General features: G+C 36.4%; 4 protein-coding genes, 1 long non-coding RNA gene and 1 pseudogene across 6 annotated transcripts; 2 read left to right on the top strand and 4 right to left on the bottom strand.

The window, feature by feature from the left end:
- LOC127834619 (uncharacterized) overlaps window positions 1-7925 on the bottom strand; it is a 9660-nt pseudogene extending 1735 nt beyond the window's left edge.
- Window positions 7926-10938: 3013 nt separating this feature from the next.
- On the bottom strand, window positions 10939-46635 carry LOC127834532 (remodeling and spacing factor 1-like). Its single transcript, XM_052360431.1, has 18 exons — window positions 46491-46635; window positions 39505-39605; window positions 39105-39197; window positions 37368-37496; window positions 35932-36088; window positions 33016-35126; window positions 31833-32057; window positions 30970-31183; window positions 27210-27266; window positions 25033-25118; window positions 23067-23171; window positions 22120-22199; window positions 21352-21560; window positions 19992-20180; window positions 17515-17665; window positions 16268-16431; window positions 15075-15429; window positions 10939-14639 (listed from the first exon to the last, which is right to left on the bottom strand). Exons 1-18 carry the CDS (start codon window positions 46633-46635, stop codon window positions 12422-12424), a joined length of 6789 nt encoding a protein of 2262 aa, XP_052216391.1. The 3' UTR covers window positions 10939-12421.
- Window positions 43978-44577, bottom strand: LOC127834533 (uncharacterized). Its single transcript, XR_008027984.1, has 2 exons — window positions 44201-44577; window positions 43978-44055 (listed from the first exon to the last, which is right to left on the bottom strand). It is a non-coding gene; the product is annotated as an uncharacterized LOC127834533 (long non-coding RNA).
- A 992-nt stretch (window positions 46636-47627) lies between the features above and the next one.
- LOC127835414 (uncharacterized) lies at window positions 47628-57934 on the top strand. 2 transcript variants are annotated; one of them, XM_052361840.1, is made up of 8 exons: window positions 47628-47687; window positions 48992-49049; window positions 50457-50597; window positions 51670-51873; window positions 53727-53819; window positions 55008-55175; window positions 55447-55560; window positions 57624-57934. In XM_052361840.1, exons 2-8 carry the CDS (start codon window positions 49034-49036, stop codon window positions 57701-57703), a joined length of 816 nt encoding a protein of 271 aa, XP_052217800.1. In that variant the 5' UTR covers window positions 47628-47687; window positions 48992-49033; the 3' UTR covers window positions 57704-57934. The 2 variants fall into 2 exon arrangements, with proteins under 2 accessions (XP_052217800.1, XP_052217801.1); XM_052361841.1 differs by lacking the exons at window positions 47628-47687; window positions 48992-49049 and adding an exon at window positions 50089-50220.
- Window positions 57935-61893: 3959 nt separating this feature from the next.
- Window positions 61894-122958, bottom strand: LOC127834771 (serine-rich adhesin for platelets-like). The gene is made up of 20 exons (XM_052360800.1): window positions 122768-122958; window positions 119638-119782; window positions 117872-117971; window positions 115641-115776; window positions 111513-111649; window positions 108556-108692; window positions 107092-107218; window positions 97411-98106; window positions 95807-95962; window positions 93363-93517; window positions 90602-91483; window positions 89326-89463; window positions 88130-88320; window positions 86996-87120; window positions 84790-84906; window positions 83156-83585; window positions 77967-78082; window positions 75915-76052; window positions 73252-73329; window positions 61894-63870 (listed from the first exon to the last, which is right to left on the bottom strand). Exons 1-20 carry the CDS (start codon window positions 122952-122954, stop codon window positions 63754-63756), a joined length of 4308 nt encoding a protein of 1435 aa, XP_052216760.1. The 5' UTR covers window positions 122955-122958; the 3' UTR covers window positions 61894-63753.
- A 1748-nt stretch (window positions 122959-124706) lies between these two features.
- Window positions 124707-128106, top strand: LOC127835829 (migration and invasion enhancer 1-like). Its single transcript, XM_052362260.1, has 4 exons — window positions 124707-124948; window positions 126117-126214; window positions 126506-126582; window positions 127998-128106. Exons 1-4 carry the CDS (start codon window positions 124707-124709, stop codon window positions 128085-128087), a joined length of 507 nt encoding a protein of 168 aa, XP_052218220.1. The 3' UTR covers window positions 128088-128106.
- Window positions 128107-144179: the final 16073 nt, after the last annotated feature.

Below are 144179 nucleotides of genomic sequence, written 5' to 3'. Positions count from 1 at the left end.
AAATCAATAGGGGTCATCTGCCAGTCATGATCAATCTATCTATCAAGTTTCATGATCCTAGGCCTAAGCGTTCTTGAGTTATCATCTGGAAACCCTTTTACTATTTCGGGTCATCGTGACCTTGACCTTTGACCTAGTTACCTCCAAATCAATCGGGGTCATCTGCCATTCATGATCAATGTACCTATGAAGTTTCATGATCCTAGGCCCAAGCGTTCTTGAGTTATCATATGGAAACCACCTGGTGGACGGACCGACCGACAGAACCGACCGACCGACAGACCAACTGACATGTGCAAAGCAATATACCCCCTCTTCTTCGAAGGGGGGCCTAATAATTGGGGTAGTACGAAAACTTTAACATTTGCACGCTAACGCTAACGCAGACGATAACGCCGACACCAGGGTGAGTAGGATAGCTCCACTATATATTTTTCATATATAATAGTCGAGCTAACAAAATTGCTGCACCATCCCTTTATTATTGTCTATTGACAAATAAATTGCTTAATAGAAAATTATGTTTTCAGTACAATCTAACAGGGGTCTGACCAGACTCGTCTGACTACATAAACCCACTTCAATACTTAACTACCTCCACAGTTGGCGTTCATCAGAGACAAAATATATTCTGACTAGATAAAACCACTTCAATTATGTTATAGTACAATTCTAATGTGGGTAAGATCACGCATATTCTGACTACATAAACCCACTTCAGTACTTACCTCCACAGTTGGCGTTCATCAGGATGCCCCCTTCAAAATCGTCGGCGAAGGCATACGCCAGCATCAGCATGGAGCTGAGGGCCCCCTCGATGTAGCAGGCCATACCCAGGTCAGACACCGCTGATTGGTACACCTCCAGTTGACCCGTAGAGCCTGCAGGGTGCCTAGAAAACGACAGGAGCAAATGGGCTGCATTCTGTGAAATCTGGGCTTAATACAGGTGCCTAATGTGTTGTCCCAGATTAGCATGTGCTGACAAGAAGCACCAATGAGTAATTTTCTGTGAAAACTAGGCTTAATGCAGGTGCGTACTGTGTTGTTTCAGGTTAGCCTTTGCAGACAAGAAGCACAAACGAGCAATGTTCTTGGAAAACGTGGCTTACAGCATGAGCATAAAGTGTTGTCTCAGATTAGCCTTTGCAGCCTACATAGGCTGATAAAGGACGACACTTTTTGCCTTTTAAGTATTTTTTGTCCCTGGTTAGCATGTGAAAACTACACAGGCTCATCTGAAACAACACTTATGCATATGAGTTAAGCTTTGTTTTCTTGGAAAGCGACTCAAATAATAAATGGACAATATTTCCATTAGCCTTACAGGTCAGAAGTTATTTTTCATTTCCTATGTTATTTTTTCTTTCCAATCAATCAGCAAACTAAAATCGTGTAAAATTATATGGATTTGCAATTTATTGATCAAAATGCATATTTCACAAGATAGTTTTGACGATCCTGAAGCAAATGAAAGTATAAAGTACACAAAGTATGTAGCTTAGCGTACAGTATAGATTACATTTGTTCTGTATGTGTCTCTGAACATGAACCTCCTCCCTGCCCTTCGTAGGGCCCCCCCTGCCCTTAAAAAAATAAATATTTATTTATTTTTTTACATATGATAATTAAAACATCTCTTACAAGTAATTAATTTATTTCTCATTGTAGACATTATATTTAAATGGTTTAATATTAACGGGAATAATATATTCTAACAATTATTAATAACATATAAATTAACATGCAACAGGAAGCATTCCAGAAAAGCCACAACAAAATAATACCATTTTTGTCATCTTTGCTCATTTGCCATACATTGTACATTAAAATCGTAAAAGAAAACAAGATGTGTTTGTGAAACACAATGTCCCCCTATATGATGTTTGACATTGTAGGATGACCTTGACCTTGTGAAGGATGACCTTGACCTTGACCTTTCACCACTCAAAATGTGCAGCTCCATGAGATACACATGCATGCCAAATATCAAGCTGCTATCTTCAATATTGCAAAAGTATTAATAAAATAAGCGATTTGGGCCACATATATTTGACCTCTGACCTTGAAAGATGACCTTGACCTTGACCTTTCACCACTCAAAATGAGCAGCTCCATGAGATGCACATGCATGCCAAATATCAAGTTGCTATCTTCAATATTGCAAAAGTATTCATAAAATGAGCGATTTTGGCCACATATAATTGACCTCTGACCTTGAAGGATGACCTTGACCTTGACCTTTCACCACTCAAAATGTGCAGCTCCATGAGATACACATGCATGCCAAATATCAAGTTGCTATCTTCAATATTGCAAAAGAATTCATAAAATGAGCGATTTTGGCCACATATATTTGACCTCTGACCTTGAAGGATGAGCTTGACCTTGACCTTTCACCACTCAAAATGTGCAGCTTCATGAGATACACATGCATGCCAAATATGAAGTTGCTATCTTCAATATAGCAAAAGTTATTGCAAAATGTTAAAGTTGGCGCAAACAGACAGACCAACAGACAGACCAACAGACCAACAGACAGACCAACAGACAGGGCAAAAACAATATGTCCCCCACTACTATAGTGGGGGACATAAAAAGGAAAAGAAAAGTATACAGCTCTTACAAGGTTTAATTTGTCCCTCATCCCAGTTTCCCCTTTCATGATATTTAAGGAACACATTAAACTAACAAACGCTAATGTCCAGTGTATTTTGCAAAAATCACAAATATAGGGCAATGGCTAAAATGGACCAGATTGAACAAAGAGGTTGTTTTCTTTTTGAATAAATAAAGCTTATATTAAGGTCAGCAGAAATGTTCAACTACTGTGGACAATTTTTTAATTCTTCCCTTTATGCTTAAATCTTATATTGAGAATTGTCATTGCTCTTAACTAATCCTGATTCATTTGTTTTTGCCTTACAGAAAAAATGATTTTCAAATAAAATAAGCAACATTTTTTTTGGTCATTGTTACATATGCCATTTAAGCATAAATTGACATGTTGTTGGGTAGATATAAAAACAAGACATTGAAGTGTATTTAATAACATCATATTTCATACAGCCTTGCATTTTATCTACCAGTGAGCCAGTGAATAATTTCTCATGTGCTAGAACATTGAACAAATTTATTGCGTTAGTAAGGCCACCTTCTTTGAAAGGGGGCATACAAAACAAATTACTCACGCTGCAGCATTCTCTGCGTATCTTAGAACTATTTCCCGTTTCCGTGGACCACCAAGCTCCGAGTGACTGAGCGCTTGCAATACCTCCTGCTTGAGGTCTCGTCCGTTAATCACAGCGTGTAAGAGACGCGCATAGATGTCAATGAACGGCGTGAGTGCCCGCTCCGGGTGGGTACACTTTATAAAGTCAATGGTCGACCTTGCGCAGTCGTTTTCTGATTTGTGCGAGTTTCTGAGTATCCAAGGTAACGCTGGGACGAGTGCACCAATCACCACAAGCTGTGAGTCAGACTTCCCTTTCGTTTTCTCTTTATATCTACAACATGAAAAGAAGGCCAAGATGGAATGATTGCTGGTTCAAAGCTGAAATAGTGACAAAATGTAACGTCTGCTGCACCAACAAGACAAATTTCGAAATCACAAACTCACAGAAATTTATTCATGGACAGTGACTAGTTTTGAAGTGGGTCAAAGAACAAACGCATATTACAAACAAACAATTGAGAAAATAAGAAAATAAAATAGGGGCACAACAAGGTCTTGTAGGGATCACATGGGTATGCCATTCCAGGCCTAGATTGCTCAACTGTCTAATGAGGAATGGTCAGCTTTGTTCACATGATTTAACCACAAAACCAGGCCCCGTGTTCACAAAACGATTGTGCAATCGAAAATCGATTTTAACTGACATCGATTTTCATTTTTGCCTATCAACTACAATGGAAATCCATTTTTAATGACAAGCAAAATCGATTTTCGATTGCAAAAAATGTTTTGTGAACACGGGACCAGGTTATAGGCGGACACCAAATCCCCTCTGCCACAGCAACAAGGAGGTAACAGGTTTGATCCCTATGGTGGAAGCATTCTTTAGATCCCCAAATAGACACCCAGTACTGGTTCTAGTCCCAGGAAACGACTTTAGAGTGTTTCATATAAACCTTAGGCCTTCGATGCAATCAAGCCAAAATAAGTAGGTTTAAACTAACCACAGAACCACTATATGTTACACATCAAATATTTATCCCTTGACCCTAGCGATTCCAGGGCTTATTGTATTAGTTTTTACTTTTTATATGTCTGTATCAATCATGTCATCCCTGGAGCGTGTCCAGTTTTGAGTTTTTTATATAGCGTCCTGCTATAAAAGAGTCCTGCGTTTTAAGCAGTTATTTTTTTTGTAATTTATCTTGTAAGTCATTATTTATCATGAAATACCTGTGGCATGGTGTGGCCAGTTTTGACCCCCAAACCCCCCCCCCCCCCCCTAAAAAAAAATTAATAGCCAAAAGTTGTACATCAAAAAGTACAGATTTCTTGTATAACAAATTTGAGTCAACAAACAGACAGATGGTGTATCCTTTAAAAGTACATTATTCTGGGGATGGTGGGGACGAATATTATCCTTATTCTGGAAAAACTGAGCTCAAAGAATGTACGTTAAGTGTCGTCCCTAATTAGCCTGACCAGACAGCACAGGCTAATCAAAGACAACACGTTCCCCTTTACAGGATTTTCATTTCAAAAACACCCCCATCAAAGAATAATGTCATTAAAGTGGAAAGTTTTGTCCCTGATCAGCCAGTGTGGACTATACTTTAGACATATGCATTAAGATAAGTTTTTCCTAGAACGAGTTCATGTAACAATAAAAAAACTAAATAAACTAAGACCCAAAGTAAACATCTACCTGTTTTCTGTAAACTTTAGCAGATCCTTTGCAGTTGTGTACTTCTCGTCAGCAGATGCCCAGTCCTTGAAGAAGGAGCGATGAAACGACTCTGCGTATGTGTCATTATGGGAACCGGGGGTGGTCATAAACTTCACATATCCCTCCAGTACGGCCCCTCTGACCTCTTCCTCAGATTTTGTGGCTTCTGGGTCGACCCTCTGCATGGTTTTAAGGAATTCCATGGCTGTTACCGCATTCAATGTGTTCTCGCCTGCTTTCATACCTTGAAAACATAATGATTAATTTTTATATTATTTTGTCTGATAAATTATAAACCTCATTTGCTATAGACACTCATGCTCTTAAATAATAACAACAAAGATTTTAATCATTTTATTTTAATCATCAGTTTGTTTGTGTGTTGAGATCTTAAGTGTCTATAACAAATGACGCTTCAATACAACCCAAAAAAAGATCACCAATATCCTTATCACCACAACTTTTGACTAATTCTAATCTGTACATACGAACAACTGTGACATCATGTCATACAGCAATTGCAATTTCATTCACATAATTGTGACTGGTTTCACTTTGAATGGATTTGAAATTAGTTCACTTGTTTGTTTACCCAGATAAAAAGTAGTTTTAGCAAAAAGTTTCAAGTTTTTGAGAAATAATATCCAGCTAAGTGCTGGTTGCCATAGTAATTAAGCTTGATGTTCAGGAATTAAACCACAAGGGCAATAGTCAGAGGTATCTGAACAAAACATAGCTTTATTCCACCACAAATTGTATAATTGGTCTGTATAATTGGAACTATTTCAATCTATACTCTGCACTAAAATGCCAAAAACGTACACATTTGTTTCTGTTACATATATATCATTGCAATTGATTTGGAATTCATTCATCCACATCCAGAAACTAATTCAAGTGTTGTCTTATGTGTTGTTTTTCACAGAGAAGCTATATTTATAATTTGTAGACTTTATAAAGCATTATTTGGAACAATATATTGGAATTACCTGAGCTTCGATCAAAACATTAGGCTCCACCATAGATTTGTTTCAAAATAATCCTCTGTCAAAAGAAAACAAGTTGCCAGTTGTGTTAGAATCACAACAAATTGCTATACTTAAGGTTCAACGTTGTCAACAGAAAGAAACTTCAGGTACCACTATGCAACAATCTTTGCTTTAAATAAGGTCAATCAATATCTTTTCAGAAATTTGTTGATATTTCTAATTCCAAAAAGTTAATTTAGCAATGTTATACATTTCATAAAAAATAAATAAAATTCAGGAAAATTGACATGTTTTTTTAAAGCCAAAAAAAAATCCCTTTGAAAGGAAAAGCTGAGCAATTTTTTTACATCTTGAACTGCACGATTCAACCATAATTTACATGCAGACATGCAGAGCTCCAAAGACTCCTGCGTTCCTTGACAACAATATGATAACCAGAAAAAAACAAGTTTATTTTTTTACTGATTAAACAACTAGCGCATCTGGTATACATAGATCAAGACAACTGTTATGCTAACTTCTTGTTTATAATTTCGACTAAGACACTCATGTGTGTTCAGACAATCTGTCTCTGATTTGAAAGTGGAATCCATATCAAACATCTAAACACCAAATATTTATATTCTATATTCATACCTTGATGATAGTGGATACTTCTGTCATTGGATTGCCAGAACTTCAGTTTGTCATGTAAAATCACATTTCCAACAACAGCCTGGGATTTCGGATTCCAGCCGGTGCGACCAGACCCATCTATAAAAAGATAAGATTAATTTAATTATGGTTAACGGTAGTAAAGATGAAAACACTATCACATTATATTACAAAAGCTTTGAAAATTCATTATAACTACAAATTTCAAGATTTATTAGTACACAGCGTCACACATAGTTTTATTGTTAAATCTAATATAAACTAAAGACGAAGTTTATGTGTTAAGTTTGCAGCTGAAAATAAATTATTTATTTAAGACAATCATACTCCATGTTGTTTGAGTAATAATTGTTCATCTAAATGTAAAAACTAGTGAAACTTTGATTTTTGATCTGACAAGTACAGGAAAAATGCACCAATTTCAATCAAATTAACTTTTTTCCAAATTTGAACGACACAAAGTACAAAGTTTGATTTTACGAAGCAGCCTTATTATCAAAGCATACCTACCAACAGCAGACAAAGTCAAAATACTGGAAGGATGTTTCTTATTTGGTGCAACGAAGCCTGTCAGCCAGCCGCCATATCCAGCGTAGATATCTCGAGGATTATAGTACCAGTGTACGGGCATGGCTACAGCGTCAGCTGCCAGCATACCCCATATTGCTGCCTCTCTTGCTTTTATGACTTTCTCTGTCATTTTTATCATGGCACTGAAACAACAAAAAACTGAGCAAGTCAGTTTTGATTTTGTTTTAACAAATGTATTGACTACCAAAAAAAAACCTTTTAAATTAAATTTAATCCTTCATTATGTTTAAATATCCACAATAAAATGTATGCTATTTTGAGAAAAGGTAGTCTTGTGTTTTTCTTTCAATACTTTGCGCCTTTATGAGTATCGATACCTACGTGTGGTGACCCGGAGTATCAGTAGCTGGGAGTTGGATTATTGCAACTAGTGCAGTCTTCAACAGTAATTTATTGCCAAATAAAGTCATCACAGTTTACACAATAAATTTTCGATTTATATAATAACTTGCCGCCAAATTTATTAGATTAACTTATTTCTGGCAAAATTTTGCAATTATGTGCAGCTGTTCAACTGTTGTAACTCCTAAACATTGTGAATGTCACTTAGCCACTGCTCATACATTTGTATAAATTTCCCCTATATTCTATGAAACATTTAACAAATTGAACGTATTTTAACTCAAACATACCTGCAGAGGTTCCGGGTTGAGATCTCACTTGCGATCATAGTTATATAAACTCCCGTGCAACCTTGACAGTGGGAATCGGCTTATATAAAAAACAATTCGGACAAAATTTCGGACACCCATGGGTATAACCAATCACCGTTAAAAATCGCCTTAATATCCAATACCGCTTTTTGGGTGACACATCACACTAATTTTGTATATGTCCCCGTGGTACCCAATCTTACTTTATGTATTAATAATGTGGCGTACCCTAAATCTAAGAAGTAACACTGGCTTATTTGAGATAAGAAAGTAAGTTATATTTTATAATTTAAGTCAACATTCAGGCATTGTCCATGAAATTATTTGTTTGCGTTTTTATTTACGACTTGTCTTAGCATTACTGCAGACTGCAGTATAGCGTTAAGTTTTGTTGATAAGCTCAAAAGCACACTCAAACTAACTGAGGTGTTTTACTAACTAACTACTAAGTAGGTAATTAATTTTGTAGATTATACTTTATTAAGTGACAAACCGCACATCATCTATTATTGTAAACTGTCCATAAGTATTTAGCTACAGATCAGTTTACCTTAGACTATCACATGCTACTCTGTCAAAGCAATCAATATCACAGTTCAAGTTCAAAGGTGAAATGTTTCACTCAAACAAGATTTTCTGAAGTATGAAGCATTAAAATAGACTGAAAATTATTGTCATAAGACTGAATGACACACACAAAATACCAGGTGAAGGTCCTTTAAGAGGTAAAAGGAACGATTGTAAAATAACTTGGCTAACATACTAATAACCAGTCAGTGTCACACATAGCAAGGGACACTGCAACGCCACTAAACCAAGTTTTGGAACATTTGGTAATTTATTTAATTATGATTATTGTGCAATTCATAGCATCGTCTGCATTAATACCTGCATACAAACTTTCAGAGTAATACCTCCATCCAATCCGAAGTAATTATTCCCAAGCTCTAAATTGCAGCAGGGGGGATTATGTGGTTATCTCCGCCGTCTGTCTGTCCGTCCGTCCTGGCCACTATCTCCTCCTATACTATTAGCACTAGAATATTGAAACTTTAACACATGGTAGCTATGAGCATATGTGCGACAGTGTACTATTTGGAATTTTGATCTGACCCCTGGGCCAAAAGCTGCGGCGTGGAGAAACGCGTCGGCTGCGTAGTTGACATTTCTAGTTAACTATGCACATTATTTTATTGTATGTAACAGTAACATTGACCTTGACCCAACTTGACCCAAATGTAATTCCAAACTAAGTATTCATGTAAGATACCTACTTACACAATTTCAGCAAAACATTTCCATCAAAATTTACTATCAGCTTGACCTTGCCCTTACATAGAATAACCCGAAACGGACTTCCAAAGTAGGTGTAGTCTACCTGGGCAAACTGTCAGTGCAAATACCTCCATCCAAACTTAAAAAAGAGTTGAGGAAAAACAATTTTTCAATGTAGAAAAAAACAAGTGATGTGTTTGTCAGAAGCTCAATGCCTCCTATTGCGCCACTTTGAAAAAAAAATGAAGCCCTTTTAAAGCTTATTACTTCCCTTGGATTGTATTTTCTACTTTTGACCTTGAAGGATGACCTTGACCTTTCACCACTCAAAATGTGCAGCTCCATGAGATACACATGCATGCCAAATATCAAGTTGCTATGTTCAAAAAAGCAAAAGTTATGGCCAATGTTAAAGTTTTCGGACGGACGGACAGACTCACTGACAGACGGACAGTTCAACTGCTATATGCCACCCTGCCGGGAGCATAAAAACAGACAGCTACCTACACACATTATTTCAGTGCCTCTATCAACAGGTATTAAGCCGATCTTTATTTCTATGTTTAGTAAATGTGACTTTGACCCAAATAGCACCAAATAAAATCCCATGCTAGGTCCATCACTTGCTTGCTACATTAAAAGTTCCACCAAGATTGGTAATTGCAAACTTAAGCTATTGACCTGAAACTGCTTGTTTGATGCCGCCTTCCATATCCCAATGTATTTACATGTACCAGGATTTTCTACATCAGTGAAATATCTGGTAAAAAGGAATAATGTTGTTCAAGTTTCAATTTTTTATTTTAGCTGAATTCTACTTTTGTTTTATGGAGACACCCAAGTCTGTGCGTGAAGGAAAGAACCACCAATATGTTGGCAATGTTGTCATTTTGAAATTCTAATCCACCAAAACGAGGATTTAATCTGAGACCTCCAGGTTGCAAGTTGGACACTATTGCCATTACTGTTGTTATCCACAACTTGTCCTATTAGCTTATCAAGTTTCAATTACAATATTGCAAGTACGTCTTAAGCGAACCGTTTAAAACAAGTCTTGAAACAAGGCATGATCAAATCATTAATAAGTGATTAAAGAAGCACCTCAGAAATACCCTGTTACCGTGTTCAATTAAACTCTTCGTTTGTATATGAATCAAGAAAAGTAAATAACTATTCGTAAAATAAGTTTGACATAGAAAGGGAGGAAATCAGCTGAAAAGAGGGAAAATCACACCCCTGAATATGACTTGATTTTCTAAACAAAAGAAATGTAGGTGAAAATGTTAGATTAATATGCAATGCAATGGAATATCTTGAAATTAACAATACACCTAAAATATTATTCTTTGCAGACTTCAAAAAGCTTAAATCACTCTTTGATGGTAAATTGTCTTAAAAACCTCATTTTGGACCACTGCTATTTCATTGGATAAAGGTATTTTACAAGTATATAAACAATAAATAATCGCAACCTTTCTAAGTTTAACAAGAGATTGCCAAGCAATATTGACCCCTACCGGTGAAACTCCACCATTGTCAGTATTTTTTAAATATATATTTGTTGCCATAGCAACCAGAATTCTTGGCGTAGGAACAAAATGAAATGATGTGCATAATCTCCATATTGCCATCTATCCATGTTTCAAGTTTCATGAAAAAATATGAAGAACTTTTAAAGTTATTGCAGGAAAAGTGTGACAGACAGACTGACAGAGCGCAAACCATAAGTCCCCTCCGGTTTCACTGGTAGGGGACAAAAACAGAAAAGGTGGCAAGTGTGTCGTCTTTTGTCATCATTATTAAGTTTATGTGTCTAAAAAATTTCAAGAATAAAAACAACTTGACATTCATACCTGAACAAAAAACAAACAATAGATTTCATTTTTAAACACAATACTCATATTTATTGAAGAAAGGAATGAATATGGTATACAACTACTCATACAATAACTATGTAAACAAAATATATGTGAAGAAATGTAACTTCTAATAAAAATATGTAAATAACTAAAAATGTGTGTATAATCATTGCTAGGTTTTTTAATAATGTAAACTGGCATCAGCATATTACAAAAATACAAAGAACAGAAATTATGGGGAAAAAACTTGTGGTTTAAGAAATGAATAGTTCAAGATAATGCCTTAACATTATAATTCATGTCAATCTTATAATATTAAGATACACATTTGTACAGAGCAAAATTAAAATTCTTCACTTAGTAAAGACAAGCTCCTTATACCAAAGTATCATTCATAAATATGGGTATTGACAACATTGAACAATAATTCAAATATAACTATGCCCAGCATAAATGTGTAATGCACAATTCTTATTATATTTCTCATTTTCTAAGTAAAGCCAATGAAAAAATACTTGACATCATAAAACATGAAAGTTACTTGACAAAAAAGGTGAAGCTAAACTACGAAATGCAACAATTTGAACTAACCACATTTCTTTAGTAAAGCTGAACAATCATTCCATTTCTATAATGTTTGTAATGTAACTCATTTGATCATGCTATAATCTTCCCTTGTAACACAAAATAACGGGCTGGTTGATCACTAATTTTCATGTTTTATTAAACACGTCATTAAATGGATCTTTATAGAAAATTGTCATAATTATTTGGAATAGTGTACCATAATTAAATTCCCAAGACAATACATAAAATAAATGCTCCGTGGTTCAAATCTAAAAACAAAAGAATGTTCACAACGACTACACCACACTGGCTTCTGAATGTGGATGGTACCATAGACTATACCCTATGTGGGTAATACCAGTCTTTTTATAAATAATCCATAAGTAGCGAAACAAATGCTTTATTATTGTCCCTATTTTGATTATCATCAAGAAAGGTACAAATGTACATACATTTTTCATTGTTTTCTTTGTATTTTCTGATATTATGCATAATATAATACATATATTTGTCTTTGAATATATAACATTTTTTTTTAACTGTCATTTTGCAAAAATTAAGAATAAGTCCCTTTAAAAAGTTAAATAAATAGTGTGAGCTTTTCTTAAAACTGTTGCTGTTTCATGTACATGTATACTTATTTTAACACTATTTGTTAACAAAAACAGCAAAATTGCTGATCCAAATGGCACTTAAAAAAAATTGTAAGCATACATTATTATGTATAGATGGAACATTGGATCTACAAGTCATAATGTTCAACTTTTTTAAACTTGGATTGGTCTTAGGACTAACAATCTGTTAACGAGCCCAGTAGCTTAGCAACAATCTGACCCAGACGAGATTTCAGAGTATGAAGTTTATCAAGTAATGTACACATCTTTGACCAAAGCCAGAAATGCAATATTTTAAATTGTCTCCATTTACACAGCCTCACTTGTCTTTGCACAGGAATGAAGTGTACCTGTCAATATCCGAAACCTCTGCACTATCTTCCACTTCATTGGAATCCTGGCTGGACTTGAGAATATTGTCCATCATGAAACCCCTATTAGGGGTTTCCATTGGCCCTTCTGGCCTGGGACTTGTGCCCGAGCCATGCAGTAGAGCTGGGGTCGCAAGACGAGTTGTTGGCCGGAGGGGTTGAGTGGGGCTAGACATTCCCTGGGGCGAAAAGGGCTGAGAATTGGGTGCCCCTGAGTAGGGTGGCTGGGAAGAGTGGTAAGGACCGCCATGTGGGTGCATGTGTGGGGGATAATTGTATCCTTGCATACCTTGATGGTGGAACTGTTGGCCCATGCTGCCTGGATGTGGATGGGATGGGTGGGGCTGGTGATTCATAGCACCACCAGAGCCGGGATGGGTTAGATACTGATTGGGCCCAGGCCCTGACCCCGGGCCAAACATTGGGCCCCTCTGGCTGTGATGGTAGGGTCCTTGGTTTCCATGGTAGCCATGGGGATACGGACCATGTTGGTATGGCAACTGAGTACCCTGGGGCCCACTGAAGCCATCCCCTGATGCCATGTCAGACCTATAGCCAGGAGGGTAGTAGCCAGAGGAAGGTCCGTGCTGTGAGTGAGGTACGTGTCCCATGTACTGGCCGGAGTGCTGGTAGCTGTTTGGGGACATGGGACCATGGTTGGGTGGGTAACCAGCTTGTGGGCTGCAAGTGGGCATGCCAGGTTGACCCTGGTAAGGCCCTGCATGCATGGCACTGTACTGACCTGGTGGTGGTGCACCTTGGTTACTGTAAGGCTGAAATCCTTGTGGCTGGGAATTCATGCTGCTGGGAACGTTGCTTCCGTAATTAGCATGAGAATACGGCTGGAAGCCACTTGGCTGTGGACCAGAAATGACTTGGTTTCCCATTGCCATTTCTCGCAATCCTTGTAATGGGTTCATTTGATCATGAGGTCTTTGCTCACTGCTGGTGCCATCAGACAGATGCTTGTTTTCCACTATTACTCCTTGGCGAATTTCGGGTTTCACCACACCAACTGGAGCATTTTGTTTATTCCTCACAGATAAAGGGCTGTCATCTTTGACCTTGTCAACACTTTGATTTGATTCACTTCCATCTTTTCCCATATTTTCCGCTGTTCCGCTTTCCTCAGTATTACCCTTTTCATCCACATTATTGCCTTTTGCTACCTTCTTACTCTTAACACCAACATCTGCTTTCCCTTCTTCACCTCTCTTCTTTTTTGTAGGTTCTTCACCTAGTGTTTCTTGGCCCGTTTCTCCCAGGTCAGCTTTCCCTTTCACTTTTCGACCTCTCTTTTTTGGTGTCACCTCTGGAGTTGTAGTTTCAGACTCTGTTTTTTGTTTCTCTGCCTTCGTTTTCCTGCCACGTTTTTTCTTTGGAGTGGTCTCTTCTTCCGATTTCATATTTTCATGTGTTGTGACAGTTGGAGAAACAATTGAGTTTTCAGGAATTTTTTCAAGAACAACCACTAATTGAGCATGTTCAATAACTTTATTTTGTTGGATCTTTTCAACAATTTCTTCTTCATCTTTACTTTCAGTAAATGATTTTCTTGGTGACTTCCCACGTTTCAATGGTTTTGCTTTCTTTGGTTGGGCCTGTTCAATAACTTCTTCTTCTACATCTTTACTTTCAGTACTTGATTTTTTTGGTGCCTTTCCACGCTTCAATGGTTTTGCTTTTGTACCCTTTTGTTCCTTAACTTTTTCATCTCCTACCTCAGCAATTGTCTCCTCAGGTTTCACACCTTCCTTAACAACTTCCTTCAGACTTTCCTCTACCACCTCCACTACTTTCTTCACATCATCATCATGGACTTCTATCTCTTCCCAGGCCCCGGACTCATCATGTTCACTTTCTTCAGTATGCGATTCATTTACATTTGGTTTGGCATCATCTTTTCCAGCAGTTTCTGCCGCTTCAACCTTAGGTTCTTTAACAGTATCCTCCTCGATTTCTGTATTCTCACCCGAATCGGATTCAATTACCTTTTTCTTTGGTTTCCCTGCATTTTTCTTGGGTTTTGCTTTTGATACTTCATCCTCACTAACCTCTGTAGCAGAAGATTCTGTAGTTTCTTTGTCACTCATAGAATCTTCTCCGCTATCTATTACATTTTTCTTCTTAGTTTTCACTGGCTCAGAATCACTGGATTCAGCATACCTACAATGTACAAGTATATGAAATAAAATCACACGCAATAAAAGCACAAAGTTATTGACGATAAGACCAGATGTGTTTAGTATTTACTTAGTTTGAGGGCACTCAAGCAGGTATTAAAGCATGTATTCAATTTAATAAAAAATACGTAACAAAGAGCTTTAAGATATTTCGATACTTAGAGGCAATAAAAGAAAATCCAGATTTATATTATAAGTATGGTTTATTAATAAACTGTTCTTTAACAGAAAACCATTGTCAGGCACTAAAAAAAGTGAGGTTAAATTTTAAAATTGAAAGCCTTATAGAGGGAATGTTTTTAGAAAAAATACAAAATGGAGAAAAACAAAATGTCTTTAGCTTGAAATATTGAAAACCTTATTCAGGGGCTAATAGGCGAATTACATGTAGCACAGAGAGCTCTGAATTGTACTTTACCTTGCAGTTTTATTGGGAGGTTTCTTTCCTTTCTTAGGAGTTGCATCCTCCTCCTCTGTTGAATCGTCCGAACTTTCTTCAGATGACGAAACGTTTCTTATCCGTTGCCTCTTTCCGGAGCGAACTTTTTCTTTTGCAGAAGCGGGTTTTTGGCTCTTTGCCAATTTTTTGTTCCGTTTCCGTTCAAAATCAGAATCAGAAAGGTCCGAAGAATGAAAAGACTCGTCATCATTATTCTCAATTTCTGTTTCATCGCTGTCGTAGTCTCTGTAGCTGACAGGTTTACGCCTTGCGCGCCGACCTGACCTACGGGTGTCCACTTCCTCCTCTTCACTTTCATACTCGCTGTCAACAACTGAAGGCAGAAAATGAGAATTCCTATATATCATATTAATCTCTTTCAATTTTAAATACAAACAGAGAAGCAAAACAATGATAGGAAATGTTTCAATATACGTTATATAAATTTATTTATAATTTCCTTCTAATGAACTGGTATAAATAAAGTGTATATTACAATATTAATTTTTAAAATTGCTTGATACATGACGAACATCTCTTACTTTGGTCATTTTGTTTACACTCCCTCATGACAATATCGTAAACTGCTACAGCAAAGAGCAAATTGCAAGTTTCTTTGCTTTAATTTTAAATTGTTTGTGTCTACAACAACAACTGTAAATGAACCTCATGGACATCTCTTGTATGTATTTAAGATTATACTTGTTTTGTTTGAACACAAGTGACACAAAATATGACTTCATACTGAATTCAATAAATATCCTCTGTTCACCAGATTTAAGCATTCTGGGCAGACAGTTATGGCAGACATTTAGAGTTATTGACTATTTGGACACAGCTACAGTAAAAAAATACAACAAGAGCACTGCATAACGAGTGCCAACGATCAGCTGCGAAAGCTTGTCAGATTTTTTTTTTTAGAGGTCACAGTGACCTTGACCTTTGACCTAGTGACCCAAAACTGGGTGTGGTGTGTAGAACTCATAAAGGTGCATCTACATATTAAGTTTCAAATTTGTGAAAGCACTTTGATTTTAGAGCCAATGTTAAGGTTTTAGCACGACGGACGACGAGCTGGCTATGACAATACCTCGGGTTTTCTCCAAAAACAGCTGAGCTAAAAATGCTTGTTTCAATAGAACAGTACTACACTGTTTTGTTTGAACACTCACCGAAATCGCCTCTGTATCTAGAATATATTCCCCGTGAGCGACCATTCCTCCTGGTCGACCTTCTGGTGCCGGTTGACCTTCGTTGACATGAAATCTCACTTTGGTCACTAACGTCCTCACTTTCATAGTTCTCCGAAGATTTAGTTGCTTCAGAGTCTGAAGCCCTGTTTTGTAAACCAAACATGTGAGCTCTTAACCCTTACCCCCTTAGAAGCGAAAAGAAAATGGCTATGTGTAAACAGCATAAAACCAGAAGAACGCGTGAGTAACTCCCAGTCTGTTCAGGTTTTATGTTGTTTGCTGCTCCTCTTTATCGAAGGGTTGGAAATGAAGCCTTTCATAAAACTTGAATCTAGTACGAAAGGTCTTTAATTAAATTAAGCTTTCTAATGGACAACAAGTGCGTCAAAATGCGTATCTAAGTGGTAACATGTTAATGCATAGGTGTAAAGTGTTGTTCTACATTAATTTAGGTTAAAATTTACTCAACACAACACTTTACACTTTAATGATATTTTTCGTATAAAAAAGGTCTCTTCTAAATGAAAATTCAATGAAGGCAGAAGTGTTGTCCCTGATAAGCCGATGCAACCTGCACAGGGCCGATCTGGGACGTCACTTAATCCATTTGCATTTACCCTATTTTTCTCAGCACGCAGCTCATATCTTATGTTCTTCCTGTCCAAACATCAGACACAAGAGTTTCACATTTTGATCAAACAATTAAATTACTCCAAAAAAATCACTAACTTAGATAATACAGTAATTTCACACTTCACCACAAAATTCTTAAATTTTCGATCTCTACAAAAACACGTATTCAGAAACTGCAATAATTTCCCATTGAAACCTCAAAATTCATACACTTTCAGTCTTCAAAAAATCATTTTCCGTACTCAGAAACTAGACTAATTTCACATTTAAACCTCAAATTCATAAATGTTTGGTCCTCACAAAATCACTCTCTCAGACACTACAATAATTTCACATGTAAACCTCAAAATTTATATATTTTTGGTCTCAACATAATCATGTTCTCACACACTATGTACAATAATTTCATATTTTAATCTCAAAATTCATTAGTTTTCTATCTTCACAAAATCACTCACTCTCTCAGACACTACAACAAGGTGAACAATTTCAAATGTAAACCTGTCTCCACAAAACCTCTTAAATAACACTACAATAATTTCACATTTAAACCTCAAAATTCATAACTCTTCCATCTCAACGAAACCACTTACTCAGACACCTGATAATCGTCCGTGTCATCATCGTCCACTTCCTCATCCAGCTCAGTGAGACGGGGCTTACGTTTGCGTGGCGGCTTCTTGGCCTTCTCTTCCTCATCAGAGACCCCGAGAATGTTGGACATGTCCTTGCCACGGCTGATACCTGTGTGAAGAGACAATCAAATGAATGTTGGACATGTCCTTGCCAAGGCTGATACCTGTGTGAAGAGACAATCAAATGAATGTTGGACATGTCCTTGCCACGGCTGATACCTGTGTGAAGAGACAATCAAATGAATGTTGGACATGTCCTTGCCACGGCTGATACCTGTGTGAAGAGACAATCAAATAAATATTGGACATGTCCTTGCAACGACTGATACCTGTAAGAAGAGACAATCAAATGAATGTTGGACATGTCTTTGCCATGGCTGATACCTGTAAGAAGAGACAATCAAATGAATGTTGGACATGTCCTTGCCACGGCTGATACCTGTGTGAAGAGACAATCAAATGAATGTTGGACATGTCCTTGCCACGGCTGATACCTTTGTGGAGAGACAATCAAATGAATGTTGGACATGTCCTTGCCACGGCTGTTACCTGTGTGAAGAGACAATCAAATGAATGTTGGACATGTCCTTGCCACGGCTGATACCTGTGTGAAGAGACAATCAAATGAATGTTGGACATGTCCTTGCCACGGCTGATACCTTTGTGAACAGACAATCAAATGAATGTTGAACATGTCCTTGCCACGGCCGATACCTTTGTGAAGAGATAATCAAATGAATGTTGGACATTTCCTTGCCACAGCTGATACCTTTGTGAAGAGACAATCAAATGAATGTTGGACATGCCCTTGCCACGTCTGATACCTTTGTGAAGAGACAATCAAATGAATGTTGGACATGTCCTTGCCACAGCTGATACCTTTGTGAAGAGACAATCAAATGAATGTTGGACATGCCCTTGCCACGTCTGATACCTTTGTGAAGAGACAATCAAATGAATGTTGGACATGTCCTTGCCACAGCTGATACCTGTGTGAAGTGACAATCAAATAGACTTAACCCTTTAATTAATACTCAGAAACACATTTTGAAGCGTTTGTAGTACATTACAAAATCTAATTTTATTAACGAACTTTCTTAATGGATTAAAAGGTTAAACGCATTTTCAACCCTTAGGTACTGATCAGCAGCAAACAGCATGAAACCTTAACAGACTGCGAGTTATTTGCTTAATGGATTCAAGTTTTAAAAGCTCATTTCCAAACCTTAGAGGCAAACAGCATAAAACCTGAACTACTCACAGGCTTCTCTTGTTTTATCCTGGTTGCATTTAGCCGTTTTCACTACTCCCTCTCTCTCTCTCTCTCTATAGCCACTTAATGAAATAAAATGTGCATATCGTTTGACTGCATAAAATGAAAACTAGTAACCTAGCAGATACATAATCAATATACAATTTGGTAAACATATTGCTTTACAATATTTTATTGCTGTGATTTACTTTGCTTATCAATATTTCAAGATGATGGACATTTGCAACGTTTTATTGACTAGTACAATTCGGAAAGTAGCCAAGATTTTTTATCATACACCGTTCATGTCCATGCCATCCAATAACCAATCAGAAATCATTAAAATAAAAAAGTCAAAATCCGTACTGAGTGCAAATTTCTGGAATATTGGTTCTTAAATGATCACCCACTCGCATTTCCAGAATAATCCGGACATTTGACACCTCTGGTACTCACTATACATGGAGATTTGACTTCCTTTGGTCACACTGTACCTGGAGGCTTGACTTCCTAGGGTTACACTATACCTGGAAGCTTGACTTTCTTAGGTCTCACTATTCAAAACATGACTGCTTAACTTTTTTAGGTCACACTATACCTGGAGGCTTGACTTCCAATCCAAGGATTACACTATACCCGGAGGCTTGACATCTAAGGGTTACACTATACATGGAGGCTTAACTTTCTTAGGTCACACTATTCCTGAAGGCTTGACTTTCTAAGGTCACACTATTCCTGAAGGCTTCACTTTCTTAGGTCAAACTATACATGGAGGCTTGACTTATTTGGGTTCCACTATTCATGGAGGTTTGACTTTCTTATGTCACACTATACATGCAGGATTGACTTTCTTATGCCACACAATACCTGGAGGCTTAACTTTCTTAGGTCACATTATACCTGCAGGCTTAACTTTCTTAGGTCACACTATACCTGGAGGCTACACTTAACCCAGAGGCTACGCTATACTTGGAGGCTGACATACAATATACATGGAGGCTACATTATACCTGGGGTTACACAATACCTGGAGGCTACACTATACATGGAAGCTACACTATATACCTGGAGGCTACACTATACATGGAAGCTACACAATACCTGAAGGCTACACTATACATAGAGGCTTACATACACTTTACCTGGAGGCATGCATACACTTTACCTAGAGACTACACTATACCTGGAGGTTTGACTTTCTTGGGTCTGGGTTCTTTAGGCACACTGAGGTCCTCCTCAATGGCATCCATGATGAGCTCGTCAAACTCCTCGAATCTGTAGCTGACCTCTTTCTTGGTGCGACAGGCACGCTGGACAAACCTTTGCTTGGTCTTGTGTGGTTTGCTGGAATGATGCTTGTGTCTTCTGTCATCTGCAGTAAAGGAAATAGGATTTTAGTTCTTATTTGATATTGCGCGTTTGATTTTTTTTAAATTTTGTTTTGTCATTTAACCTATAATTTATAAGTGCAAATGCTACTGATAAGATTGAGGCATCTTAAAATATGCCAAAAAGAGCCTAATCTTGCTTCACAAACTCATATTAAATGGCTTTAGATTGAGTTGTGTGTATGAGCTGCACTCAGGGAAAGAGGGCTTAATGCATGCGCATAATGTTTTATACCAGATTAGCCTGAGCAGTTCACACAGGCTTACAAGGGACAACACTTTCTGCTTTTAACAAATTTTAAGTTTTCTTAACAAAAATTCCAGTCTTGGCAGAAAATGTCATGAATGATAAGTCTGCTCTGGTGAATCTGGGACGTCACTTTAAGCACATGCATTTAGCCCCATTTTCACAGAGAGCGGTTCAAATGTTAAATTCCCATCTTAATTTGGTTCATATTTAATATTCCCATCCATCTTGTGTACCCCATTCAAGCAAAAGAAACCCATGTGCTTCTCAATCCAAACCTTCCGATCTCTCTGAAAGAAACCCCTGTGTTTCTCAATCCATACCTACAGATCCCTCTGAAAGAATACTCTATGTTTCTCAATTCATACCTTCAGATCCCTCTAAAAGAAACCCCTATGTTTCTCAATCCATACCTTCAGATCCCTCTGAAAGAAACCCCTATGTTTCTCAATTCATACCTTCAGATCCCTCTGAAAGAAACCCCTATGTTTCTCAATTCATACCTTCAGATCCCTCTGAAAGAAACCCCTATGTTTCTCAATTCATACCTTCAGATCCCTCTGAAAGAAACCCCTATGTTTCTCAATTCATACCTTCAGATCCCTCTGAAAGAAACCCCTGTGTTTCTCAATTCATACCTTCAGATCTCTCTGAAAGAATACTCTATGTTTCTCAATTCATACCTTCAGATCCCTCTGAAAGAATACTCTATGTTTCTCAATTCATACCTTCAGATCCCTCTGAAAGAAACCCCTATGTTTCTCAATCCATACCTTCAGATCCCTCTGAAAGAAACCCCTATGTTTCTCAATTCATACCTTCCGATCCCTCTGAAAGAAACCCCTATGTTTCTCAATTCATACCTTCAGATCCCTCTGAAAGAAACCCCTATGTTTCTCAATTCATACCTTCAGATCTCTCTGACTCGGAAGTTGACTCAGACGCGCTTCCGGAACTTTCCGTGGAGCTGGTTCCAGTTTCTGACTCGTCGTCACTGTACTGTATAGGTCCTCTGGCTCGCCCTGACCTCCCAGCAGGACCCCTGCCCACTCTCTGCTGTTTGGGCTCCTTCAGTACGTTATCCAGACTGACAGACACAAAGGCAAGCCTCTCCTTTCTGAAACATTTAATAGTTTCCAATAAATGAAATTATTACAAAATTGTGTGTGTGTAAGTTTTTTTGGATTCCCTGCTGTATTAACCCTTTTCTACTTAGATACGTTTTTCAACGCATTTGAAGTCCCTTAGAAAGTTAAATTTAAGTAAAGACCTTACTTACTAGATACAAGTTGTAAAGGCTTCATTTCCAACGCTTAGATACTGATGAGCAGCAAACAGCATAAAACCTGAACAGACTGCGAGTGACTTGCAGTCTGTTCTGGTTTTATGCCGTTTGCAAAATGCCATTTTCACTTTGCCTCTGAGTGGGAAAGGGTTAAATGTACAAATGTATTTCAGTCATGTCTGAAGCAGTTTTACCTACACATTTCCGAATTTTAAGATGCACCAGAAGAGATGAAACACATATTGTTGAACTTCATAAAAAAAGACAGATCTAAAAATCAAAAGGGAAAATACTAAAACCATCATAAGTTTAAACAACATTAAACAATGGAGATAGGCCAAAATAAGTTTAATAAGCTTTTTCTGGGTAGCTCAAAAAAAGTTTTGCATACCTTTTGATCATTCTGTCATTTTTCACAATGGCCTGGTCTAGAGATTTTAATTTCTCCTCCAACTTTTCAGTGAGCATAGCCTGTGAACAAAACAACAACAAATCTCTGAAAATTGCCTGGTTAAATATATGTTTTATTTAAATGTAGTTATAGTAATATCGAGTTGTGAAGCATAGTAATTAACTTAAAAAATTTATTTTACCTTTATTTTATTTATTTGTAAGAAAATCTCTTTGTAAACGTATCTCATTCCAAATGAAAATTTAAACAATTTAATGTATCAGTCAAATCCAAATGAAGACACGTATGTAAAGATAATGTTAAAATGTACAATTTAAGGCTTTAAGTTCACTAGATAAAGGAAAAACGATGTAGACCAAATGTGTTGTACACATCTGTTATGTTTTAATACTGTTAAAGAGCCTAACACGTCTGGTAGTATAAACAAGATCCAAGCACTGTAATAGTGTACACAAAATTCCATGCATACCAAACAATGGCAGTAATAAACATGGTAGTAAACACTGTTAAACAATATTAATATCTAATATATTGCTGACATTATCTTAAAAAGGCTGTTTGCGACCAGGGTAGCTTGATACAAGCCTGCACACCCGTGTAGTCTGGTCTGCAGCTTGCCTGTCCACTATAAAGTCGCGGAAGGTTTTGAGGTCTTATAAGCTGACAGGGGTTTCTCCTAATAAGACTATTTGGATGCTGAGGCTGGTTTGAAATTTTGCTGGCATCATATGGAATAAGACCCATTTTTGCATGACACGGCTCATATTTACTCACAAATTCACCTCGCAGGATGCCTTATGATTAAACCCCTTGCATTTGTACTCAAATACAAATACACTTATATAGGCCGATAATAGGGCCATTTTTTTGTTCCATGTTCAATAACGCTGTACACAGTTATATAAATAAATACACAAAACACTCACATGTTCACATGGCGGACAGAACCAATCTCCCTCTGGTATCACCATCAACGGAGGTCGGAGACAGGCCGTGTGGTAGCCTGCATCACACTTGTCACATAGCAGGATCTGACAGAGGAAAATGTATATTAAAATTGGTCACATGGCAGAATCTGACATGGGAAAATGTATATTAAAATTGGTCACATAGCAGGATCTGACATGCAAAAATGTACATCATTCGTCAGGTAGCGGGATCTGCCACAGTAAAATAAACATTTTTCACATTGCAGGATCTTGCATGGGAAAATAAACATTAATTGTCACATAGCAGGATCTGACATGGGAAAATAAACATCACTTATAACCAAGGTAACAAGGATTGCATAGCTCGACTATATTTACCATTTACCACTCAAATACACACTTTGACGCATTTATAGTTTCATAGAAAAAAACAAGAGCTGTCACCATAGGATGACTTATACCCCCTATAAACACTTGATAGAAGTTATGAGCTTTTTTGGAAACCTAAACGCAGATTTCGAAACCTAAGCACGGACCCTAAGTTCAAGGTCACAGGGGTCAAAATTTGTGTGCGTATGGAAAGGCCTTGTCCATAAACACATGCATACCAAATATGAAGGTTATATCTCAAGGAACATAGAAGTAATGAGCATTTTTCAAAACCTAAACGCAGATTTCGAAGCCTAAACACGGACACTAAGTTCAACGTCAAGGTCACAGGGGTCAAAATTTGTGTGTGTATGGAAAGGCCTTGTCCATATACACATGCATACCAAATATGAAGGTTATATCTCAAGGGACATAGAAGTTATGAGCATTTTTCGAAACCTGAACACAGATTTCGAAACCTAAACGCGGACCCTAAGTTCAACGTCAAGGTCACAGGGGTCAACATTTTTATGCGTATGGAAAGGCCTTGTCCATATACACATGAATACCAAATATGAAGGTTACATGTACATCTCAAGGGACATAGAAGTTATGAGCATTTTTCGAAACCTAAAAGCAAAGTGTGACGGAAAGACGGACGGACAGTCCGATCACTATATGACCTCCTACCGGGGGCATAAAAAGACCTTTCTTTAATACTAGATTCAAGTTTTAAAGCCTTCATTTCCAACCATAAGGTTGATCAGCAGAAAACAGCATAAAATCTGAACAGACTGCAAGTTTCTAACAGTCTGTTCTTGCTTTATGCTGGTTGCATACAGCCATTTTCACTTTGATTCTGCACTGAAAAGGGTTAACTCTTTCAGTGCTGGAACCGAATTTTGAAGGCCTTTGCAAACAGTTTGGATCCACATGAGATGCCACAGAACGTGGCGTCTCATCAGGATCCAAACTGTTTGCTTTTCTGATAATATTCTTTGAAAAAAATCGAAGAAAATGCTAATTTTAGAAATTCAGCAGACGACATTTAAGCAGACGACAAAATTCCCAGCATGCAAAGGGTTAACCTGCCACTTGTGACCTCCCTGGCATTTATGACCTCCATTTGCATAAATTACACACTTTGATTGTTTCCTATCCTTTGTGCATTATTCCATTTATTGTTACCATATTTTAACATATGCGCGCATTTTCAAGCATATAAGTAATTGCCAGGTTTTATTACAACGGGGTGACACTGAACAGTGTTTTTTCTTCACCATTTTGGGAATGAGGCCGGGTCCCTTTGAATAGGGAAATATCCGCTGCATTTTGACTAAAATTGGGAAATTAGTGTTGTTGCTGTTTTGCCAAAAAAATGCTTCAAACTGAGAATAGATTTGTTTTCAGTATTATTTTTACTAAGGTTGAACTTATATGGCTGGATGGAAGATGAACAAAATATTCAAATCTTTTTTGGAAACCTTTAATTGGTAATTTTTACGTCCCATTTGGGAATTTCTATTGGGGGTGGGGCATAATACCGGACCTGATTTTTTACGAAAAAAAACCCTGATTGTGAAAGAACTCTTACCCACTCAGGCTGATGAGATAGGTTACACTTCACACACGGAAATGCCTCCTCCTCCACATCTTCACACTTCTTCTTCCCGATCTTATCTACATGCAAATAGTCATGCTTCAGCTTTTGGTACAGTCATTAACCCAAGATCTTGTTTGATGAATTCATATAACCGAAAAAAAAAATTATAAAGGCAATAATTTTCTGTATTTTAACATATATTAAGAAAACATACATAATTTATAAGGCCTAAATTAAAATTGAGTTTGTTTGCCCTTTACCGACCGACCCACTTTTTACCCCCCGACCCGAAATTTTTTATTGCGATTTCTGAAAACGTATTTTTTTTATTTTCGTTTTTTTTTTACGATCATAAAAGAGCCGACTGCAATATTTATTCGTGAGCGTATTTATATCGCTGTCTATTATTAACGCCCCTGACAGATCTAGGTTGCTCCAATGGTTGGAATTTCATACGCCCCAGAATAGACAGTAATGCAAGCGTCTATAACCAGCATCGCGATAGGCGGTGTTCCGTGAAAATGGCCGAACGACATCATACTTAACTATTGGTTCGCGAAAGTAGTCGGACATATACGAGTTTACGTTTGTTGTACACATGTTGTTAACGTGATCCAAGATGGCGGACAATTAAAAGAAATAACGATGTTCAGTGAGGACAAATGACTATAAAATTTACGACGGACATCATATAATTAGTATGGATTAATGAAAAGAGCGTGTCATTCTCTGATGGAGCATACGTTTTAGATACAAATAAAACTCTTTTTTTTTTGGAAATGTATGAACTGAATGTCACGGAACAAGTGTTTGAAAATTGGAATGCAGTCTACTCGCAAAGAAAAATACATCTAACAGTTACAGGATTATCGTTCAAAAATGCAAATTAAAAGACAAACATGATTTGATTTATATGCAAGTGGATCTGTGTTTAATCAGATTCATGTGCATATTCTGCTTTATTATGTTTGCCACACTAAACAGTTTACTGTAATGGCATGTTAGTGAAATGGATATGTAAAGGTAAACTTATTTAATATATTAATGTCTCTTAGCTAAATACATCGACAACACTCAAGTATATATGTTGAAAGCGTTAATATATCCACAAACTGAAACTAACACCCTTAATTTATTTCCCCAAATCAAGTTTTCATGCTTATGTTAGTTGCAATAATACAACTCCCAGCTATTGACCCTCTGAGCAGTACGTATGTACTCATAAAAGCTCAGAGCATTCAAGAAGAAATAATGCTTTATAATAATGTTCAGTTTGCCCTTTTATGAATTTACTTTGCCATGCCGAGACTATGCACTAACCGGTCAAACACTTAAAATTGAGGCATGTTCAAATTTCAACTGGCCTGTAAATTGTTTCTCCTGGTTGGCAAGTCTGGCCTGTAAAATGTGACGGTCTTTCGCCATGTCTGAATTTTTCCATTAAAGGCTTTGGGCTGTCTATCTACACTCCTTCAATGCTTGTTGCATGCTAATTAAGCCAAATTTAAGGGAAAGGTTTAAGTTAAAAATCAAAAATGTCTGGATGTTAAATAATTGCAAATGCATTTGAGCAATTAACATATTATAATGAACAAATATTTGATGTAATAACACACAAGCATGCATTTGATATTAATATATGCAATAAACAGCAAACAAGATATTGTTAAGCTTCATAGGGCTTCGTACACTGCAACAGTGCTTTAATAACAGTGTTTTAAATATTCATAGACTATAAGTGTATTAAAAATATAATTTCTCAAATAAAATAAAATAATTTTCCTACCTACCTACCCACCTGTAAAATTTAGGGTCGGTAAAGGGCAAACCAACAATATTTTAATTGTGGCCTAAAGAAATAATTATTCTTAAAGTCATAAGATGACCTTTTCCAGAGAACAGTAAATAATACATGCCATTGAATACATACTTTTTTCTGTTATTTTTCCATATTATAAATTAGTAATTTCTCTTAAATGCAAGACTACCACAATAAAAAAGCAAAAACATTCTTCACTACAAACAAACCAAGTTAAAGCCAATGTTCATTACATATATCCAGCTTCACATTTAAATATATTTTTAGTTAAAAATGAGAATAACTAACAAAGCATATTTTTCACATTATTCAAAATTAATTACAGATTACTGATCAAATCGATACATACTTGATGTTTTTGCTTCAAATCTGAGGGCATTTCTTCCTTTGGGCACTTCTTCATCAACTGAAAAAACACACAAGAAAACTGTACTCAACACTACTGGCTAAGACAAAAACAGATATTAAATTTGACCTCTGAACAATTCTGCTACACAATCCATTATGGAATATAGTAATTTCAAACTCAGCCTTTGATATATAGAATTTCATGCTTGAAAGTAAAACAATTGAACCTCGCTCTGGGAAAACAAGAAATAACCAGGGCCCTCAATCTATTTAATCTGCCGCCGAATTTCATCGGCAGTCCCCCACCTGAAAAGTATACTTTTTTCCCCTTTTGGGGGGAAAAATTCCACCTAAAATTATATTATTTTTTATTTTTAATAGAAAGATGTGTCTCATGATTATTATATCTCAATTCTATTTCAATTTAATCTTTTCAAACATACTAAATTATGAAAAATGCAATGAATTTAGTGCAAACATGTACAAATGTAATCATGAGAGAGTAAGTAAAAAAATCCCCCAAAAGGGAAACGCCGCGAAAATTCCCCATCCTAAGGGCTGCAGACCCCTTCCCCCTAAGTAGTGTGAGGGCGCTGAATAACACATGTGCCTAACGTGTTATCCAAGATTACCGTGTGCGACCACATATTCTGTTTTTATAGAATTTTTTGTTCAGTATTAGTCTCTTCTAAATGAAAAATCCAGTCCAGGCGGACAATGTCCTCCCAGATTGTCCTATGCAGACTGCAAGGGCTAATCTGGGAGGACACTTAAAGAATATACATTAAGGTCCGTCTTCCCAGAAAGGCTCATTTTTAGATGATAAATCGATGTTTTCCCTAAGGAATTTAAGCATAGCTGTACCCCTTTGCCTGAATTTCCAAATCAGGGGTACCCCTGTGCCTGATTTTCAAAATATTATCTTTTGAGTTGATTTCAATAAAAGAAAACATAACATCCCAAATAAGATTCTGCATACAATTAACTCACATGCCCCAAGTGTGTGCGTTATCAGTACTGATTCAAGGGCCATTGATTAAGTGCATATCCACAGTAGGTCAATGTCAAGTCAAAATGAGGTCAGGGTGACGTAGATGTGTTAACTCTTCCAGTGCTGGAACCGGATTTTGAAGACCTTTGCAAACAGTTTGGATCCAGATGAGACGCCACAGAACGTGGCGTCTCATCAGGATCCAAACAGTTTGCTATTCTGATAGTATTCTTTGAAAAAAAATCAAAGAAAATGCTAATTTAAGAAATTCAGCAGACGACATTTTAGCAGACGACAAATTTCCCAGCATGCAAAGGGTTAAAAGTATTCATAGATGATATGCATTCAAGTATCAAAGGTATGAAGCAAGCGCTATAAATGTAAGATGAATTGCGCAATTTTGGGTTCACCAAGACTTTGGACCTTTTGAATTAGTCTTAGTCCAAAAGAAGGCAAATGTCAAGGTTAAAGTAAGGTCAGGTAAGGTGAGTGTGTTGAGATTATTTACACTTTCCCACTCAGAAGCAAAGAAAAAATGTCTATGTGCAAACAGCATAAAACCAGGACAGCCTGCAAGTAACTCGCAGTCTGTTCAGGTTTTATGCTGTTTGTTGCTCATCAGTATCTAAGGAACTGAAACCTTTAACACTTTGATCTATAAAGAAAGGCCTTAAATAAAATATAATTTTATGAGGGACAACAAATGCATTTAAATACATATTTAAGTGGTAAAGGGTAAAAAAAATAACATCTATACACGTATCCAAGCTTTGTAGGAAGAATTATTTATTACAGAAGAAATGTGTCAGTCAGGGTTAATCAAGAAGAAATGTGTCAGTCCGGGTTAACCAAGAAGAAACAAGGGCTGTTTGAAAAACATGCATGCCCCCCATATGGGCTCTCCGTTGTAGTGACAGCCATTGTGTGAATATGTTTTTTGTCACTGTGACCTTGACCTTTGACCTAGTGACCTGAAAATCAATAGATGTCATCTGCGAGTCATGATCAATGTACCTATGAAGTTTCATGATCCTAGCCATAAGCGTTCTTGAGTTATCATCCGGAAACCATTTTACTATTTCGGGTCACCGTGACCTCGACCTTTGACCTAGTGACCTTAATATCAATAGGAGTCATCTGCGAGTCATGATCAATGTACCTATCAAGTTTCATGATCCTAGGAATAAGCGTTCTTCAGTTATCATCCAGAAACCATGTTACTATTTCGGGTCACCGTGACCTTGACCTTTGGTCTATCGACCTGAAAATAAATAGGGGTCATCTGAAAGTCATGATCAATGTACCTATGAAGTTTCATGATCCTAGGCATAAGCGTTCTTGAGTTATCCGCAAACCATTTTACTATTTCGGGTCACCATGACCTTGACCTAGTGACCTAAAAATCAATAGGGGTCATCTGCGAGTCATGATCAATGTACCTATGAAGTTTCATGATCGTAGCCATAAGCGTTCTTGAGTTATCATCCGGAAACCATTTTACTATTTCGGGTCTCTGTGACCTTGACCTTTGATATAGTGACCTGAAAATCAATAGGGGTCAACTGCGAGTCATGATCAATCTACCTATCAAGTTTCATGATCCTAGGCATAAGCGTTCTTGAGTTATCATCTGGAAACCATTTTACTATTTCGGGTCACCGTGACCTTGACCTTTGACCTAGTGACCTCAAAATCAATAGGGGTCATCTGCGAGTCATGATCAATGTACCTATGAAGTTTCATGATCCTAGGCCAAAGGGTTCTTGAGTTATCATCCAGAAACCACCTGGTGGATGGACCGACAGACCGACCGATCGACAGCAATATACCCCTCTTCTTCGAAGGGGGGCATAATAAGTCAGTCAGGGTTAACCAAGAAGACATAAGTCAGTCAGGGTTAACCAAGAAAACATGTGTCAGTCAGGATTAACCAAGAATTTGGAAGGTGGAAGCACTTTGATTTTAGAGCCAATGTAAAGGTTTTAGCACGACGCCGGCGGACGGCAGACGACGAGCAGGCAATGACAATAGCTCGGGTTTTCTCCGAAAACAGCTAATGAGGTCTGATGATGTGAGTGTTTTGATAGATTTGATAGTCATTCAAAACTATCCTCTATGTATGTGTTAGAGCTTTTTAGGTTTTTATTATTAATATAAGACAAAACATGTAAGTTTGGTTGAACCATGTAATGACTGAATGAAAATTATCTCATATTAGCCTGTACGAACTGTAAAGAACAACACTTTCCACTTTTATATAAAATAAATGTTCAAAAGAGCCTCTTTTTTACATAATCCAGTGTATGTGGTGAAAACTGCACAGGCTTATCTGGGACGACACTTAACATAAATGCATTTGACCTAGTTTACCCAGGCTTATCTGGGACTACACTTAACATAAATACATTTGACCTAGTTTACCCAGGCTTATCTGGGACTACACTTAACATAAATACATTTGACCTAGTTTACCCAGGCTTATCTGGGACTACACTTAACATAAATACATTTGACCTAGTTTACCCAGGCTTATCTGGGACGACACTTAACATAAATACATTTGACCTAGTTTACCCAGGCTTATCTGGGACGACACTTAACATAAATACATTTGACCTAGTTTACCCAGGCTTATCTGGGACGACACTTAACATAAATGCATTTGACCTAGTTTACCCAGAAGAAGGCTCAATCAAAGAAATTTTTGGCAGAGGAGTTCTGGAAATTGGAAATTTTGCAGTCCCTGCATCATGCATGACAGGGCACTTACCTTCTTTAGGTTCGCGTCTCTTCCTAGTGCTGGATTTCAGAGTGAATTCATCATCATCGAAATCGTCTGTGTGCTCTTCAGACTCGCTGGGAAGATACACAGGTGATGGTGACTTCTTGCGTGCACGCAGGGTACGAACTCTTGCACTTCGTCGCAATCCCATGTCATCAGAATCTTCATTCTGTTCAGCTTTGGACGGGCTTTCTTCACTCTTCTGGAAAATTTTGTGGTAAATTCAGTTAGGAGTCTTCAAATTCCTTTCATGGCTTCTGTCAATAGTTCTTTGTTGTTGTTGTTTTAAATCTATCTGATATAGTATATCAACATATTAACCATTAAGAAAAGATGGATCATCAAATACACATCAAGTGTCAAACATAAAATAATACAACACATTATATTTATATTTTTCTGTAAATGCAGACAAACAACTAGAGATCAATTGAAAATCATATGAAAATTCTAGCTTTTTTCAAAAAAAGAAAACCCACAATTGTTTTAGAGTGCACATTTTCAAAAAAACAATTTGTGTTACAAGAAATACTATTTCAAACTTTATTTAGGTTTGAGCCTCTGGGTGAAGGGTCAAATGCATGCATGTAAAATGCCATTCCAGATTAGCCTATTATGTCTGCAAAGGCTTATCAGGAATGACTTTTTACCTTAACTTGATTTTGAAGAGACTTCCTTCTGGAAGTGTTGTCCCTGATTAGACGGTGCAGAATGCACAGGCTAATCTGGGGTGACACTTTACGCACATGCATTAAGCCCCATATTCCCACAACAAGGCTAAATTCTTTATTTATTACGACCCAGAAAACCCAGCAAAATCCCAGATCATAAGTTCCTAGTTATAAACCGACCTGAGGTGTCTTTGAGTTTCTCCCAATTGGTACGACTTTGCCCTTTGGACTTCTCCCCACACCTCGGCCAGCCATGCTACTCAGAGGAACATCATCAGAATCTGATGAAGAATCAGTTGTTGTGGCAACAGGTCGCTTCCCACGCCCCTTGGAACTAACCCGCCCTCGTAACTTTGACCGCTTTGATGCGGGCTCGACGATTTCAATGTCTGCATTGTTTTCAGCCTGTTGAGAAAATATATTTGAGACGTGCTCTCAGAAAACAGAGCTCAATACATGCACCGGGGCTTTTCATCGGGAAATTGGGAAGAGGCCCTAGCCTTTCAAATTGGGAATTTCATGCGCCATAACTGCTCATTTTGGGTAGACCGTCTTTTAAAAGTTTTTGAAACAGGGTCTTTTTCATTGTGCAGAAGTATTTAAAGACACGTTGTGGTGCATTCTTAATCATATTAGAGCTCATTGCTTTCAATTTGGGAGATGCCCAATATGTCTAATTAAAAAAAAAAAAAATTACAATTTGGGAAATTCCTCTATCAATTTTGGAAAAAAATTACCGTATTTTCAATTGGGATGGGAAGGGGCCGAATTTCGGCCCCTGTTATTTAAGGGTGAAAAGCCCTGTGCACGTAAAGAATTGTCATAGATTAGTCTCTGCAGTCTACATAAGTTAATCAATGATGACACTTTCCACTATAACAACATTTATTGTTGGAAGGAAGTTTCTTTTCACTAAGAATCTTAGTGAAAATCCAATTTAATCAAAACGTGATTTTCCTGATAAGCCTGTGTGGACTGCACAGGCTAATCTGGGACAACACTTTATGCACATGCATTAAGCCCCATTTTTCCGAGGCTCATCTGGAGTTGAATAATGACTCTATGAAGAAAGTTCACTTTCATGAGCAAATATACAAACTTGTAAAGCAATTTAAATACATTTGTGAAGATACTGTAATATTCATTAAACTGTGCAGCTACCAAACAAAAAATATATGATTACCAGTACCATCAGATGTATTTATTACAGTCAAATGTACATTTTTTGTAAAAATGCAATTTTATTAACTTACCTTTACAAAAACAGAGTTATTTACTTAAAAGTATACAATAGTCATCATATCAAAAGCACACTTAAAACAGATTTTGTGTTCCCTTTTTAAAAATCTTCATATTTACAGACCTGTCGTTTCATGGTTTGTCTTGAATGAGCAAGAAGACCTGTCAGTTTCTTTACTGGTTTTTCCTCTGGTTCGGCATCCCTTTCATCCTTAACTTCAGTCTTTGTTTCTGATGTTGCATCATCCACATCCAAGTTGTTGTCATTGTGTACAATGCTTGTTTCTACTGTTGCTTTATCTTGTTTGCCACTATCATTTTCTACGTTCTTAGTACTTTTATTTAATTCAATGTCTAGTGTTGCTTCATCTTTTATGCCACTATCATTTTCTTTCGTCTTGGTACCTTTATCTAATTCAACTTCATTTACTTCATTAACTGAAGATTTATTTTCCTTGTAAGTATCAAGAACATTACAAGTTGAGTCCAATGTGTTCACATCCTCTTCATTTATTTTCTTCTTTCTTTCCATTTCTTCTACCTCATCTTTGTTACTATCATCATGTTGAATTGCACTGTCAGCCTTGATCAGATGATCATTTCCAATGTTCTCTACTTTTGCTGTTTTCCTTAAAGCCGTTTTGATCTCCCTTTTTGTTTCACTCTTGTTTTCATTTACAACCTTATCATCTTCTTCTGAGGTACTTTCTGAGTCTGTAATGTTTTTAGCTTGTTTTCTTTTTCTTGATTTCTTTACATCACAAGAACCATCTTTGTCATAATCATTTCTAATTTTCTCACAGTTATGAGATTTGTTAATACTTTTATCATTATTGACAGTTTGATCATCATCAAATTTTGTATTTTCACTTATTGGATCACAACCTTCCCCACTTAAGTGGGGTTTATTCATTTTCTCTTCATTTTGTTCACAATTATCTGAATAAGTATCTATTTGTTTATCACTATTGTGGCCTTTTTGAATATCACAAGACATTGATGGCAAACAATCACTTTCACTTTCTTTATCAATTTCAACTAGAGAATCTGTTTTACTTTTATCATCAACCACCTTGGATGATGCTTTACTTTCAGGTTCACTAACAAATCCTTTATTTTCAGATACGTTTTCACTTTTTTCTTTGTCAGTATCACTACTTTTATTATCTAATATCTTATCAGCAACAGATACTGCACCACTCTTTTCATCTTCTGCTAATCTGTCATTCACTTTTTCATCTATCACTGGGACACTAACTGTGACATTTAACTTTGTTTCACAAATAAACTCTGATTGTTTATTTTCATTTATGGTATCAATAATGTTTTGTTGAGTTACTGGGTTCGATATTTTAATTTCTTTAACATTTGTAGATTGTTTTTTAGACTCTACTGTTACGTCTGATACTATATTTTCTATGACTGTATTACCTTCAATAAAATTATTTTCCTTTATGTCAACAGTTTTTTCATGTACAGTTTCTTCCTTTGGATTTTCAGGTTTGATTTGAGATTTTTTAGGTTCAGCAACATCATTTACTGTGTTTTTATCTTCACCTTCACTTACTTTTGATATCTTTTCTTTTGCAACACACTTCTCACTTACATCAACACTTTCACCTTTAGCACTTTTAGATGGTTCATCAACTGCCGAAACATTTTGCTTTACAGGCACTATTTCATTATCATCTCCTTCAGCGTCTTTTTCCAAACCATTCCCACCATCTACTTCATCAGTCTTTGCTTCATCAGTCTTTGTTTCATCACTATTTTCTGAATTGTCCGCAGTTTCAGATTTTAAAACTGGTTTGTCATGTTTCTTTCTATTCTCAGCTTTTAAATTGTCAGTCTTTTCACTGCCATTTTCATCATCACTTTCAACATTCTCCTTTTTTTCGACCAATTCATCAGCTTGAGATTCATTTTCCATTTCATCCTTTGCATCCTTTTCCATATTCTTTTCATCATCTTTTAATTTACATATGATTTTCTTCAACTCTGATGCTTTCTTTTTCTTAAACTTATTTTGCAGCAATTTACTTGGAGACTCCGATTCAGGCTTGCTGATTTTTAACAAAATTGGTGGTTTACTTTCACCGCTTGTAATTTGAGTTTCTGAATCAGACGGTTCCAGTTTAATAGTTAAGGGAGAAGGGCCTATAGGAGTTCTCTGTTTGAATGAGTCCGTGGAATCATCATTGCTGTCACTGGCCGGCTCCGATTTTAGGGAACTATCTGAATAATAAAAACAAGGCAATAGTTTCATAGTCACTGATAGGGATTTCAAATGAAGCCAAAACTTTCTTTTTGATGCAAACATTAGGCAAATGTCTCACATTTGACTTCTCCATATTACTTGCCTTGCATCATTTCCATGCAATTATAACCGTAAAGATCAATCAATAATATATTTAAACATACATGTAACAGAAATCACATAGTATTTAACTAAAAAATGTATACTAAAAAACATTTACATTGCATCTAAGTATGTGCACAACCAAAATAACTATGCACTTCAGTATTTGACCCATGACATTTTCAAGCACAAGGTCATTTGATTCCTGATTTTCAAAATATTTAAATCCCTCCATATACTAGTCCAGAGGGGGTAATCATGTGATAGTCAAGATGGTGACGTCCATGCCGAGACAGTTATTTTTTGCTGTTTTATACCCTTTATAACTTTTGTTAATTTTGTAAATGACGCTAACTTTCTAGCCATGTCCGTAAAAAGGTAATTGGCATTTATTTCTTATTTGAATTCGCTTTATATCTCAACTTTACTCCCTTTACTTAGACCTTTCTCACTAAATTTAAGCTTTAAAGGCTTCATTTCCAAACCTTAGATACTGATGAGCAGCAAACAGCATAAAACCTCAACAGACTGCGAGTTACTCGCAGGCTGTTCTGGTTTTATGCTGTTTGCACAAAGCCATTTTCAGTTTGCTTCTAAGTGGGAAAGGGTTAAGAATGTTAAATGGAAACACACATGGACCAATTTTCTAAATGAGGGACACACACAAATATTCAGTCTAACCTGAGAAATCTGACACTTCAGGTTTGATATCCGTGCCTGTCTGAAGACACGAGACCAGCCTGGCCAGCCCGTCTCTCGTGTTGCACACGAGCTCCCATGACTCAGAGTCCACGTCGTCTTGGTCCTCACGGAACACTCGCACATTCAACTCCTTGTCCTGAAATATACAACAAGGTAGCAATGTTTTTAAAAATTAACAATCATTTTTTACTCCGCCCATATACACTCCAACACCGTTATTTCGAAGTCGTCGGGAGCGTTAAAAAAACTTCGGATTAACGATAATTCGAAATAAACATTTGACAGAAGACTTCTTTGATTGATTCTTTAAAACTAAAACGTTTTGGAATTCGCATGGTACGGTTACACGATACTGTTAATAATTGTTATATTTAAACACATAAACTAGTCAGATAGCAATAGATTTCTACTTATAACAAACGGAGGAATAAAACGATTCTTTTTCTTTTTTTATTGTCCTCTAATTACAGAACATATAAAATATAAGAATAGCACAAATTATCAAATTTACACGCTGCGCGCATATGACAAAGGTGTAATTATCGGCTTTTGACGGGCCACGCTCAGACGACAAAGGTGTGAAATAACGCTCAGTGTTTTGCAGTTGTGACTTCGGATTAAAGATTGATAATTAGGTACGAATTAAAGTGTTGGGACCGACAGAATCACTTTTAATTAACGATTTCTTTGGTTTAACGAAGTTCGGATTAACAATGAAATTTTACATTAAACAATGAAGAACCGAAATCGGGACCCGAAAAAAAAAATCAAAATAACGGTGACTTCGGATTATCGGTGTTCGAAATAACGGTGTTGAAGTGTATCATATAAACGTGCACACAATTTTAATGTTTAGCAAGTTACTGTTGAGTGGGCTACAAATGTAATCTCTAACATCTTCAAAAAGTTTAACTATAGCCACATAAAGAAAACAGCCCAGCCTTATGGTAGCCATGTTTTCCAATGATCTTGAATCATACCTCACTCCAGGTATAAATCATTGGACAAAGTTTTAAGAAGATTGGACCCGTATAGAGTTCAAATGCATTTTCTGTAATTTAACAAGTTTCCTATTCACCTGAGACCTCATTAGGACACATGTTCTGACCACATTTTATAAAGATTGGGAATTAAATGAGGTCTCAAGGGTAATCATAAGGTCAATGACAACCAAAAAATAACAAAAGGGGATCACAAAAGCTCACAGAGAGCATGTTATGATTAGGTGAGCTAAAAATACAGTCTGACTTGTAGCAAAAATAGTCTGTCTTACATCTTATCAGAAAAAATCCATTCTAATTTGGCCAAGATATGATCAGAACAAATGTTTTAAACAAGTTTTATAAAGATTGGACAAAAATAGACATTTCTTGAGTGTTAACATGTTAAAAGAAATATACAGTCTGTTATCATACCAGAAAGAACCAGTACGCCAGACCATGCTTGTCTCGTCCTATCGGTAGAAACCTCATTTCTTCTGCGGTCATCTCGTTGATCTTGTCATTGAATTTCTTGTTGGTGTCAAACTGGGCTTCCAGGAGGTTCTGAAAATTATATCACTATTGTTACCTTTTTGAAAAATCTGATGTTTAATTTAAACCTATTCATTTTAGCTTGATTGCCTTAGCCCTGAACAACCGAAGGGGTTATCTTATGATAGTCAAGATGCAACACCCCTGCCGAGACAGGTATTTTTTGTTGTTTTATGCCCACTATTACTTTTGTTTAATTTGTTGATGCTGATGACTGTCCAGTCATAATAGTACGAAAGTGATAAGCGTTTATTTTGTATCAATATTAGCTTTATATCTCGACTTTACACATTTTCTTAGCAAGCTGTAACTGTGTGATCCCGCTAGTGTGTAAAGTCAGGATAAAGAGCGAATATTTATATAAAATAAAAGCTCAACTTGATATGGCTTTAAAGTGAACGGCATTAAAAAAATTATAAAAGTAATAAAGGGTATTAAACAGCGAAAAATACCTGTTTCTGCTGGGCCCTAAATCATCCTTTTTAACCCCAAAATATTGGTGGCTTACCCGGTTGAAAAAATATGCTTTGATCTTCTATTTTTTGCAAAAATTCCAACATGAAAAAAAACACATGCAAAACCGGTTATGCTTTAAAGATATTTTGTTTTCTAGATTCATCGATACTGCTGTAGACTGGATATCTGAACATGTTTTCAAACAAACAGCAATAGTCAATATTAATAGTTTGCATAATAAATACCAAACAGACACACAGGCATTGGCGTCATCAGATAACTGTAACTGTGAACAAGTCAATTGAAAATGAACATGTTGAACTTAAACAAAAATAAAGGACAATGTTTGTGTGTAAAATGGGAGAAAAAAAACAGCTGGAGCATGAGGAGTTTCACCTCTTTATTATATTGACATTCACTTTATAATTCATCATTACAATATAGGCTAATTGGAGTGTAAAATAAACCAAATTATTTTTTTAAAGCAATGAATATAGTGCAAACATGTTCAAATGTAGTAATGACACAGTTAGTAAAAAATCCCCCATAAAAGAGAAACAACGCAATCTGAAGTCTGAGGCTTACTTTTACTGTAAGGTTCTTGAATACATTTCCTGGGCAGAACCAGTACTAGGTGCCTTGGATTAGATCTAATACACTCCTACTCGTGACCTTCTGATCTCTAGGCTAAGACCATACCCACTACACCACCGCAACCTGTTTTGATTTTGTTTGTTATGGTGAAATTTCAAAATGGGGAATACTCCACCATACTTACAAAGAGTTCAAAACTTCATTTATAATTACAAAGAATTTAATAAACTTTAGATTTTGGAGAAAAAAAAACAATCTTAAAAATATAGTAAACTAGCACAAAAATGAAATGCAACAATAAAACAACTAAGGATGCCAGTGAAGTGGATGGATGTTCCCCAATGATGGGCTTTGTTGAGATACATGTATATGGGAAACGGGGTTGATGGTGGGGAAGCAAATAATTGTTATAGGAGAAATAACTCTTTGGAAACTCCCTAGAGATTCATTTATTGTCATGTTGTGTCAGTGATCTGATCAGATTAATCTTTATATGCAGTCCTGGATAAAACGGGAAAACGTAACTACTCATTTAAAAATCGATGGAGTGGAACTAAAGTCTGTACAAACCTTCAGAAGCATCAGTTTTGTGGAGACTTTTGCGGACATGTAGCCTTTCTGTTCCATCTCCCATGCATCCACGCTGCAATATTTGTAGCAAAACTGCAAGCAGACATTATAAACAGTTTTGGGAAAGATCTTGATTGAAATAGCAGTGACTGGTCTTACCTTCCCCACATAGCACCAATAAAGTTATCTGTAATAATAAGGATTATTTTAAAATTATTAGTAGCATTATTTTGCAGGTGTCTCACTAGGATTTCAAAAAAAGGAGTCCTTGGATTCCTTACTTGGAAAAATTTAAAGTGACATTTAGATTCCAGAACAAATATTATATCTTCATAGTAAAGCCTTTCAGGGAAAATTCATTATTCAAATAGTTTCACTTGACTTAATGTTACTCTTTTACCTTGATAACAGTTTTCTCCCATCTTTCTGTTGAGACGCTGGAATATTTCTTGTGGATTCTTCTCAACAGCCTAACATGGATGTCAATCAAAGTTGGATGTACTAAAATCGTTTAAAAATAATGGTTACCATTTAAACATTATGGTTACTTTATGCTTTTAGATAGATTATTCTCTATGATTAGTTCACATGTTACATTAATAGAATCTTCCTGGACTGGGCCTTTCTTAACCTACATGTACATGTAAACGATTAAGATTAAGAATAGTATGACAGGTGAATTTGATTATTTTTAAATCTTCTTGAAAGGACAGCAGCAAGACATTTTAAATACTGGTATCATGCAGATTTCATGTGAAACATCTATTTAACAAAAATAAGGAGAGACGCGTCACAGGCATATCAGCAGCCACTACCGCATCAATGGTGTGCAAGTAAGAACACAGGGTTTTTTCTCCACTTTTTGGGAAGATAGCCCATGGCTTTGAAATTGGGAATTTTATCGGCATTTTTATGAAATTGGGATATTAAATTCATTAGCCCTTTTTTTCCACACGAAGAGTCCACTGATTAAGGAAATACTAAATTTGATATAACTCTTTATAATCATTCAAATTAAAAGAACAAAATCATATAATACTTTGTTAGATGTAATTGAATTAAAATTGAGATAAAATACACTTTTTTCTAAAAAAAAAAAAAAAAACAATTTAAATTGGGATTTTTTTTATCACATTTTTGGGAAAAAAGTATACTTTTTGGGATTGGGAACATAGCCGAATTTCGGCTATAAAATCGGGCCAAAAAAAACCCTGGAACAGCATCTCAAAAGGCTTCATACACCTAACACGTAAGTCCTTTTTTAGTAATGTAAGGATGCAGAATATACTTCTTTATTATTTCTGTAACCATAGCAGCTATAAATCTGATAAGATTAAAAAACTTAAATATCTTATATTTGCAATATGGCTTTCTACAGTACACTCCACGCGTTTTCCCCAAAAAAAGCGCTCCCTCCGCGGGTTTTTTTCTGCTAGCGAGTGTTCACCTGGCGTTGGAGAGCGAGGTGAACTCGATGAAACGCTCGGCTAACGCCGCGTTCACTAATTCCCGCAGCGTGTATTACTTTTAGCCTAGTCGGTAAATGCAGACAATTTCCGTTCTTATCAGCGACCGCCGCGCAACGCCGCGTTAGCAGTGTGCTACTGGGCATGCCAAAAAATAAAAACATTGTTATAATAAATTGTTTAAATACTGTAGTACATGTATAAAAAACAAAGTTGTATAGAAAATTAATATATGTTTTAATTAACAGGTACATCTACAATATGAATTAATACGCCAGGTGATCGTTTAAAGTTTATAAGGATAAATGTTCGTAAAATTTCCAAATGAGAATAATAATTAATAATCCGAAACACACTAAAATTTTAAATGTTAACACGACGTTTACAAATGCTTCCAATATACAGACATCATGTATATTTCCCGACAAAAGCGCGCGAAAATTATGCTGCAATGTACAAGGTCAAGGTATACTCCTGCAAAGCGTGCGTGTATTGATTTTTTGATACAAACTTTGTAGCGCAGAGAACACTTAATTCTGTTGATTTCGGTTAAAAGCTTCTTTGGTATTTTCTAACAAAATTATATCGCGAATAAGTTGATATTTCCTCCAAAATAATTTCAAAATGAGCACGCCGAATCTTTATCGTTACGGATTTTTAGTAGAGTAATTATTTTAACAGTAATTGTACTGTAAACTGATTAAAGAAGACATCTGGGCGGAACTGGATTAAGTGTTCAACTTTATGAAAACACGCAAAGCTTGTCTACTGACCTAGTGTGTAGACTGCTGTCTGCGGTGTTTTGACAAGAGGGATTAACCAGTGTCCGACAAATTTCTTATTTTTCAGGTAGCCCACTGGGCTACCAATAAAAATATTTGGTAGCCCATAAAATTTTCCTACAAAATGATAAGAGGCAGGTTTTCATCTTTATTTTATTTTTTCATTTACATATACATAATATGTATACATACATATACATAAAACAGCAACCAGTCTGATGTACACAGTCAATATCGTAAATTAATGTTACAGTACAAGCACCGTGTACTTAAATGTAAATGTACCAAAGAAAATCATATACTACATGTAGATATTACATGTATGTGCATATGTATGTGTACTTAAATTCGGACAGCACGTTAAGTCGTAAACGTAAATAAAGCGTTTAGATGATCAATACGATTGACTCGTATGGTGTTAATCAATGCAATTGCTCTTTTTAACAACAAAAACCGAGTTTTAAGAAATCAAGAGTATTAAATCATTTATTTACTTGTGTCCGACTTTAAGTACTGTCCGAATTTACATATTGCATCCGTATGTTACGACACTTGTGTCCAGTCAGTATACAATACAATAATTGTTTAAATAATGAAGGAACTGATACAGTGTAACGGTAACGATACAGCGTGTTTACATGATATTTTATTAAGAGAAAATGTCAATGCCAAATAATTCGCGAGATGCCCCGGTACTTTAGTTGAAATTTACAACGAAACTTTTAATGGAAATTAAATGATCTCAATGTTGTACCCGCCACGAAATTTTTATTTACAAATAAATACACCCACGCCAATTTTCGCGCGCTTTTTATCAGGACAAAGAAATTCATTTCCTAAGTGTAGAATTTTGTAACCTAAAATAGCTGTACACAACGCGTGCAATTTCGGTTTCGTTACCGTTTTGAAGAATCCGCTATTGTTTTGATTTATTTAATGTTTGGCGTCCTTGGATATTTAACGACATCAAAAACGTTGTCGCTATTACTCATTGTTGCGGTTAACAAAGAATTCCAAACTGCGAAATGATGTTTCATCATGTGCCCCAACTATCCAACCGGCTCTCATTATATTATTAGCAGACGACAAATGTTGATTCTGATTGGATGATTAAACTACACTGTTACTGTTTAAAGGGATCTTTTCACGTTTTGGTAAATTGACAAAATTGAAAAAAGTTGTTTCAGATTCGCACATTTTCGTTTTAGTTATGATATTTGTGAGGAAACAGTAATACTGAACATTTACCATGGTCTAATATAGCCATTATATGCATCTTTTGACGATTTTAAAACCTAAAAATTATAAAGCGTTGCAACGCGAAACAATTGAATAATTTGGAGAGTTCTGTTTTTGTCGTTAAATTTTGTGAAACTACGAAGATTGCTTATATAAGGTATAAAATACGTCCAGTTTGTGTACTTGGCGGAATAGCTCAGTAGGCTAAAGCGTTTTAACTTCAGGACTCTGGCAGGACTCCAGGGGTCACTGGTTCGAATCCTGCTCCGGGCAATGTTCTTTTCCTTTTTTTAATTTTATTCTTGATTTTTTACTGGAGCTTTTACGTTCCAAAGTTTACATTTATCAATATAAAGCATTTAATGAATAAGTTAAATAAAAGCTGCGCCATGAGCGCATGATACGCCCGTCGTTCGCCAATGAAGTAGTAAGGTAATAAATAACCCTTTGAATCATTTTTTTACTTCAGTTTATTTGTATTTGAATACATGGTTTATTTTATAAGTACATGAGCATGGAAATCACGAAATTTTGACGAACAAAGTCCCATAACTCTGGAACGACAATTCAGAATTCCGTCAAAAACGAAAGGGTCTCAGGGTTTATCAATATTAAGATTGTGTTGAAATTTGAAAAAAATCCATCGAAGGATATTTGAGCTACAGTAGGACATTCAATGAAATCACGAAATTTTGATGAACAAAGTCCCATAACTCTGGAACGACAATTCAGAATTCCGTCAAAAACGAAAGGGGATCAGGGTTTATCAATATTAAGATTGTGTTAAAATTTGAAGAAAATCTGTCAAAGGATATTTGACGTAGCGTACGACATTAACAGACGGACGGACGGACGGACGGACGGACAGACGGACGCGGGGTATACCATAATACGTCCCGTCATAGACGGGCGTATAAAAAATCCATCGGGGGATATTTGAGCTACGGTAGGATACATGAACAACAATAACATTTAAGGTCACAGTGACCTTGACCTTAGAATGAATGACCTTGAAATGACCAGTGGTCATCTAAGTGTGCTTGCAAACCTTCATGTCAAGTTTGAAGACTCTATGTCCAAGCATACCAAAGTTATAACAATTTTAACATTTTAACATTTAAGGTCACAGTGACCTTGTGTGACCTTGACCTTAGAATGAATGACCTTGAAATGACCAGTGGTCATCTAAGTGTGCTTGCAAACCTTCATGTCAAGTTTGAAGACTCTATGTCCAAGCATACCAAAGTTATAACAATTTTAACATTTTAACATTTAAGGTCACAGTGACCTTGACCTTCAAATGAATGACATTGAAATGACCAGTGGTCATCTTCTAGTACTGGCCAATCTTTATTTCAAGTTTGAAGACTCTAGGTACAAGCATACCAAAGTTATAACATGAAATAAGAACTTTAACATTTTTACATTCAAGGTCACAGTGACCTTGACCTTCAAATGAATGACCTTGAAATGTCCAGGGGTTACTTACTAGTTCTGGCCAACCTTCATGTCAAGTTTCAAGACTCTAGGTCCAAGCATACCAAAGTTATAACAACTTTAACATTTTTACATTCAAGGTCACAGTGACCTTGACCTTCAAATGAATGACCTTGAAATGTCCAGTGGTTACTTACTAGTTCTGGCCAACCTTCATGTCAAGTTTCAAGACTCTAGGTCCAAGCATACCAAAGTTATAACAACTTTAACATTTTTATATAGCTACAGTAGGACATTCAATGAAATCACGAAATTTTGACGAACAAAGTCCCATAACTCTGGAACGACAATTCAGAATTCCGTCAAAAACGAAAGGGGATCAGGGTTTATCAATATTAAGATTGTGTTAAAATTTGAAGAAAATCTGTCAAAGGATATTTGACGTAGCGTACGACATTAACAGACATACGGACGGACAGACGGACGGACGGACAGACGGACGCGGGGTATACCATAATACGTCCCGTCATAGACGGGCGTATAAAAATGCCAAAATCTGTGAAAAGGCCCCTTTAAGACATTACCGCAAGTGATCGGTGACTGATTAGATAATTGATTGCACTTTGTTATCGGATTATGAGCAAAACACAGTGTACAAACACATGGTCAGCGTGTTTATTCTACGTATGTCTGTCAATAAACCGGGCTACCGCCCGCTCTTATAGATTTATAGTAGCCCGGCGGGCGTCAGCTGGAAAATTTCAGTAGCCCGATAAAAAATTTCGGTAGCCCCCGGGCTCCGGGCAATGGATTTGTCGGACACTGGATTAACATGTGTGAATATCACTCTGCCGATTTGGTCTATAATTACTGGTAAACATTGTTTTGAATGTCGACGCAATTAAAATACAACTGTGAATATTTAATGCAACTATCAACTCAATAGTTACCACCTTCTTTTAGCAATCAATGGAATAACCTACCTACAAAGAGAAAATAAATGCATTAGTGAGCAGAGAATCGACTTTGTTCCGTCAATTAAAACCATTCCTTATGCCTTCGTTGAACGTGTTTACTTGAGTAAGTTATGCCTTCAGACAGGGAGCTTTCCTTTGATAACGTCAAACTGTCAATCCACACAGATTTGCGAGACTTTTAGGGTCCTTGGTCATTTGTTTACATGTTCAGTATAGAAATAACACCTGCTTACATGAAAACTTTGGATTAAATTTGGATTAAATTATCAAAATAAAAACAATGTTGCAAACTGTGATTATATTAATTGGTAAGTATCAGTTTAAAGACGACGTAAATCAACGAGTTTTCTATACAACTACTACACAACCACGTGGGGATCGATCTATCTTGGTTGTTTTTTTATGGTAAATTATATATATATAAATAAATATATATATGTACTTGTAATACATGTAAATGTAATTTTATTTGAAAATCAGGAATTCAAACAAAGTTTAATCGATTGTTATCTCGTAAAACGCGGAGTTTCCCCCGCGTAACTCCGCGTTGCCAACGCCGAGGGCCGCCGCGTCAGCTGATCAGTTTTGCCGATTGTTAACTGCCGGGTCCAATATCATGCAAACACCGCGTATCGCGGGATTTTCTTAATCTTCCTCCAGGTCAATCCCCGCGGAGTAGCGAGGGAAATTAGGGAAAACGCGTGGAGTGTACTGTACCAATAAACTGATCTTTATCAACCTAGGCCAAAAAAAGGTCCGTTTCTGGTTTCCTTGGAAAAAAAACAGGTTCCGTAGGTAGAGATTTTGGGAGGGGGGGACCGATAAAAAGTTGAGGATTGGTGCCAATTTGAAAGACAATGTCGGGCAACACAAAACTGACCTATTTATTTTTTTGGCCCTAGCATTAGTGCTTTTCGAGTTATCGATTATCCAGATAATTCAGACAAAATGATGGACTAAACTGAAATAACATGCATATTCCTCATCTGACTTTCTACCCAAATACTTAGTTTCATTATCTTAGCTAAAGTACTTATGAGTTATTAAAGGATCCAGTTTTTTTGGAACGAAACACACAGAATTCAGGACACAAAAAAAAAAACTGAAAGATCAATTTAAAATGCATTGATGTACTGGTTAAAACTGTTGATGCATACAAAATGGAAGTGATATTGCTCAAATATTCAAGGTACATTAATTTAAGAGCACATTCAGATATGTAAGTTTTATCAAAAACCTGTTATTCTAAATATGCTTTTAATGCTTGAAAGTAACGCTCAAAATTTGTACACTGCAACTAGATTAATGAAGGAAAATTAATATTGATGACTGCAGGTGGAATGACGGCTGTATGAATCTGTATGTCGATACGATTACATGCCGATTTAAAATGATTGCTGGAGTGTTACACTGTTTTAGTCTTGCAATTCTTTGTTTACATGAATTATCAACGCATTATTCAGATATTGCAAGCGTTTGTCCTACCATCTTTACTGTCTTCAATCCAATTTTCAATGTCACTATAACCAACAGCTGGCAGACCAAGTATTTCGCCATATTTATCAAGAAAAGAACATATAACTGCAAAGTTTGGGTTAGATAAACAGACGCTTTGGCTTTCGGTCGCCATTTTATTATTATTGTTTTGGTCTAGAACGCGGAATCTAAAGGCGACACATCACTATATTTGCGAGACGTTATTATTGTATGTATTTATTTTGACCTTGCGGTCAAGGATAACCCAGTCCAATGGGGTCCTTTGGTTTTGCTGAAGAGACAGCAAGCAGAAGAGACGTATTATTGTTAGGTTTTATGAAAGTCTATCGGCGATACACACTGTGTGTCTTCCATTATCATTTCATCATATTATTTTTTTACATTTCCGACAATGTGTCGTTCTTTCATTCACATACGCAAAGAACCATATTGAATAGACGAATTCTAGTTAAACCGTACAGAAATCACACGAGAACACCCAGCATTTATGGAAGAGAATTTTGTTCGGTTCTCTCTTTCTGTCATATTGTGTACGTTATGTTAGATTTATTTTAGAACTTTTCTTTTTTGACATTAGTGGTTGACAGTCCCTTTAAACTTTATAGACCAAATGTTGTACATTACAAATGCATTATTTAAATGCATTCATCATAATTCGGTAATTTGTCTGTTTTCACGGACTCGCATATATTACGCATGAAGCTTATACCATTCAAACTTTAATACAAACGCATCTGTGATTAACATAATGAAGTTACACCAGTTACAATGACAAAACGCTAATTGTTCTGATCAATAAGGCGATGCTATCTGGAGTCTCACGACCGGTAAACCTGTTTCGCATTGTTTTTGTTAGTTAACTATGAACATAGGAGATATAATCATGTACGGATACCTCATTAATAAGGTAGATCGCCTTGTTACTTATACGACAAAATGTGATATTATAACAAAAGTATTTTAATACGTTTCCATTTTAGTTGTTTGTAAAAACATTTATTTTGAATAACAAATTACAATTTTAACTTCACCATTTATTGACAAAAAATAAATCATTAACTTATATATTTATTACTAAGTTTACGACACTGTATGGTATAACTAAGTTTACGTCACTGTATGGTATAACTAAGTTTACGTCACTGTATGGTATAGTCTTTAGCAATAAACTGTACAATATAACAGGTATACACTTATATTTAAGCTACCAAGTGTAAATGTGTACGTATGTAATACCAGTACGGATGTGTGCGGGCTTTTAAGATATGTTTTTCTTTAAATTTTACTTGTTTACTTTGGTCATTAGATCTCATACGAGCGTAACTGAATTCGCTTAAAATTAATCATTTGCGTGCATGTAAAGCGGTGTCAACGTTATACCATGTATGTATCCCTTAAATGGAAAGAACAATAGTTTGCGTATTGAATAAAATAGGACATGATAGTGTAGGGTATGAACGAAAACATATTTTTAAATAAGTCGAATGGGAATATTATTCTTGTTATTATCGCACATGTCATTCATAATGTATTCATTTTTATCATATTTGCGGACGTAAACAAAGTACATGGTAGTTATTAGACATCAGTCCAAAATGAAGTTTAAACGTTAGAAACATTATGACAAGAGTACCTGCTATATATCAATAATGCTTCCGACTCCCCATGTTTGAAGCTTATTCAACCTGTGGTACCCGTATTAGCAGCTTTAATCTAATTGCATTTAATGTAGATTGATGTTTGCGATGTAAACATCATCTTTTAGACGTGTGAGCTGTTAAAGAAATCGGAAAATCCAGAGGAAACATTTCGGTGTTAATTGTGAAAAATGATCAAATTCATAGCTATTGTGTTTTGATGGCCAAGCCAATTGTCGAAATTCACGGCTTTATCTCTGTTACTTGAATGCGAAATACAAAATGTCGCCGAATGTTTGCTAAACCGATTAGAAAGGCAAAACTAATGCATGTTGTCTTATAACACCAATCGAATTTTCGACGGCACCGAATACTTATAATTTAAATGAAAGTAATTTTCCAATTATCGGTCAAGACGTTAGGGTCATATTTAGCACAAATACAAAAATATCGATCAGTTTGGTTTGCAATGGATGCTCTTTGCTTGAAAACTATGTAAATGAAAATGATGGAAAATAAATATTGGACTATTGCTTAGATTCGGGAATTTCAGAGAAAAATATTATTTGTTATTATCAATCATATTTTTATAGCATGTACACATATGGGATAAAACGTATCGATAGGAAAAAATAAACTGACTTGGCAAAGGCCTGCACTGCCAGAGTGCTGTTCATTTTTTTAATATAATTTGGAATTTGCTTTCTAATATAATTAGGAATATAATGTGCAGCAAAAGTTCAAATATAATTTGGCATATCATTCGATATATAATTTGGTGTTAAATTTTTGATATTATTTGGAATAATATTTTGAACATTATTTGGAATATTATTTGGATTATAATTTTAGTTGCGTTCCTGGTCATTCGTCTACGTCCTACTTCTAGCAGTTATGGACGTGCAAACAGGTACATCAATGTGTGAATGTATTGTAGATGTATGGTATAAATGTATTGTATAAATGTATTGTATAAATGTATTGTATAAATGTATTGTATAAATGTATTGTATAAATGTATTGTATAAATGTATTGTATAAATGTATTGTATAAATGTCTAGTATAAATGTATTGTATAAATGTATGGTATAAATGTATTGTATAAATGTATTGTATAAATGTATTGTATAAATGTATTGTATAAATGTATTGTATAAATGTATTGTATAAATGTATTGTATAAATGTATTGTAGATGTATGGTATAAATGTATTGTATAAATGTATTGTATAAATGTATTGTATAAATGTATTGTAGATGTATTGTATAAATGTATAGTATAAATGTATTGTATAAATGTATTGTATAAATGTATTGTATAAATGTATTGTATACATGTATTGTAGATGTATTGTATAAATGTATTGTATAAATGTATTGTATAAATGTATTGTATAAATGTATTGTATAAATGTATTGTATAAATGTATTGTATAAATGTATGGTATAATTGTATTGTCTAAATGTATTGTATAAATGTATTGTATAAATGTCTTGTATAAATGTATTGTACTCATTTGTTGTATACAATCAATGTGCATGTATTGTAAACATGCATAGTATATATGTATTGTATATATATATATTGCAAATGTGTTTATTAACGTATTGTGCACATGTAGTTAATACAAATATTGAACACATGGTCATTTATGGCCAGCCCCTGTCTTTACACACATCGTTCATCTAAACAAAGTTACGTTTTGATTTATGAAGACGTATAATTGCAAAGTGCCAACAGCAAACAGAAGTTGATTTCAGTTATTCTTCTTAATTTGTCTCCCATTTCAATTATCATGTCAATTATTTTATGAACGACTTGGTCATTAATAGCATTTTGTTGTGTAATAAAATTCAGTCGTAACATAAATTTATCGTAAGAGCTTTGATAAGGCAGGTTCCACAATAATTTCTATTTCCACGTTTTAATATTCTACGTTATGGTTCACGCAGTCGACACATCTGCAATCATATATCAAACAATTGAGATTCGCTCTCGGAAAACGGTGTTTAATGTGTGTGTGTTTGTGTGTAAAGTGCCATCCCAGATCTGCGTGTGCAGTCCACACAGGCTGATCAGGTACGCAACTTTCCGCCTTAACTTGATTTCAAACAAAAATTTCCATTAAAGCGAAATGTTTCGTCCATGATTAACCTGTAAGGACTTCACATCTAATCTGGGACACTTAAAGCACATTCATTTAGCACCGTTTTCCCAGAGCGAGGCTCAATAGTAATACTATGACACTGCTAGATACGAGGGGTTTATGGATTTTTATTTACAAATACATGCGCCTGATTTTGATTATATTTCAGTATCGTTGGGGGACTTGTGCACCAAGGACGCGGACTGCTCGTCTCTGACCAACTCGTACTGCGCCAAGATGTACGAGTGCACGAGCGGGACGTGCGCGTGTAAAACCGGATACGGAAGCGCAACGGGGCAAAATTGCCTCAGTACGGCTCTTTATTAAGTTTAATTATTAATAACGTATTTATTTAAGCACGATAGCATCGAATTACCATGGCTTTTTGAAACGCTCTCGAGTCCGTTTCTTGGGTAGAAAAGTACTTTTGAGAGGTTTAAAGAACGCTCCCACAGTGGGGATCGAACCCGTTACATGTACCTCCGAATCCCTTAGCGGTCACCACATCCACTACGCCATGCTCTTCATGCTCTCGACATGCGGGTTAACGGAACCAGTAATATCTCTTCGCTGAGGTAGACGGGTCTCTTTTTTGTTACCAAACTCCTCGAATCGGTCACCAGTTAACAAGATGTTCATGACACGTTCCATCACCCGAAAATGTTATCTTTATTAGAGATTTTGTTAAAATGTATGCATCGTTTTAATTTAAAGTCGATTGCAGCGAACGCTTATTGAAACGCTCTCCGTTTCATGGGTAGAACCAGTACTTGATATCAAAAGGGAAGATAGAAAGGAATGTCCACCAGGAGGGGGGGGGGGGGGGGGGGGCGGTCGAACGCAAGACCTCTCGGTCGCTCGATGTACCGGTATAGGCTTTCCCCTTGCGGGGTAACGGTATAGCTATGCTTAGAACTAGTCATACATTTTCGCTGAGGTTACGGCTCCTTGAAGCGCGGTTACCAGTAAACCAGGGACCGGTTGCTGAAAACTTTAGCTTTAGCCAGTCTATTAACCTGAGAAAGAACCTTGAAAGAAATATGATACTAAAACATTTGCACACTATTCAAGAATTCATTTTTTTACGATTAACATATACATTTCAGGGATAATAATTAGGCCACGTCAACAGCTTGATAACAAAATTAAATGCTGTTATCTTAACCTGGTCGTTTTGAGCTATCAGACACAAATGTCGGCGACATGTTACATCATGTGGAGATTTTATGTATATATGATAAAAAAAATTATTACATGTGTGGGTCCGCTTGCAAGCTTTATAACTAAATAGGTACAAACATGAAAGACTGCGAATCCGGGATTTTTTTTTCCAGATTTATATTTCAGAGAAAAAAGTTTTATGATGTGAAGTTTCTTTTCAGAAAAGTTAAGTAGCTACTATCAATACTGTGACTCTGACTACTACTGCAACGGCGTCAACCAGACGTGCACTTCCGGGAAATGTCAGTGCGCGGAATGGAACGAATGGAGCGACGTGGCGCGCATGTGCAAGTGGCAAGAAGGTCAGCTTCTCACGGAGTCCTGCGGCCCGGTGTACTCCCGATGCTTCTGGCAAAGCAGTTACGGTGCGTTTCATAAATTAGCCTCGACATGGGAAAACGGAGCGTAATGCGTCTGCTTTAAGTGTCGTCCCAGATTAGCGTTTGCAGTCCGCAAATTCGATTTCCGCTAAGAGAAGAGACTTCTTATTAACGAATTAATATACTTATATAACGAATAAAAGCGGAAAGTGTTGTCCCTGATTCGCATGTGAGGACGACACAGGCTAATCTGGGACAATACTTTACCCTCAATCATAAAGTCCCGGATTCATACAGCGAGGCTCAAATCAACCATCGCACCGAGATTTAATTGGTGCCAAGTACAGCTCCTCTTTTGAATCCCTGATGATGATGTTATTTTAATCGTTACTTTCTTTTTAACTATTGATTTTATACCATATATACACAGCTAACTTCGTTTAAAATTGAATTGATTTTCATTAAATAAGACAAACAAACAAAACTATAATTCTCACAGATGAGAAGGACTTTACTTGGGTATGAGGTTTGTGAGATAAGGCTAAGATATTTGGTGTCAATTTTGAGTCCGTTTTCTTGGTAGAACCGTAACTTATTGCCTACCTTACTATCACTAGAAGCATAATTGCAATTAGATCTGTTGATGTATAGAATTGAAAAAAAAAAGAAATACATAAAAGAATAACTAACATCTTTTGTCGAAAACCTCAAAACTTCTTGAAAAATTTATGTCTAAAATATTGTTGAAGACGGAGAAAATTCAAACGAAATTATATTTAGCTAGGTTTTAGATTTCATCAGAGCGTACGGCTTATTAAGACACTCTCGAGTCTGTTTCCTGGGTGGAACCAGTGCTTTGTGTATAAAAATAAATTGAGAGCGTTCCGAGTGTGGGGATGGAAGCCGAGACCTCTTAATAGCATGGCGAGATTTTGAAACAGTTCTCGATTGTAGACTGATCCCGGTAAAAAGTGGACCCTATATTTACTTCATTTTTGCGACCTTTTAGTAAAGGCGTGTGAGACATTGTGAACACGTGGTTATGAAGTCATCATCGTCATTAAATAGTTAAACACCCAATATTCATACAGTCAAATATGTTGGTATATTTTGCTTTTGCAGTACCATTTTGCTTGGCCTGACAAACGACTGTTTTGTTCTCAATACATCTGGTTACAGCTGAACTTTGTTATGTTTAACTTGCTTATGTCAAAGTTCCGGATACAGAGTATATCGAAATGGACATTTATTGCCCACTTCACCCCTTCTTTACTTTTTTTACAAAATTATTAAGAATGTCTCAAAGTCTAAACTCGAATTGGCGCAGAGGTTTTGGTCCAAACAAGACTATTCAAATGTATTGTTATATGTTCAAAACAAAGCTATGACTATTGACATTTGCTGAAGAAACTACAACCTTTGAGTATTATAATTATTATAATTTATTGATTTCAGCCATTGTAAGGTTATACGACCGCTAGTTCATTTAATTATGGATACATGCAACTTACTTCTAGTAAAAAGTATTTTCATGTCGAACTATACGAATATCTCGACGTCAAACGTAAAACTCAAGCGATTTCGTTCTAGCGAAATACAGCTGTATATACATGCAACCCGCGCTGGGAAACTTTATGCATGTTCTTAAAGCATCGACCCAAATCAGCTTGGACAGTCCGCACAGGCTATTCTGTGACGACTCTTTCCGCACAGAATGGATTCCTTTAAATGAACAATTCCATAAAAGCGTAAAGTGTCGTCCCTGATTAGCTTGTGCGGACTGCACAAGCTTATCAGGGACGATACTTAACGCACCTGCATTAAGCCCGGTTTTCCCAGTGTGCGGGTCCTATAATGTTAATCTCATAGATATAAAGATGCATTATTGTACTTCCAAGGGGGTCAGTGCAGCGGGGTCAGGGCCGGGTACTGCGGATGTGCCACAGGGACCGTCCTTGACATTTCATACTCGTTTGTCGCCTGCAGAAAGCGTACGTACTTCTGTTAAAAATTTCTTTCTAGACTCAGTTTCTCAAAACCTTAACAACTAGTTAAAAATGTGGTCGCACATCTTTGGACAAGTTATTTTTAAATTGAACATAACATTACGTATTTAGTATAAACAAGAAGGTACCCTTAAATAATATTAATAAAACAGTGTTTGATAATTTTTCCCGGCTCGAACAGTAGGTAGACCGCTGGGCTATATATTTGAGGACCGATCCTCGTCCCGGCTAAATTGCTGGAGTGGGGTTTGTTTCTAAAGTACTTTCGAAGACCATTTTCTTCTACCTCTGATTCAAGTAGCGAAATTTTCAGTTACTGTTATAAGTATGGGCACACTAATTAATAATTTAATACTAGTTAAACAACTAACACAGGGAAAATGAGATTTGTTTAAATGGCCTTCGTAATTTGACTTGAATGCTGTTGACAATGGCATATTTTCCAACCAAGCAAACAATTAATTGGCGTCTAGTGCTAAAATGTTATAAGCTAAACTGGCCGTTCACGTTTTGAACAAGTGGGCACAGTTCTTCATTCTATAATGGTGTCATTGTTCATCCGTTTTTGTATTTCATTTCGTGTGTTTGTGTGTGTTGTTCTCATGTGTGTTTATTGTGTATATTCTCTCTTGCATCGTCATAACGAACTTCCCAACTTTCAAGATGGTGATAGTTTCTTTTATCGTTTTCGTGTACGCTTTTTATTTATTCCTGGTCTGCTTGGCCGTTTCTTTCTTATCTTTTGTTGCGTTCATTTTTCAGGTATTTCGTTACAAGTTAAATACAAAATAGTGTTCTTATGATCATTCACACTACACGCAACATTAACTTAGCCGTAATCACAATTGCATTGTAATTACTTTAATTCATATTCTTCAGAGTATATTGGTAAATTTTAGATGCAGATGATTTGTAAAATAGTTTAATTAAAATACATTTATGTAACAAAACATTATTAATCAGCGTCAAAATCTGTGTAAAATGTTAATGCCTTACCCGTATAGTAAAGGCACACATTTGGTTCACTTTACTAACCTAAATGCACTGTATGTCTTTGATTTCTTCATTTTCATTTTGCATTACATTTTTGTGTTATTTTTCATATTTTATATGTATTTGTTTGAAATCTTGAAATCAAATGTTTTGCATAAAAAACACTTTAATTCATTTCAGCTCGACTAGGGGAGCACTGCGAGTCGTCGCCCCTGTGTGAGTCCCATTTCGACACGAAAAGTATCTCCGAAGACGCATCCAACTTCCGGCCCACGTGCCAGGACAACGTGTGCGCATGCCCAAAGTCGCACGAGCTCGTGTCCGTGAAAGGATGGAAACTCTGTTTGAGTATGTACGTAGAGATTGACATGAACCTTGCTCAGAAAACTGTGCACAGGCAAATCAGGGACGACCCACACTGAATTTTCGTTTAGAAGAGTCTTAATTTAACACAAAAATGCTGAAAACAGAAGGTTTTGTCCATGTTAAACTTGTATGGACTGCACAGGCTGATCAGGGACGACGCGTGGTGCACATACATTAAGCACAGTCTTTCGCTAAACTTGGAGTCCGTTTTTAAGTATGTTTTGTTTAAAAGTTTTGACTTGGTTTGTTCCAGGCAAATTCGACGATGATTTGGTTGCAAATGGTGAAGAATGCAAGAACTGGAGTCAGTGTCAAAGTCGGTTCTGCGTTAAATGCCCGGGAGCGAGTAGCGGGGTATGCATGAACAGTAAGTAGTCTTGATTTGGTTGTCATATGTCCTGGCATTCAATGGACCTTTACTTGCAAAACAATCTTTATGAATTTTATCACTGAGAATGTGTAACTCTTGAGCTACAATTGGTATTTCTTGTACTCAATCGTTCGTTGTCGGTTCAAATACTACTTAAAAGTACCCTGGGTACTCTTGAGTATACTACAATGTACTCAGGGTACGGAAATATACTTAAAGTCATCCGACCATACTTCTGGATGCGTTTTAAAACGTTTCCCGTACCCCGGGTTTTTTTAAGTATACTTTAGATTACCAGGGGTACTTTAAAGTAGTACCTGAGCCGACAATGACCAATTGAGCGTTACTTGTTTTCCTTTACTACTTTCGAAATATATTGGGTGTGTTTATTCAAAGCGTACACACTAGACTAATGAACTAAGAAACATTATACAATGTAAACGGCTGTAAATAAGCCTATCCAGCCAACCCTGTAAGTCTTATGGCACAGATGGTGAAAGTGTGATGACCAGCGCCGCAAAAACATCATAAGTGAATTCATTTGTATGTTTAAGCTGTTTTTTAAGATACCATGCGTGTCTGAGAAAAACAGTATAAGTGCTTTTGCTGTGTATTAAAGGACGCTGTATAAATTCTGACGTTCATTATGGACACTCCATTCTAGTCCAATGCCTTTATAAATGGTCTACTTTTACTTAAATACATTCATAGACTTAAGAATTAAGAGTAAACATTGACACAAGACAAGATTTAAAAATATTCATGTCTGCCTGAAAATATACCATCAACGTTTTTCTAATCCACTAACCCTACTTCTCGCGAAAACGTATCAATTGTTTGTTTAATATTATCTTCAGGTACCGAAGAGATAGTTTTGGGTATGCGCGTTATCGTTATTTTTTGCATGCATTATTTTAGCAGTTAATTTATATTTTCAATTCTTCTGAATAACTCCGAACATCATTGACTCCAACGGATGGATGCATGTTGACAAATGTTACGGCAGCAACATCATTGAATATACTAGGCACATTTGTTAGAATACTGTACGATGAAGCAAAATATAAGGAAGCATGATATGCTGTTAAATGATACTTGCGACCGAAATATGCATAGTTTTTACTTATCCAACTTCTCTCTGCACACTCACTCACAATGACGCGTATAATCAATGGGGTTTCAGTATCATACTATTTGGCAAGAATCCAAGTTTAAGTTTAAGAAATAATTTCAAAATAAGTTGTGGAGTTTTGAAAATATAAATTAACGATGTCAATACAAGTCTATTGATTTTACCATGAAACGTGTAAATACTAGTACTGCATGCTTTAAATCAATTAGGACAGTCATATGCATGTGTTTGGAATGGATGGCTGTTGTTTTTATGTATTTTAAACTAATCGCATGGTTATATTGTTTTCATTTTCATTTCGTCGTTGCACTTAAAATTACCAACTGACCAACTTTGCAATAACTGATACATACATGTAGTATTATGTGCAATCAGAAGGTGACACACATCCATTTTACTTGAATGACATTGTAGCCCACCCCATTTGTTTAACGAACTTAAAAAACAATAACACTGTAAGTGGTAAATCTTACCGTTGTACAATTCCTTAAGTATTCCAATTGTATTAGCTTCAGTGAACCAATATATGGGAGACGCTCTGTAAAAACCGGACTCAATGTATGTGCGTAAAGTTTTGTCCCAGATCAGGCTGTGAAATCCGCACAGGCCAATCAAGGACTACACTTTTTGCATAGACTCGATTTTTGTTTAGTACACTTCCTTCAAACGAAACATTTTTTAAAAGCGAAACGTGTCGTCCTTGATTAGCCTGTGTGGATTGCACTGGCTAATCTGGGACGACACTTTACGCAAATGCATTTCGCCCGGTTTTACTTATATAGTATTGGAACCTTATATCGGACAGGTAGTTGATGCCACGTGTACCATACCAGTACCATTATTTATTATGAATGGTATTTATTCCAGTTTTGATAATGTGACTAAATCTTTATACGACAATGATCACCTTCTCGTTTCTTTTTTTTAGAGTCACGAAGTTCCTTACGAATGTCAAGTATTGAACAGATCGCAGTCATGACGCTGATCCTACTATGCAACATTTCATGATAGGTTAACTAAAGTGTACCTTATTGCACAAACTAGTTTGTACAGTTAATTGTATTGCTCTCTAAATTATATTTCACTGAACTCACTCTTATTACCCATGCTACGCAGCATGCTGTTTTATCCATAAACTGTTGGTTTTCATTTCGTCTTTTACTATGAAGTGTTTCATTTAACAGTATCGTCGACGAAAAAGCTGCAATGTTAAGCAGGGTTTGATATATTATATTTGGTGTGTGATCGATGACAAAATATATACTTATATGATATGCTTGTTAATTGTCCATACAATTTCTTCGACCATGGTAATATTGTTTGTAATTCTTTGCTACGTTGAAAGAAAAATCAGATATACGCGGCTCATGCTTGCTAGTTATTTGACCGACACCATCGGTAGTACGTAACAGAACCACACACTTACACTGTTATACGAGACGCGTTCTTGGAAAACTGGTCTTAATGCACGTGCGTCCGCACAGGCTAATCTGGGACGACACTTTCCATTTTTATGGTATTTTTGTTGTTGTTGAAAGGTAGTATCTTCTTAAAGCGGAAAAAGTAATCCCTGATTAGCCTGTGATGACTGCACAGGCTTATCTGGGACGACGCTTTCACTAATTTACACTCATTAAGCCCGATTTTTCCTTAACTTGGCTTATATGGACACCAAGGTAAACTAGGTTTCTCAGAGTGTGACACAAGGAGCAATAAACCGGTCGGTCCGTTTTCTATTTAGTATAAATGCCGTAAGGCTTCAAAGGGCACATCATTGACGGTAAACAGCTCGCTTGATTCCCAAACCAATCTTCTGTTCGGAAAACAACACTATATGAACGTTTTTCAAATTAAAATTTCTGTATTATACATTAACTAAGGCAAATCAAATTACTAGTACTTTCTTGTAGACTTGTCATCAGTCAAGTGATAGTTGTTTAACGACGGCATTGTAACTTAATTTTTACTCCAAAAAGAGTACGGTATAACAAAGTCTAAATGATACCTACAGCATTTACTCGAACACTTCAAGACAAAAACACACAACCTGCCTTATCTAACTGTTTTAATCATTAATATCACATAAAATTTGACACACAAAGCATTGCTAAGCACGAATGCATGAACACAATGATATAAATAGTCTACATGTAGGGGTAACATGATATAAACAAGATAAATGTGGATTTTTTTCTTCGCATTGCTTCTATATGTATAGTGAAATTCCAATATGATTTTCAGATCATAAGTGAGAAATATTAACCCATTATGTAAGTATCAAATTTTCACATTAAGCATTTGCAGAAGTGCAAAATATGCAGATGCTTTTCTAACTGTGCAGCTAGTACATTCAATGTCCCCAAGTTTGTGTTCTTCTGCAATGCCAATAACATATTCTTAGCTCCCACCCTAGGGCTTTCATCTAGCCAGGTTTGAATTATCGAAGTACATAATACATTCCTCAATCTGGATAAAACTGAGCTTAATGCATGTGCTTAATTGTTTGTTCTAGAAGAGAAAGTGCAGTCCACATAGGCATATCAGGGACAACAATTTTTGCTTTTATTGAAGTTTACATTTTTGTAACGAAAATCCTATTAAGGCATAAAGTGTCGTCACTGATTAGCCTGTATAAACTTCATAGGCTTATCTTAGACGAAACTTTACAGAAATGCATAAACCCTGTTTTTCAAAAGCTATGCTAGCTGCTTCATGCACTGCAGCACACTCTGTGGTGTCCTTGCAACAAATTATTAACGAAAATCTGCAAGAACTCCGCTTGCAACAGGGTCAAGCCTCTTGACTTCTTAATGAAGACTTAGTCTTAAATTTAAGTCAATTTAATTTTTTTTGGACTAACTGCAAGATAAAATAATAAGCCTCCTGCTAAATAAACAGGCTTTATGCATGTAAGAGAAGTGTCGTTCTAGACTAGCCTGTGCAGTATGCACAGGGTAATCAGATACAACCAGTTCCTTCAAAACTGGATTTAAGCTAAGAAGAAACTTCCTTAACCCTTTCAGTGCTGGAACCGAATTTTAAAGAACTTTGCAAACAGTTTGGATCCAGATGAGACGCCACAAAACATGGCGTCTCATCAGGATCCAAACGTTTGCTATTCTGATAGTATTTTTTGAAAAAAAATCGAAGAAAATGCTTATTTTAGAAATTCAGCAGATGACATTTTTAGCAGACGACATATTTTCCAGCATGCAAAGGGTTAAAACTTAAAGTGCAATTAAGACAATAAAAGAAAGTGTCATCCTTGATCAACCTCTGTATACCAGACAGAATAAAGTTGGACAACACTGTATGCACTTGCATTAACCTTTTTTCCCCCATAACGAAAAGTGAAAATGGCTATGTGCAAACAGCATAAAACCAGAACAGCCTGCGAGTAACTCGCAGTCTGTTCAGGTTTTATGCTGTTTGCTGCTCATCAGTATCTTAGGGTTGGAAATGAAGCCTTTAAAACTTGAATTTAGTAAGAAAGGTATTTAATTAAATGTAACTCGCTAAGGGACTACAAATGCGTCAAAAACGTATCTATGTTGGAAAGGGTTAAGCCCAGTTTTCTTAGAACGAGGCTTAAAGGTTAAAGGAACAGACTAAACCAGTTCATCTCAAGAGAATCAGAGTCTTCAGTTTTCAAAGAGTTTCTTGCCTTTATAAGGGAGGTAATATTTACCTCAGGGGAGACAACCCATAACATATTTATCAGCATTCTATACTTTTAAATGGATCAAACAAACTTTAGAACTATTTGTATAACTATTTTGGGATCGAAAGCAAGGACATCAGCTAAAAGCTAAAGGGAGGAGAAATCACACCCCAAAGGTGAGCAACAAAGACTTAAATGCTTATGCATCGCAAAGAACACTGGTCCAGTATTTTTGACCCGGCAAATATACAAATAAGAACACAATAAAACATGCTTTCTTTAAAATAAAATATTATATAGCATCTCAATTGTGCATAATGTCTGGTATGGTGTAGTAGGCAATAGCCATAGCATATACGTCTGGTATGGTGTATTAGGCAATAGCCATAGCATATACGTCTGGTATGGTGTATTAGGCAATAGCCATAGCATATACGTCTGGTATGGTGTATTAGGCAATAGCCATAGCATATACATCTGGTATGGTGTAATAGGCAATAGCCATAGCATATATAAATCATATGAGCAGTCCTCTGTGAAAAATTGTCGACCCAGAAAAGCCTGTGCAGTCCGCACAGGTTCATCTGGGAAAACACTCTACCCAATTGCATTAAATCCTATTTTCACAAAGCGCAGCTCATATCTATGTGAAATATTTCTCTAGGAAAAATTTGAGCTATTTGCATTTGTTATACAACTTCTATGGTAGACTTGACAAACACTGATATGAATGGTCTCATGTAATCGCTTGATAAAGATGGAACACACTTGGTTGGCTATTTAACCCATTTATGCCTTGTGGACACTCCCATCCTTCTAAATCGGATCAATTTACAAAATTAGGGATGTCTAGTATATTTATTTTTATATTTAGAATATTTGTTAAAGAAATTCCTTTAAGCAAACAGCGCAGACCCTGATGAGACGCCTTTTTTCTATACGCTAGGCATAAATGGATTAATCCAAATTTCCTTGTCAGCTAAAAAGCAAACCAACATTATTGATATAGTATTGCACTAACTCCCATACACAAGACAGGCACTGATTTCAAATAGCTTTACACAGTTTTATACAAATAATGTTGGAAAAGTTTCTTGTTGGAATATACATTGAAGAATTTTATGACTCATGCAATAAACAATATTCAATTCTCAGTATTATTACAATAATTTGAGACTTTAAAGGCAATTTAACATAGCATCAAATCCATCTAGTTAAAGACATTTTAAAAATGGATACAAAAGCATGAAAGTCACTTCGCGCACACAATTTGTCCTCATGCAATTATGAGTAAGTTGTAAGTAAAGGAAATTTAATATTTGTTCTAGTAGTTCATACATATACCAAAGGTGATAACAATCTTTAAATAAACCTTTGTATTTCATTCAAAGAAACCATTCTCTCAGACATTATTTTGGGAAATTGAGATGTTGGTAACAAATTCACAGGTCTTGTCAACCAAATCTTTTTGGATGGTTTGAACAAACAAAGACAAAATGTTAATTGTGTATTGATCCACATTATCACAAGATACTATGCCATGGGCAAGGTTGCCAAGTAACACATTTTAAGTCTCTTGATTGATCAACCTCCATATTACCCAAATGATAGAATTTGAACTTTTGAAGTATATTATTACCATGAAGTTAAAATGTACAAGACACTTCTTTCATGCCCAACTATCCCCAGTAATGTGCCCTTGAACACAGTATATCTTTTGCAAAAACATACTATGTTCTAAAGATGAGGACCAAACTACTTAAAACTTAAATAAATTTCTTGAAACTTGGAATAGAATCCTAGAGTACCACAACAATGTAAGGCATATACAGATGCATATATTGGTGAGTTACTACTGGTAATACCAACCAAACTCACTTAATGTCACAGTTCAGAACAAGGCAAGTATGATGCATGTATGAGCTATACGATCAAAGTGTACAAAATATCACATCATAAAAAATGGGTGAACGCGCTGTTCAAGCTAAAACATAGATCTACATAATATATATAAACAATCTGAGTATGGAAGATGCTGTGAAACTTATATGAGCCTCGTTATAGGAAAACAGGGCTTAATGCATGCGATGTCATCCCAAATCAATGATGACATCGTCAGCCTTCACTGGATTTTCGTTGAGACCTTTAAAGCAAAAATTCCATAAAAGTTAGAAGTGTTGTCCCAGACTGACTTTTGCAGACTGCACAGCTAAATCTGGGACAACCTTTTATGCACAAGCATACAGCCCAGTTTTCCCTGAACCTGGCACAAATCAAACAACATTACAACACTATTATGCGAATGGAAGATGAAGAAGGAAGTCAAAGATAAATACAAAATAAAAACATAATAAATATTCATTAGTACTAGTAACATTAAACACAGATCTCTAGATTCTTCCAAAGAACCAAGCACATCTGTTTTCTTACATCCTAACTAGACTGCACTATAACTGCATCACATTGATTAATACTAGAAAATAGGGTCACATGACAGCTATTTTAATATCACATTTTTATATCAAGCGCTACATAACTGGAATAAATCCTTGTAAATATTCACACAAGTGAAGCTTTAAATTGCTTTGGGATTCATTGCTTCTTATTCGACAAAATACCTAATGACAATCTTGTTAAAAAAATCTTATTACAAAAAATCTAAGTTAACCCTTTGCATGCTGGGAAATTTGTCGTCTGCTAAAATGTTGTCTGCTTAATTTCTAAAATTAGCATTTTCTTCCATTTTTTTTCAAAGAATACTATCAGAATAGCAAACAGTTTGGATCCTGATGAGACGTCAGGTTCTGTGGCGTCTCATCTGGATCCAAACTGTTTGCAAAGGCCTTCAAATTCTGGTTCCAGCGCTCAAAGGGTTAACAGTAAATGTTTAGTTCGCTACAGACATTTGTGATCAATATATTCCTAAAATGTGCATAATTTAATGGAAATAAATGTGTACTTTGATATATTGCACACATTTTAAAAATTACTGTAAGAAAAAATATATTATATTCATCAAATTATGGTCTAATGCCATTTCCATCAAGAACTGCCATGTTTTTTATTGCATATGTTTCATAAACAGTAACATAATTGTAGTATACTGTAAATTCATTATTCTTCGTGGGTCATTTTTGTTGATTTTGTGTGTTGACCATTCCACGAATTTAACACAAACGCATCCAAAAAAGATACATGTAAAGCAAATAACCCTGAAATTTAATGCCAACCAATAAAAATGACTATTAAGTATATTTAAAAGATGCCAGTTAATTATATTACTTTAATTCTGGTCGAATGCCATTTCCATCAAGTACTGCCTTGGTTTATTTGCATGCATAAGTTTCACACACAGTTAAATCAAAATATATTCCTAACATGTTGGTCTAACAACACTTCAGACCAGGGATGCCTCTGTCTGTTTGGGGTGCTTAGCAACAAGGGCCGCAACTGTGCCTGCCACACGGTGCAGTCCCTTGCCTGCAAGGATGTCTGCAGGGTCACACATCTGGTCCTGAAATGTAACGAGTCTAAGTGTAAAATGTCTTCACATGTGATGTAATGAAACCATGTGTAATGTAATGTAAAGAGTCAATGTGTAAAATGTTATGAGTGTATGTGTAAAATGTAACAAATCTAGGTGTAAAATGTAACAAATCTATGTGTAAAATGTAACATATCTAGGTGTAAAATGTAACAAATCTATGTGTAAAATGTAACAAATCTAGGTGCAAAATCCTTGCTGTTGACTTTAAGGCTACACAGGAGAGTACAGCTCAAGTGAAACAAACATTCACACACAAATATATAAGAATTTTTTCTTGCAAGACCACGCACCCAGTAGCAATTTATTTTAACATTGTACTCATTTGGTTCTGCCACTATTATTCAACACCTAAGCCATGCTATGGGAAAATGGGGCTTAATGCATGTGCTTGTGTCGTCCCCCCTGTGCAGTCTGCAAAGGCTTATCTTGTATAACACTACATTCTGTATATGCACATATGTTACCCCCTTTCCCCAGTGCAAAGATGGTCTGATGATTCAGATGCTGGATGAAGAATGAAACATTTTGCTTCAGGACACCTTTTTATTCCAAATGTTATTGTCTTTGAAAGTAAATGAACCAGGAAATGCTTTGTACCACTTTGACTGTACCATATGTGTATGCAAATAGGGATTTCCTTTCAATCCTGAAAAGACTATGACCTGAAATTAGCATTAAGTTATATGAAGGTCACATTGTTAATGCAGTTTTGATGATTAACTGTAAAGCAGGTTAAATTGCCATTTTAAAGCACTTTATTTCAAGATTTAATTTACCTTTATTCAGGGATAACTTTTGGGGTATATTGGGTAATCAACCCCCTGTTTTGACAACAATAGGGTTTTTGTAAATTCAATAGTTTTAGTAAAAATGTTCACCCCCTACTTTTGAGCTTAATTGGGTTTTTCGACCACGGATTTTTAACTCAATTAGGTAATTTAGGGAATGACATATATAATATATAACAAGATGCGTTTGTGAAACACAATGTCCCCCTATATGACGTTTGACCTTGGAGGATGACCTTAACCTTGTGAAGGATGACCTTGACCTTTCACCACTCAAAATGTGCAGCTCCACGAGATACACATGCATGCCAAATAGCAAGTTGCTATCTTCAATATTGCAAAAGTATTCATAAAATAAGCGATTTGGGCCACATATATTTGACCTCTGACCTTGAAGGATGACCTTGACCTTTCACCATTCAAAATGTGCAGCTCCATGAGATACACATGCATGCCAAATATCAAGTTGCTATCTTCAATATTGCAAAAGTATTTATAAAATAAGCGATTTGGGACACATATATTTGACCTCTGACCTTGAAGGATGACCTTGACCTTTCACCACTCAAAATGTGCAGCTTCATGAGATACACATGCATGCCAAATATCAAGTTGCTATCTTCAATATTGCAAAAGTATTCATAAAATGAGCGATTTTGGCCACATATATTTGACCTCTGACCTTGAAGGATGACCTTGACCTTTTACCACTCAAAATGTGCAGCTTCATGAGATACACATGCATGCCAAATATGAAGTTGCTATCTTCAATATAGCAAAAGTTATTGCAAAATGTTAAAGTTGGCCCAAACAGACCAACAGACCAACAGACAGACAGGGCAAAAACAATATGTCCCCCACTACTATAGTGGGGGACATAAAAATCAATCTACTAAGGTTACTATATTAGTGACGGAATAAATGAGGAGTATAAAGGAGTATTAAGTATTGTGTTATAAATACATAATGATACATGATAATCTAACAGCTATGCAACCCATGCAAAAGACAAACAAATCTTACATGACATGAGGTTCGGTAAATTTGGAAATTTACTGGATCTCACTAGATGTTACCTGACCTCGGTCTTCTTTAACGCTAACCAGAGAAAATACCTTATTGTTCTTTGCCAGTAAACGTCATATTAACTGATGAAAAACTGTTGTGTTTCGCTTAAATCACAAAACTTTATGCAGGTTATGACTGGTTTAGAGAATAGCATTTAAGTTGCCAGCACAGCAATTTGGCTTGACTGGTTGGTAATTTACTATGCTTTAAACCATCTATTAAAGTAAAACAAGCAAATTCGTTGAATTGATATCCCCCGCCAATATGCTTCTATACACAAAAGTGTTATATTTGACACTAAAAAAGCATTTTTTCAAGATACAAAGGGCCATAACTCTGTTATTATCAGATGGTGTACAATGCCATATGGCGTGCATCATCCTATTATCCATATATACACTCATACCAAATTTCAATGAAATCCGCCAAAGCACTTCCAAGATATGGCTCTGGACGGACGGAAAGACGGACGGACGGACGGAAAGACGGACAACGCCAAAACAATATCCCTCTGCCTATGGCGGAGGATAATAAACATAGACCAGTCCCTATTTTTAACAGATTCTAAGTTTCATTTCCATTTCCAAACAAAAGAAAGTTTTACATATTTTTATTTGTCGGACACGAGGACGGCCAGTTTGGGAAATGATACCAGACCTCAGGAAATAGTATCGTAATTGTCGGAGGTCAGAACTCTTTCGTATGGGTTGAGCTTTGAGTTACACAAGCAGTTATTATATCATGCTAGATTAAAACTAGCCAGATACTATGCTATTCTTAAGCAAAAGTCTGATATGACGCCAGCTGTTCCTTTGAGCATGATCAATTATTGTGAACGAAGAAAATTGTGCAACTGTTATACATGTATCAGCAAATCAGGTTTTAACATCCCAAATCAACAATAACTGGTAAATAACTTGTTAAACAAGAAAATGTTCACCCATGTGCAATGTTACCGTCAAATGTGCCAGAAGGTTCATTAGAATTTCATCTGCATTTGTTAGTTTAGTTTAAACTTATTTATTTTAGCCTGATTGCATAGAAAGCCTCAGGCTTATTGACACGCACTTGAGTCTGTTTCCTGGGCCTAGAACCAGTAGTTGGTGTCTTTGAGGGTGATCTCACCCTTGACCTCATGGTAGCAAGGCAGACACCATATCCATTACACCACCGCGACCTTGATATCAAAAGCATACTGAATAAGAATCTTTATTTTGCATTTGTTAGACAAACAGATTTAAATTTAACTTACAACAAAAAACTGTTTATAATTTTACTTAAAAAAAAAGTTGCCAATGTTACCAATTTGCCAATGTTACCTATGTTAATAAGCCAAGCCTACTATGTGTTCTGGTTTCACCAATAAATCTTCAAAAATTAACATATCAATAAACTTTAGGATTACCCCACGTACATTAGTGGTTATTACCATCACAACGAGCCATGCCAATACAGAAACAAGCAAGTAGCAACAAGCGCAGCCAGACAGAAATGGGAGACGTAGACGTCAATTAATGTGGGGTGGGAGGTTAGAGCCATCACCAGGAGGAGTACTCTAGCTGGCTGACACCCGCTAACTACACACTCGGTATCGCACATGCACTCCTGAAATAAGACCGGGCAAGGCGTTAGGGGTATGTGTGTGGGGACTAGGGTGTGTTTGACAGGACTGGGGAGTGTGTGAGGGAACTGGGGGCAGATGAGACCGGGCAAGGCGTTAGGGGTGTATTTGTGGGGATTGGGGATGTTTGACGGGACTGGGGTGTGTGTGAGGGGATTGAGGGGGCAGATGAGTCCAGGGTGTGTGTGTGTGTGGACTGGGGGGGGGGCTGTTGATGTGCGACTGGGGAGTGTGTGAGGGGACTGGGGACAGATGAGACTGGGCAAGGGGTAAGGGGTGTGAGTGAGGGGACTGAGGGCAGTTAGGGGTTGGTATAACAATAAGGTGTTAAAATTTGCGTCCGTCATTTCTCCATGTGTTTGAGTAAAACTTTTGGAAATGTCAACACACACAATCAACTTAAAATTATTGTCCCAAGAATACTGCTGATTTAACAATGGCTTATACTTGCAAAGACTCTTACGAAAGTAAATTTGTTTATACTTAAGAGAAAGTAAATTTGTTTATACTTAAGAAAATGATTTGTTGTTTATTAATTCTAGGCGTTATATAGTTTAAATGTTCAAAAATGCTTAGTATTAATGCAATATACACACGGTGAATCTCGTGGTGCTTTAACTAGGTGGCCTCATCTAAATACCCTGCTGTTTTACAATAAGGGGAAGAGTAAACCCTTTTTACATGCGGGGAGGATTTTTAAGTAAGGATAACTAATTGTTTATCTAGAGCACAGGGAAGTGAAAGGCAAGGCAAAAATCAAGGATTGAGCTCCAAACAGTTGTATCTTCTTGCATTATTTGAGCTGTGCTTTGTGAAAAGGGGGTTTAATGCATGTGCGTAAAGTGTCGTCCCAGATCAGCCTGTGCAGCACTTTCCGTTTTTAAGATTTTTTCTGTTTACAGAAAGTCTCTTAGTAGCAAAAATCCAGTTAAAGCAGAAAGTGTTGTCCCTGATTAGCTTGTATGGACTGCACAGGCTAATCTGGGATGACATTTTAAGCACATGCATTTAAACCCCATTTTCACAGAGCACGGCCCATTTGTATTAGATACAGCAGTTTCATGCTGATCCTTAGAAAAGCTGCAGGGATATAAAGCTGCAGCAGATAATAACATGGGAAATGCTGATTATATGTTGCCAGAAGTTAACTGAGCACATGTGTAAGCCTTTAACAACAAACGAGGGTCCCTCTGGAAAACAAGGCTTAACCCTTGTATTTTTTTTAGTTTAACACTTAAAGAGTTACTTGCAGGCTGTTCTGGTTTTATGCTGTTTGCACATAGCCATATTCACTTTGCCTCTGAGAGGGAAGGTCTGTATACATGAAGTCTGTATACATGTGTGTAAAGTGCCTTTGCAGTCTGCACAGGCTTATCAGGAAAAAAACTCTTCCGCTTTTATGGAATTTGTCCTTTAAAAAAAGGTCTTTTTAAACATAAATTCATTCAACTGTTGCACTGATAGCCTGTACACACATTACACACATGCATTAACCCTTTGCATGCTGGGAAATTTGACTTCTGCTAAAATGTCGTCTGCTGAATTTCTAAAATTAGCATTTTCTTCGATTTTTTTCAAAGAATACTTTTTTTTTCAAAGAATACTATCAGAATAGCAAACAGTTTGGATCCTGATGAGACGCCACATTGTGTGGCGTCTCATCTGGATCCAAACTGTTTGCAAAGACCTTCAAAATTCGGTTCCAGCGCTTAAAGAGTTAACCCAGAGGGCGGCTTATATTTAATTCTAAATCTCAGACTTAAGAGCATCATGAAATATTGACAATTGAAAACTACATGTATAATTTGAGCTTTTTTTTTTATTTCTTTAAATATTTCAGATTTAAAATGTTGAAGTTCAATACTGCTTGTAGTTCTTCTATTAGACCTTGTAGGTTGATTGCATAATCATTTTTAAATTAAAAATATGAAATAGACCAAACTTAATAGCAACAAAAACATTTAGAGAATGCAACCAGCAATGGATATGCATTAATTACAATATAGGCATGTATAAACTGCAAAAAGGACCTTTATAAATTGCATATTGGACAAGCATTATATGCAAAATGGAAATGTTTAAAAAAATAAATGCACTGTACCTGTGTAAATTGAAAATTTTACCAGTATTTATATCAAAATGGACCTGTATCAATTGCAAAATGGACCTGTATTCATTTCAAACACCCTTTTAATTGCTAAAAAATGGACTTGAAGAAATTGTCAAATGTACATGAATCAATTTCAAAACGGACCTGATTTAATTGCAAATCACATTAATATGTGAAGATTGCAATACTGGCAACAATATATCTAACCATTGATGATCCATTTCAATGTTCAACCTTTGTCCTTTAATGGCCATTTTGGAAAACAAGAGGGCCTGAAAGGCCCAAAGTCGCTCACCTGAGATTCAAAGGAAATGACCTGTTCAGTGCAGCCAAAGATGTCATTAGAACAAAATGTTATTACCAATTTTCATGAATAGTGAACACCCTGGCAGCCACGTTTTTCAACAGACCAGAACCATTCTCATACACATCCAAGATATCATTTAAACAAATATACTGACAAAGTTTCATGAAGATTCACAAGTCCATATAAGGAAAAATGCCCTACTGGTGGCCATGTTTTTCAAGCAACTGGAACCATTTTCGAACTTGTCCAAAATATAATTGGGACAAATCTTCTGAAATACGACTTCTAGAGCGTTAACAAGGTTTAACTATAGCTATATTAGGAAAAATGCCATGCCCCCTTGGCGGCCATGTTTTTCCACCAACCGGAACCATTGTGGGAGTCATCCAATTTATGATTGGGACAAATCATCTGACCAAGTTTCATGATGATCGGACAATAAATGTGGCCTCTAGAGTGTTAACAAGGTCTTACAAAAGCATGATATATAGCCATGTTTGGAAAAATGCCCCGCTCCCTGGTGGCCATGTTTTTAAGCAACCGAAACCATTTTCGAACTCATCTAAGCAATCAATAGGACAAATCTTCTGACCAAGTTTCATAAAGATCGGAAAATAAATGTGGCCTCTAGAGAGTTAACAAGGTTTTACTACAGCCATATAAGGAAAAATGCCCCACCCCCTGGGGGCCATGTTTTTCAACCAACCGGCATCATTTTTTTAACTTGTCCAAGATATTATTGGGATGAATCTTCTGACCAAGTTTCATGAAGATCGGACAATAAATGTGGCCTCTAGAGTGTTAACAAGATTCAACTATAGCCATATATAGCCATATCAGGAAAAATGCCCCGCCCCTTGGCAGCTATGTTTTTCAAGCAAACGTAACCATTTTCTAACTCATCCAAGATATTATACAGACCTTCTGACCAAATTTCATGAAGATTGGACAATAAATGTGGCCTCTAGAGTGTTAACAAGGTTTTACTAAAGCCATATAAGGAAAACTGCCCCGCCCCCTGGTGGCCATGTTTTTTCACCGATCTGGACCATTTTCAAACTCGTACGAGATATCAATAAAACCAATGTTTCGACTAAGTTTCATGATGATTGGGCAAAAATTGTGACTTCTAGAGTGTTCACAAGGTTTCTCTATAGCCATATTAGGAATACTGCCCCGCCCCCTGGCAGCCATGTTTTTCAACAGACCGGAACCATTTTTGAACTCAACCAACATATCATTTAGACAAACATTTTGACAAAGTTACATGAAGATTGGGCATCAAATGAGACTTCTACAGTGTTCACAAGGATTTTCTTTTTTTTGACCTAGTGACCTAGTTTTTGACCCAACATAACCCAGTTTCGAACTCAGTCGAGGTATCAATGGGACAAATGTTCTGACCAAATTTCATGAAGATCAGACAATAAATGTGGCCTCTAGAGTGTTCACAATGCAAAATGTTGACAACGCATGACGCACGACGGACAAAAGGCGATCACAAAAGCTCACCATGAGCACGTTGTGCTCAGGTGAGCTAAAAATGCAATTGTGGGATTGGGAATGTTCTTGCGCAATAAGTCCACTGATTTTCGAAAAACTAATTCAATATAACTGCTATACATAACTTTTTACATTATAGGAATAAAATTATGTAAATTATAGTTGTATGCTTTGTTAGATGTTTTTTAAATTTAACCTCAATTTTTTCTATTATTTTTTTTTTTTTTGGAGTGGGGGAGATTGGGATTTCATTTCTATTTTGCTTTGGGAACGGGTCCGTTGATCATACCCTTAGGTACGATAGGAAAAGGCCTGGACATAGGGCACTAGAGCTTGTAACAGTAGTCACAAATACCACCTACAGCAAAGGCTTCTTTAGAAATCCACTTCTTGTAATTCTAACTTAAACATGGGCATTTCGTAAACAGCTTTAATGTAGGACTATAAGTTACACATGCACGTCTACGTACTCTAAGAATCAATGCATGCATTTGAGCCTTGCTCCATAAAAAGGGGGTTTAATACATGTGCGTAGTGTCGTCCCTGATTAGCCTGTGCAGACAGCAGGGGCTAATCAAAGACAACACTTTTCGCTTTTATTGCATTTTTCGTTTCAATATAGACTCTACAAAATTCCTCTTAAGGCGGGAAGTGTTGTCTCTGATTAGCCTGTGCAGACTGCACAGGCTAATCAGGGAATACACTTAACGCACATGCATTTAACCCCCTTTCCACAGAGCATTTTCATTTTCTCTAAAGCATATGACAAATTTGTACAAGAATTCCATCATAAAAAACCCTTCTTCCCCTTTTTACTCCATTCTACTGATTGTGGGGTGGCTTGGGGATTAGGAAAGGCTATGGTAACAGTTAATTTTGGTATTGACTACAGGGCAAATGCTGTTAGAAATACATGGGAATTCAGGATATAAGTGCTGCATGCTGTTCAAATATACTGTGTGGTGTATAATACTATAACACTATAGACTATATGAACATAAAGTTATAAAAAATTGTAACAAGTTTATTAAAAAAGAGTTGGTTGAACTAGTTCATTTTTGACAGCTTTAGAAGCAGAACTAAGAATATGGTAGATGGTCATCTAAGAAACATTTCTGAACAATTATTTATTTAAACAAAATGTGATCATCTGGTCCTGATCACTTTAGTCTGCTTTAACATAATAAACTAGCATTCTGTAAATTTCATTAAAGTGAACACATTTTTTGTGTTAAAATATTCAAGCTCTAAATGGCAACTGTATGTGAAAAAAACACTGTTTTAACAACATTATCCACTTTAAACTTGTAAAACGACTGAATAAAATATGAAACATCAGTGTGTTTTTCTTAAAACTGACATAGGGACAATCAAGAAAAGGGAGCCTATTTTTCAAAAGATAAATTTTTAATTTGGTAGAGGAACAACACAAGAACATTCATTCCAAATTTGGTTAAAACAATACATCACTTGCTTTAAGAGAAGTCATTTGAGGGCCTATTGAGGCAAAACAATGGACAACTGACGCAAAATGGTGACTTTACAGAAAGGCTAAGCAGAAAAGCTTAATCATTTCTTATACACAGCTATCTCAATGCAAAATAATCTTCATTCTTTAAGGTTTCCTTCTCAAATTTCAAACACAGCACAACATTGATAAAGAGCATTAGGCGCAAGTTGTTGCCCTTGAAGTAAACCAACCTTTGGTATTCCTATTAAAAGTCAACCAACCTTTGGTATTCCTAATAAAAGTAAATCAATCTATAGTATTCTAATTAAAAGTAAACCAATCTTTGTTATTCCTATTTATATTAAATCAACCTTTGGTATTCCTATCTTTATTTAAGTACACCAACATTTGGTATTCCTATTTAAGGTGAACCAACATTTGGTATTCCTATTAAAAACTCGCCAACCTTTGGTATTCCCATTTTTCTAACAGTACACCAACCTTTGGTATTCCAATTTTTCTACAAGCTTCCAAGAAGTTCTCCACATTTTTGCGGCATTTTGGAAGCGTCAGTTTGGGCTGAAAAATGTAAAAATATTATTAAGCAACAATACTTTCGGAATACTGTTAAACTATTTTTATTAGGGATGCAAGAGGTTAATCGGTTAACAGGTTAACCTACCGAAACGACCAGTTAACCGGTTACATTTTCGGGAAAAGGTTAACCTGGACAAAATATTTGATTATGCTATTTTCGTGAAATAATTCGTACAATTTTACTTTTTCGCGTGACATACTGCCAACTTGCGCTGGCGACTTGTTAGAACAACATTCCGCACCATCGACGGTAACGAATAACGTGTCAACAGTCAACGATATAAAGCAATTAATCAAATCCTTTGTTATAACGTTTTGATAACTGACACTGTGACAATGTTTTTTGACTCGCGAAAATTTAACTAGCGAACTGCGGTGAGTGGGAGCTATTAGCGAAGACGTAGTTGACACGTTTATTGAACTCGCGATATAAACAGTTGAGACATTGAAAGGATTGTTTTGATGTTTTGTTAACCAATACCCAACACTGATTGCTCGCGAAAATAACGTGTTTATAAGTAACAATTTTATCAAGATTTGCATTCGTAGTTAAAATCATGACGAGTTAACGTCGTTTATTTTAATAAAAAAATACCTAGGATAATTTACATTCAACGATTCCACCATTACCGTCCGATGCAAGTTTTATTTAAGAAAGCAAATTATCAACTAATTAAATAATTTAACGTCAATAAACAATAATTAAAAAATAAAACCGTTAAATTTAGTATTTGTGTAATTGCTGAAAAATTGCGCGCAATGGTACGTTGACAAACATACGTAACTATCAGTATTTGAGATCATAATACTTAGTTCCTTCGCTTTAAATAAATGTACTGATTATATAAAATATTCAACTTACATTTCGTTCAAAATTAATTTAATTTGCATTCGTGTCATTTATCTTACCCATATTTTTTAACTGTATAATGAACATCAAACGATAATACTTCGGCTACAAATGCTAAAATGCAAACAACAACAAAATGCAACCATCGAATAAGAAGAGTTGCGGATTCTTTCAACACACATGACGCATTTACGTCAAATTGAAAGGGAAAAACATTTCCAAATTAAGCCAATTTGAGTTTAAAAAAACAACAACAGAATTAACAAAAGAACACACCATTTTTGTGAGCGATACGACGCGAACGTAATATAAGCGGCCCAACCAAAAATAAGTTAATAACACGTGAGAATGAACATTGTGAAGTTCTTAATTTTTTTACTCATATGCATTTACGCAGTAAAAATAAATCAAATATATAGCATACATTAAAAACTTATTAAAAAATATTGTATACTACATTTTATTACTCATTATCTTCAGAGCGGTTCGAGTGGTATGCCATATTTTACGTACTCTAAATCATTTTAACTACTTAAGGCGTTTCGGTTAACCGGTTAATAACCGGTTACAGAAAAAGGTTAACCGGTTAATGATTTTTGTAACCTATTGCATCCCTAATTTTTATGTTGAGCAAACAGTAAATTTGGGTAATCCAAGAATTTTAACAATCTGTAGTAAAAACAAGAGCTGTCTCCAAAGGATGACATATGCCCCAAATAAACGCTTTGATATAAGTTATGAGCATTTTTCTAAACTTAACGCATTTTTCGAAACCTAAGCGCGGACCCTCAGTTCAAGGTCAAGGTAAAAGGGGTCAAAATTTGTGTGCGTATGGAGAGGCCTTGTCCACTTACACATGCATACCAAAGATGAATGCTAGATCTGAAGCGACATGGAAGTTATGAGCATTTTTTGAAATCTTAACGCAAAGTGTGATAGACAGACGGGTGGACGGACAGTGCGATCACTATATGCCCTCCTTCGGGGTAATACAAATAGGTCAAAATGAGCTCAAGTGATGCATGTGTGTTAATGGTGTTTATAGATCATCCATTCAGGTTTTTAAAGCTCAGCAGCTTTGCAGTTTTGAAATTTGAAACACTACATTTTTTGGCAAACCAGGAATTTTGACCTTCTAAAGTCCAAAAGTAGGTCAACATGTGGTCAGGTGATGTGGGAATGTTGATGGTGTTCAAAGACATAAGCCATGCAAATATCAAAGCTTTGAAGGAAGCATGATTTATGTTAGACAATCCCCATCATTACAGATTAACCAAGAATTTAGAACTATTGAACTACTCCAAAAGTATGTTTAGTGAAGGTCAAGCTCAGGTCAGGTAAATATCTCAAAGCAATTCACTTATTCCAATATTTATTTTTAAGTGACAGTGACCTTGGCCTTTTAACTAGTGACCGCAATTTCAATATAGGTGTCATCTACTGTCCAAGGCCAATTCACACGTGAAGTATCAAGCCAATTGGTCAATTTGTTGACGAGTAATTGATGGGAAACAATTTTATACTTATTGCGTGTGACCTTTAACCTAGTGACCCTAATTTCCATAGGGGTCATCATGACCTTTGACCTAGTGACCCCAATTTCCAAAAGGTTCATCTACTGTCCATGGCCAATGTACATGTGACATATCAAGCCAATTGGTCAATTCGTCAGAATGAGGCTTAAATAAATACAAAATAAACCGTTGTTGTAACCTACCACTGCAGGTGAAGGCACATGGACACTGGCCACAGACCTCGGTCGTATCTGATTGGCTAGATGACACAGCAACACCCCGTCGCTCAACGCTTCCAACAGGTTGTCAGGCAAGGTACGTTTTAACCTTGTGGATATTGTCTGGAAAACATGTTACACATCAGTTATTTTAATTTACATGCAACTTTAGCAGTGTTGAAATTGATACACAAAACTAAAATATACATGATCACAGTAGCTCTATTGGTTATTTTATTTATAAAATTTGATGGTTATTTTACCTCAAATGTGACTTCCCTTGAAATTAACATATAACAAGAGATGTGTTTGACAGAAACACAATGACTGCCCCGCTTTGAAGCCATATATTTGACCTTTGACCTTGAAGGATGACCTTGACCTTTTACCACTCAAAATGTGCAACTCCATGAGGTACACATGCATGCCAAATATCAAGTTGCTATCTTCAATATTGCAAAAGTTATGGGCAATGTTAATGTTTTCGGACTGATGGACGGACACACTGACGGACAGTTCAACTGCTTCGTGCCACCCTACCAGGGTCATACAAACTACAATGAGAACTCTGAAGTGTTTATTAAATTATTTTTCTTTAATTAGATGAAATGTAGTTAATGTAGAACTATCACTTTAAGGTATGCCTCTACATCCATCCATGAAATTGAAACCTATTAACTCCAAGCAATATATACCTTTCTATTATTTATTTGAAATGTCAATCTTTCATATCTTGCCTGAACAGTTATGCGCCATGCTCTGGGTAAACTGTACTAAATGGGTACGCCCAAGGTATCATCACCTATTAGCCTGTGCACTGTGTGCAGTCTTCACTTTCTAATCAGGGACGGCACTTTCTGCCTACACTAGATTTTTGTTTAGAAGATGCATCATTTCAACAAAAATATCCATTAAAGCGAAAAGTGTCATCTCTGATAAGCCAGTGCAGACTGCACAGGCTAAACTGGAACAACACTTTATGCACATGCATTAGGCCAGGTTTTCCCTGAGTGCTGCTCATTCATATTATTTTAATTTTTATGTTTTTTGCGCTATACAAGTGTAAAAACCATGAAATTTCATGCCAACAAATAAACAAGATTTTAACGTATATGATTATCTGTACCTTCCTTAGCTGCTTTATTGTTTTCCCAGAGCAAGCATGTATTCAATTATACATTGTATTAGTGCTGCAACAATTCGCCAAAAAACCGTATTGCAATATATTGTCAGTTCAAAAACCCGTATTGCAATATATTGTTAACTTGTACCAGAATTATAACTCGCCAGCTAATCACCAAAACAAACTTAATTACATGAACATAACCTTTGAATTGTATGTTTAGGTTCTAGTTATATCCTATTGGCAATTCTAGCCTTTTTTTCAAATTGCTGAATAAACACAATTAACTCTTTTTTTTGGCTTTACAAAGCATTTTGTTATGAAAGATTAGTATTGTCATTTTGTCAATTGTCAAACTCATCGTCGTTTGGTCTGCCTATTTGAGAACTATTATAAAAGCCGACAAGAAGAATAAAAATCCGAAAGCGAATTGTGGATGTTTAAAAGCAGGTCGTGTAACTTATCAGAATGCTGTTAGGTAAAAAAAAATTTGTTCATTATTATTTCTGTTTATAATAACATCAATTTACATTGTTATTATGTAATAAATTGTTTTTTTTTTCGTATTTCCATAAGCTTCATCTTAAATTTAACAGTATGACATGCAAAAGCAGATTTTGCGGACTCCCATGTAACAACCTACTCCGTATAATAGACTTTTTAGAATGCTATTTTTAAGTAACAAATTATTTTTACTTATTTTTACTTAACACCGATTTGCTTTGTTCACCTTGATATCATTATTTCAGATGGCTTTTCTGGACGAAATGCGGATTAATTTTTGTAGAATTTTCGTACCGGTATGATGAAAATCGTATCGCAATACAATATGCTGATTGCGTATTGCGATACATACCGATATACCGGTATATTGTTGCAGCACTATATTGTATAGTATGGATTATATTCAGTACCTTTCTCAGCTGCTCTATCTGTTCAGAGAAGTCTGTGTGCTGCTGGTCCCCGTGTTGTTTGTGCAGGGCCTCCTTGCTGTAGTCATCTAGCATCTTCACATGGGCGCTGGTCAACACTGCAACAGTCAGTGGAACCAGTCTATCATTAAGACAGAAATGGGGGCACCAGTCTATCATTAAGACAGAAATGGGGGAACCAGTCTATCATCAAGGCAGAACAGGATGGACTGGCATAGAGGGTGGCCAGTCTAATATCCTATTTTTATTACATGTGTAGAACTGGGCCTTTATTCAAAAACAGATTCTTAGACTTAAGAATAAAAATAAAGAATATTTTAAAACTGTTATTTAATAAAAAATTCAAAATAATATAAAGACAAGTGTAACACAGCAGTTAACAACTTATATTGTACAATTCTTTGTAAAGAATAATATGTTATGACCATTTTTAGCCTGTATATATTCACAATATGAGGTATTTTTTATTGAGTCTAAGACGATATTTTATTTTAAATTCTAAGACTCTTCTAAGACTGATTTGGTAAATAAGAGCCAGGACGGACTGGCCTGAAGGTTGAGCAGTCTTATATTTGTATTAAGGTAGAAAAGATAGTCTGTCATTAGGATCTGGTTTTTTTTAAAAGTTTTTAATCAAATTCTCCCTTGGAATAGTATGCATTAAAATGGTTTAATTTACAGAAAATTCTGAATATCAAATCACTCTTTTGCACTGCTATACTACTCGATGTTTATCAATTCCGTATTTGTATTTTTCCAGTTATTACAAATTAATATTACTTGATGCTATACATCAGTTGTCAAAATATACAAGTTATTTGAAATATACGAGTTTCGTTTGTCTCCACAGATTAAAATGTACACAGATAAATGTAAAACAAATACCTGTTGGCCCACTAGAGAGAACTAAGTATAATATTTTAAGACTTATTTGGCATTCATATTACAAACACATCGTTCAAGGAACAATGAGTACAATTGTGTAAACAAAATAGTAAATATTTACTTGATAAATAGCATACCATGGAACATGACCATACAATTATTAACAAATTATTATTAGTACCCATCTGCATTTTAACAATTCCACAATATAGAACCATACATGAATATAGCCAACAACACCTAAAGCCCTATTTATAGCGCAGATTATACTGTGCAATGCAAACTCAAGTAGAATATCCATGTGAGACTTGTTCCGGGAAAACTGGACTTAATGCATGTGTGTAAAGTGTCATCCTAGATTAGCCTGTGCCATCTGCAGGGACACCACTTTCCAACTACACTGAATTTTCATTTAGAAGATACTTCCTTTAAACAAAAATTCAATAAATGCGGAAAGTGTTTCTCTAACAAGCCTGCGCAGACTGCACATTCTAATATAGGAGAACTCTTAACGCCCATGCATTAAGCCCAGTTTCTGAGAACATGGTTTATATGATCACAAATGATTTGAACAAATGCAAAATCAAATTATGCATGAAATAAAAATATGATTTATGAAAGATTAATTAATTAAAGTAAAATTATTCAATGTCTTGTGTTTATAGTCCATTTTATATTTGCTTTAAGTTACCACTTAGAGCATCATAATTTCACTGTGTACCATTGCAATGTAAAAGCTCAGCCAATAAATTACATCATAAAGAGAGAAAATATAACCCAGATGTGAATCAGCAAGATACCAGCGACATAAAACATCAGGAAAACAAGGGGCTGGCCCCGGAAACTTCACACTAACACACGGGGCCGACAAAGGGGATCGCTCACGTACACCTCGCAGCAAACGGCACCAACCACTACTTAGCAAAAAACAGAACACATGAAATGCAACCAAATATGCGGATGTTAAAAACTCTCAATCTTTACGAAATGCAATCAAACTTTCCAGATACCAAACAACTTCCACAACATGCCATCAAAACCCACTGACTGGTACACTATGTGTACAGCAAATTTGCATTCAAGTAATTAGAACTTTACACCTGCTAGAACTTTTTCCTGGGGAATCAGAAACAATACAAAAACAAATGTACCAGCATTTGAATTCTATTTTGCATAATCAAAACTCATCCATGCAATACTAATTCTAGTTATTTAGGAAATGTGGAGTTCACTGTTTAAACAGATTACTCATTCACTACATCATGCTGATGAGTGAGTATACATCACTATCTCACTAAGAACAATTGTGTTTGTAAGGACAATCACTTATTGTTTTGAAAGCTATCATTACATAACTCAAGGGAACTATTATATGATGTATCTGGCAATCTGGCGTTCTGGCATTAAAGTGGCAATTGTGAATGCCCAGACCAGAATACAGATAAAACAAGAAGGGACTGAGATAAAAAACACCAAAGTAACCCTCATATATTTTTTGTAAATAACCTATGATTCCATGATAATGAAATTGTCATTTCCCATACAAATTCCAGATAGGTTCATGGAGGAAACTAAATGTTCTTTGATGACGAGGAGTTTGCTCAGTTAAATTAATTGTATAACCATTAATACCATGATTAATACATCTGAAACAAAACTTTGATTGCATCTATGCTATTGAGAAATAACTGACATAAACTATGTTACATTACATGTATTATATATACTGAACAAATTTCAAATATGGTTAAAAAATAAACATCAATAACTAAGTGACGAAGATTTAACACAAAGTGTGAATATTAGAAAAATATAGGCAGTTACATTTGTTTAGTAATGGACTAGACTAAGAAAGAAAAGATTTTATAAATTAAAAAAAATCTGAGTTCATATTATGGTTTGCATGCATATATATGATAAGAATCATCACCCTGATGCATGCTTTTGAATTATTCAGGCCAAATAAAACATGTATATGAGAAATAAACCTGATGAGATTTTTATGGTCTGGAATACAAAGATCTGACCTACTAAAGGTCAACCGATTGCCAAGACCTGTCTCCCATGCAAAGATCAGGACTTAAAATGCACAGGTTACTAACTAGCACGTAAGAGGTTAGCTCAAATCCTTTTCTTTGTTAAATAATCATGCAAAAAATGTCTTTTTAAAAAATCTCACTTAACACCACTGAATAGTAATTTCCGAAGCCAATGGATTTCAAAGAAAACTGTCAGAACAAGATTATTTTGCTATACATTTTTCAGTACCATTGACGATTTGAACAATTCATAAGAAATTAGCTGGCCACTAGCAAAATGATGGCAAAGCAAATACACAATTAAGAATTCATCTTTACAAAACCATTTTTGCAAATCAGCACATGTTTATAACAACAATCTTAAATTGTCAGTATTCCACAATTTCCTCACAATGTAACCTAAAACAGCCACAGAAAAAAAAATCAAAACCCATTTTGCCCAAACTTAATTACCCCTTTTCTTGAAGTTTGGTTTCAGTGTCAGAGAAAAAGTATGCAATAAAAGGCTTATTTTTTATAACTTATTTATTATTTTTGCTTTGAAAAATGTGCTTGGTTTTCACCAATTATATGCGCACATTTGGCCTTCCCGAAAAATGTTAACATTTTCGCATAAGATTTTTTGTTTTCCCATTAGATTTTTTCGCTTTTCTCATGTGTTTTTTCAACTTTCTGCATGGGAACAAATCCCAAAGAATACTTTTTAAATAATAGGCTTGTTTATCCTTAGTTCCATTTTAAACGTAAAAAAATATTTGTGCTGATTTTCTGCATAACACAATTATCTAGTCCTTAAATGACACTTACAAACACAATTAAAAAACTCCTAAATTTCAATGGGAATTCTTTCCCATCAAGAAAAAAAATGGGGAAAATATCCCATTGGAAAAGGCTATTTTGAACAAAAGCATTTTATTGAAAAAAAAATTAACAAGGGATGTTTGTAAAACAAGCATGCCCCCCATATGGGCTGTCAGTTGTAGTGACAGCCATTGTGTGAATACATTTTTTGTCACTGTGACCTTTACCTTTGACCTAGTGACTTGAAAATCAATAGGGGTCATCTGCCAGTCATGATCAATGTACCCATGAAGTTTCATGATCCTAGGCGTAAGCGTTCTTGAGTTATCATCCGGAAACCATTTTACTGTGTCGAGTCACCGTGACCTTGACCTTTGACCTAGTGACCTAAAAATCAATAGGGGTCATCTGACAGTCATGATCAATGTACCTATGAAGTTTCATGATCCTAGGCCTAATTATTCTTGAGTTATCATCAGGAAACCATTTTACTGTTTCGAGTCACTGTGACCTTGACCTTTGACCAAGTGACCTGAAAATTAATAGGGGTCATAATCAATGTACCTATGAAGTTTGATGATCCTAGGCGTAAGCTTTCTAGAATTATCATCCGGAAACAATTAACTGTGTCAAGTCACCGTGACCTTTGACCTAGTGACCTGAAAATCAATAGGGGTTATCTGCGAGTCATGATCAATGTACCTATGAAGTTTCATGATCCTAGGCCTAATTATTCTTGAGTTATCATCAGGAAACCATTTTACTGTTTCGAGTCACTGTGACCTTGACCTTTGACCAAGTGACCTGAAAATCAATAGGGGTCATCTGCAAGTCATGATCAATGTACCTTTGAAGTTTCATGATCCTAGGCGTAAGCGTTCTTGAGTTATCATCCGGAAACCATTTTACTGGTTCTAGTCACCATGACCTTGGACCTAGTGACCTGAAAATCAATAGGGGTCATGCGAGTCATGATCAATGAACCTATGAAGTTTCATGATCCTTGGCGTAAGCGTTGTTGAGTTATGATCCGGAAACCATTTGGTGGACGGACCGAAAGACAGACCGACCGACATGTGCAAAACAATATACCCCCTCTTCTTGGAAGGGGGGCATAAATATAACATAAGAACCGATCAATAAATGATCACAAAGAAGTATTTTATCGAATACTTAATCTAAAATATTCATATCTTACAGGAACAAGGTATTTTAGTTTGCCAAACTTTTGTTTTGCACAGCTCTTCCAGTGGCTGTTTTAAATTAAAAATAAAATATTGTAAAGTGTAAAAAATCAATTGATGATGAAAGGTACAAACAACACACCCAAGTCAGATGGAACAAACAACCTTGAAGAAGAAGCCCAAAGCACCGTGCAGCAGGGGGGATGCATACTAAGCGGATGTGGCCAGTGCCCAACAACGGCAACTGTGCACACTTTCCTACCTGTTCCAGAGCGTTTGGTTTTATCTAAGCTAGTTTTTATCTTTGAAGCCGACTTGGTCGAAACGGTCGAAACACTGGATGAGACAGAGGTTGTCGATGACGTGGAGTCCCGACGCTGCAAACCCCTGGCGGACCCAGAGGCGTGAGGCGGCATGATGCGTGCCCCACCGGTCTGACCCCCGGACGCGGGTTTTACCCCTGGACGAGACAGGCCTCCTGGGGTCCCAGTTGTGCTTGCTTTTGGGGGAGCTACACGGGATGTGGTGCTGACTGTGGTGCGAGATGTGGCAGTCATTGCTGTACGCGGTGAGTTGGACATACCTGACCCAGAGCGCTTGGACGCAGCCGCAACTGAAGTAGCTGTAGGTAGGGACCTGGTTGGCGTGGACCGCTTCCTGTCATCCTCACTACTTGTGCTGCCGGTTGACCTCTGAAAATATGAGATCAGTTGAGAATTGTTTGTTTGAAAAACCGGGCTAAATGCTTGTGCATAAAGTATCGTCCGAAAAAGGCTAACCATAAATGACACTTTCATCTTATATATTTTTTGTTAAAAGGAAAGCTTAATTAACCCAGGCTTTATGAGAATTATGTCATAAAATACAAAAAAGGAGCTGAATCTATAGTAATGAACCATTATTATATTACAATTATATTAATACTGTCATTATAGTTGAATTGTACAATCTACCTTTTATCTGCACATATACTGTATCAACATGTACTTAGTATCGTGTCAATATATTCCTGCATAATTTACTGATAAATTAATGCCCTACATTAAGATGCTTCCAAAAGTATAAAAGTATCAGGATATTGTTCTCCAACCCTCCTTTACATGATGCTAGGAAGAGAAAAGCTGTAAAAAAAAATTGGCTAAAAAATAACAACATTACAACATTTAGGACTTGCTTAATGCTTATAGACATATATAGGCATATACTGATAGAAGCAATTACCCAATATTGCATATAGTTATGTTGTAGGGTTGGAGAACAATATCTTGATACTTTCATATTTTTTGGAGCACCCTAGCCTACAATTGACAAAGCAGCATATAGTGTACATCGAGATACCATGAAGATAACCAAATCTTAATTTGGTACACATGCGCTCCTCTAAGGGAAAATGGGGCTTAATGGATGTGCATTAAGTGGCGTCCCAGATAAGCCTGTGCAAACCCCACAGGCTAATCAATTTATGCTTTAAAGGAATTGTTGCATTTTAAGGAAGTGTCTTCTAAACAAAAATCAGGGGTGGTATTCCAGAAACATCTTAAGTCATTTCTTAAATAATTTCACTTAAGTTCAAAACTACCATGTTTTGTATTTCTTTACTAGATAAGGAATCACGTGTTTCTTTTGGTATTCCTAAAATAACATTGACATAATGATGTTATTTTGATGTAATTCTTGATGCCAAACTATTGCAATGGGAAATGAAACACATAAGAAAATTTCCCAATTTAAGAAAAAGAATAAAATTTAACTTAAGATGCTTCTGGAATACGACCCCTGGTCTATTTGTCGTTCATGATAAGACTTTGTGAATTGCACATGCTAATCTGGAACGACACTTTACGCATATTCATTAAGTCTCCTTTGCCCAGAGCGAGCCTTATACAGTGTACATACCCTGTTGACCAGGTCATGAACACCATCTTTCTGTATGGACCTTAGTCGAGACTCTGTCTTTGGTTTGAGACCGTCCTGGGATTTCACGCTGCTGTTTGATAGTCTGTGTTCACCATCCTGTAAGACAAAGTTGTCAGAATAGTGAGATGATATACCAGAGGGGAAATGTGCTACAAAACAAAAATCCTTGTCAAATGATGTTAAACAGGCATCCAGAAACCATATGCTTGTCAGGGACATGAATACTTATGACCTTCCACCTTGAAGTACAACCTTGAAGTCATGAACTTCCACCTTGAATCACAACCTTGAAAAGTCATGACCTTTCACCTTGAATTGTGAACTTGAAAACTCATGACCTTTGAACTTGAATTGTGACCTATTCCATTGACTAAGGATCTTGCATTTCCTGATCGGCAAACCACATAAATTAAACTACACCAAATGATTACTAGGCTCTCAGACGGTGTGCAATTACTTATTTTGGAAAGCAACATAAATTCAACTGTTTTAAATACCAAAATGATAAGGTGAATCTGTTACAGTTGTATTTGAATATTTCCCTTAAAAATGATTTTGGTTAAAATTTCCATACAAGCATCATGGGTCAAGCCCCTTGTTGTTGAAAAAGTTAATTTATCACTGTCTAGGATAAACCAGAAGTAGCAACCAGTTTTATACTAGTGTTTTTCCCAGGAGGGTAAAGGGGCATGGCGCATTACTTTAATAAAGGGCATTTTAACGCGCAGTTTAGGTAAAAAGGGCAAAAACATTACGTGACTAAGTGGTTTAGAGAGAAACATATACACATAAACATATAAACAAGCACATTCAATGGTAATTGGTGTATTTAGCTTTTTTTAATTAATATTAATACATTTACCTTGCTATGTCTCCATTAAAGTAGCATGCTGTTGCAGTAAACTGTACAGAATGACAAACATAATAAAGCAATATATGCATATGGATCTGATTATACACAGATCCACTAACATATAAATGAAACCATGTTTGTCTTATCCCATTTTCTAACGATTATCTTGTCAGAAGTTTTTCCAGTAAAATGAGTAAAGTGAACGCTAAAAATTTGCAAACACTCGTTTCCGTGACATACATCAAATGAACAGATTACTGATAAATATGTTGTTTTTGTGTTTAACGATTAATGCATCGTTCTTTAGCACGTGCATTTCATTTATCCCTTCTAAATGTGTGATCCCCATCGTAATATTGCCATTTTTGCTGAGAAATTCACAATTTATTAGCTGTATCGTCCGCCATCTTATTAAAATGAAAACCGACAGGTGCGCATAGCAACGTAAACTCGTATAATATGTCCGCCTATTAATAAGATAAGAAAACGTTACAGTAATTCTGTCAATAATTAATGATCTTAATTTAAGATAAATGTTTTGATGATATTGTATTAAGCATGAAAAGCACATTTTCCACGAGGAAAATCTTTGTTCCAATAGAAGTCTCCGAAGTAACTGTCCATGATTTTATTGTGGACTAGTATGCATACATTACCATGCCACTGAAATTGTCGATAAATATTGACACTGGGTAATTCACGCATGACTAATTCATAACCGAACGAATCTTCGCGGCCTTGGGGCCATACTCTGACACTAGTCCGCAAGGTAGTTTGGACAAAGGGCTATTATGCCTATTAATATGTTATCAATAAGGGCGCGAAAAACATCGGGTGCTTATGTCATGAAAGGGCAAGGCGGCTGCCTTTGAAAAGGTCAGCGTGGCGATAATTGACTTTGAAAGGGGCAGCGTGGCGAAACAAAACAAGGGCATGGCGATTCGCCACGCTAAAACGGCCTGGGAAAAACACTATATAGGTAATGGTTGCAACAGCGAAGTTTTTGCCAAAGAAGAAAAGACACATTTCCCCCAAATATTAAACCTGCAAAATTTAACCATCGTTAAAATTTTGAACAACTAGGTCTTTCATGTGAAGAAACAAAATTGTAATTATACAAAATAATGAGAACAAAAAGTGTACAAATTCACAACATGTAAAGAAACAAAATTGTAATTATACAAAATAATGAGAACAAAAAGTGTACAAATTCACAATCATGTGAACAAACAAATTGTACAAATTCAAAATCATGTGAACATATTATATTGTACAAATTTGAAATTATGTTCACAAAAACAATTGTACAAATTCTCTTTAAGTCATGCATACACTGGCCCCTCTCCCAGCCCCAGTTCCGGGATGATGACCCTGAGGGGAAGGCTTAACCCCACGCTGAGGTGCTGTGACCCCTGTGCTTCCTGCGTCCCCTGGTGAACCCTTTGGTCGCCTGGTTACTGCAATAACAAGGAGTTATATACGATTCATGTACAGCTTTATGCAGGTGCGTTGAATGTCTTTCCAGATTAGCCTGTGAAGCTGGCGCTTGCTAAATCAGGAACAACGGTTTATGCAGACTAGAATTTTGTTTATAAGTGACAGCATTCCCTGGTGACCCTTCAGTCTTTTGAATACTGCAATAACATGGGAATATGTACAATATTCAGTGACATTTTTACCATCTTAATATGAGATTGTATGAGAAAAAGTTAATATTTTAACATGTACATAGAAAAATCCTATAATATGAGCCTTGTTCTGGGAAAACTGGGCTTAATGCATGTAAAGAGTCCTCCCACATTAGAGTGTACCATCTGCACAGGCTAATCCGGGACAACATTTTCCTTTTAATTGGATTTCTTGTATATAAGCATCTCTTCTAAAAGAAAATCCAGTTTAAGCGGAAAGTGTTGTCCCTCATTTGCATGTATGGACTGCACAGGCTAATCTGTGCAAACACTTAACTCTTTGCATGCTGGGAAATTTGTTTCTGCTTAAATGTTGTCTGCTGAATTTCTAAAATTAGCATTTTCTTCGATTTTTTTTCAAAGAATACTATCAGAATAGCAAACAGTTTGGATCCAGATGAGACGCCACGTTCTGTGGCGTCTCATCTGGATCCAAACTATTTGCAAAGGCCTTCAAAATTCGGTTCCCGCACTGAAAGAGTTAACTCACATGCATTTAGCCTAGATTTCCCAGAAGATTTTCATATAATGACAACTATGATTTACGCAGTGAACAAGAACTTCATATGGGAGTCGGACAACCACAATACAAATTTTTGACAAATTTTCCATTATGTGAATCCAATAAGGTATAAAAGTGGTTTCAATAATATCAAGGAAGGTGTAATTGCCCACAAAATGTTTTACACTAGGGAGCAAACATGAAACAAAAAATCTTGATCTTAAATGAAACTGTTCACAATATAAATAGATACAAATAATAAGACCCTTGTATTACCTATGCCAGGTGGTTGTGATATCTGCTGGTCCATGTGGGTGTCCGTGACCGTGGGGCCATTCTGTAGCACATAGGGGGCAGGGTGAGAGACGGGGGACTGCAGGGACGGGGTGGGGCCACTGTCCCCAGGGGTCAGGGTGCTCGGGGAGGACCCACTGCTGTTACCAGTCGTCTCTATGTGCACTATACCACTAAGGAAAACATATCTTCACTTTTAAACACTTCAGAAGTAATACTGTAAGATACTCAGTACAATCTTTGCCTCAATGTGCCACTATACCACCGAGAGAAATAGAAAAGCAATGTCAGCATTTGTTTCTAATCCACATATACAGTAGAAACATACAGTAATTTTACTAAAATGACATTTATATTAAACCGCCAAGAATGTTTTCATGACCTTTGGACAGTTTTTTAGTGATTGTTTTTTCAGGGGAGGGGAAGGGGGGGGGGGGGTGATTTGTGTATTACGTTTATTTATTTTCTGAAAATTGGGTCATCATAGAAAGACTTTAATGTTGTACACACGACATGACAGAATGCAGTTTCAATTGGAACAAACATGAAAATTGCCAAGCTTAATCAGTTTTAAATCTGACTTTTAAACATTAATATTGACTGGACTGTTTTTAACAATTGCAAAAGAAAGATAAAAGTAGAAATGCCCCTCTGTATGTTAACTTGCCCAAGGGGTTAACTCCCCCCCCCCCCCCCCCCCCACCATAATATTATCCTGGCATGGGCAAGCCAGCCCCACTTAAAAAAAAACCTGCCACGCTAAGTTGACAAAAATCCTGTAATTTGTTTACTTATTTTCAGCTTGAGTGCATGAAAAACTAAGTTGTTCGCCACACATTGGAATACATTTTCTGGTAAGAAAAATTACTTGATGTCTAAACCCTTTACCACTTATATACGTATTATGACGCATTTGTGTTCCGTTAGAAAGTTTAATTGAATTAAAGACCTTTTTTACTAGATTCAAATTTTAAAGGCTTCATTTCAAACCCTTAGATACTGATGAGCAGCAAACAGCATAACACCTGAACAGTCTGCGAGTAACTCGCAGGCTGTTATGGTTTTATGCTGGTTGCAAAAGCCATTTCCACTTTGCTTCTTATAGGGGGAAAAGTTAAAAGAAGACATTGAATACTCTCCCTGAAGCACAGTCAGATAATGACAACAACAGGGCTCACTTTGCTACTGGCAGGGGTTGACTAGTTGCCGGTAACCGCGTACTGGAGTCAGACACCGTCCGTCTGTACACCTGGGGACCTGTCTGACCTACGGGCCTCTCATCCTTAAAACTGCCTGAGGAACTCAACTGTGGCTTCCTGTAAACAAATATTGGGGCAGTCTAACTATTTGGCAAATTAATCCATTGGGAAATTTTTTCCATTTGGCAATTTATCAGTTGCGACAATTAATCAGTTTGGACAAATATCTATTTTGACAATTTATCAGTTTGGACAAATATCTATTTTGACAATTTATCAGTTTGGGCAATTTATCCATTTTGACAATTTATCCATTCGGGAAATTTATCCATTTTCAGATTTCAGACTCGTTCTGCAAAATAAAAACTGGGCTAAACACATAAAGAGTCATCAAAGATAAGCCTGTGCAGGGCACACAGAATAATCAGGAAGGACACTTTCAGCTTTTATGGAATTTTTCAATTAAAGAAGTCTCTTGTAAGTGAAATTCCAGATTAAGAAGGTGTCATCTCTGATTAAAAAAGTACCAAATACATTCATGTTTTATACTTGCGTCGTTTTAAGTATCTTCGAATGAAATTATTATCTTAATTCCACAGATAGCAATACAGATGGCCACGTGTAAAATTTTTAGTAAAATTCCTATATTTTATTTTATCCATCTAAACATGCAAAAATGTTGCACAGAATACCAAACTAAGCATTCACAGACAAATAACCAAAGTTCTGTCAGATCTTGTTACAGTTAGTAGGAACAGCAAAAAAGAAGAGTAAAACATTAAACAAAGAAATCACATAACATGCAAGCCTCTTTTGAAAGAAAATGTGTTAAAACATTCTCAGACAGAATTTAAAGCTTTACAAAAAGTCATGTGAAAACACTTATCTGAAAATAAGTCTCCAAAAAATATCAGATAAGTATTTCTTTTTCTCTTTCATGTTTATCAATAAAGCTATTTACAAAAGTTATGTGAAACACAAATCTGAAGAACTACATGCAGTCTCTCAAAATATGGGATAATGATTCCTTTTTCTCTTAATGTTTGTAAAGTCGTAAAGCTCATTTTTTTTGTGTGAAATCCCATACATGTCTATCTGAAGAACTGATCTCCAAAACAATACAAACATTATTTATTTTTCTCTTTCATGTTTATACAATTTTAAAGCTCTTTACAAACAATCTAAAACAAAATCATTGGACATTAAGTTTTGTTCCCACAAATAGTGACCCAACAATGTGATCATATTACCCTACCTGTGATCACCATAATGTTCACCCGATAACCTCTCACTAGGGTCATACTGCGGATCAAAGCGACCTTGACCTTCGAAGCTGTTGTCACGGTCACCAGGTGACCCGTTCCCGAGGTAACCACGCTGATTTCTGTTGACATCCACACCCTTGTAGCCAGGGTAATCACTAGCACTTTGATTATAGCTATCCCCAGAGGAATTATACTCCAGGCCGCTGTTAGCACTTTGTGTCCCAGAATTTGAATATCTGCAGGCGGATGCCAGATGGGAATACGGGGCAGGCTGTCTGGGCCCTTCCCTACTTTGATACTGATTTCCATTAGTGTTGTAAGACAGATAAGAGTTCTGTGCAGCCCCCATGGGGCCAGGATTCTGTCTATGAATGTTTGATTGATCCAATCTTCTGTCGTAACCCGTACCCCCTGCGTTAAAACTGCCGGTCTCCTGTTCAGCCAAGGGTGACAAAGGGCCGTGACCGCGATCGTCTCTCCTGTAAGCGGGATTTCCAGAAATATTTGACGAGTAGTTTGCAGTCCTATCTGGTTGCATATAATCTATTTTTATCTCTTGCTGACTACGTGAATTTGAATTTGCACCAGAGGGATTCCATTGTAACTTTTCAGCACTGTGATTATGCAAATCTCTGCCGGCGGACCTTTGTTTGAACTGGTCAGAAGTAGATGAGACTGAATAATAAGTTCTGTTCGGCACGTTTGACACAACTCCTGGTGCGGTTGAACTTTGACCTGGTGACCTTGGGGGTGGCGCCCATGCTTTAGCAGGTGCAACTGGGGGCTGGGCCAAGTCTTGAGGGGGTGGGGGCCAGACTTGACTCGCGGTACCGGACTGGCTTATTTGGGACGATCTTGAGGTAAAGTAGAAGCTGTAATGACAAGGCAAGATGCAAGTCCCACAATGCAAGGCAGCACACCCAGACTCACAAAACATTGTTTCTCAGCGGTCTTTATTGCTCAATCAGGAAAAGTACTGGTACAATACCAATTTGGGAATATTAGCGTGAACAAATCTTAAAATTGGGAACATTCTCGTTATGAAATCATCAGATTGGTAATTATTGGTCTTTTTCATTGCGTAGTTATTAATCTAAATATTCTTTTAAATGCGCTTTGGCTGAAATATTCAGTTTCAGTGCTAATTTTAATTGTGTGCAGAAAATGAACTTATGAAACAAAATTGAAGCAATATTTTTTTGTGAATTTGTTTGGACAACAATTAGGAATTTTGTAATTTATCCTCGATTGCAGGTACACCATAAAAACGAAAAACAAAAGCTGTTTCTAAGCACACACTTGCTGAGATCTAGAAAAAATTGATGTGATGAACTCTGGTAAGAAAGGACCGATGCCTCTGATGGAAGTGTGATTTTTGTATCCATGTACTTTTTTAATCCACCTTTGGTTGGGGAATTAATGAAGATAAGAAACAGTCTTAAAAGGCAGCAAAACTGTCAGAAAATGTGAGTGTTGACGATGTATAATAGTCAGTGCAGGAAATTAAAACACTTAAAAAACAAGTTGATGCAATAAGATTGAAATAACCATTATTTTATTGTAATTAAGCGTAAACACACAAATGGTTGTAATAAAGTGTTCTAAAATTCAATCAGCTGCAATGTTTTGTGAGTTGCCATCATGTTAAGAACTCAAGCAAAGTCTAGTCAAGTCAAACCAACCACTATCATGTCTAAGGAAACACATACAACCTGCCCACTGAAAACAACATGCAATACACAGGTACATGTAGAAATCTAAGATTCACTAACAAATGTACTGGATTTCATTTCCTTAAAGTGAAAATAAAAGTATGTTTTCAAGATGTAATAAAAGCATATTCTCCAAGAAAATTGTCATGCTGTTAGATGGAAACTAAACTTTCAAGGTACAGCTATTTCAGATTATCTTAATAATGCATATAGGAAATAGGATATCACTTGGAAGCGTATTTGTTGAAATCAGGAACAGTACTTTGGTAAGGATGTGCGTCATTTCGGAAAACTGAATCATAGATTCAATTGAATAATGAAAATCCAATATTCTGCAAGTCACATATCATGTCAGTACTTGGCCCCAGTTATTTCATACTTACAATTGAGAAAATTGGTTTAGACTGTACTTTGATCATTCAAGCTTCCACTATTCTTGAGGTTTAAGTTAGCAAAATCTTTCTATGATTATTATTAAAACCAAAAAGTAAAGAAACAAAAAGCAAACTTGCAAAAGGTTTTTACATTCTTTCTAAGAAGGGTCATGTTGATAAGCACCAAATACATATCAGATTTGCACTGGGAAACCAGAACTTAACGCATGTGTTTAACCCTTTGCATGCTGGGAAATTTGTCGTCTGCTAAAATGTCGTCTCCTGAATTTCTAAAATAAGCATTTTCTTCGATTTTTTTTCAAAGAATACTATCAGAATAGCAAACAGTTTGGATCCTAATGAGACGCCACGTTTTGTGGCGTCTCATCTGGATCCAAACTGTTTGCAAAGGCCTTCAAACTTCGGTTCCCGCACTTAAAGGGTTAAAGTGTTGTCCCAGATTAGCCTCCGTAGTATGCACAGGCTAATGAGGGCCAACACTTTCCGCTTCAACTGGATTTACGCTTAGAAGATTGTTTGTTTAAATAAAATATTCCATGAAGTTGGCAAGTGTCATCCCTATTAAGCCTGTGTGGATGACATTATACGCACATGCATTAAGCCCCGTATTGCCAGAGTGCGGCTCAAGTATACAAAACACTAACTTGGTCTCATTCCTGTGCGCCACCCCGTCCCTGTTGTGAGATATATCAGGAGATGGGACAGGAGCCTGCCCAATGTCGGGCTGATGTGCGTCCATGGCATTCCTTGATGAAACTTCTGGAGTGTGATAGGCTTCAGGCGGTTTTGATTCTTTTACCTGGTGGAGAAATAATCAAACCAAGCTTATGACAAAAAGATCTGTTTACAGTAGTGAAGAATAGGAATACCCCCCCCCCCCCACCCTCGCACCCAATAATAATGTTTCATACATTGTACTAAATGTAAAACAAAACGTTCAAATAATTATATGCATTTTTACATAATTGGCCAAATTTTGCAATCAAGCACACCCATATGCAAATGGTTGATAGAGGAACCTCCAACAAAATGTAAATGTTCATGAAGATTGGCAAACAAGTTTAGGAAATATGACTGGAATCCAAACCTTTTAACACAAATTGTTAAAAACATTGCAATGTCTGTCGACCCACCCACTTTTTTCGCTGTCCTATTAGCAAGCTTGCTACATCCAAAATGTCATTAAAATTGTTCAATCAAAACCTAAAGTTATTGACTGTATAACACCAGTTAGAAGCCACTTGACCGCCATAACTTATTATAACCAGAATTTTCAACTTCATTGAAAACCTGGTTAAAAATTCTGCAATCCAAAGCTAGGTCAGCAAGTAATCTATCTAAGCACACATTTTTAGCACATAATCATAATTCAAACTCAAATAATTGAGTAGATACAAATTTTTTTACATACAGTTACAGTGACCTTGGCCTTTACCAGACAGGCCCCAAATACAATCCTAGACTTAGAAAGCTTTGTAAACACACAAAAAAACAATTCTTCCCTCCAAACTTTAGTTATAAAGGCTAGGATGAAACTGTTCTCTATTTTTAGTACAAATGACCTTGACCCAATAAGACCTTAATACAAGCAAATTCAGTGAATTGATATCCCCCGCCAATATGCTTCTGGACACAAAAGTGTTATATTTAACACTCAAAAAAGCATTTTTTCAAGATACAAAGGGCCATAACTCCGTTATTATCCAATGGCGTACAATGCCATTTGGCGTGCATCATTCTCTTATCCATTATATATGTACTCATACCAAGTTTCAATGAAATCCCCCAAAGCACTTCCAAGATATGCCTCAGGACACAAAAAAAGCATTTTTTCAAGATAAAAGGGCCATAACTCCATTATTAACAGATGGTTTACAATGCCATTTGGCAGGCATCATCCTCTTATCCATATATATACTCATACCAAGTTTCAATGAAATCCGCAAAAGCACTTCCAAGATATGGCTTCGGACACAAAAGTGTTGTGGACGGATGGACAACGCCAAAACAATATCCCTCCGCCTCTGGCGGGGGATAATTAGCTGAAGCTAGGTCTGCATGTTATCTTGCTTTATCCAAAGTTTCATCAAGTTAATGCAAACTTGTTATTAACTGGAAACCTCCCATTGGCCATTTTTATATCTTTAGCAACAGTAATGTTAACTATCAGGGGTTTTTTTGGCCCGATTTTATAGCCGAAATTCAGCTATGTTCCCAATCCCAAAAAGTATACTTTTTTCCCAAAATGTGGCAAAAAATTCAAGAAGTGTCTTATGCGTATTTTATCTCAATTTTAATTCAATTACATCTAACAAAGTATTTTATGATTTTGTTCTTATAATTTTAATGATTATAAAGTGTTATATCAAATTTAGTATTTCCCTAATTAGTGGACTTTTCGTGTGGAAAAAAAGGCTAATGAATTTATTTTCCCAATTTCATGAAAATGCTGATAAAATTCCCAATTCCAAAGCCATGGGCTATCTTCCCAAAAAGTGGGAAAAAAATCTGACTATAACAACGCTGGCCAAAAAATCAATTCAAAGCAATGTCTGCATGATCGTTAACCAGACAAAAAATTTCAGTGCATTAACACCCTTCAAACCTTTCTATTTTCAATGACCTTGACCAGACTGGACCCATGTACCATGCGAGGCCTAAGCTAGGTCTCAATGAGAGCTTGCTATATTTTAAGTTTCACGATTTTTCTGGTCAATGAAAAATGAAACTATCAACCGTGAACCACCTATTGAGCCGCTAACAACCCTGCAGCCATATCCTGAACTAATAACCAGGCTTTTTTGCCTTTGTTTGAAACCTGGTTAACCATTTCCCGGTCAGACATGAATTTGTAGGCGTCTGCAGTCTCTTCGAAAATAAAACTAAATTAAAGACCTTTCTTTCAAGATTCAAGTTTTAAATGCTTCATTTCCAACCCTTAAATACTGCTGTGCAGCAAACAGCATAAAACCTGAACATAACTATACTCCAAGCTGTTCTGAATTAACACTAGTTCACGCAGCCATTTTCACTTTGCTTTTGAGTGGGTTTATACGGTAGCAAACAGGTTTTTATGTTCCAAATGTACCTCTCTCTGCCTACTGAGCAGTGCCTGCTGCTCCTCCTGTACTCTCTGGGCGGCCAGTCTCCTCCTCTCCCTTTCCTCCTGTTCTTCGTGTTGGATACGTAACTGTTCAGCGATCTTCTTCTTACTCTCGTATTCTAACTTCTGTCTCTGCAGCTCCTGCAATGAAATATTATGATTAATGCATATTTGTAAAGTGTTGTCCCCAATTAGCCTGTGCACTCCATGTTGTGGCGACACATTATGCCTTCACTTGTTTTCACAAAGAAGAGCCTTGTTCTGCACAGGCTAATCAGGGACAACACTTTCTGCTTTAATGGAATTTGTTGTTAAAATGAAATTTCTATCACGCATAAATTCAGTCTCTACTGAAATTGTGGTCCCTAAATAGCCTGTGCAGACATCACAGGCTCATCTTGGATAACACTTTACGCACATGAATTTAACCCAGTTTTCCAAGAACCATGCCTTATTTCTTTTCATTTATTAATAATCTATATTAAAAATAGAAATCAACATGCCTGTTGTCAAGAATTCCATTTGAAATTATTAAAAAATGAATTTGACCTTGACATTTGAACTCTGGACTTAAATGCAACATGTCCTCTTTAAAGGGTCAACCGATACGTATTATATTTAAAATTTGACAGTCTGGGAAAGTTTAAACAAGTCAATAGTTTGAGATTGCACCTTTAAGTATGACCTTGACCTTTGAGTGATGGAAACTAGCCTTGCATATGTCATCACCAAATGGTAAATATAATTGGCAAGTTATATCATAAAATTATCAGATGAATGATAAAATTCTACCACAGATTTGTTTTTAAGCTTAATGCAATAACCCATAACTGCTTAAGCAGGGTCATCAAAATAACAAATTGTTGCTTAGTTTCCTATGACCGACAGCTATATGAAAATAAAGTGTTTTTCCCCAAATTTTGCCAATATTTCTTTCTGCTACATAAAGGTTCCAATACTTCATGCTACACTACAGAAAATTGAACACTGAAGTCATTGCATCAGTAGTGTCAACAAGAAATACAACATGTATATGGAAGAAAAATGCAGTCTAAACGTTTACAAATATACACCAATATCATGCAAACTAATATATTTTAGGCAACTGAGGACGACAGAGGAAAATTCCCAACAAAAAAATTTAAGTATACACACACATGCATTCATATTAAATATTCACTTATCATGACCCAAAGGAAGGGATGATCTGTAAATGCTTAGCTATAGGCTTGTTTTGCCCAACCATCAACATTCAGGCTTTCTTTATATTGATAAGGGGAAAAACAGTATATGTTGTTGAGCAAACTTATATTTCATTGTAAAACAATGGCATTAACTTTTCAATGAACATAAAAATCATGAGATTTGAAAAAAAACACTATATTTAAACTACATATATACACAAATTAAAAATTTCAAATGATTAAGACAAAAATTAAACCATAACATATTCAACAATAAAGGCACCAATGTTGTGTAAGGGAACGCTTGACAGTAAGTACCAAGCGTTGTTAACTTATCTTCCAAACTTGTGCAAAAAAGTTCTTAGACAAAAGTACTATTGTGAACACTTAATAGTAAGTACCAACCCTTGTGAACTCATCTTCCAAACTCGAGCCGAAAGCGTTCTTAGACGGCCCAACCCCTGGGGAGGCAGTGGTGAGCCCAGGGGCAGTGTTGCCCGCACCATCAGGGGTCGTGGGCGTGAAGCCTGCAGGTCTTGTGACTGGGAACAGCGTGGGTGGGGTAGTTGAGTGGGAGAACAGAGTTCTCGGGGGCACATAGGGCGGGGAATCCGTTGAAGGTTCGGTAGTGAACACCGACGATGAAGGGAATTGAGTGGCATTGGGTGACAGAGGGTCGGGCGTCGCAACTGGGCTTCCACCTATAGTGGATGATGATGATGTCGATGAAGATGTCACGTGACTACCGCTGAAGCTGCTGTTGTTGTTATAAGTGTTAACAAGGTTGCTGTTGTAAGGCGGCTGGGAATATGTCCGTGTTGGTTGATTAACGCTGTTGCTGAAAGATGGCTGGGAATACGTCTGTGCTGGTTTATGAATATTGTATGAGTTTGGTGTAGCTTGGGAATACTGGCTGTGGGTAGATTGTGGTGCGGCAGGTATAGAGGTCAAGGCCAAATTTTCAGTGGACAAGTGGCTGGTAAGGCGTTGAGGGGGGTCCGGGGGCGTCCGGGTAAACCGGGGGTCCCGGTTACACACGGCAGCTGCTGCACGGATTGCCAGGTTGTTGCTTTCTATCAGATGTGGTGGCTCTGTTGTGATCTGCAACACGGGCAAACAAAAACACATGCAAAATAATGCACACCATGCAAGGGTTGATGAACAAAAAGGCACATTTAATTTTTGTCTATATACAGGGGTTTCATTCAGAGCTGGGAGAAAGATCATATGAGCAATGTTCTGTTAAAGTCCAGCTTAATGCAAAAGTGTGTAAAGTGTTGTCAAATATAAGTCTGTGCCGTGTGCTTTCCCCCTATACTGAATTTTTGTTTAGAAGACACTTTTTTTACGCGAAAGTATTATGCTCAGTTTTGCAATAATGGGGCTCACCCAGCTATTTATTCAAAATCTTGAACAACAATTGGCTACCTGCATGTTACAAAAAATACATATACATATATGCATACACATGTACTTGCACATGCAAGGTGGGTTGTATCCTGTTTTTACTACAAAAATATTAAAAGCACGAAAACTTAATTCCATTTTACCAAAATTAACCGTGTTAAGCATAAAAAAGGACTTACGTGAATACAATTAATAAATGACACGACGGCAATGGTAGCTTTCTAGTACTCAATTAAAGGTACATGTACACATGTTGACTACTTGAACTGATGACAGTTTTTTTACCACACTAGACCCAGATTCAAGCATGGCCTTAATATTACATGTATCAGGATACAGATTCTGATCATGTTTTATGTAGATTGACTCATCAATGTGCCTTCTAGATTGGTTCTATGTTTTTTCACAGATTTGACCTAATTTTTTGACACAAATGACCCTGGTTCAAACTTGGCCCAGATATTGTTAAGATAACCATCTAGTTTTATCAAGAATCTGATCAATAAAATTTTACCTTTACTATGGAAATTCGAATAATTTTAAAACATGATAATTATTGATATGTTTGATATGTGCAGTTCAGCTCATTAATTGTAAGCATTATTTACTAAGTAATAGATGTATGGACAAATTTAAAAAAAACTAACACAAACAACTATGCACAGTGTGAAGCTTTTAAATATTTAAAAGATTTAAGTCATAAATTTGGCTTCCAGAGTGGTTGTAAGTTTTTTTCTAGATTTATTATTGCAATATTTTCCACATAAACGTTCTGCTAAATTTTCACCAAGATCCGATGAAAACGGTGGCTTAAAAATAAGTAGAGTACAAAAATTATTATATACACTGCATGACACCCAACCAAGACTGATGAACAAAAGACAAAGATGGTGATTTAAAAAGTGTTTGTCAGCGCTGCCCCCACAGGCTAATCAGGGAGGACACCCTTTTTGCTTTTAAGAAATTTATCTTTAAAATAAAATTTATTTGAAACAAAAATCTAGTCTAGGTGGAAAGGGTCGTCCCCCTGCACAGACTTATCTGGGACAACATTTTACGCATATACATTAACCCTTTCAGTGCGGGAACGGAATTTTGAAGGCCTTTGCAAACAGTTTGGATGCAGATGAGACGCCACAGAACATGGCGTCTCATCAGGATCCAAACTGTTTGCTATTCTGATAATATTCTTTGAAAAAAATCGAAGAAAATGCTAATTTTAGAAATTCAGCTGATAACATTTTAGCAGACAACAAATTTCCCAGCATGCATATACATTAAAACAATTTTTTTTAAATAAAATTCATTTTAATTATTAAATACTTACCTGTTATCGTATGCTTATACTTTCCAAGGGGAAATAACTCATCCGGAATTTTAACTGGGAATCCGCCACCTCAATACCGTAATACAGGCCAGGTTAAACATAGTGCAATGCAACCTAGCCAAAAATCGGTAACCAACCCTTAATATTCTTTCAATATATATACAAAAATATTAATCGACTAGCGGGGTGGGAGGTGGGACTTACCGATAACAGGTAAGTATTTAATAATTAAAATGAATTTTATTTAAAAAATTTGTTTTAATGTCATAAATACTGACCTGTTATCGTATGCTGATTTTGCAGCTGCGGTGGGAAGGTTCGTATATATTTTCCCAACACAGTAGAACCCATAAACAGGGTTATCAGCTAATGATATCAAGTAATCTTTGTTAAAACGGTATTAATTATGACTTCTCGGACAGAGTAATATGTCTATGTCGTAAAGAAGACACTACCGTTAGTGAAACCACAACAAGCCCAAACTTATACAAATTGTATTGTTGGCACTTCAGAAAACGAAGATAAAAAGATGACAAGGTGGTCAGATTCCTCCAGTAAACAGCTTAGAGCACGTCAAAAAGTGGGGTGTGATTAATATATGCCCACAAAACAGACAGAGCTCTTAATTCATGCGGTCAGATCCTAAAAAGGAATGAATCCTTAGATAGGATAAGATTAACTTTCCTTAGTCGAGGTCTAACCCCGAGAAATAGAAGCCACAGACACATCTCCCCCCCTTTTTTGGGGAAATGAAGAGTGTCTTTGAGAACCTCGAATGGACTTCTGACTAACACTGCTGAGATAGAACTTCAAAGCCCTGATTGCCCAAAGAAGTTTATCCTCATCTTCATGACTACCAGTTTAAGAAAACTTGGAAACTTGAAGGTAGAAGCCATATAGAGGACTTGATATTAAGCAAGGAATCCTGGCTGACACAACAAAGTGAAAACGACAATAGATCCAACTGGAATTGGTCGTATTCAACAGAAAAAGCATGAATTTCACTTCTCCGTATGGTAAAAGCCATAATAAGAAGGAAAACCGTCTTAAAATTATATTGGAACTGTTAATAAGCCTGATGAAAAAGGTTCATAGGGAGCTCATTAAGCATCCCAACATGTTACACAAGTCAAAACCGCTTAAAAAGGTAAAGGAACGAAAAACATAGTATTGACGTTCCATAGTTTGGATCAGTTCCAAAATAGGTAAGACAGCACCGAGTTGCGATGACTTACACAAAACAAGGTATACGAAAGCATAATTTCTATCCTTTGATGAAGAATAGAACAAATTTCTTATCATCAAGAAAAAGATGAGAAAAACCTCTATGTATCTAGCAGAGTGATTAAGGTAATAACTATGCTCTCAATTACCCAGTAAAAAATGAATTTCCATAGAACCTTTATACAGTTCTGATGGAATTATCCTTGCACAAGTAACAAGGATTGAAATGGCCAGACATGAAGTGGCACATGTTTGGATCAGTAAAAATATGTCTCAGTGAGATATGATATTTGACCTGTGAAGAAGTTTCCTGAAAATAATTGTACAGGAGACTTAAAAGGTCGTAGAACCATAATCCCATGGTTCATTAAGTATATTTCATGAAATTATGGCAAAAACTCAGTTATTGCAAAAACTCACCAAGAAGGCAAGATATTCCAGTTTATGTCAATGAACGAATGTATAACAATCGCACACCCTGCTGGATCCATTTCTGTGAACTGCATTGTTGACGTTGTTCAGCATACCGGTATACACTGCGATATACGATCGCAAAACGCTAATAACTAGCGTTTGATGATAAACAACATTCTTTGATATACTATGTACACCATGCAACTCGTCTGCAACTTCACTGCCGCGCATGCGCAATTACATTATTGAACCCAACGGAAAAATAATTCGAAAGAAAGAACTGCAGGACAAAAGGTCCAACAGGGCGTTGAGACGAACTGGTATGAGAAAGACGATAGAGAAAATTTGTTGTTCTTGCAAAGAACGAATAAGTTTCTGATTTCCAGTTACAAGGAGTGATAATATGATCACCTCCGTGTCTGTAAGTAAACCACGACCGATGTGTGATAGTTGAAACCATCACAAAGGAATCGTGAAAATGTGTTGTAAATGAAAAACAGCTAAAAAGAATTTTCGCTTTTCAAGATGTAGATGTGCAGGTGATATTCGTTAGGATACCACATAATTGAGAAAATCAAGATACGTTGTTCTATGTGATCGTCCATAACCTTATCTGCTCACATCTGTATAAGATGTAAGGAAGGTTGTGGTAGAATAAACTATATTCTTGCCAAGATAATCTTCTAGTCTAGACACCACTGAATAGTGGTAAATAATGACAAAAAGATGGAAATCTGTGTCATTAAATAATCCCGAGATTAATACAATTATCTTAAAAAATAAAGCTGAAACGGACGTAAGAAAAGACGTCTCAGCAGAAGGACCGGTGACCGGACCGGTAAATACCGACCGGTGACCGGAACCATTTGTCAAGGATGGGTGGGCAAAGAAACCACGGCAAGCCGAACTTTCCCACTCCAAACTCACTTGAAAATTGGTAGAATAGGACAGTGTTTAACACTTATAAGTTTATGACCTATCTACAGAATATAGCCTCTTCTTGAACCAATAACAGGCGCCTTTAAAATCCTGGATAATACAGGTCGCGAAGTCATCGATTTGCGAAGTACGGAAATATGATTGATAGTGGTACCTCCGGAATCCGAGGTGTGATGGCAGAAAAAGGTGAAAACCCTAGGGGTAACCTTAAGCGGGTCCACGCTTGCCGGTAGAATGCATGGAAGTCTTAAATTCTGACTTGATTAATCCATTTACTTCAAGACTTCTAACCTGGACGAATTCCGAAAGGAATACGACCAGTTATAGGAAGACGGCCTGTTATGGCCAGAAGTGTAATAGAAGAATAACTTTAAGATGAGGTCCCTCCAGATCCTAGGATCTAAGATCTGAGTTCAATAGGTCCTAAGCCATCTACAAGACTGTAGCCGCTATGCGGTCAATCTGATAGGCAATCCTATGTATCAGAACTCTTGTTGATTCCAGTAGCTTGAAAATATGCACTGCCGTAGGAGCAATAGAAAAGAAGAAGTCGATACAAATGTCGTCTTGCTAATCCTGCTAGCGTCATTAATGTGTCCCAACTGTTCCGTGACACTGACTGCAAAGTCTGTAGCCGACAGGTAAAGGCGGTTAAAACAATTCATCCTTCGGGTTTCGAACATAAATTAATAGAGGTCAAATAGTAATGTTCGACCTCAATGCTAGTCTCCGAGCCCACTTCAGCCGATCTATCTGCAAGACCAGTAGTCTGCATGTAGCCGGTTGAGATAGAAGTACAAATAACAGATATAGCATGATTTGGTAACCGTCGCCAATAGAACATCAGTATTGAAAAACACAAAAAGTCATGTAGATTGTTAAATCCATAAAATATAGTATTCAATACAATCATAGCCAGGGGTATACAACTATGTAATGTAAACGATACCCGTGATACTAAAAATTGACCTATGAAAACACAGTGGAATACCGGTAATTGGTAAGTGGTGACCGAACCGGACCGGTCAATGACCGGTAACTGTAGCCTGGTGAACGGACCAGTCATAATATGACCGGTGACGTTACCAGTTAAAGACCGAAAAATGGTGGAATCCATATGGTCTGTTATCAATGTCAAGCACTGCTCGGAAAAGAAGATCATGCCAAAAAATCCAATCCGACGGCGATGAGACATCACTTATTCTGACCGGTGATCAGTGATCGGTGATATGACCGATGAATGGTGACCGATGTCCGGTGATCGGGACCGGTATAATATAACTGCGTCAGAATGGAAATATCTGGTGCAGAAGAATGACCATCCACGAAGTCATCTGATAATGTTAACCGGAAAACAACGGTAGATTATCAGTATTAATAGGCATAAGTGTCCTTGTAGTCGTAGTGGAGAAAAGAACAGCTTATCCCGAAGCCTGAATGTTAAACGAACTAGTGTTCGTATACAACAACGGCTCGGTGACTGCAACATGTGTGGATGCCATAAGAAGAACCATCACACGTGGAATGGAGACATGATATTCCTAAAGGAATAAAATGGAGAACGTCGATATGACCAGTAGGTTCATTAACGCCTACGTGAGAAGTGGCGACATCCATATAACTTCGATGCCGAAATATTGTTCGGCTACGCTGGAAATATTGTCTTCTACAATATTGTCTCCGTGAGCATTGACATGATCGCTTACGAGCGTATCAACGCCGAGAACTGCTCAATGAAGGAGAGGTATGTTCGATAACTATCCAGTGGTGCTCAATGCAGTCCGCTAATGTCTACGTGAAGGTTGACGACGTCCTCGTTTCCTGCGATGTCGAGATCTGGATCGGCCGAGATGTGGATCGGCTTCGATGAGACCGAGATCTTCTAGAATAACGTCTCCGTGAGTGACGACGTGATCGCTTAAGAGAGCCGCGACGATGAGAACTGCTCGACGAAGAAGAGCGTGCCCGATGTCTAATCCTTGATGAAGACGATGTATTCAACGAAGAATAGGAGAATAATTCAATGAAGAAGACCGAGTTCTTCTTCTTGACCGGTGACTGGTGTTATCGGTGGCAGGCCTAACTGATGACTGTTGACCGGTGACCGGAGCGGTGATCAATTACCGGACCGGTGACCGGACCGGACCGTTGACATGACCGGACCGGTGACATGACCGGACCGGTGGCATGACCGGTGACCGGACCGGTGACATGACCGGACCGGTGACATGACCGGTGACCGGACCGGTGATCAATGACCGGACCGGTGACATGACCGGTGATCAATGACCGGACCGGTGACCATACCGGACCGGTGACATGACCGGTGACCGGACCGGTGATCAATGACCGGACCGGTGACATGACCGTTGACCGGACCGGCCGGTCAGACGTCGATCAATGGTCCGTGATCAACGTCCCCGGTGACGTACCGGTCATATCATGACCAGTGTTGTCACCGGATAATGACCGTATGGCGGATGCCAAATGGTCCAGCATTGGTCGATGTCCTTGACCAATGCCATCGGGCAAAGACCGGCTTACGGGTGTCGCCATATGGTCTGATGTTGACCGACTGTCTAAGAGACTTAGCATAGTACGGTTGCGATCGTGCCCGATACCCGGTGACTGATACTGCAACTATCATCCATGATCTGCGAAGTCACCGGGTATTTATCCACTCTTGTTTCTGCGACGATCATGTAGTCGAAAATATGAAAAACAAGAGCAAAGCATATTCAACCATAAACTGGTCACAGACCAGATTATCATACGGCACATAAAATCATTATTTGACCATAATGAAAATTATAATAATACTGCCGTAGATCATAAATTAAACAAAAGTTTAATTCAAAACAGATGAAAAATAAAATGACGATCAATTAGATTGTCATACGGAACGTTAAAATCATTATTGCACACAATGGCAAATGATAAACAATCTGTCAATAGAAGAACACGCTTTGCACGATCTCGTAACACATTAGAAGAACATGCTTTGCACGTTCTAGCAATGTATTAGAAGAGCACGTTTTGCACGTGGTCGTTCGCGCCTGAAAACACCCAGCATGGTAGAAATAAACCATTGTTCGATAAAAAACAAGCATGGCTTACCTTTTACCAATGAAACAAAATCCATTAAATCCACACAAATTAATCCGAATGAGAAATCAAAAGATAAATAACACAATTTATCTATTCAAAACCCCAATCAACCAAGTGAAAAACAATATTTTAATTCAGAGCCGTAAAAGACACGTATACACCTGGTTGATCCGGAAAGAATATTGAGGGTTGGTTACCGATTTTTGGCTAGGTTGCATTGCACTATGTTTAACCTGGACTGTATTACGGTATTGAGGTGGCGGATTCCCAGTTAAAATTCCGGATGAGTTATTTCCCCTTGGAAAGTATAAGCATACGATAACAGGTCAGTATTTATGACATTAAAACCAGTTTTGCCAGAACAAAGCTTAGTTATAGAACAATTATACTGATTCGTGTTCATTATTCAAGAGTTTGCAGATGGCATGAGCAAACAATGTAAGACCTAAACTGGGTTTTTTGCCTTTTTCATTAAAACCATTATATATTTACAACAGAAACAACAGTGAAGTACCACAAAAGCTATCACATACTGCTCACCCTTGTAAAAGACATGCTTCTAGTCTACAAATTATAACATAATCTAGTTTCTGAAGACTAACACATTTGACACAATACACATATTTTGACTACCACTGTCAGATGTTGGTTGACAACTCTGATGTTTCGAGTACAATAGAAATAGGTTGATGATTATATGTTCCTCAGTCATAATATTTGATTATATACAAAGGAGTTGGAAATAATGTCTATACATTTACACGTATTATCACAGTATAGCACTTGAGGTTCGCATTCAAATAGAAATTAAGAAGAATTAAGAATTAAATAAAATTTTTTACAACAATTATCTTAACTGAAAATCCTTAGAAAACATGGTCTCTACTTGTGATACATGATAAATAGCGATAAACAAGACATGTGTGCTATCCATGAGCAGAGGACAGCATACAAATGTATGGTATGAAATAAATTTGGAATATACCTGAATACCTATGAATTTATGGATTGCTGAACCTTTTTCTAAAATTGTAAGTTTTTTATCAAAGTATTCAAAGTTTACTATTAACCAAGGGTTATGGTTAGCATACTGGTATTCAATATTTACAATTTCTAATCTGCAATAGCACAATTTTAAATGGTATTTCTACAAATATCCCCATTTGTGGAGGTTAAAGTATTGTTTCAGATTAGCATGTGAAGTCTACACAGATTAATCTAGGATGACACTTTCTGTCATAACAGAGATTTGCTAAAAATGTACTTCCTTTAAACGGAAGACATTAACAAGATGTGTTTGTGAAACACAATGTCCCCCTATATGACGTTTGACCTTGTAGGATGACCTTGACCCTTCACCACTCAAAATGTGCAGCTTCATGAGATACATATGCATGCCAAATATCAAGTTGCTATCTTCAATTTTGCAAAAGTTATTGCAAATGTTAAAGTTGGCGCAAACCAACCAACCAACCAACAGACCAACAGACAGGGCAAAAACAATATGTCCCCCACAACTATAGTGGGGGACATAAAAAGGAAAGTGTCATTCCTGATTAGCCCGTACGGACAGGTCAGGATAATCTGGGATGACACTTTATGCCCATGCACTGAGTTCAATTTTACCAGAACAAGACTCATATACATTTAGAAATGTATTGACTCACTTCTTGGGGGGACCATCCACATTTGTCCACGCTGTCTGTGGTACTGTAGCCCGAGTCACTGCTGAGCACGGTGTGACGTTTCCACTTGTCAGGAGTGTCTGACAGTGTGCGGAACTCTTCTGAGGAACTGGACAACAAGTGGTCAATATATCAATGCAATTGTTTATTGCCTTTAAAATTTAAGAATGAATGCTAAATTGAGACAAAAGGCAAATTGTTAAATTCATATACCCATCAAATAAATTGTGTTTATGTTTGTGAGCACTTTCTTTAATGTGCATAACTGCCTCTTTACGATGAACAATAACATCAGGACAGATGAGAATCCCTTGATGTATGGTAGAATCCTAACAAAATAAAGAATATTTGACATTTGACCTCAGTGAGTGACCTTGACCCTAGAGACCTCAGTGGAACCTGTGACACACAGCCAGTAAAGGAGAACAATTTTAGAAAGATATAACAGACTGATGTATAATGAAGTTTTTGCTATATTATTAATAATTCATTGAGTGTAGGACCTTTGACCTGCCTGTGTGACCTTGACTTTGACTCATATGCTATTGATAGCTCAAAACAGAACTTCTTTATAAAAATGGTACTTTCAAGCAGGGCTCGACATTAACATTTGAAGCCACTTGTCCGGTCGGACAAGTAGACCAAAATTTCACTTGTTCTTTCCAAAAAGCAACTTGCCCTGACCATTATATCTTATTCTGCTCAGTACTTTGCAAAATAATTAAATAATACAAAATGCTCAAATCATAAAGACTTAAATTGTTCAAAATACATGTTAACATAATTGTAGCCATTCATATTCTTGCATCCACTTTGTTATTCTTAACTATTATTCTTGTTATTTTGAAGACGAAAAACAAAGGAATGCAGATTAAGCAGACGACATTGTACTTATGAAAACAAACCACAAATGGGAATGATGTCGTAAAATCTTTCTATACATAGAGATGACGTCACTACGTTAATTGTCTGTAAGATCTGTGTGTACCGGTGTCGTAAAATGCATATTGTTTACAAGGGAGAATATTAAATGTTAAGGGTTGTTTCCCCTGTGAACAGTTTGGTGTAGTATGTCGTTTAAACGCAAACAAAATATAATCGAAAAAGTTTTGTGGTAACTCCACAGAAATAACGGATTTTAAGGCATTTTTTCTAAGTAATAAAATTATTAGGACCACTTGTCCCGTCGGACTAGCAAATACTTGATTTACTTGTCCGGACTAACAATTTGGTTGTCCCGGACAGTCGAGTGCCGTTAATGTCGAGCCCTGCTTTCAAGTAAGAAGGGTAATAACTCAAATAGTTGGAGTGTGTAGCAATTTTACATGCATCATCTACTTATCCATATACACTGATACCAAGTTTAAATGAAATCTCCTCAAGCAGTTCCAGACACAAAAGTGTGCTTATTTTCAAGTCAAAAGGTCCAATGGAGTTTCTACTCACACAGACTGTCCTGGGGGCAGTGACTTCCTGAACCTCTTCATGTCCATCTCACTGAGCATGCCCATGCGTGCCTTCTCCTCACGTATGGCAGTGATCTGCAGGTACTTCATGATGTGCTGCTTACCCTTGGTACATACCTAGACAAACAACAGAGCATTATTAGTTATAAGCACCAATGTTAAACACACTTGATGGCCATACATGCCTTCTCCTCACGTATAGCAGTGATCTGCAGGTACTTCATGATGTGCTGCTTACCCTTCATGCACACCTGGAGAAACAACAAATCATTAGATCGTTGGGGGTGTAGTGAATAAAGTGTCACTCATGGCAGTGATCTGCAGGTACTTGTGCTGCTAACCTTCCGTGCACACCTAGAGATACAACAAGCAATGTTAATCAATAAACCATATTAATTTTAACTTGATTGCTTCAAAAGCATAAGCCTTATTGAAACCCTCTAGAGTCCATTTCCTGGGTACAACCTAGAGCTGTAACGATTCAACCATCATTCGATTCAATTCCATTTTGATGCCAAATGGTCCGATTCGATTATTTTCGATTCGATTCAAATTAAACTATTTGCTGCTTAATTTGCAATCTATTTCATGTTTGGTTTGTCAAGAGCATGAATTAATATTTTAGGTATTTGTTATTAACTTATTATGTTGTTCATTTAAATTGTTTAATTTTTTAAATAAAATTTTAAAACGCAACATTGTTTTATAAGTTACAAATTTATTGAACACAACTCCCTGTTGAATTATTCGTAAATACTAGTAACATAAAATGCACAATGTATCACATGTGATAAACAGAAAAAAACACAAAAAAACATGTAAGTATATAAACAACTTCCAGTTGACTTCTTCACAGAATGCACACAGTTTAGTAAACAAACCATAGGGGTAACTTACACCAACAAAACACGTTTTGCTAGTTGCCTTTGCATCAGAACCTTCGCGAAACCCAAATTGTTCCCATACTTTTGATTTTAATTTTGACGGTGCGTCTTTCGGCATGGTTGAAGAAGTCATTTTACCGGCTGATTAATGCTCAGCATGTTATTCATTCATTCATTGGATGCCATATCGGCTATTGACCAATCACAAGACGTATTACAAATGAAAAGAATGTTTAGACGACGGATTTGGATAGTAAGGTTTAAAATGCAGATCAATCGGGATTGCAGTGAATCGAATCAAAATTGGCCGTATTGGTATCGAAAATGAATCAGCGGCATTGAAGAGGTTTTTCTATGCATTGAACCGAATCGTTACAGCTCTAGTACAACCAGTACTTGCTGTCTGTTGGGAAGATCTAAAGAACACTCCCACAGTTGAGATTGAACCTGTGACCTCTCAAGCATATAACATAATACGGGTCAAATGTGACGCATGACATAATTTTCTCAAGAGTCAAAAAGGGGTCTTCTTTAAATTTTCAAGCGTCAAAACCCGGGAGCTCGGGTCAAAGGAAAGCCCTGTGACGACATATACAGTCAAAACCCTATGGCATGAATTCGCTTGGCTCAAAATCTCTTCGCAGCATCAATTTTTTATTTCTTTACATTCATATAAATTTCTGTCGGATGGCTCTTATTTGCAAGGGTCAAATTATCGGATGGCTCGAACTGTTTTCACAGTCCCAGTCATAATTTTCAAACGTTCTTTTGTTTGGCTCGAACTCGCTTCTGGTCGAATACGCTTTTAATCGATTAAGAGCACTTGATTAAAGGCTCGCCATTAGTGCAAACATGTCATCGACTCAAACATTAATTGATTTGAGTAAAAGATGATATTTTGTATACAAACTGGCGTGTAGACATTGTATTTGAATTGTTTAATAATAATGGGAATATTATATTCTTACAATTATTAATAACATATAAATTAACATGCAAGAGGAAGTGTTCCAGAAACGCCCTCGCGCTCGAAAGTGCCCTTTTGACAAAATACTGCGCGTCCAAAGTGCCCTTTAAACAAAAAAGCCCCCCAGCCCTTTTCAAATCCCAGCTGGAACACTGCGTAAGTGTAGTACAAAAAAGGCCTGCTATGATATAAACTTATTTTATATTTGTTTGATTGTATGCATAACTGTTTAAAAAAATATTGATTGTAAAACAGTTTGAGTACATATTCAGTTCTTATTAATTCAAAAGAAGAAAGTAGTACAGAGTTTAAACAGAATGAATACTCTAAAACTGGAGATGTAAATATATTGCAGATTCATGTAAGTAAATATAATTATATTGGAAATCAGTTAACTCGAATTTCAGATGGCTAGAAATTGTGTTGTCTGTCCCTTATGTTCGAGCCATCGTGTACAGACTTTTCACTACACATTGGCATTGCTGAAAAGGAAGGCTTACTCTGCCCTTTGCCATATAATTTATTATATGTTAAAGGGGCCTTTTCACAGATTTTGGCTTTTTTTTTAACTTATTCATTAAATGCTTTATATTGATAAATGTAAACATTGGATCATAAAAGCTCCAGTAAAAAATCAATAAAAAAAAATAAAAAAGGAAAAGAACATTGCCCGGAGCAGGTTTCGAACCAGTGACCCCTGGAGTCCTGCCAGAGTCTTGAAGTAAAAACGCTTTAGCCTACTGAGCTATTCCGCCGAGTACACACTCTTGATGTATTTTATACCTTATATAAGCAATCTTCGTAGTTTCACAAAATTTAACGACAAAAACAGAACTTTCCAAATTATTCAATCGTTTCGCGTTGCAACGCTTTATTATTTTTAGGTTTTAAAATCGTCAAAAGATGCATATAATGGCTATATTAGAGTATGGTTAATGTTCAGTATTACTGTTTCCTCACAAATATCATAACTAAAACGAAAACTTACGAATCTGAAACAACTTTTTTCAATTTTGTCAATTTACCAAAGCGTGAGAAGATCCCTCTAATAAAAACTGTTTTGTTCAAGAAATTCTGATAACTTACATGAGAGGGTGGCAGAGTGAGTGGATTATTGTGTAGAATAATCTCTTCAAGCGTCTCAATCTTGCGAAAAACAGTCGGAATCTTGGAGATTCTGTTGGCGGAGATATCGAGCTTTCGAAGGTTTAACTTGCTGATTTCTGTAAAGAGATGGAGCAAACAAAGTGTTACTAAATTCATTTTTTATAATTAAATGCTATCACACCAGGGCCCTTATTGATTGACCCATTCTTAGACCTAAGACAAGAGATGTGTTTGTCAGAAACTTAATGCCCCCTACTGCGCTGCTTTGATATATATTTTTTTATTATATCCCTTTGAAAAGTATTACTTCCCTTGTAAAAATGATCTGTACCTGTCAAATGATAAATAGAAATTATCACTCTTTAAAGCTTGTTACTTGTCTTGGATTTGTTTGTTTGACCTTTGACCTTGAAGGATGACCTTGACCTTGACCACTCAAAATGTGCAGCTCCATGAGATACACATGCATGCCATATATTAAGTTTCTATCTTCAATATTGCAAAAGGTATGGCCAATGTTAAAGTTTTCGGACGGACGGACAAACAGACAGTTCAAATGCTATATGCCACCCTACCGGGGGCATAAAAAGAGATGGACAAAGAACCAGAAGAAATACGTCCAGCGTTTGAATAAATACAGCCTACCACTGTTGATAATGTCCTTAACAGAATGTTGTACATTATGGATGATGTAAAAACAGGCAGTTTAAAATTAAAGCAATTTTTGACAATTCCAATTTAAAGAATATTATATACTCTTCCGACTTAAGAGTAGGAATTGTAAGGTAAATATGTGCTCTGGTGTTTGTCTATTCACCAACAGTGTCTACAAATAAGACTCATTTTTCAAAGTGGTGCCTCAATTGTTGTTAACATATTTCCCCCAGAGCATAATCCTGTATGTTCAAACTCAGTTGAAAGCCATCACAACCTAATTGTAAGGTCACTGCAGAAACTTCAAATACAACTGGAGGGCATTGTTTGTTATCTGATCATTAATTAGCGTGATGTTGCAGACAACAGCATGTCAGGTGTGACAGCTTATCTATAACACACTTGTAACCTCAACAGCTGTCTGCTTCATGAGAAACATTTTCAACCATTGTCTCAGTTTTTGGAAACAAAGTTGGTTATATCAATAGTGCATTTTTGGTGCCTAAAATGTTGTTTTTACTGATTTTAGTGCAATTTAAAAGTATTAAATTTTTTTAAAAGGAATGCTTAACTCTCCCCCATGATTGCTCATGATAATTTGGCATGTTGAACTCATTTTTTTGTGGACAAATATCTAAAATCAAATTCAGATTGGATACATACTTAAAAAATAAATGAAACTAATTGTAATGATGTTTTAATAATTATTGTCCCTCCTGCTCTTTATATTACAGATCATTGAACTATGCTTACAGTCTAGTTTCAATAGCTGAAACCTTTAGTGGTAGGAATCTTTGGAAAAGTAATCAACATTATAGTTTAGTATAGTGCACACCATATTTTAAAATCAGGGTTCCCAGCTTTTTGTATGAACAAAATTCCCTGATTTTTTCCTGATTTTTCCGATGGAAAATAAAAATTCCAGGATCATCATTTCAAACTAGTTCTTGTATTAGGCACCCTCAATAAATATATATATAGGTGAATCACAGCTGCTACATAAACAGAGAGAAAGAGTGAAAGAAGTAGGTATTTACTAATACATGTAGTACACTAAGCTACATGTATACTACAAAGCCACCATAACCATGCAGATTAATTGATTTTCTGTTTTAATTGTATGGACTTTTTCGACACAAGTCATGAAAGTCTGACCAAACAAAATTCCCTGAATTTTCTCTGATTTCAGTAACTTTTCCCAAATTCCCTGACTGGAAAAGTAAGTCTTTTTCCAGGTTTTCCATGATTTCCAGGATGGCTGGGAACCCTGAAAATGGACTACAGGAGAAACAAGAGATGTGTTCATCAGAAAAACAGTGCCCCCTATTGCGCCTCTTTGAAATAAAATAATAATTTTTTTTACCTTTGACCTATAACAATGACCTTTACCTTCAACTTCCACCACTCAAAATGTGCAGCTTCATGAGAACGCCCGCTTAAAAAATTATTAATTTATTTTTTTTACCTTTGACATAGTAGGATGACCTTGAAGGATGACCTTGACCATGAACTTCCACCACTCACAATGTGCAGCTTCATGAGAACGCCGCTTTGAATTTTTTTGTTGTTGTTGACCTTTGACCTTGAAGGATGACCTTGACCTTACACCACTCACAATGTGCAGCTTCGTGAGAACGCCGATTTTTTATTTTTTTTTTACCTTTGACCTTGAAGAATGACCTTGACCTTGAACTTCCACCTCTCACAATGTGCAGCTTCATGAAACCGCTTTGAAAAAAAACCCACTTTTTTTTACCTTTGACCTTGAAGGATGACCTTGACCTTGAAAGATGACCTTGACCTTGAACTTCCACCACTCACAATGTGCAGCTTCATAAGAACGCCGCTTTGAATTTTTTTTTTTACCTTTGAACTTGAAGGATGACCTTGACCTTCCACCACTTAAAATGTGCAGCTTAACGAGATACACATGCATGCCAAATATCAAGTTGCTATCTTCAATATTGAAAAAGTTATGGCCAATGTTAAAGTTTCGGACGGACAGACGCCATATATTTGACATTTGACCTTATAGAATGACCTTGACCTTCACCTTTTCACCACTCAAAATGTTAAGCTCCGTGAGATGCACATGCATGCCAAATATCAAGTTGCTATCTTCAATAGTGAACAAGTTATGGCCAATGTTAAAGTTTTTGGACGGACGGACAGTAGCCATATATTTGACATTTGAACTTGAAGGATGACCTTGACCTTCACCTTTCACCACTCAAAATGTGCGGCTCCGTGAGATGCACATGCATGCCAAATATCAAGTTTCTATCTTCAATAATGAAAAAGCTATGGCCAACGTTAAAGTTTTTTTTCGGACGGACGGACAGACTGACACACATACTGACGGACAGTTCAACTGCTATATGCCACCCTACCGGGGGCATAAAAACTATGCATTAAAAACACCTCTTTATACATCATTCAACCCAAGTATGGGTGAGAAATTTTCTCCTGAAAAATTTTGGGAAAATTTTATCATTTTAAAGGGAACTCTCTGAAAAGTGCTTGAAGGTCCAATCAATAAAAAATCAATAAATGCAAGCCCACTAACCATCAAGCCGTTTTGTAGCAAGTTCCTCCTCACGTAGGTGTGAGATCTCACACTTAACAACAACACAATATTGCAGCCCACCCACTGACAGCTACCCCACTCACCGACAGGTAGTTCACGTAGGTGTGAGATCTCACACTTAACAACAACACAATATTGCAGCCCACCCACTGACAGCTACCCCACTCACCGACAGGTAGTTCACGTAGGTGTGAGATCTCACACTTAACAACAACACAATATTGCAGCCCACCCACTGACAGCCACCTCACTCACAAACAGGTAGTTCACGTAGGTGTGAGATCTCACACTTAACAACAACACAATATTGCAGCCCATCCACTGACAGCTACCCCACTCACTGACAGGCAGTTCTTGTAGCAGGTTCCTCCTCATGTAGGTGTGAGATCTCACACTTAACAACAACACAATATTGCAGCCCATCCACTGACAGCTACCCCACTCACCGACAGGCAGTTCTTGTAGCAGGTTCCTCCTCATGTGGGTGTGAGATCTCACACTTAACAACAACACAATATTGCAGCCCATCCACTGACAGCTACCCCACTCACCGACAGGCAGTTCTTATAGCAGGTTCCTCCTCATGTAGGTGTGAGATCTCACACTTAACAACAACACAATATTGCAGCCCATCCACTGACAGCCACCCCACTCACCGACAGGCAGTTCTTGTAGCAGGTTCCTCCTCATGTAGGTGTGAGATCTCACACTTAACAACAACACAATATTGCAGCCCATCCACTGACAGCTACCCCACTCACCGACAGGTAGTTCTTGTAGCAGGTTCCTCCTCACATAGGTGTGAGACCTCACACTTAACAACAACACAATATTGCAGCCCACCCACTGACAGCTACCCCACTCACCGACGGGCAGTTCTTGTAGCAGATTCCTCCGCACGTTGAGCGACTTGAGAGACTTCAGGTCCCCGATCTGCACTGGCAGCTGTGAGATCTCGTTGCAGCTCACATCCAACTCCATCAGCTTGTCTAATACACCCACCTGACAATTCAAGTTTTTTTTTAAGGTCAGTAATTCTACAACTTCAATTTTAAGGTAAGTGCTTCTACAAATTCAAGCAGTTTATGAACCAAATTATTCAGAGATTCAGAGATATTTATCAAACAAGCAATTTGGAAAAAAAACACCATACAGTACAGCCAACGTGGCACAAACAAAATCCGCGGCTACGCCACGGCCAGATTATTAGTACGCGCCGGCCGAATCGTGTGTTCACGCGGCGTATCGCCGTGGCATTCTGCATCGATCCGCGCAACGACGCAGAGTCTGTAATAACTTCGCATACTTCGCGGAGTAAATCCGCCGCATATGTACGCGGCGGATCGAGTGAAAAGATATCAACCTACATGTACATACATGTATGCGTAGCGTAGAAACCAAGATTTACGCTGGTTTCATAATTATTATTTTCACGTTTTAATAAGCAATATGACACGTAATGCCCTTTAACAAATTATCGTTGAATTAATTACGCGCAACTGTTAATGTTTCCTTCGATTATCAAATTATCATTATTAAATTTGTAATCCGAAACACACTTCCGAATTTTAATGCTAACGCGACCTTTGGCAAATTTTAGCATAAAAAAAACAGTGCTAAAATATCCTTTGTTTCATAAAAAGCGCGCAAAAATTATGCAGACATGTAGAACGTCATTTGGAAAGTGTGGGTGTATTTTGTGTTGTATAAATACATGAACATCACGTCAGACGCAAATCGCATGTTCAGTGAAGAAAAAAAAAACGCCCCGATCAGACGTTATTTCATCATCTCTTTAAATAGTAACAAATGCCAATATGTATTTGATACTTAAGGAAATATGGAGAATGTTTGTGTATTGTAAATATTTACCAGCATTTGCTTTAAAACTGGGATATACGGGTTATCGGGTAATTAGTAGTGATATTAACTGTATAATATGAACAAAATAAAACGTGTTTATATACGCATATTCAAACAATAGTCATAATAAGCTGATAATTAACAAAACAACAAATACGTCTTCACGGTCTTGATTATTGATGTGGCTTCAAACTGCTAATTTTCTCAACTTAAATATTATAGCAAAATCAACAAGCAATGAATTTATAAATCCACCATGTGCTGGAGCCTTGACCACTAGTATGTGCGAAAACATAATTACGTGACCTTGTTTATGTGTGAAATACATACACTACGGGCGGGAAACAAACTTAATTGGCCAGACACATTAACTATGCTTACATGTATATGCTAATACAATCCGCGCACAAAAAAATATATTATAATTTTAATTATTATTATAATTGTTCTTTCAAAATTTGTTAACTACATGTAACTAATAATTTTAAAAAGATTTTTAATTTCATGATGCGCATCGACTCGGCATCATGTCGCGGATCGCGGCATGCCTCGGCGGACAGATGCAAAGCTTCGCGGCGAAATGCAACTTGCCGCCACATACTGACGCGGCTTCAACGACTCGTTTCGCCTTGCCGCCGCGGATCGCGAAATACGTTTGTTCCGCGTTGGCTGTACTGTATTTGGTTTGGAAACTGTACTTAAGTGAGAACAGTGAGCCTTGTTCTGGGAAATCAAGGCTAAATGCATTTGCATAAAGTGTTGTCCCAGAGCTGATGAAGTCCCCTTGATTAGATTTTCTTTTATCAAACAGTGCCATAAAACTGGACAAAATTCTCCCCGATATCTGGAGCAACTCCTTACTTACATGCATCAAGCCCAGTTTCACGCAGCCAACGTACTGTCTTACATTCCCACCTGTAGCGTTTATTTATATTTATCAGCTAGTGCTTTTTTGATTGGGAAAAATGGTGTAAACCAAGAAATTTGGAAAAATCAAACATTTTTAATAGGATTATAAATAACAATCTACCCATTGGTTATAAATAACTGCATTTTTAAATTTACATTAAAAAGTACAACGGAAATAAATTGCTATAGTGTAAACCCAATAAATCAGTTATTGAGTCATGGGAAAAGTTTGTAATCTTTATTGGGAAATCTTTGTCAGATTTTGGTGATTTTTTTTACTGTTTGCCTGTGAGAGGCGACAATTTTTGTAAAAACAATCACCTACCTCCTCTGGCAGAGAGACGAGCTTGTTGTGGCTCACAATGAGGACCTCTAGGGTACAGATCTGGCTGATAAACGATGGGATGATGGACAGCTGGTTTCGACTGGAATATATTTAAATTACATATGAAAACTGGAACGTTTTTTTCACAATTTTGGGTGTGGGGCTAAGGCTCTTTGAATTGGGAAAAATGGCACTGTTTTGACTGAAATAGGAAAAAAATAAATATTTTGCTAACTAATACTTGAAAATTGAGAATAAAAGTATTTCCAATATCATATTAATTTACTTTGTTAAACTTATTGATAGGAAAAGGGAAATGAACTCAAATAAACAATCAATTGGAAATTTTTAATCCAGTAAATGGGAAAAATATATACTTTTTGAGATTGGAACTGGTACCAAATTTTTGCCCCAAATTTGAAACAAGAGGGCCATGATGGCCCTGAATCGCTCACCTGACTAACCAAATACAATCCCAACCCAGATTTCATCAAGATAAACATTCTGATCAAATTTTATAAAGATTGGATGAAAACTGTGACCTCTATTGTCTACACAAGGTTTTTCTATTATTTGACCTAGTTTTTGACCTAGTGACCTAGTTTTTGACCCAATAAATCCCAACCCAGATTTCATCAAGATAAACATTCTGACCAAATTTCATAAAGATCGGATGAAAACTGTGACCTCTACTGTCTACACAAAAAAATTGTTGACGGACACACACACACACATATACGGACGCCGGACATCACACGGTCACATAAGCTCACCATGTCACTTCGTGACAGGTGAGCTAAAAACAAGAGCTGTCACCATGGGATGACTTATGCCTCCTATAAACGCTTGATAGAAGTGATATGAGTTTTTTCCAAACCTAAACGCAGATTTAGAAACCTAAGTTCAAGGTCAAGGTCACAGAGGTCAAAATTTGTGTGCGTATGGAAAGGCTTGTCCATTTACACATGCATACCAAATATGAAGGTTTTATCTCAAGGGACATAGAAGTTATGAGCATTTTTCGAAACCTAAACAGATTTTGAAACCTAAACGCGGACCCTAAGTTCGAGGTAAAGGTCACAGGGATCAAAATTTGTGTGCGTATGGAAAGGCCTTGTCCATATACACATGCATACCAAATATGAAGGTTATAGCTCAAGGGACATAGAAGTTATGAGCTTTTTTTCGAAACCTAAACGCAGATTTTGAAACCTTAACGCGGACCCTAAATTCAAGGTCAAGGTCACAGGGGTCAAAATTTGTATGTGAATGGAAAGCCCTTGTCCATATACACATGCATGCCAAATATGATATTGCTATCTGAAGCAACACAGAAGTTATGAGCATTTTTCGAAACCTAAACGCAAAGTGTGACGGACAGTCCGATCATTATATGCCCTCCTTCAGGGCCATAAAAACTGCTGGATGTTCTGAAACTTTTCTGAAATTTGATTATGGAAGTTTTAAACTTAATATTTGAAACTTTTGGTGGTTTATAACACAAATCCTTATTATACATATATTTAAAATAACATAAAAACTTAAGTTTTATTTAAGATCAGCATTTCTAAAACTTCACCCTGTTTTTTTTCCGCCTGGACCTGATTTTCTTTAAAAAGCAACTTTCTTTAAACAAAAAAATCCATAAAAGTGGAAACTGTAGTAAGTCCCTTATTAGCCAGTGCAAATTGCACAGGCTAATCTTGGATGACACTAAGTCCAGTTTTGTCATAACGAGGCTCAGTTATAGAGAAGCAATGTCTTACCTTAGGTTCAGAAATGTGAGAGCCTGCAGTTGAATGATACACTCTGGGATGGACTTGATGACATTGTGATAGCAGTTCAGTTTCTCCATGGAGATATATGAACACAACTCTTTTGGCAACTCTGACAGGCGATTTTTAGACACATCTGCAAATAAATTATACGGTTACACATAACTTGAAAAATCTGTTTATTCCATTGAACACTTCTGAAAAATGGGGTAGGCATATGGTTGTGTTTATGAAATTCTTAAACATATTTATGGTCATAAATGTTTAAGATTAAATATTTGAAAGTGATGTTGTAATTTTATATTGAATTATCCGATTAATGTGAACAGCCAGTGATTTTTTTGCTTTTTTTTCTTACAGCCTGTGCCTTTTGGATAGAGAAAATTAGTGCGATAAACCATGAAATTGGGAAAAATAGCGCGATAAACCATGAAATTGGGAAACATTATAAATATGATTATAAGAACAGAATTAAAATTATTAAAGTATGTTTGACAGCATTTTTATATTATAAAGTACAAATTTAATGTGTTTTTACAATGAAGACAATGTTAAGTTAATATCCTTCCACATTCATATTGAACTTGCAATAATCTATATAGATTCTTAAATATACCATTTAATCATACAGTAACCTCTTTAACAGTAGGAATTTAATTCAGTATTCTTTTAAATAAAATATCATATGGTGAAAGCATTAACAAATATTTATAAAAAAAAACGCTTTTGTGGTCTTGCTATGTTAATGATGTATTATATGGAGTTAAAATTATTTATTTCATTTCTTTACCTTTCAACAACTTGCACTTCAATGCTATTTCAGTAAACTGTAAAGCGTGACAAACATAATAAAGCAGAATATGCATATGAATCTGATTTTACACAGATCCACTAATATATAAATCATATCATGTTTGTCTCTTTCCATTTTCGAACGATACTCATGTTAAATGCATTAACTTTGTGAGTAACGGTAGACTAATTCCAATTTCCCAACACTGATTTCCGTGATGCACATTCACTGTGAAGATTTGTAATAAATATTTGTTGTTTTTATCTCAAACGTTATATTTTGCGTTAATTGACAAACGCATTAAATTATTCCGTAATAACCACATGATATCCATTGTTAATTTGAATGTTATTTATCATTTTCGCCGCTCATCGCAAATTTCTCGTCTGCTTGCCGCCATCTTGGGCGTGTGTAAAAACAGGCGTTTACAATCGGGATACATCGACTATCGTCGGTATCCTCCGCAATATAGAGAGAGATGTGGATAGCAACGTAAAATCGTATTCGGCTAAATTCGCGAAAAATACGTAATACTTGCTTCCAAGTGCACACACATTGAAACGTGTTATACTTTGCCCACAGTTGTCGCGCATGAACTTGTGACACACAGAGCTGTAGATCCTTTCGAATGGCCCAAAACAACCAACATCTAGAGGCTGCAAAACATGGCTCGTGTGTGCTGGCAGAACAAACAGGATTATGTTCTGTGACTTGGCCCAATCAATCAACCCCAAATTAATGTGAGATTTATGGCCATCATAGAGAATCAGAACAGGATTGTCCAGACAACGTTCAGGTAAGTATTTTAGCAGGTGTTGCTCAAGGTACCTTTTGAACACAGCACTATTACTCCACCCGGACTCAGTGACTGTACCATCAACTCCATGACCACCACCATCTAATAATTCTGACTTCATCCGTAACCCTGGAAATACAAAGAATGGTGGAACACTGTTACCCATGGCATTTCCGCAACCAATGACTGTGATGAGGGTTCTTGAACCAGATGTGACTGCTTGTGGCTGAGATTCGCAGCTTGCAACCACTGAAGGGGGTTTATGGGAAGTGGACAAACCTTTCTCATCAACATTGTATATCCGTTCTGGCTTATGCTTTAGATCATACTTGTCCATGATGTTGCCCAGTTCAGTATAATATACTGACACGGATTCCTTGTTGGTGGCTTTGGCACGTTGAATCTCAAGCCCACGAGGCTTCAACACTTTCAGCTCTGGCCATCGTTTCATAAACAGCCTGAACCACTTAAGTGTGAACGGATGCTCCTTGTCCCGTTTTCCAAGAAATATCGCATATTCACTGGCCATGTCAACAACTTCTGCCCGACTGTAACCATATCCACAGCTTGCCATTAATTTTAGATGGTCTGTCAAGTGTGCCTCTTCCTCCTGAGATAATGTAGGTGGTGGTCCAGAATGTGTTGCCTCCGGATTTACTCTGCCATTCAACCTGTGTCGCAGTGAGGCTTCTGGGATGCCATACTCTCTGGCAGTGGTTCTAATATGGGCCCCTGTCAGCAACACCTTTTCATAGGCTGTGTTAATGGAAGTAGGTGAATAGCACCTGTACTTCTTTTGTGGGACCTACAAATAGTAATAAATGAAAATAAGTAATAAACCTGACATGCAATTACCAACATGAACACTTGCTAGTTACAATTTTATTTAGCATAACAAAAAAAATATCCGGACTTCATATCGCATTTAACGCGTACACCTTTTCCAGAGTGAAAATTAGTCTATTTATACGATGTTCTGTCACATGACAGTCACGTGACTTGTGAATGAAAATAGTGAGCTTTTGCAGACGATACGGATGCATTTTCCAACGGTCTTATTTGCAAAGAAAATTTGTAGTAAATTGTTCAAAAGTTTTGCATTACGTAAAATACACAAAAATACATTAATTTTAAACCAATCAACCATAACTAACCTTTGAACCAGCTATTTTCCACATTACTATGAACAGCTCTAGCAAAATCGTTGTAGCGTAAAGTCTGATAGTGTATGACGTCAACGGATGTCGCTTATGTATCAAACAGAGGCAAAACAAAAATGGCGTCGAAATAGGGCAGCGTCATTTCGGGTCACTCGACGATATGTGTCAACTTGGAGAATGACTAATTTGCATTTTAATTGACCGATCCTACCAAGGTTTATTCCATATTGTTTGCTATGTATGATAAACACGTGATCTTAATAGAATGCACAATTAAGACATAATGTCTTTGTGCAGTGTGTATTACCATCAAATTTTAAATTCATAAGAGTTCCGACGAAAACTGAATTAAAAACAATAAAAAATAATGACCTGCTGAGATTGTGTCAACCAAATCGTATTTTGCTGACATTTTAGGGTATTCACGTAATTTCCTACAAGAGAGCAGTATTTCGCCCGTGTGTTGGGCATCCTCAAATACACGTTCAATGGGTTTTGAAAGAGATGTCGGACTCTGAGATCCTCCACCATGATAAGTAGTCGCCATTTCTGGAATCATTGTATCTCATTGCGCATGCTCAGTGATAAATAAGAATTTTGTTTGTTATAAAAATCGCGCGTCAGGTGAAACGCTACTTATATTTCAAGAGGTATAATTACTAGCGTCGATCGACTCACAATTATTTTGCTTCAGCTTATTACATTATGTCATCTTAATTTCTGTTGTTGTTTTTTTAATATGATATTTTATTAATGTTGTCAGAATAACATTAGGTAAAGAGAAACGGAAACGTTGTTGTGTGGTAATTTACGCAACATTGGCATCACAAAACAGGGATCGCAAAATCAAGCGCCATGTTTAACATCTATATCTTCATTTACATCGTAAGTCGCTGCAATCACACATGATTATTATGCGACGGGATATTAACCATACACACCTTTCTACTTATTATGAAAACATGTAAAATAAAGGTTTACATAAACGCGCTGTCGGAAAACTATCGTAGAGACGGTGTTTTGACAGTGTCCAGACATACAAAGAAACGCTAGTATTGGGGCAACATAAATACGCTGTCTGGACAATGTCAATAAGCAAAATGAGGAAGATGTCGGGACTACATAAATACGCTCCTCGGGGCACTAATTTTTGACTTTGAATAAATTATGAGCACCGAATCTCACAACTTGTCGGTACGTTTGATGCTCAGGCATGCTTAATTGTTTGTTTAACCCATTTAAGCCTAGTGGACTCTTTCATCCTTCTAAATTGGTTCAATTTATTTCGAAAATTATGGATGTCTAGTATATTTTTTTTCTATATTTAGAATATTTCATACATAAATTTCTTTGAGCAAACAGCGCAGACCCTGATGAGACGCCGCATCATGCGGCGTCTCATCTGGGTCTACGCTGTTTGCCATGGCCTTTTTTTTCTAGACGCTAGGCATAAATGGATTAAGGATGTAGCAGTTACAACATCGGTAGGTGAACTCGATATTATATCACCTTGGTTTAATACGCGCTTAACTATTGTAGTTAATATATATATACAAGACTGTACTTAAAAAAATAAATTGATCACCGTGTCTATATCTAAAGTTTGAAAATTTTAATCACATGTACCTCAAACGAGTCTATTAAAAGTCGTTTTGGTGATATGCGACTCGTACTTAATTAATGTTAGAATATACGCGCACATTAAAACCGCAGAAGGCTGATTTTACACTATACACGAAATTTCTGACCTCAGTATTTGACAATTATTTACAAATCATCCCACACACGTTAGTTGGTTCATACCGCTTCCCAATGGAATTCAAAAGGTCCATTCGCTGGTTTCGAATAGGTTTCAATTCAAACCTTTGAAGATGGATCAATTGAATGCGATCGTAACACTGCGCTCACTTTTTTGGCCTACTTTCTTTACAAAAAGTTTCGGCAATTAAAATGCTGTTCGCCTTTTACAAGTTTATTTAATTCGGTTGAACTATTTGTACGATTATACAAGCGTGAACATGATTAATAGATTTTAACTTAGTGAAGATATGATAATTCAATTTCTTATTTAATCATTCTGCCTCATATACGTGTCTTTTTTCATAAAACAGGGATCGTCAGCATTTAAACCAATAACGCATAACATATAATTGCAGCAGGTGCTAGAACTCTTATGCTAGATATATTTTTTACATTTAATGGCAAAATGTCGAAACGTGTAAAAACGTTTTCGTTTACACGAACAAAAGTGTCTTACACATAACATTTTCGGATTTATTCCTTTGTGATGTGATACTTAACTACCATCGTCATGACGTCGAACAAGCATCGTGTTTTGACGAGTCATTACGAAAACGATTACTCGAGGCACGACGACAAGAATTACTACTTCTCGGACAATCGTAACTATGACGCTATGCGCGACGCTATGGAGAAGTTCCGACGAAATCCCGCCAAGTACGAGTCGGAGAGTCGCCGGGAGACCTCGAGACAGAGCAGTCACTACGAGTCAACCAAGCGTTCCGGGCCTGTAGAAGTCGTCATGGAACATTGGTTAGTACGGATCAATGGCCTTTGTCGGCTCAAGTACTAATTAAAAGTACCCGGGTACTCTAAAGTATACAACAAAGTACCAGTGGCACGGAAAATACGCTTAAAGGCACCGGCCATTCTCCGGGGTACTTTTTAGTATATTTTCCGTACCCCGATTTCGTTGTAGTATACTCTTAAATAGTGCCTGTGCCGACAATGACCAATCGATCGTTTGCATTATGCTTATCCTTTGACGTCTCTCTCAAAATAAGCCAGATAATTTTTTATGTTTAAATTGTCATGACTAATAACTGGAATGGTATTCGCACTGACCGGCATCACACATTGTATGATAATATATATCTGAAGAGATATTCCTCACCCACATGTGGAGGTCATCTCATTGTTGAATTTTAAGTGTAAATGATATGATTGGCCAAAACTAGATCCACATTTACGAGGATCATGTATATACGTAAATTTATATATGTATTTCACTGTTGCTTAGTAAAAAGAGATCCCGTCTTTTTAAACTTCGCGTGTCAAGTTTTAGTTTTGATAAATTTTGAAGACGGAAAATCTCAAAGCACCAACTCAGTTAGTTAATTTAAGTATTTATACTCCCTTCCTTTTAATCTGTCACTTGTACATCGTCTTAGGACCATGTTGTTTCTTTGTTGTCAGACAAAAATTCAGCAGTAATTTGAGTTTGAGCGGCGCCCTGTAATCGGGTTTTAATGCATGTGCGTGAAGTATTTCCAAGATTAGCACGTGCACTCCGCATATGCATTAAGCCCGGTTTTTCTCAGAGCGAGGCTAATTTGTTGTTGACAGGACCCTAGACTCAATAACAAACTTCAGTGAACATGTGTAAAAGAAGGAGCTTAATGCGGTATGAAGAATAGGATATCAGTGTCCACAGCTGTAAAAAGAATTATGTTTTGTTACAAATGTGTAAATTAATGGTCATGAAAACTAAACAAAATTTAAAATGTTATGAATACAAGTCGAGTTAGAAAGAATATGATATCAGTGTTCACAAATGTGATGACTGTCACCATGTTGTAAAATCGAGGGCTGAACGGAAAACTGTTGTATCTCCTTCTAAATTTTAATATGAGTTACAACAGTTTTCCGTTCAGCCCTCGAAATGTATATTAACGAAAAAATATTATTGCTTCTTTCATAGGAGCGGATGCAGCAACCAAAGTCATGCAGACAATATTAGACTGGCAATCGAAGACAATTTCCGATCAGTAAACATAAAGGAATTTATTGGAAGAATTGGTAAACCTTGTTGTCTAAGTGGTGTCATATGTTTCATTGTTACAACAAGTACTTTAACATGATAATTTTATAATTGCAAATAAAGCAAAGAGGTAAATGATATGTTCAAATTAATATCTATAAGCAATATGCTTTTCAATGTGTTTATTTGTGAACAATACCGTATTCACTGTCATTTGTTTTGATTTAAACCAATGATAAAACAAATAAAGCGTAGCAAATATTAACTTCTATACGAAATATTCAGTGTGAATGATTTCAGTTATTTTTAAATACACAAATCAATTTCAGATTCGTTCGAACTGTTTGTGAATGGAAAAATCGTCTACTCTCGAATCATGCAGGGCGGATATCCGTACGAAGAGGAGGTAACGGCACTTGTGATACAGCTAGTCCAGCGACTAGGGGTATCGGGTCCGTTAGCACAGCTGACATATTCACACTACGTCTGTTCGGCCTGATGCTATATCCGTCCTTAGTTTGATTGGCATGGTTCCGTAGGCCCTGTTAACATCTTTACCCTAGTTCCGCTAGCCCCTGACAACACGTTCACTCTGGGCCCTTTTCCGTGGTGCTGTTTGGACTGGGTCGATTCGCCCTGATAGCTGTTCCGCCATCATAAGACTTTCCCCCTGGGTCCGTTCATCCTGGGTATGTTACGCCTGTGTCCGTTCACCCTGATAACATGTTTTCTCTGGCCCGTGAATACTAATAACATTTTCGCCCGTGGTCCGTTCGCACAAGGTCATTTCGTAAAGGGTCCGTTTGCCCTGATAACTTCTTTACTCTGGGTACACTGAGAAAAATCTCACCATAGACACGTTAACCCTTATAAAATCTATACATACTATTCCCTCAGAGTCCGTTCTCCATGATAACACAGGCGCAATGGGTGCGCCCCACCCCCTGATAACATATTCGCTCCGAGTCCATTTGCCCTACCACATGTCCGCCTTGGGTCGGTTCGCCCAGTTAACGTTTTCTTTACGCGCCATTCTGATAAGTTTACGTTTCTCGCGGGTTGGTTTTCCGTGATATCTGCCCTAGGAGCGTTCGTCCTGTTAAATATGAGCCTCGCTGTGGAAAAAGTGGGATTAATGCATGTGCGTATAGTGTCTTCCCAGATAAGCCTGTGTAGTCTGCGCAGGCTAATCAATGACGACATTTTTCGCTTATATGGTAGTTTTTGTTTAAATGAAGTCACTTCATAGCGAAAATCCAGTTAAGGTAGGAAAGTGTAGCCCATGATAAGCCCGTGCGGGCTTCACATGCTAATTTGGGAAAACACTATTCGCACTCGCATTAAGTCATGTTTTTACAGAGCGCGACTCATATCAAGTACTTATCAGCTAATATTCTTAGCAATTCTGACCATGACCATGTCCTAATTTATATCGTCGATACATGATTGTGACAGGGCTAATATGAAAGTATTTATGTTTTCAACGCTTGAGATATTCTTAGATGCAAACATATGCATGTAACATTCATACTGTATGTAAAGAAACAACTCATAAATTTTGTTGGCCAAAAAGGTTAAACCTGAATGTTGAGTAACATAACTTTATTCCCTGTATTTGACTTTTTATTGATTCATCCGTCTATTCATAGATAGTAAATAGCTGACCACTGGCATTCCGTATTTGATTAAACTTTAAAGAAGCAACACGCAATACTTCTCGAGTTAATATCGCGCCTTTATCATAAGTGATTAACGAAACCAGTTGTCATAACAGATAGCATGAACAGCTACAAAACATAACATGTTGCACTCTTTTTTCAGGTCCTGGATGCAATATGGAGAGCCCAACACGGCAAAGAAATCTATCAAATCGACAGATACGGGGGTTCTCCCGCGTGTACGTTATTGTAAATATGGACCAAAGTGCAACCAACAACTGTTAAATTGCGAAAATGTGTGTTCATGCGGTCTGTTATATAGTTTTCTGAGAGCAACACAATGTAAACATTTATGTTGAACTCCAATTTGTTGGCTTGAGCCATAGTTTATTGGCGTCATGAAGCTTTATCAAACATTCGTTCATTGGTTGAATTTTCCAATGCGAAGTGAAACACCGTTTTCAAGAGGAGTATAACTCGCCTTAAGTACAGTCAAGCAAGTCTGTTCAATATGTTCGCTGCCTTCTAATGAGACGACGAAACCTTGCGTGACTAAACAGCGGACAAGGTCCTGATCAGACTGCGCCGCAAATGCGAAAACGATGGCCGCATATGGCTGCCAGGCATAAGACCCATTTTCACACGACGCGGCGAATATGACTTTTGAGCGTTTTACTGTGCAAGCCTTTTCTTTGACTGTACAATCGAATTGCGCTGTTTAGGAGAATACGTGGTCAACGCATATGAAATCATGCCAGTAAAGCACATTTCGATTTTAAAAGCAATGCACATTTTGGAAAATAAAAATGTTTTTATTTTGCGTTAAAAGCAAGTTTTAAAAAGACATGACGTTCCACAACACAACGTGTAATAAAAAACCTGAGAGACCTAAGGAAGGCTAGTTTTTTAAAATATGATATGACATGATCATTAACTCGTTTAAGATCTTATTTGTCTGAAACCCGTACACACATTAAAAACTGAACTAAATTGCACGTTGATTTGCAACCGAGTGTGTTTTCATTCTTAAACAATATTTTTCTAGCACATTGGAATATTTACTCGGTATGTAATTATTCGCATATATTCTGAAAACATTGAGGCGAGTTAATGATTTAAGTGTAAATTCGTATATCTTTTCATGACTGGTCAAATAAAACTTCGTTTCACGAGCGGCTCGGCGTGATCAGTTTACCATGTATTCAACTCATGGAGTAAGTGGTTTTATTTTATTATTATTTTTTAAAATTTTAATGGCGACTAAAAAAATATGTAGAACTGTTTGTTCGAATAGATACACACGTGCCGGCTCCCTTATTTTTTTAAAGCACTGTTATGTACTGATATTATGATGTACACACTGTATGTTTCTTAACTGCTTAAACAAGAAAGAATACACGCACATACATAAAATAAAATTGTATTTATTTATTTGCAAAAATGAAAGTATGTTAAAGCTGCTGAGTCTGTAAAATAATAACCTTATTTTGCTAATAAACGCAAACTTGTAGAAAGTCGACAACGACAAAAATTCTTTATAATCACTAAAACCAAAAATTAAAAAAAATAAATATAACAACAACTATCTAGATACTAGACTTGCGACACCTTAAGGGTTTCGCGGGATGGAATGAGTGGGGCGATCATATACAATTTTCAGCTTCCGGAAGCAAGGACCCTCTGGACGTGAAACACCAGCTTTCCAACACTATATGATTCCAGTTCCAAAGCACATATTGCATTAGTTCAATGAGAAGAACATAAAACGGCATATTCACAAATCTCTGAAAAACAAACAGTGCTAAAAAATATTTTAAGTAGTCATTTACTTTTTAATTGATTATGTCCTCTGATTGTTGCATTTTTAATTTAAATATGTGTTCCTATATGCATTTATTGTTGTATTGACTTAAAAAACTAAAATGGATGCCCATTCTTAGTTTGCTGTCTTAGTCTACCCTAAAATTATACATGTTTTTTGCATAATTGAATTATCAAAAACTGCATACTTTTAAAGGCATTGTCAGAGTTATTTGGTTAAGTTAGAGATAAACTAAAGCAAATATATTAATTTTTCTTAAAATGAATCATCCTCTGAAGCCCCCACTGGGATTCAAACCCAGATCTCTTTCCTCTAGGAAGGAAAGTATTCTATCTTGAAATACAAGGGCAAGTAAGAGGACAATTTGCAATTTTAAACCTATAAACATATAAACTTAATTTTTCACATGACTTTAGAAACAAAACAGACATCTCTGAATCTGAAATACATTACAATTACAATTCAGGTTTTTAGTATTGTGCATTGTACATGAATGTTTAAGTATTGTATTTATCAATGGCACACAGAAATGCCTAAAGATGCGTAAAATACCAGTATTCAAATCTGAAAATATCCCATGTGTTTGTTTTACTCTGTAAGTATTCCTATTTTATTTCAATAAAGCAGTTTTTTCCTTCTGAAAATTTAACTAAATGTCAGTTATGCTACTTTTTACATTCAGCAAATGACATGTGTCCGTACTGTCAATTTAGAAAATTTGGTAAAAACATTATTTTTACCAAAAAGGTAGACTTAATATTATCAAACAGTTGATGTATGTCACCTTAATAAAAAACACAAAAATGGGAAAGAAATAAAATGTATAAAAATGTCAGTTACATGACTTATACCATTAAGTAGAAAATATAGCTTTGATACTTTAGGATAAGAGTAGACCTTAACACAAATAGGATAAGAGTAGACCTGAACACAAAACTTAACCAAATTTTCAATTTTCAGACTATAAAAGGGGGCATTATTCTGTCAAAAAACAGAAAAAAATGAGTACGAAAAAAATGTGTGTACGAAAACAATTGGGTAAGAAAAAATTATGCCGAAAACAATATATGCTGAAATAGCTTGGGGTCTTGACCACCAAAACGGCTTGGATTTTAATAATGATGAAATAACTCAGGGTCATGACCACCAAACTGGCTTAGAATTAAATTATGCTGAAATAGCTCAGGATTCTGACCACCAACCTGGCTTGGATTTTATTATGCTGAAAAAGTTAGTTGTCTTGACCACCAAACTGGCTTGGATTTTAATTATGCTGAAATAGCTCCGGATCTTTACCACCAAACTGGCTTGGATTTGAATTATGCTCATAGTTCGGGTTCTTGACCACCAAACTGGCTTGCATTTTAATTATGCTGAAATAGCTCAGGATCTTGACCACCAAACTGGCTTGGATTTTAAGTATGCTTAAATAGTTCAGGATCTTCACCACTAAACTGACTTGGATTTTAAATATGCTAAAATAGCTCAGGGTCTCCCCCACGAAACTAGCTAGGATTTTAATTATGCTGAAAAAGCTTGGGGTCTTCAACACCAAACTGTCCTGGATTTTAATTATACTGAAATAGTTCAGGATCTTGAACACTAAACTAACTTTGATTTTTATTATGCTGAAATAGCTCGGGGTCTCCGCCACCAAACTGGCTTGGATTTTAATTATGGTTAAAAAGCTCGGGGTCTTTACCACAAAAATGGCTTGAATTTTAATTATGCTAAAAAAGCTCGGGGTCTTGACCATCAAACTGGCTTGGATTTTAATTATACCGAAATAGTTCAGAATCTTGACCACTAAACTGACTTGGATTTTAATTATGCTCGAATAGCTCGGGGTCTCTGCCACCAAACTGGCTTGGATTTTAATTATGGTGAGAAAGCTTCGGTCTTGACCACAAAAATTGCTTGGATTTTAATTATGCTGAAATAGCTTGGGATCTTTACCAGTGGGCGGGGCCCTGGGGTGGGTAATGTGAACATGGATGGTCGAGATAGACTGTGTTGTCATAAGAAATCTTTAGAATTATTTTGAAGTCAATTGGTGAAAAATGGTGCGTCAGAGGCCGACGCGTATTCCCACGCCGCATGTTTGACCCAGGGGGCGCCCCAGGGTTGGTAATGCGGCCATGCATGGTTGAGATTGACCGAATTGTCATAAGAGATTTCGAGTGCTTGACAGGTTAATGTAAGCCATCATGGAGAGGGAGGTTTATGTGGGTTGGTGGTAATTTAAAAGATGAACTTTCAAAAATAATTATTAAAAAAAATTGGGGGGGGGATTCTGGGGTGGGGCATGGGGGATAGTTTGGGTGCAGTGCATTGTGGTATGTCAGGTAAGTGTTGTTTTGTCAAAGTATGAATCAAATGTGATCATAAATAAAGAAGTTATGGCAATTTAAGCAAAATGTTCAATTATCTAAGTATAAAAGGGGCAATAATTCTGTCAAATGCTTGATACAGTTGTCTGTTCTTGTTAATAGATTGGGATCATGTTGGTTAAGAAGTATGCAAAATATGAAAGCAATATGTCAAAAGACATAGAAAATATTTGAGGTGGTATGCAAACTTTTACATAGATTTATCAATTATATATGCATATTCTAAGTATAAAAGGGCAATAATTCTGTCAAAATGCTTGATACAGTTGTCTGCTCTTGTTTATAGATTGGGATCATGTTGGTAATGAAGTATGCAAAATATGAAAGCAATATGTCAAAGGACATAGAAAATATTTGAGGTGGTATGGAAACTTTAACATAGATTTATCAATAATATGCATATTCTAAGTATAAAAGGGGCAATAATTCTGTCAAAATGCTTGATACAGTTGTCTGCTCTTGTTTATAGATTAGGGTCATGTTGGTAAAGAAGTACATGTATGAACTAGTGACCTCAAAAGCAATAGGGGTCATCTGCGAGTCATGATCAATGTACCTAGCAAGTTTCATGATCCTAGGCATAAGCGTTATTGAGTTATCATCCGGAAACCATTTTACTATTTCGGGTTACCGTGACCTTAACCTTTAACCTAGTGACCTGAAATCTGTAGGGGTCATCTGCGAGTCATGATCAATCTACCTATCAAGTTTCATGATCCTAGGCATAAGCGTTCTTGAATTATAATCCGGAAACCATTTCACTATTTCGGGTCACAGTGACCTTGACCTAGTGACCTCAAAATCAATAGGGGTCATCTGCGAGTCATGATCAATGTACCTATGAAGTTTCATGATCCTAGGCCTAAGCGTTCTTTAGTTATCATCGGGAAACCACCTGGTGGACGGACCGACCGACACATGCAAAGCAATATACCCCCTCTTCTTCGAAAAGGGGGCATAAAAATATAAAAGTAATTTGTTAAAGGACAAAGAAAATATTTGGGGGAGTACACAAACTTTAACATGTGCACGCTAACGGTAACGCCGACGTGATCAGGATAGCTCCATTATATAAATTTCATATATAATAGTTGAGCTAAAAATGAGTGAAAATCTCTAACCCGTCCCCACTCAAACCCCTATAACTTTTGACCCAGGGGTCAGATCAAAATTCCAAATAGTGCAGGGTCGCACATAATGCTCATAGCTACCATGTGTTTAAGTTTCAAGGTTCTAGTGTTTATGGTGTAAGAGATAGTGGCTAGGACAGACGGACAGACTGATGGTGGAGATAACCACAATGAACCTGTTAACAGCCAACTAACGCTGCCAACAAAGCACAAGCTTTACGTGTCAGGATGCGGCACTATCTATACAAACTGCATAAGGAATAACATGACGCTTAGGGTTTGAGGGACACTAAACCTGATTATGAGTCTTCCACACCTTAAGCATCTTAACCCTTAGCATGCTGGGAAATTTGTCGTCTGCTAAAATGTCGTCTGCTAAATTTCTAAAATTAGCATTTTCTTCGATTTTTTTTCAAAGAATACTATCAGAATAGCAAACAGTTTGGATCCTGATGAGACACCATGTTCTGTGGCGTCTCATCTGGATCCAAACTGTTTTCAAAGGCCTTTAAAATTCGGTTCCCGCACTGAAAGGGTTAAATATACTTATTTGCTTGTGTACATGTACCTGATAATAAATTATTATTATTACCTGTTTTGGCATCAACAAGCTTTATCAATTGGCCCTCAAATTTTGCACATAAACGCTACACGATCAACCAATATGCCTTTTCATTTCAAGTCGGAAAGCAATTTAGCCCTTATTCGGCCATAATAGGGTGGAGGATCGATTTAAAATACAACTTTCCAGATACAAAAGTATTAATTCATTTATTTAATGCACTTATTTTCTTCTCTTTTGCTACGAAATGACCATAAACCAGCTTTCCCAGTCATATTTTGCACTAGCAGATGATATTTCTTTTTTACATATGAAAGGTAAAAAGAAATTCAAGCAGCATTTTATAATATAAATTTAAAAATGCACTCAATCATGCACTTAAAAACAATATTATTGTAATTCTGTTATTTATAATCATATTAATAATGCTTCATTTTTCTCAATTTTATGGTTTACTATCTATTTTTCCCAATTTTATGGTTTATCTTGCTTATTTTCTGAATTCAAAAGGCACTGGCTTAAAAAAACTGTCTATGCATGTAACTGTATATTGAAATCTCTTTATGAGTGATTATAAATGCATGATAAAATTCTAACATGTTATGTAATAGATAAATCTATATTGTTTGTATTTTTCGTAAACATTATTAGCCACCGTTGTGGTCAAACATATTTTTTTGTTTTATTAATGACGTTGTTTCACAGATTACTGTAACAGAGCTACAGATAAGGTGCGCATTTGTGTAAATACCCAATGTAAAATTGCCAATAACACATAGAAAAATAAAACCATGCGTTCCAAAACCCAATTGAAATTGCCGATTACGCATATCATATTTTTCCTTTGCATAACGAGTAAATCTGTCCCGGAAATACCCTGGTCCGAAATACCCGGATTCTTTCCACTCTGTCCAAACGCTTTCAGTATACGTGTCATTGTTGTGAAAATGTCGAAACCGTGAGGCCTTAAAAATGGAAACATCGTATCCCAAGCACTAACAAACTCAATTTCAAGATATTTAACTGCAGGCAACAAAAAATCAGAAGCGGAAAATATAGTGAAACTAATTCTTGACGATATTGTTTCGGAGGCAATCGCGGTCAGTGCTCTCATTGTAAGAAAACTGGTGGAAAAAATCGTTGAACTTTTTTTTAAATCAAGACTGTATATTATGGATACATCTACATAATTACACAAAATCTCTGAAACTAATCAATTAAGAGTGGAACTTCAACCAGCTTATTCAGGTAAGCAGGTGAGAATTTAAGACAATGAACATACCTAATTTTAAAACAAAAGTACCCAATTGTCAATTAAAGTAGTGGGTACCGACTTTTTTGTACCCAATTGAATATGAAAATACCCAATTGAACTCATAAGTAGTGGGTATTAACCCAATTACTCAGAAAAGTTATCTGGAGCTCTGCTGTAACTTACAATCTTTATACGGAATGAAGGAGTCTTTATTTACAAGTACACTTTTTGTATTCTTTTGATAGTCTACTTATTTTTTTTTTACTGTTAAATAAAATAACGCGTCAGACTAATGTCGTTAAAATCTAGAGTTTAAATGAAATTATGTCACACGATATACGTATTAAAATATTTAACAACTGCATGTCCGACTTGTCGTCATTACATTCAAGTCGTCATTAAATTCAAGATTTTAAATGAAAATACGTCACAAGATATATGTATTTCATACCATAAGAGTTTTTTTGGATATTTTCAGATCTGAATACTGGTATTTTACATGTCTTAAACTTTAACTGTAATGTATCGCAGATTCAGAGATGTATGTTTTGTTGTAAAAGTCATTTAACCCAACAGATCCCAGACACAAAGAGTGTCCAAATTTGTGCAAACAATTAAATTAAAACTAAGACATTTATCGATTGTCATTACCTGCTGTATAATTTATTTGTGCACTGACATATATTCAATTGTGGAGAAATCAACCGGGATCATCTTTGTGAGAATCTGGTGGAAAAATCACTGCACTTACCTGAGACATCAGTCTGTCATGATTGATATTGATCAGTTGTACATATTTTTCTAATTCTGGCTACCATAACTTTAAATGTTGCTTTTTATGATTTTTGACTGGCGCGACTTTATATTTATGGACCAACCCCATTAGGAAAGTCAACCACAAAATCCCAAAAAGTTGACAGTTAACAAAGACCGGTCCAAAACAGCTTTAAAATGCAGTTATTGGCCCAAATCAATCACTTGATTGGAAAGATTGACATTTTTCACATTTAACCAATACATTCTTTCACAAAATACTATCTTAAACATTTAAAATTTATCTATTCTGCTCTTACATATTGAGAAAAACAGCGATGTGACAGACTTTCTTGAAATGCGAATCTCCCGAGATTTCACGGTATTTCTACTTTTAGTAGATTTCACGGTATTTCTACTTTTAGTAGCATACCATATGTCGGTCAATAGCGATACACATCGCTAATGCTATACTTGTTAGTACAAACCGACTTAAATAAAATTTGTATTTGTATATTTGTATACCATGTGCTCAAGTGTTTTTCAAATTCAGAATGACATTTCCCGGTATTTTAGAATATTTCTGGCTTGTTTTGTGAACAAATTGTAGTGTAAATACAAACTCAAAGTAAATATTTAAAACTACCCCGATTCACACTGAAATAAGTTTATAATCCACCAGACTTATGTTGTTAATCACAAATAATAGATTTCCGAAAACAAAAGTAATGTTTACAATTTCAGCAAAAAATGTCAAGGTTGATCAGAAAGTATCCAAACGAAAACTAGTCTTGGACAAAGCGACAATGGCTTCAAAATTGTGAATTTCAGACTGATGAGAGTTATTTTCTTCTATTGTAAAATGCATTTGAAACATTCCAACCTTAAAATAATCCTCAGTGCAGTAATTTATATTCATTCACCACTATATGTAGAAATGTATCCAAGAAATGAGTATTCTTTGATTTATAGCGTGACATAAATATGTTACGACTCTGGTTGACTTTCGATACAGAGTTGGCTTCAGAGTACAGGTATGTCAATACTATATAAATTGTACGCTGAAGTTTCTTTAGCTAATATTTTTCTAATGTTTACAGACCATTGACATTGCTGGGGTTTGTCGAGTTAAAGACTTATTATCATCAGGGGCAGGAAGACATAATAGACATTAACCAGCGTATCATTACGTAGACAACAGTTGCACAACAGTATGCGTAAAAGGTTATTCAGTATATTAATAATTATGTTGACAACTAGCTTACGTAGCAACGTCCGAATATGAAATATCCGACATCTATTTCGATATTTAAAATTCAAGATATAATGACTACTGAACTGTTTTACTTAAAGGAAAAAACAGTAAAACTATGTTTTTAATGAAATGAAACACAACAAACTAAATACTTATCATGATAACGGCTAAACGACTTATTATCCCAATATAACACTGTCATTAAATCGCACATTTCAATTAAAGTTATTCCCCTTGAAAAGTTAATGCATATTGATATAACGAATTCATTAAACGTTATCAAACATTAGTAATTTGCATTGCATCGGATTCCCACAATATTATGTGGATGTAAATCGGATCCGTTGTTGTTTATGTGTCAAGCTCATTTTGCCAGTGAGATACTTAAATTTCTTGCGTAGTAAAATCGGCTAGATTGAACTTTACTGGTACGCAGTTGTTTACCACTATCAAATCTACTGTAAAGTACACAAAGATACTTACATAATTCTGCCGTATCTGTCTGAATAAACATCCGCTGCACAAAATATAGACATTTGTATTAATGATTATTAAACACAATCATATTTTTCTGTGTTTATTGAATTAATGACACTGAGTTTCTTTGTCGCGTTACAAGATGGCGGATCTCTAGCGCTGTTCGTGAAGTGACGTCACAATGTTTATTTGTGCGCGTGCCCGTTCCCACAAAAAAAGTTTAAACACAAATACTCGAAAACTTGATTTTTCCCAGGTATAAACGCCTACGCCAACAGGTAGATCGCATTCTGGTCCATATACATGTCAAATTTCAGCAAACGTGTTCGGCCAGTTTTTAAGGCGCTCAAATCGCAGTGATTTGCACCAACTTAACGAAACTTAGCCCCCTTTTATCATTCGTTCGATTGAACGTCATCAATGATGACGTCCAATACATCACTCATTCCATACTAGAGTTGCGACACCCTTAAGGGTTTCGCGGGATGGAATGAGTGGGAGATCAATTCAAATTGAAAGCCGATTATTTCGACAAAAATTTGGGTACGAAACAATTTAGGTACGAAAAAAATTTGGGTACGAACAAATTTGGGTACGAAAAACATTTTGATACGAAAAAAATGGGTTCGAAAAAAAAAGTTGGGTACGAACAAATTTGGGTACGAAAAACATTTCGGTAAGAAAAAAATGGGTACGAAAAAAATTGGTTACGAAAAAAATTTAGGTACGAAAAAAAATTTGGTTACAAAAACAAATTAGAGTACGAAAAAATATAGGGAACGAAAAAAATGAAGGTACGAAAACTTTTTTGGTACGAAAACATTTAACATTTGTAAAGACATAAAACAAACTAATAAGATTTTATTTCATGTTTGGGTGGTGTCCATTGTAGTATGTCAGGTTAGTGTTGTTTTGTCAAAGCATGAATCAAATTTGATGATAAACAAGAAACAATCGGAGACGGGTGATGCTCCCAAAGGTTTTTTTGGTCACAATATTGCACTATATATTCAGATAAAAGGAAACGTCTTGAGGGGCATAACTCTGGACAAAATAATACAATGGATGGTTTAAGTAACTTAAAAATTTCAAAGGGCCATAACTCTCTAAATAAATCATGTAACCCGAACCCACTTATAACATGCGCATCTCCTAGAGGTAGTTAAGATTCCCATAAAGCTTTATTGTATTCCAGTCAGTAGTTGGGGAGAAATAGCCCGGACAAGAATTGCACTACATAAATATGTACAGTTTATAGAAAATGTAAAAGGGCCATTACTCTGTGAAAAAATCAACCGAACATAACCGGCTGATAATATGCACATCTCCTGTTGGTAGTGAAGCTTCCCATGCTGTTTCAGTGAATTCCCATAATAAGTTGCTGAGAATTAGCTCTGACAAGAATTGCACTATATGTTCAATGTAAAATTTCAAAGGGCCATAACTCTGTGAAAAATCATCCGCCGAGAACCGGCTGATAATATGCACATGTCCTCTTGGTAGTGAAGTTTCCCATAAATTTATTGAATGCCAGTCATTGGTTGCTGAGAAATAGCCCGGACAAGAATTGCACTTTATGTACAGTAAATGGAAAATTTCAAAGGGCCATACATTGTAACTCTGTGAAAAATCATCCGACCAGAACCGGCTGATAATATGCATGTCTCCTCTTGGTAGTGAAGCTTCCCATTATGTTTAATTGAATTCCAGTCATTAGTTTGCTGAGAAACAGCCCGGACAAAAATTGTGCACGGACGGACAGACGAAGCGGCGACTATATGCTCCCCCCTTAAAAAATTTGGGGGGGAGCATAATAAAGAAGTTGTGGCAATTTAAAGGTGGTACGCAAACTTTAAAATAGATTTATCAATTATATGCTTATTCTTAGTGAAAAAAAAGGCCATAATTGTTACAAAATGCTTGATACAGTTATCTGCTTGTGTTTATACATTGGGGTCATGTTGGTTAAGAAGCAAAATACATGTATGAAAGCAATATGTCAAGGGACATAGAAAATATTTGAGGTGGTATGCAAACTTTAACATAGATTATCTATAATATGCATATTCTAAGTGAAAAAGGGCCTAATTCTGTTAAAATGCTTGATACAGTTGTCTGCTCATGTTTATAGATTGGGGTTATGTTGGTAAAGAAGTATCCAAAATATAAAGCAATATGTCAATGGACATAGGAAATATATTTGAGGTGGTACGCAAACATTCCAATGCGCGCGCCAACGCCGGGGTGAGTAGGATAGCTCCACTATATATGTTTCATATATAATAGTCGAGCTAAAAAGTAAATATACTATAAACAACAAGCTAACCTCAATCACAACTTTAATGCAATGCAGTTAAACAATAAAGTTACAATGATATGCCAGGGATTGAAACTAATTTTTTTTTATATTGTGGGCAACCATCTTTAGTATTTTGGTTGCCCAGATAAAGAATAACCAGCCCAGAAATACAACATGTATCAACATGTGAATATTATTATAATAGATAATTATATACATTTGCTGACAATACACATGTTCAATGCATGATGTATTATTATGAGCCTGAATTGAATCATGTCCTATTCCTAAATAATGAATGTTATTTAACTAGTATTGATCCATGGTGATCAATTGTTTTTCAATTTTTATTGCACTGTATTGTTTTATGCTTTAAAAAAAAGAAGTTTACCAACTTTTGAAAATGAGTTGCCCAGGCCAAAATCTACTTGCCCTGGGCTCACGGGAGAAACCACTTATTTCCATCCTGTATGCTCTTCATTTTCTGTTCTTCCATCCCATTCTCAAAATTAATTTTTAAAGCACAATATTTTTAATAACATTTGTATGAATTGCTAACCATTATCACCCAAATAACAATTTTACAAAGCTGTAATCCTGTCGTAAAGATTTAGTTTACTATTATCAGTGTTCTCTTAACTTAAATACCGGCAACCAGCGATTTTGCCGGTTACATTTACTCTTGATGCCGGCTACTTTTCCCAAATATATCAAGTAAATGTCACAAATGCTTTCGTTTTACTGCATAGTTGCCGGCCATATAACTGGCTACTCAAATTTTTCTGGAAAACACTGAATTATGCATGACAAACACACAATACTTACATGTAAATAAACCTTAGATTCGTTTTTAAAATAAATTGACACTTCCAGCTTGTCGTCAGTAAAATCCAAGATTCAAATAATTTGCCACGAGATATGTCAACAATTGTGTAATCAAATGAATGAAAAATAAAGTAAAGAAAGCCGGATTTAACATAAGTTTCAGGTTCATAAACACAACAAGGTAAAGGTAGTCGGTGAGATATAATAATAATACAGTTAGTAAGGCCCAAACCCTGGGTACGGTAAATATACTAATCATACCCGGGAATTTAACACTAAATCGGTTGTTGTCGGCTATTTTGTAAAAATTAATTATGTTTACATTTATGTCAATTTTCTGTTCAATGGCATTTATATTATCAAAACTCATTGTTAAAATCAATAATGTGATTTAATTTTAAATCTTAAAATTGTTTAAAGTCGCGTCATTGTATGACGTCGTCAAGTATAATATTTTCCACGACAATCGCAGGTTCACTTTTTACCGTCATAGATTTTTAAAAAGAAACATTATTTGGTTTGCAAGGTCCGTTAAATGGGGAACACCATATTCGGTATTATAATTATGTTTTAACAATTAATTCATGCTGTGTAATAAATTTGTATAAGATATTTCGATATTGATTGAAAATGTTTCAAATTGTTATTTATGAAACCTCTTATTCTAATGAGTGTATGCTATTATATTATACTTTGAAAAGCATATCTGTTGTACTATAATCTTATTATTCATTTTTTATTGTTAATTCATTTATTGTAGAGAATCGTCAATGTTACATCTAGTCGCCAATGCTTGTTGTCAGTGTTAGTCGTAAATGCTTGTGATCATTGTCGTCAATGTTAGTCGTCAATCCTTATCGTCATTATACATGAAGGAAATAAAGCAGAAACAGAGACGTATTCTTGATTACTTGCTTATTCCTACGGCGTCCTCTCAACACTCAAACTAAAAAGCATGTTGATGCAGCTTTTTTAAAAGAGAAGGTTGTTAAGGTAAACAATATTGTTTTACGTTATCGGTAGCATGTTTAACGACATTGGATTTTTGGCGGATATACAACTCGGATACAATCTAATATTTGCGGGTATGTTTAAGTTTATTTACCGTACCCGGGGAACATGTAAGTAAGTTAAGAGTACCCGGGGTACATGTACCGGTAAGTAGTACCCGAGCCGAGAATGACCAATCGAGCCTTAGTAAGTGATTGATGGTGTATGGGATAGCATGCACTGAGGGTGTATATTTTTCATGAACAAGTCAATTGAAGGTGTTAGAGATGCATTGATCCATAACATTAAAAGGGTAATTAACCACGGCTTATTAAAATTAAAACGATGACATTACATTGTACCAGCTGTTTATTGTTGAGTACTGTAAGCTTGCAATATTTTAAATAATGTAAACAACTTACCTTGTATTAAGTTGGCACATTGTTGTCAGGTGTAGAAACTTTTTATACTTATTCTGTTAAGTTGCACTGGCAGAACCAAAAGAATTATGTAGTCGTTTCTGAATAATCACGAAACAACCTACTAATGCATATATGCTTGCCAGTTACTGAGTTTGTGCATTTCCATTCATTATATTATCGGCCTTGGCAAACAGCGTAGACCCAGATGAGACGCCATGTGATGTCTGCTATTTCGTTACGCTGAAAATTTCCATATCCACGGGTGTTTTGTGTCAATGTTATGGTTTTTCAATAGATCGTATACTTATCTACAAAACAGCGAATTAGCGTTCACTTACATCATCTATGTTATTTTGTTAATACTTTCGAGCGTTCTTTTCGAACTTGTATTGACAGCCATTGGTCGACGCGTCTGCTATTTCAAAACGCCGATGATTTCCATATCCACTGGTGTTTTTTTATGTCAAATTTTATTGTTTTTTCGTTGGATCGTATACTTATCTACAAAATAGCTAACTAGCGTTCACTTTACATCATTTATGATGATCTTATTTGTAAATATTTTGTGAGCGTTCATTCCTACGTTGCTATGTCGTCAGCCATTTTGATGGTTGGTTTGTTTACTTTCCGTCTTCGGTTTCTACTGCAAACGAAATTAATTGATTTGCTGCTCACGTTTATTTATTGATTTAATAATAAAATATTAAACCCTAATAATGTAATAGATATTATCGGATAAATAGAATACCATTCTAATACCAGTGTGTACTTACATTTATCTCGGAAAGCCTAGCCGCGTAAACCTTTCTTCAACTCGTAGCACACAAATTCACAATACGTTGAATAACACATTGATTTATGTGATGTTTATTAAAAAAAACACACTTGTGTACTTCCGATTGATATTCAAACACAATTATTACGTCTTTGTTTATCGATTAAACGCCTAACTTTATATTAATTAATAACGCGTAACGTCAGTTTTCTTTGTTTCGTAGCAAGATGGAAGCTAGCATAAGCGCTTTTCATGACGTCATGCGCGCGTGCTCTTTCCATAAAAATATTTAAACGCAAAATACTCGAAAACTAGATTTTTCCCAGGTATATACGCCTACGCCAACAGGTAGAATCGCATTCTGGTCCATATACATGTCAAATTTCAGCAAACGTGTTCGGCCAGTTTTCAAGACTCCCAAATCGCGGCTATATGCGCCAGCTTAACGAACTAGCCCCCTTAATCATTCGTTCGAATGAACGTCATCAATGATGACGTCCAATACATCACTCATTCCATACTAGAGTTGCGACACCTTAAGGGGTTTCGCGGGATGGAATGAGTGGGAACTAAACAAAATGGATTCAAAATTTGGGTAAGAAAATGTGGGGAACACAATTTTGGGTACTAAACAAATGTGGGTACGAAAATTTTGGTTCGAAAAAAAATGTGGGTACGAAAATTGTGGGTACAATGGGTCAATGTTAAGGTTTTAGCATGGCGGACGCCGGACGGCGAAAAGACACGACACGACGCGATGAGCTGGCTATGACAATACCTCAGGTATTCTCCGAAAACAGCCGAGCGTATATGCATAAGTCAGTGAGTAATACTCAACAAGACTATTGTCAAGCAAATTTGTCCCCTACCGGCTCCACCATTGTCAGAATTTATTTTATGTTTTTATTTACTAGAGTTGCGACACCTTAAGGGGTTTCGCGGGATGGAATGAGTGGGAACTAAACAAAATTGGATTCAAAAATTTTGGGTAGAAAATGTGGGAACACAAATTTTGGGTACTAAACAAAATGTGGGTACGAAAATTTTGGTTACGAAAAAAAATGTGGGTACGAAAATTGTGGGTACAATGGGTCAATGTTAAGGTTTTAGCATGGCGGACGCCGGACGGCGAAAAGACACGACACGACGCGATGAGCTGGCTATGACAATACCTCAGGTATTCTCCGAAAACAGCCGAGCGTATATGCATAAGTCAGTGAGTAATACTCAACAAGACTATTGTCAAGCAAATTTGTCCCCTACCGGCTCCACCATTGTCAGAATTTATTTTATGTTTTTATTATTGCCATAGAAACCAGAATTTTTGACGTAGGAACAAAATGAAATCACGTGCATAATGTCCTTATTGCCATCTATCCATGTTTCAAGT

This window comes from Dreissena polymorpha, chromosome 6, assembly GCF_020536995.1.
Source record: "Dreissena polymorpha isolate Duluth1 chromosome 6, UMN_Dpol_1.0, whole genome shotgun sequence".
NCBI lineage: Eukaryota > Metazoa > Mollusca > Bivalvia > Myida > Dreissenidae > Dreissena > Dreissena polymorpha.
This window is presented reverse-complemented; position numbering and strand designations above follow the sequence as displayed.

What these genes read in the sequence shown, in the direction of transcription:
- LOC127834532 (XM_052360431.1), bottom strand. Translation starts at nt 46,635, where the DNA reads ATGGCGACCGAAAGCCAAAGCGTCTGTTTATCTAACCCAAACTTTGCA. An exon ending in GGGAGAAAACTGTTATCAAG is followed by an intron (nt 39,198 to 39,504) that starts GTAAAAGAGTAA and finishes GTCTGCTTGCAG; the next exon opens with TTTTGCTACAAATATTGCAG. An exon ending in CCTCCCAATAAAACTGCAAG is followed by an intron (nt 14,640 to 15,074) that starts GTAAAGTACAAT and finishes TGTACATTGTAG; the next exon opens with GTATGCTGAATCCAGTGATT.
- LOC127835414 (XM_052361840.1), top strand. An exon ending in AACGGGGCAAAATTGCCTCA is followed by an intron (nt 50,598 to 51,669) that starts GTACGGCTCTTT and finishes GTTTCTTTTCAG; the next exon opens with AAAAGTTAAGTAGCTACTAT. An exon ending in GTTTGTCGCCTGCAGAAAGC is followed by an intron (nt 53,820 to 55,007) that starts GTACGTACTTCT and finishes AATTCATTTCAG; the next exon opens with CTCGACTAGGGGAGCACTGC.
- LOC127834771 (XM_052360800.1), bottom strand. Translation starts at nt 122,954, where the DNA reads ATGATTCCAGAAATGGCGACTACTTATCATGGTGGAGGATCTCAGAGT. An exon ending in CTGCCCCCAGGACAGTCTGT is followed by an intron (nt 107,219 to 108,555) that starts GTGAGTAGAAAC and finishes CTTGTTGTCCAG; the next exon opens with TTCCTCAGAAGAGTTCCGCA. An exon ending in GAAAAATTGGAATACCAAAG is followed by an intron (nt 63,871 to 73,251) that starts GTTGGTGTACTG and finishes GTTACATTTCAG; the next exon opens with GACCAGATGTGTGACCCTGC.
- LOC127835829 (XM_052362260.1), top strand. Translation starts at nt 124,707, where the DNA reads ATGACGTCGAACAAGCATCGTGTTTTGACGAGTCATTACGAAAACGAT. An exon ending in GGAATTTATTGGAAGAATTG is followed by an intron (nt 126,215 to 126,505) that starts GTAAACCTTGTT and finishes AATCAATTTCAG; the next exon opens with ATTCGTTCGAACTGTTTGTG. An exon ending in GATATCCGTACGAAGAGGAG is followed by an intron (nt 126,583 to 127,997) that starts GTAACGGCACTT and finishes CTCTTTTTTCAG; the next exon opens with GTCCTGGATGCAATATGGAG.